This window comes from Mustela nivalis, assembly GCF_964662115.1.
Source record: "Mustela nivalis genome assembly, chromosome: 10".
NCBI classification, from domain to species: domain Eukaryota; kingdom Metazoa; phylum Chordata; class Mammalia; order Carnivora; family Mustelidae; genus Mustela; species Mustela nivalis.
Genome location: NC_139029.1, coordinates 109437669 through 109579008, shown reverse-complemented (window position 1 = coordinate 109579008; position 141340 = coordinate 109437669). Strand labels below are relative to the sequence as shown.

General features: G+C 44.0%; 4 protein-coding genes and 1 long non-coding RNA gene across 18 annotated transcripts; 3 read left to right on the top strand and 2 right to left on the bottom strand.

Annotated features, from left to right (window-relative positions):
• Nucleotides 1-19995: 19995 nt before the first annotated feature.
• SNX27 (sorting nexin 27) lies at nt 19996-85796 on the top strand. The gene is made up of 12 exons (XM_082685841.1): nt 19996-20537; nt 44200-44431; nt 59398-59590; nt 61592-61656; nt 62948-63052; nt 68745-68823; nt 70835-70998; nt 73202-73291; nt 80001-80150; nt 80455-80583; nt 81042-81101; nt 81993-85796. Exons 1-12 carry the CDS (start codon nt 20227-20229, stop codon nt 82038-82040), a joined length of 1626 nt encoding a protein of 541 aa, XP_082541967.1. The 5' UTR covers nt 19996-20226; the 3' UTR covers nt 82041-85796.
• Nucleotides 85797-91105: 5309 nt separating this feature from the next.
• Nucleotides 91106-105643, bottom strand: CELF3 (CUGBP Elav-like family member 3). Of its 10 annotated transcripts, none has more exons than XR_014299852.1 (14): nt 104707-105560; nt 103477-103559; nt 98294-98342; nt 97751-97879; nt 97534-97613; nt 96550-96693; nt 96234-96375; nt 95833-95982; nt 95409-95474; nt 95011-95157; nt 94599-94742; nt 93803-93940; nt 92801-92862; nt 91106-92116 (listed from the first exon to the last, which is right to left on the bottom strand). XR_014299852.1 is itself a non-coding variant. In XM_082687905.1 (14 exons), exons 4-13 carry the CDS (start codon nt 98340-98342, stop codon nt 93813-93815), a joined length of 1179 nt encoding a protein of 392 aa, XP_082544031.1. In that variant the 5' UTR covers nt 103477-103559; nt 104707-104812; nt 105567-105643; the 3' UTR covers nt 91106-92116; nt 93803-93812. The 10 variants fall into 10 exon arrangements, 9 of the variants coding, with proteins under 9 accessions (XP_082544031.1, XP_082544033.1, XP_082544032.1 ...); XM_082687905.1 differs by lacking the exon at nt 92801-92862 and adding an exon at nt 105567-105643 and having other exon boundaries at nt 104707-104812; XM_082687907.1 differs by lacking the exon at nt 92801-92862 and having other exon boundaries at nt 95011-95154.
• LOC309842922 lies at nt 100363-107724 on the top strand. The gene is made up of 3 exons (XR_014299853.1): nt 100363-103020; nt 103308-103384; nt 107625-107724. It is a non-coding gene; the product is annotated as an uncharacterized lncRNA (long non-coding RNA).
• Nucleotides 107725-110159: 2435 nt separating this feature from the next.
• On the top strand, nt 110160-118214 carry RIIAD1 (regulatory subunit of type II PKA R-subunit domain containing 1). Of its 5 annotated transcripts, none has more exons than XM_082685837.1 (5): nt 110160-110391; nt 110876-110952; nt 116179-116225; nt 117330-117457; nt 118094-118214. In XM_082685837.1, the coding sequence occupies exons 1-4, from the start codon at nt 110308-110310 to the stop codon at nt 117398-117400; spliced, it is 279 nt and encodes a 92-aa protein (XP_082541963.1). In that variant the 5' UTR covers nt 110160-110307; the 3' UTR covers nt 117401-117457; nt 118094-118214. The 5 variants fall into 5 exon arrangements, with proteins under 5 accessions (XP_082541963.1, XP_082541961.1, XP_082541964.1 ...); XM_082685835.1 differs by having other exon boundaries at nt 116803-117457; XM_082685838.1 differs by having other exon boundaries at nt 116099-116225.
• Nucleotides 118215-135838: 17624 nt separating this feature from the next.
• On the bottom strand, nt 135839-140400 carry MRPL9 (mitochondrial ribosomal protein L9). Its single transcript, XM_082685834.1, has 7 exons — nt 140114-140400; nt 139795-139951; nt 139222-139346; nt 138959-139009; nt 137047-137148; nt 136460-136543; nt 135839-136351 (listed from the first exon to the last, which is right to left on the bottom strand). The coding sequence occupies exons 1-7, from the start codon at nt 140228-140230 to the stop codon at nt 136217-136219; spliced, it is 771 nt and encodes a 256-aa protein (XP_082541960.1). The 5' UTR covers nt 140231-140400; the 3' UTR covers nt 135839-136216.
• Between the last annotated feature and the right edge of the window lie 940 nt (nt 140401-141340).

The window sequence follows — 141340 nt, the reverse complement described above, 5'->3', positions numbered from 1 at the left end:
CCTCTGTCCCCGTGGAGCTGGAGGAGGGGTTGATGCGTGCCACCTTCCACGTGTGCACGTGTTTTGCTGGCCTGAGAGCTCTTGGAGCCCTATATACTGTTGGGGGTTTTGGAGGCTTTTTCAAATAGGCATGGTCAGTTATTAACTCCCATTTCCAGGCCTTCCCTCTCTGAAGAATTGGGGATGAGGCTGCAAATGCCAAGCTTCTAATCACGCTTGACCTTTCTGGGACCAGCTCTTGCCCAGGAGCTTGCCCAGAGTCACCTCACAAGAACAAAGATGCTCCCAATGTTCTTCTATCACTTAGGAATTCACAAGGGTTACGGGAGCCCTGTGTTGGGAACCAAGGCCAAAGACCAAATATGAGAACAAGAAATGTTCCCAGTGTCCTTATCACTTAGGATATTACAAGGCTTTTAGGAACTCTGTGCCAGGAACTGAGAGCTGAAACCAATATGTATATATATTATTTCTGTTATCTCACAACTTGTCTATAGTACAGACCTCTCTTCTTGGATCTATTGTAATCTCAGGGTCAGGAGGACAGAAATTGACTACCTTCCCAAATAGTGCTATACCGTTCTCTTTCTCGTTGTAAAAAGAGTCACTCTTCAGTGAGTCAGGCTGGAGACTTTGGGCTGTCTTTGACTCCTTTTTCCATTCCTTCATCCGTTGTGTCCCATTGGTCAACATGTCCTGATGCTTCCTTGTTTGAAAAATCCCTAAGACTTGCCTCTTGTGTCCACAGCCTTGTCTCAGTCAGCCTTAAAAGCTGGATTGCCTCAGAAGCCAGTGTCTTCTGGTTTCCTACCTTCTAGTCTAACCTACCCCAAGCCCATCCTCCTTACCACCATCATTTGAATCTTTCCCAAATACTAGGTTCATCCTATTAGCTGAAGGTTCATCCTTCAGCCAGGATGAAAAAAAAAAACTGAGGGGAAACAGGACAGTCTCCAAAGATTAAAATCTACCTGTAAGAGGAGGGGCAGGTTTACTCCATCTGGCTCCAGAGGGCAGAACTTGGGTATGTGGGTGGTTTTGGTGGGAGACCGCCAAGAAACGAAAGAATGCGTAGACAAGGAGGGAGTCAGCTGGCCTGTCCTGTCCAGTTGGCAAGTTTCCCTGCAGACACCAGTAATAGCCCAATTTGAAAACACCCTGAAATATAAAATACCTAGAAATTGGGGCACCTGTGTGGTGCAGTTGATTCAGCGTTGGGCTCTTGGCTTCAGCTCCGGTCATGATCTCAGGGTTATGGGATCGAGCCCCGCAATGTGCTCCGCACTCAGCCGGGGAGTCTACTTGAGTTTCTCCCTCTCTGCCCCCTGCCCTGTGCTTGCTCACTCTCAAATAAATAAATCTTTAAAAAGATACCTGGCAGGGGCACCTGGGTGGCTCAGTGGGTTAAAGCCTCTGCCTTCGGCTCGGGTCATGATCCCCGGGTCCTGGGATCGAGCCCCGCATCGGGTTCTCTGCTCAGCAGGGAGCCTGCTTCCTCCTCTCTCTCTCCCTGCCTGCCTCTCCACCTACTTGTGATTCTGCCTGTCAAATAAATAAATAAAATCTTTAAAAAAAAAAAAAAAGATACCTGGCAATTGTTTTTATTGGAAATGTCAGTGAGCGATGTGAAGACAATGACCAAATTTTGTTGAGAAATATGGGAAAAGTCAATGAAGGAAAACTTCCCTGACTGGCAAAGTTAAAATTATAAAGATGTCAATTCTTTCTTAATTTATTTCAGGCTTTGTGTAATTGCAGTGAAAATCCCAATAGAGTCCTTTTAGAATTGGCTATATTTTAAAATTTATCTGGAAGAATAAATAGGGGAGATGGCAAAGAATATGTTGAAGACAGAGCTTAACTGGGAAGAAAGAGTATTAGCCTTGGCAAACAGTAAAACATTATATAGCTTATACATCAATTTAACAGACTGGCAAGGCAAAAATTTTATATAATTTTATATAAGCCTTGGCTCAGGGGGTTAAAGTCTCTGCCTTGGGCTCAGGTCATGATCCCAGGGATCCCAGGATTCGGGGATCTAGTCCCACATCAAGCTCTGCTCAGCAGGGAGCCTGCTTCCTCCTCTCTCTGCCTGCCTCTCTGCCTACTTCTGATCTCTGTCAAATAAATAAATAAATAAAAATCTTAAAAAAAAAAAACAAAAAACCACCATGGGGGGCTCCTGGGTGGCCTAGTCAGCTGAGCATCTGCCTTCAGCTCTAAACCTGGTCACAGGGTCCTGGAATTGAGCCCCACATCAAGTTCCCTGCTTAGTGGAGAGCTAGCCTCACTCTCTGCCCCCTCTGCCTTCTCTGCCTGCCCCTTCCCCTGCTTGTGCTCTCTCTCTCTGACAAATAAATAAAATCTTTTAAAAAAATAAAAAGAACAATGGGGAGAAAGGCATTTGAACAGATGGTTAAAATTTGGGACATGGGAGCAGGTATAGGACTCTATCCTTAAATAGTACAACTAAATAAATTCCAGGTAAATTAAATATTACAAGTTAACTGTAGGCAGAAATATAATTTAATAACTCTGAGAGGAGATCCATTTAGAATTTTAGTCCTCAAGGTCATGAAGGTATATGTCAATTATACCTCAATAAAAAAATTTTAATTCACAAAAATGTGACTTCTGAATTAAACTGAAGGCCAAAAGAATGAGGAATTCTTAGTGACAAAGATGAAAAAAAAATAGTCGCATTTTTTACTGATAAGCTCAAACAAAATGATTGAAATACTAAGATCCCCTTAGACCACTGATCAATATGAGGATGGATAATTCCTACATATGTTTATTAAGCTCCCACTCTATGCAAGCCATGTAGCTTTGCACCCTAGGATTCCCCTAGGGTGACCAAGGGAGACAAGTGTGTCGAGGCGGAGAACGTGGATTGCAAGTCCGATGGGCTTAAGCAATAAAGGGTCAGTCTTACGGTTCAGGTGACAGGAAAGTCAGAGACGCTGTAGGCCCAGGCAAGTGTCCATAGAGTACTCTGAGGTCTCACTAAAGACCTGGGTTCATTCTCTTTGTTCTCTCTGCGCAAGAGGTTTGTTACAGTGCTTATTGTAATAGTGTAAAATGAGAGACAACATGTGTCCAACAGCAGAGAAATGGGTCCCTGGGATATTATGCATTCACTACAAATGGCCTTTATGAAGACTATGCTTCGAATGTTAAGTGACGAAAAGTAGGGCTCAACATTTTAGGGACACCTATTACAGCTTTGCAAAAGAAAAAAATGTTTCTGAAAAGGCTAGAAATAAATACTCTGAACCATTCCCCATGCTTGTGCAATGTGGCTTGTTTTTCTGCTTGGTTTTTGCTAACTTAGCCCTTCATTTTCCAAATTTCCTATGGCGTTCATTCTTTTCTCTCTAGCAAGGCTGCTTCCCACACTGCCTTCAGCTCATGCAGGGATCAGTCTTGTCTTTGTACATTTTCCGGTATTGGTTCCTTCACCTGGAATGCCTTCCTCTTTTGACCTATTAACCCGTTAGACATTTACTGATAATCAACACGAGGATATTTGTGGAATGCATGGAAGACAGTGTACAAGAAAACACTTTGTGTAGAGCTTTACAGATGTTAGTTTTTATCATGAGGAAATAAAAAGGAAGGAGTAAGGAGGAAGAGAAAGATGCCTATTCTTTGCACATTATTGTGCCAGGCGCTAAGGGAGGACAGACTGGAAAAATCCAGAAGCTTACCATCTAGTCAGGTGGGTAGGGGAAAAACAACAACATGTGGAATGCTAACATGAGAGAGGCAAGTAGTGCTGTGAGAGAAGGGTGGGGAGGATGTGGGGTTAGAAGCAGACCCTGAAGGATTTGGGCAGGTAGGTCCCAGGAGAAAGGGCAAAAAGAAAGTCCAAGTGAGAAATAATCAGCCTGAATGGGGGGTAGTGGGCACAGCTGAAGAATCCTGCTGGAGAAGTAGTGGGGGACTAGGAGGTGTGGGAGGCAGCTAGGGTGGGCATGCCCCCAGAATCTGGACTCTAATCTTTACAATAACGGGTCTCCAACGGAGTTTTTTAAAAATTAGTGTGTAGGTTTCAGCGGGACAAGGGTCTTCCTTGTCTGTCCTGTTCAACACTGAATCCCTAGTGCATAGAAGCATGGTTCCTGGCACACAGTAGGTGCTCAATAAATGTCAGTTGAAGGGAAGTGGGAATGAAGGCTCATCCCAAAGAGGTAGATGACACAGATTGAAAAGGTCAAGGCTGGTGGCAGAGACACAAATTAACAGACTGTTAGGGTACCTCCAGGCATGAAGTAATGAGAGACTGACCTGCGCTAATGGCTACAGAACTGGAAAGTAAGGGACTGCTGTGATAGTCATTTGGAAAGATGGGATAGGTCCTGGTGCCTGACCAACTGAATGCAGGACATGGGGAGAAAAAAATCTAAGATATCATCAAGGAAAGTCATTCATGCTTCAAGATGGCCTGGGTTCCTCTGCCAGGAAGGCTTCCCAGAATTCTCAAGCTGTGTGTTCCCTTTCTGAACTTAACACAAATAATCTGTATCACCCCGTTTTAGGGTGCAACATTATCATCCAGACTTTGCAAGTGCTTGTGTCCCCAACTAGACTGCAAGCTTTATATTTTATTTTAAAGATTTTATTTATTTATTTGACAGAGGGAGACACAGCGAGAGCGGGAACACAAGCAGGGGAGAGGGAGAGGGAGAAGCAGGCTTCCCGTCAAGCAGAGAGAGCCTGATGCGGGGCTCAATCCCAGGATCTTGGGATCATGGCCTAAGCAGAAGGCAGACACTTACATGACTGAGCCACCCCTAGACTACAAGCTTTTAAAAGGTCAGGGTTATCTCCAAGCCCCTGAATGCCTGCCCTTCCTACTCCTGCAAAGTAGATGCTCAGTAAGTCTTTAATCATTTAGAAGAGACCTGTGTTCTCCTCCATGCTGAAGAGGGTGCTTTACTTCTGTTTTCTTTTTTGTTCTCTTTTCTCTTTTTTTTTTTTTTTAAATTATTTTCATCTTCTCTCTTAGTTGGTTCGAGGGAGTGAGGAGGAGGCCCATCCTGAGTACTAATACATTCCCCATGGAAAAGCCAAGGGCCAACTATTGGCATTGCCACCAGCAATGAGGAATTTCATTCATTCATTAGTTCTTATATGGGCTTAGTCATAGGGGAATGGTGTAGCATAGAGCCGAAGCTCAGCATGGGCTTTGGATTTTGCTTATAATCTTAGATCTTAGATCTGTCATTTACTGGCCATGCTGGCTTGGAAAATTTATTTATCCTATCTTCTCTTTAATTTGCTCATCCATAAAATCAAAATGATAATGTCCACCTTACAACATCTACCGAGAGCTAACCATGTGCCAGGCACTGCCATTTGAGTCCCATTTTACAGATGAGGAAATGGATACGCAGAGAGGCTGACCATGCACAGGTGAGAAGTGTAGAACTGGGAGCAGGTCCTAGGCCATCCAATCCCATGGCTCCTGTGCTTGGGCTGCTTTTGAACCTCAGAGGTGTGGCCATGGTCCCCACAGAGCCATATGGAAGGATCACGTGCCACAGGTCTGACACACAGCAGACACTGGATATTCTAATATTCTTAACATTTTTGAGCATCTAATGTGTCAAAGGAATAGGCTTAGGCTCCGGGAGTGTGACCAGGAAGAGACACACTCCGCCCTCAGATTGCTACCAGTCCGCTGCTGCCACTAGATATTTGTGGGCCCAGAGGCAAAGCGACAATCATGAACTCTCACTGCTGAAAGATACCACAGAGCCTAGAACTGCCTCACTTTACAGGTGAGAACACTGAGGCCCAAAGTGGGGATGGGGGGAGTCACTCATGGTGGAAGCTTGGATGAGAATCCAGATCTCCTGCATTGGAGTGCTGGGTCCTTGGCCTAAAGAAAGTGTTCAAAAAGGCAGGAGATGGTCCTTATCCAACGCTGGTGTGCGTTTCCAAAGCAGCTTTCCTTGGGGGAGCAGAAGATGGGGTTGGGGGTGTCATGGACAGACAGAGAGAAGCCCATCAGATCTTCTCTGCTTGCCTGGCTCACCAAGTCTTTAGTATCGTCCTGTCTTTCTAAACTTCAAATGGCAGCTCCCTCTTCCTGCCTTGTCTTCCAATGAGGATGGCCAAGTGACAGAATTTCTCTGATCCTTGGGTTCCTTCTCTTAAAAAAAAAAAAAAAGCCAAAAAAGTGGGGGTGGACTAAGGTCTCTTTCAGCTCTAAAAGGGCGTGGGTCTTGTGGGGAATGCTTTCAGAGCATATTTACTCAGTAAACCTGAAAAACAGAAGGAGTTTTTGTTTGCTAAGTGGAGGTTCTGCTATACCGCAGGTTGCAGCCACAAGAGGGCAGCTGGTCCTCGAGCCCCGGGGCAGATGGCCGGGGTGGGCCCCGTAGGAAGAGAGGAAGCAGGCTCTCTCCAGGACCTTCCCTGGGGTCCCAGAGTTTTCCTGTTGTAAATGCCAAACTCACTTCTTTAGCAAAAGGCAGCCAGCAAGCTTAGGGTGAGACGAGGGAGCAATTTTGCAAATTAAGTCTAGCACCAAAAAGATGAAAGACCAGGCCTAAAAAGAAATTGGATTCTAGGAAAGTAAATATTTTATGAAATATTGAAAATGTATCCCTGTCCTAGTTTAAGTTGCCTGCAGCTCACATCATCAGAGGCAGAGCTTTGAGAAGAGCGGGGAGCATTTTACAGGCTGATAAAAAGTATGGCAGGCTTATAGGTGATTTTAAAAACTTATTTGTGAGATTCCACCTCACACCAGTCAGAACGGCTAAAATTAACCAGTCAGGGAATGACAGATGCTGGCAAGGATGCGGAGAAAGGGGAACCCTCCTACTCTGTTGGTGGGAATGCAAGCTGGTGCAGCTACTCTGGAAAACAGTATGGAAGTTCCTCAAAAAGTTGAAAATGGAGCTACTCCTATGACCCAGCAGTCTCACTACTGGGTATTTACCCTAAAGATACAAACGTAGTGATCCAAAGGGGCATGTGCACCCGAATGTTTATAGCAGCAATGTCCACAATAGCCAAACTATGGAAAGAGCCCAGATGTCCATTGACAGATGAATGGATAAAGAAGATGTGGCAGGGGCGCCTGGGTGGCTCAGTGGGTTTAAGCCTCTGCCTTTGGCTCAGGTCATGATCCTAGGGTCCTGGGATCAAGCCCTGCATCGGGCTCTCTGCTCAGCAGGGAGCCTGCTTCCCTTCCTCTCTCTGCCTGCCTCTCTGCCTGCTTGTGATCTCTGTCCGTCAAATAAATAAATAAAAATCTTAAAAAAAAAAAAAAAGTTGTGGCATACACACACACACACACACACAATGGAAAACTATGCAGCCATCAAAAAACAAAGTCTTGCCATTTGCAACAAAGTGGATGGAACTAGAGGGTATTATGCTAAGCGAATTAAGTCAGTCAGAGAAAGACAATTATCATATGATCTCTCTGATATGAGGAATTTGAGAGGCAAGTGGGGGACTGTGGGGGGAAAGGAGGGAGAAATGCAACAAGATGGGACCTGGGAGGGAGACAAACCATAAGAGACTTTTTTTTTTTTTTTAAAGATTTTATTTATTTATTTGACAGAGAGAGATCACAAGTAGAGAGGCAGGCAGAGAGAAAGGGAAGCAGGCTCCCCGCTGAGCAGAGAACCCTATGCGGGACTTGATCCCAGGACCCTGAGATCATGACCTGAGCCAAAAGCAGTGGCTTAACCCACTGAGCCACCCAGGCGCCCCCATAAGAGACTTTTAATCTCAGGAAACAAACTGAGGGCTGCTGGGGTGGGGGAGGGATGGCGTGGCTGGGTTATGGACATTGGGGAGGGTATGTGCTATGGTGAGTGCTGTGAATTATGTAAGACTGATGATTCACAGACCTGTACCCCTGAAAAAAAATACATTATGTTAATAAAATAGTGTACCATAAAAAAAAAAAAAAACTTGTGAGGCTCATGTGTTAGATCAGTGTTTCCTAAAGCTACTTGAGAAGTTTCAGTTTATTTTGCTCATGTTTATTTTATTTTTTTAAAGTTTTATTTATTTGAGAGAGAGAGTAGGAGAGGGAGACAGAGAGAGAGCATGAGAGGGGTGACAGAGAGAGAAGCAGACTCCCCACTGAGCAGAGAGCCCGATGTGGGACTTGATCCAGAGACTCCAGGATCATGACCTGAGCCGAAGGCAGTCATATAACCAACGGAGCCACCCAGGTGCCCTTTGCTCATGTTTAGTAAGGCTTTCCTCAGGAAGTAATTAGTTCTGGAAGTTTCCAAAGCTCTTTGGAAACTCAGCCAAGACACCACTTTTTGTTGTTGTTGTTGTTGAGGGAGAGGGTAAAATAACCCAAATTATCATGTGTCATTGAATGAAGAACACCAGCCTAGGCACATTAATGTGTGGATAGGAGAGGAAGCTTGGTGAAGATGTTGAGGACGGCTGCGCGTACTGGCTTGGCTTAACCTCTTCAGAGTTCCAGTCACCAATAATCACATTTCAGATCATCACAAAAGCCCAGAGATTCCCGAGGACCTTCCTATGGGCTTTCTCAAATATATAAAAGACCTTGATTCCTTGAGAAGACAGTTCCCATTGCAGATCACAATCTTGCAAAACTTCTACAACACCCACACAATAAAAACGTAAGGATATGAGCTTTATATAGAAAGAGAATCTTGCTTAATTATCAGTTGTAGAGCTAGAGCTTCAATTTCTTTTTCCCCTACCCCCAGGGCCATGAAGGGGTGATGATTGGGATTAAGCTGCCCACTGCCTTACTCAACCAGCCTCATTTCTGGACCTCTACTACCTTGTGAGGTTCCAAAACACACTGTGTGCCATTCCCCACCTCTCTGCTTTTGCATATGCTGTTCCTTCTGCCTGGCACTCTCTGCCCTGCCTTAGCCTTCTAACAAACTTCTGTTCAACCTTCAAAACCCCCCCTGAAATGACACCGTTTGGTGAAGTCTTCCCCGACTCCACAGAGAATCGCCCACAGTTAATCAATGGTTCCATACTAGCTGGTACAAAGCTTATCCCATTCTACAGGAATTGTTTGTTTTCATGTCTGTCTCTCCCCCCAGATCTGAGAATTCCTAAAAGGTAGGGCTGATGATTTATGTCTGTGTCCCCAGCCCTGGCCCAGTGCCTGGCACGTTGTGGATACTCAGCAAATGCCAGCTGACCAGAAATGGATTCTCTTTCCTGTAACCAGCAGAGTGTTTTGCAAGGTGACTGACCAGGATCACAGAACAAAATGGAAAACATTCCTAAAGGGAACCCTGGAGCTCTGCCTGGTATTCGGAACTAAATGCAGAAAACTGCTAACAGTCAATGTTCGTGCTTGGAAGGCACACAGCATTCAAAACTTAATGGAGACCATTTGCCTCGAATCTATTTTAAGAAGATTACATGTAAGGAGAATTTTTCTGATCATGTGATTAAGCTCCAGAACATGAATTTGAGGAAGTGACAGGTACTCCCTATTGAAGAGCTGCATAATTTATGTATTTTGGAAAAGACTGTTTGGAGTGAGTAGGTAAACATGAACAGAGACTTCTGATTGTAAGTTTATGTAGTAGAATTGCTCAGCTCTGGGCACTGGACATGGGGTGGGGCTTTGGTAGCTTCCCGTGGAATGACGTGGCCCTCCGTGAACGGGTGTTGGGGTTGGATACATAACTGTCACTTCTCTGCACAGCTCCTCACAGCTTTGCCTCATTTGCAAACATCTGAGGGATTAGTAAATATTAGTAGATACATGTTGTCGGTAAATAGACTGCGAGAACTGCCAGCACCTGCTGGTGCTAAGTCCTTGTGCTCCTTTCTGGCTCCGAGTCTTCCTCTCTGCCTCCTTGTTCCGCAGCCTCTTGGCATGGATGTGGGGATATCCAACTGTACCAAAAGAGGACTGGGAGACAAAGGAAGAAAGGGGGCAGGTAACCTTTAAGGGGAAAGGAAGTGGGTATCGTAGTTGGTTCAATTCTGTGCTGGGGGTTCCCTTGTAGGGCACTTTGGGGGAATGGAATTTCTTGAACTGCATGTCAATCAAAACAACAGTAGGTTTGAGAAAAGAGGGAAGGACGACACAGGAATGTGAAAGAAGTGATTGCTGAGGCTAGAAATGATTCTTACCCACAAATTAAAATGGGCAAAAGTTCAGCATTAGGTTATCAGAGAGAACCATGAACTTATATTGTACATTTGTACCTTTTTCAAGTTTAGTGCAATTCCTTCATTGTATATCTTTTTTAAATCAAGATTTTATTTATTTGACACAGACTGAGAGAGAAAAGGAGAAGCACACTCCCAGCTGAGCAGGGAGCCCGATGCGGGACTCGATCCCAGAACTCTGAGATCATGACTTGAGCCTAAGCAGACACTTAATCGACTGAGCCATCCAGGTTTGAGCCATATATTTGTTGTATATGGCTATATACATATATACATACGTATATGTAGACACACATATATACATATGTATATATGTATACATACATATATATAATATACAGATATATTTGTTATATATCTTAAATAGTCTCACTATTTTATTAAATTTTTTATTGTGATAAAATAGACATAAGACTTACTATTCTAATGATTTTTAAGTGTATGATTCTATGACAATAAGTATTATTTACATTGTTGTGCGACGGTCACCACCATCCACCTCCAGAACTTCATCTTCCACAACTGAAATTCCATATCCATTAAACAAGAACTCCCCATTTCCTCCTCCCCCAGCCAATGGCAACTACCATTCCACTTTCCATATAAATTTGAATACTCTAGGCATCATATAAGTGGAACCATACAATACTTGTTTTGTGACTAGCTGGTTTCACTTAGCATGTTTTTAAGATTCATCAACGTTGTAGCATTTGTCTCACTGGTTAATTGTTATTGTTGGGGAGGGGGAGAGGCACAGGGAGGAAGAGGGAGAGAATCTCAAGCAGGCTTCATTCACAGCACAGAGCCCCATATGAGGCTCAATCTCGCAACCCTGATAATCACGACCTGAGCCAAAATCAAGAGTCGGACGCTTGACTGACTGAGCCACCACTGTTTCATAAGTGCATCTTGCAAAATCCTTTTTTTTTTTTTTTTTTTAAGATTTTATCTGAGAGAGAGGGAGAGAGAGTGAGCGCGTGCATGAATGGGGGGAAGGGCAAAGGGAGAGGGAGAAGAAGATGCCCTCACACCCCGATGCAGGGCTTGATCCCAGGACCCTGAGATCATGACCTGAGCTGAAGGCAGATGTTTAACTGACTGAGCCACCCAGGCGCCCCACAAAATCTTATTTCTTAAAGTATCTCCATGTGTAGATAAAGTAGACATCGTCATCTCTAGTTTACAGTTGGAGAAACTGTTGAAGAGTTTGTTGAAGAGAAACTGTAGAAGAGTTGAAGAGAAGATAAGTACATCAGATATGACTGGATGCTTTTACAAATCTGTATCCCCCTATACTCTCTCCCTCACAACCTTCTTTCTTTTGTCAGAGCCCTAATTATGTTCTCATATTTACTGGCAAGCTATGCCAGGGAATACTCTTAGCTCCATGAGTAAATCTTGATTAGTTTGACTCAATCACAGTTATCTCAGGTCTTTTGCCAATGACTGGTTTAGGTGATACACTTTTGGCCAAGAGACATAAGAGAAAGCTGAAGCAAGACCTTTAGAAAGAGTGTCTTTACTTTTACAAATAGACACAAGAAGAAAAGGCCTAGTTTCTGCTTCTCAAAGTGGTCACCTGTGTGGGTGATGCTCGGAGCTCGACAGCCATCTTGTCACTATGGGAGGAGTTAGCAAATGTTGACATGGCAGAGGAGAGAGATGGAAGAATGTGATCCTGAATGATATGAATAAGCTGCTGAGTTAATCAACACTGGAACTCCCCACCTTGATACTTATGTGAGATCATAAATTTCCTTACTGTTTAAAGTGCTTTTAAATTTTCTGTATTTACAGCTAAAAAAAATACTCAATGATTTTGAATGATAACAGCTGAGCAGGAATGCAGAAGATGCAAGTCTCACTCCCCTTTTCCACTGGATGATGCTAATGCCTCAGGACTGGTCTTTTGCTATGCGACCTCCCAACCTGTTGTATTATTTCTGAACTGTTGGCTGTGGGAAGTAATTTTTGGTGAAAAGGACCTGTGGAAAATTAAGTTCAATTTTGAGGAAAAAGTTGGAGGCACTGGAGAAAATGACGAGAGACACAGAGTGACAACTGCCTAGTGCATTACAACTGGAAGGATGGTGAAAAATGTTATTTGGGAACGATCCGCTGAAACATAACAGTCAGGTCTGATGAGAAGGGCTAGATGGAAAAAAGCCAGCCAGTGAGGCTATAAGAGCCAGGGAGCTTTTCCTTCCCATGGGAAGCCCAGCAAATCTTGGAGAGGTGGTATGTAGCAAATGGGAGACAAGGGCATGACATGAAGATGGCCAGGGGAAGGGCTTTGAGACACCAGAACTATTCGGTGCTGCTAGAGAAGTAATATAATTATAAGTACATACTAAGCTGACTCCAATGCTCACTTAAGCCTGTGATAGATTCTATTAGCTACTTTTTATAGTTTACCCAAAAGCTTTCTTTTGACAAGTGACCTGGGTATGTGATCCAGGTTCGGACAATCATAGTACTTCATTGTCCAGGCAAGTTGAATTGGTCCAGGTGATGTGCACACAAAAGGGCCAAAGTCCTTCCTGAAAAATAATACATGGATTTTGAGAAAAATAAGGTGTTTTTTGCTAATAGATAAAGAGAACCAGAGATGAACAAAAATGAAAGGCAGATGAAAAAGAATTAGGTGGCCCCAGGTTCTCTGTGTCTGACACTTAAAAGGCCTTGGTTCCTATAGTGCTTGGTTTAAATCAAAGAGGCAGGGATACCTGGGTGGCTCAGTTGGTTAAGCATCTGTCTTTGGCTCAGGTCATGATCCTGAAGTCCTGGGACTGAATCCCACATTGGGGTCCTTGGTTGGTGGGGAGCTTGCTTCTCCCTCTCCCTGCTGCTCCCTCTGCTGGTGCTCTCTCTTTATAAATAAATAAAATCTTGGGGCGCCTGGGTGGCTCAGTGGGTTAAAGCCTCTGCCTTCGGCTCGGGTCATGATCTTGGGGTCCTGCATTGGGCTCTCTGCTTAGTGGGGAGCCTATTCCCCTCTCTCACTCTGCCTGCCTCTCTGCCTACTTGTGATCTCTCTGTCTGCCAAATAGATAAATAAACTCTTTTTAAAAATGAATGAATAAATAAATAAATAAAATCTTAAAAAGAGTCAAGGAGCCATCCCAATGTGGCAGGTTATATTTTTCAGAGATGGCCAATGTGATGTATCCCACTCTGATTATGTTGCAAAATTGACACTCTTCTCATCTAGGGTTGTGTCTGTGTCCCTTCCCATTGTACCTGGTCAGACCTCTGTGACCACCAGGACAAAAAAATATGGTGAGGTGATATCATGTGACTTTCAATGCTGCGTCATAAAAATCTCATGCACCAAGAACCTTTGATTTTGGAGCTTTGACACAAAACTTGAAGAAGCCAAGAAGAAGAAACCACATGAAGAGGCTATGTATGGGGGTCAGGCCATCGGATCAGCTCCAGCTGAAGTCCCAGCAGACAGCCAGCCTCAATTGCCAGGAGTAAGACATGCCCAGATGACTTCAGCCACCAGTCACCCTGAGCTTTTGAGTCCTCCCAGCTGAGGCCCCAGGCACTGTGGGACAGAAGCCAGTCATCTCTATGTGTTCTATCTGAATTCCTGACATACAGTCCATAAGCATAATAAAATGATGGTTTCAGGCCACTAAGTTTGGGGATGGTTTATTTATAGCTACAGTTAACATGAATACCCAGTGTTCTTCTCAGTTATGTGAACCAATACATTCTCTTTTTTGCTTAAGCTAGTTTGGATTAAGTTTCTGTCACTTGCAGCTATAAGAAATTTGATTCATGTACTCTTTAGTCTGTAGGTATTATTCACTGTTGCAGATCAGTTTTTCAATTTACCAAAAAAATAAATAATAAATAATTTTTATGTGGTCTTCATGGAGAAAGTACAGAAAAAATAGTGAGAAGGATAGAAGACTCAGAATTAAGAAAAGGGGCTAAGAAAAGGGCCCTCTTTTTGTTTTCTTCAACCTGTGAGTCCATGGGTAATGATATACCTTATTGCCTCATTTAAGCCATTTAATTTTTTTTTTCACTAGTGTTGATTTCTGGCCACTGACCAGCTGAGTGACCTTTGACAAGTCATGACACATTGCTGGGTCTATTTCTTTTTTTAGAGAGTTGTAGTGGAGGAGCTATTTCTTCATCATCAAAATGAGGGAATGGGGCTAGATATGATATTATTATTGATATCTATAATTAAAATAATAGAGGTCCATTATTTTATATATATTAGTGATAACTGTGTTATTATGTTAGGTGTATTTCCCATATGACTCATTTTACTCCTATACAGCAGCTGTTATTAGACACTTTCTGGTCCTTTTCTGGACTGAGATTTCATCAATACTCCTTCTCTTGTGCCCCTCACTCTCTTAACTCATTGAGGATATGTCATGTGTGACAAGTTCCTGGTTTTCCAGAAACTTATGTTCAGATTAGAAAAGTAAAGCTGGACTAGACATTAAATTATTATGGTCTAAACTGAGGGGCACACCACAAATACGATAGGAGTAACATTTGTTATCTGCTGCCATGTAACAGATGACCACAAATTTAGCAGCTTAGAACAACACACATGTATTATTTCATAGTTTTTGTGGGGCAGGGGTCTGGACTCAGCTTAACTGGATCCTCTGTAGGGTCTCACAAGCCTGCAATCAAGGTTTTGGGCAGGGTATGTTCCTTAGTGGAGCCCAGGATCCCCTTCCAAGCTTCTGTGGTCTTTGGTGGAACTCTTAGAGGCACTGGACTGAGGGCCACCATCTTCTTGCTGTCAGATAGGGACAAGTTTCCAAAGTCTCCATTCCTAGAGGCTCTTGCAGCTCCCTGCCATGGGCCTTCTCCACAGGCATATCAGAACATGGAGGCTTTCTTTCTCAGAGCCAGCAGGAGACTCCTTCATCCTAGTAGGCTAAGAAGTGTTATACAATGGAACTGTTTGTATGGGAGTGACATGCATCACCTTTGCCACATTCTGCTGGGCAGAAGAAAGTCACAAGTCCTGCCCACAGGCAAGGAGAGGAGATTACACAAGAGTGTGACTTACTGGGAGGTGGTGGTGGTGGAGTGTCCCAGGAAGGTGTGTTTGCCACAGAAATTTAGGAAAAAAAGGTAAGTCAGAGTGAAGTGGACTCCCTCAAGGGAGGTTTTATGGAGGGACTTAAGCTAGAGTTTAAAGAAGGAGTAGAATTTAGACCCCCAAAGAGGGAAAGAGAAGAGGCAGACTATCTAGAATCAAAGGACCATACACATATGAGCAAAGGTGTGAAGGTGGGGTTCTCTCTTAAGTTAATGTCACACAAAAGCCCAGTGGAAACCTGCTGACTTCTTATATTACAAAGGACAGGAGGATCTTTTTTTCTCTTCTTTCTTTCTTTCTTTCTTTCTTTCTTTCTTTCTTTCTTTCTTTCTTTCTTTCTTTCTTTCTTTCTTTCTTTCCTTCTTTACTTATTTGAGAGAGAGAGAGAATGAGCGTGGAGGAGGAGCAGAAGGAGGAGCAGACTCCCCAGTGAGCAGGGAGCAACTCCAGGATCAAGACCTGAGCCAAAGGCAGACACTCAACCCATTGAGCTGCCAAGGTGCCCCTCTTTTCTTTTTCCCCCAAAGATTTATTTATTTATTTGGGAGAGAGCTGGGGAGGGGGATGGGGCAGCACAGAGGGAGAGGGAGAGAGTCTTAACCAGACTCAGGCTGAGCACAGAGCCCCAGGCAGGGCTCCATCTCATAACCCTAAGATCAAGATGTGAACCAAAATAAAGAGGGGGACGCTTAATGGATTTAGGTGCCTAGGAGCCCCAGAACATTTTTTTTCTCTTTAACCAAAAGGAAGCTGGGTATTAAAGAGAGTCCTGGCTGTGGTGTCAGAAAATTTGGGTTCATGGTTCAGTTCTGCTATAAACTAGTAGTATGATTGGGGCCTGCTGGTTAGCTGAGCCTACTAGCTTCCTGTGGATGCTTCTATTTATGTTGCTATTGTGAGGACTTTGTAAGCTCTTGGGTGGGAAGTGCACTTTCTGGGTCCCATTTCCAAAGGCAGCTTCATCGAGTTCCAAGATCCCACTCTCTCCAAGGCCATCTCTCTCTGGCTCTCTGGGAATCCTCTTTCTCAGTCATCACCTAAATGGCCAGGGAGAGGCACTCTCCAGGTTCTGGCCTTGGCACCTCTAATCACTTTGTTATCCGCTCTGCCTGGTGTGCTCCTCCATCACCACCCACCACCCTGAGCCCACGCTCATCAATCCATGCTGGGGCCAGACCCCTTCCCCAGTGCCAGACTCACGAAACCAACCAATCCAACCTGGATCTCCCCGAAACCCCTCATATCTTTCTCATATCCAGAACTAAACTCATTGCCCTCCCTGCAAGCTTCTTCTTCTTCCTCCTGGTCTTGGGAAATCACACCACCAAGTCTCACCGCTTGGAACATTCTTTCCTGCCCTGGCCTCACACCTGAGCTCCAAGTGATGCCAAGTCCTCTCTGCCCAGTGTGACCCTCCAGTCACCACAGTCCACGCCTCCCTCTTGTCAGTTCTCACGGGAGTCAGGGCACCTGGTTCTCAACATATCCTTTTGGCTCATTTTGTTCTCCACACTTCCTGCTGGATGAACTTTCTCAAGCACGAATTTAATAATGTGTCTGCTCTGCTTTAAAGCATTCAGAGGCCCCTAAATACTTGGGAATGAAATTCAAACTCCTGGACATGATTTTCAATGTCTGAAATCCTCTCCGATGTGATTCTTGCCCACGTCCCCTCGCCTCTGCTCCAGTTCTACTGAACTGCAGTCCGTTCTCACATGGCACCATGTTCTTTCAAGTCTCTGGGTTTGAATGCACTGTTTCTCTGGTCAGAAATACCTGGCCACACCATCCTTCTCTGCCTTGCCAGCCCTTCTTATCCAGAATTACCCAGCTTAGCTGTTCCATTTTCAAGGCTCTCCTAGGGGCACTCTTGCCAGCTTGTGCAGGCCTCTATCACAGCTCTCGTTACTCCACAGACCCAAAGCCTGGGTTGTAACTGTTTTTTTTCTTTTGCTCTCTTCCTAGTTGTGAGTTCTCCAGAGCAGTAATGGTGTCTTATTTTAGTTTCTTATTTTGATGCTCTGATCATCTTTTCTTCCAATCTGATCCTTTCTACATATTTTATGTAGTTATATTTTGAATAGGTAACACATTCGTCTGCCTAACATCTGCCATTCAGATGTTACAAAAAGCTATATAATGAAGTCTCCCTTCAACTGCTGTCCCACTCCAGTGGTCCAATTGCCCTCCCCAGAGGCAATCAACATTATCAGTTTCTTGTGAATACTTCTAGGGATATAAATATTTCCAGACATAAAAACATATCTATGGTTCCCCTTTTATACAAAAATGTTATCATGTTCTACAGACTATGCTGTACCTTGTTTTCACTTATGTACTGTATCCAGGAGATCATTTCATTTCAGCACATAAAAAGCCTCCTTATTCTTTATTTTCGGTTTTCCATTGTGGTTGTACCCTAAGTTAATGAACATTGGGTTACTTTCAGTCTTTTGCAAATACAGCTAATACTGCAATGACTCTCTTCACAAAAATGTCACTTCACACACAAGTGTAACAGTAGAATGAATTCCTAGAAGTGGGGCTGCCAGATCAAGGTGTACGTGCATTTGTGAGTTTTACCATGTCATACTGCCCTTCATGGAGTTTGCAGATTACATCTTCTTTATCTTTGTATCCCTAACACCACTGCAAAGTCTAGAACAGAGCAGGCATTCAGTACATTTTTTTTTTTTTTGGTCAAATAAACAAATGAAAAAATAGCTCTTTCAGTGAAAGCTCCCGTTTTCCTTTCTTTGATGTCTAGTGGAAAAAATCTATGCCCATATAGAGCTCAATTCAAACCAAATGATTGTAGAGTATTACTGTAGAGCAAAATTCTTATTATTTCAACTTGTACTATTTTCCCTATTTGTGCAATTGATATACTTCTTCATCAGGTTGATTATAAAATAAGATCATACTAACTTCTATGTTCTAATATAATAGCTGAATCCTTATCCCACATTTTGTAAGATGTCTTAATTATTCTACTACTCTCTTCCCCCACATCCTGAGCAATTACTAGAAGCCCATACACAGTCCACAAATTCTTTCAGGTCATTGCTTGTTGCTTTAATATATGTCATCAGACCTCTCTCTGCAATGAAACTTTTACTGCCTTTTTTTTTTTTTAAGATTTTATTTATTTATTTAGTTGAGAGACAGAGAGAGTGTGGGGCAAGGGGAGAGGCAGAGAGAGCTGGAGAGAGAATCTGAAGCAGACTCTGCGCTGAGTATGGAGCCCAACCTGAGGTTCAGTCGAAGGACCTCAAGATCATGACCTCAGCTGAAACCCAGAGTCAGACACTCGACAGACTGAGCCACCCAGGTTCCCTGCATTTCTTTTCTTCTTTACACTGTGAATCCCTGTAGCTCCTCCTGGATTGTTTACTAGCTCTATGGATTCTCTATGCCTGTTTATTCATCTATAAGTAGGGCACATTATAGGATTGTGAAGATTAAATAAAATTACAGATGTAAAGTGCTTAGAACAGTGTTGGGCACATAGTAATGTTGAGAGAAACAGTTCTTTATGGGTCTCTCATGCTTCTACCCATCTTCCTGGGTATGCCAAAAGTGCAAGACCCTGACTGCTCTTCACCAGGGTCAATTCTCAAGGTTGCATTTAGAGTGAGCAACTTTAAGGAAAGAAGTAATGTCTCCCTACATGACAGAGAACAGGTTTGTCATTGCTTCCTATGAAAAGGCAGTTTTCCCCCAACTCAGTGTTCCTTGGTTGTGCACAACCAAGTAAGTGCACAGCCTTCATGTGAGCCCTTGTAAGACCTGGGGGAAGAGGAATTGACACAAATGTGCTGAAGCTCATGTTGCTTCCTGTGTGGTAATAGCCCTTTGTCTCCGACCCAATAATTCTGTCTTTTGTCAGCATCCACAAAATAGTAACAGACTAACTTATGTCGAGTCACAGACATCAGTCAGGAGGGTAAACTGAAATACTAGACTCCAGTACTAAGTGCTTAAGTAAGCTATTTTCATTATTTTGGTTCTTGCTCTTCTTTCTTGCCTTTGCTGGGCATTCTGCACACTCTCTGTGAGTGTGCATTTGGGTAGGTAGCTGAAAAGCATCAACTGGGCCATTGGCCAAGAATTCTACAGTGCTGTTTGGGGAAACAAAATAAATCAGAAATAAAGGATAACTTCAAAATCATTGCCCAATTTAAATTATTACTTAGCCCCTCTAATATCCAGTTCTAAATCGCTGAGACTGTAGTTTTCTCTGCATATACTTTCTGTATAGTTGGAGTATAGTTTTTATATAGTTGCAACACGTGAAAGTTGCGAAAAAATAACCGGGTCTTATTTCCTGTTAGCTAATAGCTGAATGAGTTTGGGCTCTCTACAGTTCAGTTTCCAAATAAGTGAAATACAGAAATGAATTCATGGTCCACTCAGCTCACAAGGTTGCTGGGGCCACGGAATAAAATAATGTATGCTAACACAGAAGGTACTGAACAAATGAGTTGTAATGATTTAAGGTTGCAACTTAAGGCTGTCGAGTCACAAACATCATTTTATCCTAATACTTTGCTTTAGAGGCTACAAAATGAGTTCTGAAATGAAAGAAGAAAAAACTTGACCGCATGTCAACAGTTGGAACAGTCCGCCGCACTCGATGCAGTGTTAGTCGCCCAAACTACAACTCCCGTCAGGCTTTGTCCCCGAACTGCGTCACACATAACCTCCGCTCCGCCCCGGGCCCTGCCCTCACCCCCGCCCCCACCGTCCAGAAACTACAACTCCCAGGAGGCGCCACGGGCCTAACCATCCGTTTTCCCCCCGCCCCCGGCCTCCCCTTTACCCCCTCCGGCGGCTCTGTGACGGACTTGGGTCCCGCGGGCGGCGGAGCGGGCGCGCGCGTAGGGGGTCGCGCGGCTGCTGAACTGGGCGAACGCGCGCGAATAGGGAGTGGAGGCGTAGGGGGGCGGCGGTAGGGCTCGCTCGCTCGCAAGATGGCGGACGAGGACGGGGAAGGGATTCACCCCTCAGCCCCTCACAGAAACGGGGGTGGCGGCGGCGGTGGGGGGTCCGGGCTCCACTGCACCGGGAACGGCGGCGGGGGAGGCGGCGGCCCGCGGGTCGTGCGCATCGTCAAGTCCGAGTCCGGCTACGGCTTCAACGTGCGGGGCCAAGTGAGCGAGGGCGGGCAACTGCGGAGCATCAACGGGGAGCTGTACGCGCCGCTGCAGCATGTGAGCGCCGTGCTGCCCGGGGGTGCGGCCGACCGGGCCGGGGTGCGCAAGGGGGACCGCATCCTGGAGGTGTGAGTATCTGGGCGCCCGCCGCCCCACCCCACCCCGCCCCCTCCGGCCGTCCCTGCCTCTCACTCTACCCCTGTCGAGCTCAGGCCCCACTGTCCCCCCTCCCCCCTCCAGCCCCGGAACCGGCCCTAGGGACTCCGTTCCCCTCAGGCCCCGCACCTCCTTGGGGTTGACCCTTTCACCTCCCCGCTCCTTGGGTTTTCGCAGCGCGCACCTCCCTCCTTGTAACCAGTCTACGTCCCTGCGCCCCCGCTGTTTTTACCCCTGCCCCCATTCTTCTGCCTTCTTTTCGGCCCCATTGCTTTACCCCTGGGTATGTCGCTCTCTTCTCCTTGCTGCCCTCATAATGGACTTCTGTCCCCTGCTGACGGAATCTCCTTTTCTGACCCGGCCTCTTTCGTGTCCTCCCCAAGTTTTCATCTTAAGCATCGTAGTTTTTGTTCGCCGCTGCGGTCAACCCTCATGGACCCGTCCCTCTGTCCTCTAGACGAAGTAGGCAAACCTGTGATCTGCTCCCACTTTTCCTGCGGAAATATCATTCCTCTACTGCACTCCTTTTGCTTTCCTTAGTTACCCTCTCCTGTGGTTAAGCACCCCCTCATTTTTTCTATCCTGCCTTGTGTCCCTTTCCCCCCCTCCCTTTTGGATTCACACTCCCAAGAGTGTACCTTCTCTGATCCTTGCTTGCATGCCTTTGTTTTTGTTTTTGTTTTGGTGGTGGGGGAGGGTGTCTCTGACACTAGTTTCTTTACACTATTGTGTAAAGAATATCCCATCTCACGCAAGCATTTCGAATCTAGTATCTACCATTTCCATGTACCTCTGTGAGCATCCGTATTCTGAGCCCCCCCCCCCCCTTTTCTGATCTTCATTTTTGCACCATACTCCTACTTCTTTTTAGTCAGAATTATGGTGGATCTCTCCTTCATTCCTGCTTCCCCCCAAATTATGCTCCTCTTTCGGGTCTTTGATCTCCTTACTTTATTGGGGCATGCCCTTTCTATTCTCTCTTACTACATCCTCGTGTGATCCCACGCTTGAGTTTATCCTATTCTTTATCTCCTTTCACTTCTCAGTTTAGGCTCTTGCTGCTGCTGCAACCCATCCTCTTCCTACTGCAGCCCCTCCTCCTTCATACTCCTTCAACCTTACTTCCCACTGCATCCCAGAGCTCTGCTGCCTTGTCTTCCTGTGTTTCTGTGCAGACCTCCTCCATCACTCTCATCCAGGTTTTACCCTTGGTGCCTTTATACTTTGTATTAAAATTTATATAGTGATTGCTGGTTGACTCTCATTACCTCCATTCTCCTCAGCAGTCTTCAATCCTGTATCTCTTGCGTTCTTACTGAACCTTATTTTTTCCACACTTTTGCCCTCTCCCTCAGTGCTTGGATTTGTCCTCATGAGGTCTTTCTCATTTTTTATAAATGTTATTTTAGTTATAATTTCCACAACTTTCAGTCTCTCCTGTAGGAAAACAGTAGGTTTGCCGAAGTTTTCAAAGAGGTTAGTATCGTGAGGATCTAGCCTAGTTGAGGAGTCCCTCCCTTTTTATTTACCTCATCACCCCTGCCCTTATCCTCTACACACTTTCTCTGTGGAATTCACTCATTCTGTTTACTCTTACCTTCCACCTGAAGACAGAGTAGCTCATCAAAATAATTGTTTGGAGCTATTTAACTTTCCATTTATGTTTTCTTTTTCCATTAATGTTCTATGTGCTCTTTTTTCTTATTCTCTGGTGATACATTTTTAATCTTTGGGGGCCTGGGCATTCAGATATAGAATGGAGTTGTGACCAAAATTTGTTTCATACCTGGGCATCTAATTCTATTCTTTCTAGATAACTAAAAATCTGTGGTTGATGTTTCCTTCTGATAGAAGCTCTTGTAATTGTCATTTTCCTTTCCCTTTGGAAGTTAACTTTGGATCCAGGTGTTTATCTTTAAATTTAAAATTGAAGTATTTATTTAAAATTAGAAATTCATCATAAAGTTCTACATTACTCTTTATAAGAACTAAAGGAACTAAAAAAAAAAAAAAACTAAACCACAAATAATTCTGTAGATGACTACAGCTAACATGATCAACCATTTCAAATATATATGTGTGTGTATATTTATATGTATATAGATATATATATATCAACTAACAATTTTAGAATTTTAGAATCTTGACATAAATTAGTTACTGTAAGGAATACTTCAGATGATCCCTTAGGACAGATGGAAGGACTTGCCTCAGGTCCATATTCCAGGCTAGGCCCATTCCTCCTCCTAGAGAGAAAACATTGAATTTTGGTGCATACGTGGTGGTGAGTAGGGACTTTGTCTTAAAAGAGACAAGAAAGTGGGCAGGACAAAAGAATGCTCTTTGCTTAGAGAACCTTACTCTGGAGGGTTGTGATGATCAGACTTTTTCCTGGCAATGGTTTCTCACCTTTCAGCTGTATTTGATTTCCAAATTCTGTAAAGCTTCTTTGCTATCGTTGTGGAAATGGTGATAGTTGGAACACGGAGTCAGGCAAGTTGTCAAATTGTCTGAGACTTCAGCTCTACAGCCTCTTTCCTTCTTCCAAAGTCTTTATCTTCTCCTTAGGTTTTCATGTGAAGGAGGAAATCAGCAATCGAACAGACCCAGTTCTTGAGGGATATCTATGTCTGTTACTTGTTTTGCTTTTGTTTAGGTTGATGCTAATTTTCCTGTAGCATTCTTTAGGCAGCATTCCTTAGAGCTTTTCTTTGTCTCCTACAGGTTCCTTAAACCTCTTTGTTGCCCCAGGAAAGTTTTGCATGTTACTGAAGTGCCAGGTGGGATCAGGGTTAGGCATAGGTAGATTATTATTGTGTAGACATAGTTTGCATGAAGTCATAGGTGGATGTCTGGACCTTGATGATTGCTGTTTAAGACTTGTCCCTATTTTAGATGCTTTCCTGCTATACACAAATTATTCCAATTTTCATATATTGTAGTCATTTGGGCAACTGATTGAGTTGTGGAAAGAACTGAGTAACTTTGAGATTTAAGGGACTAAAGTCTTGGATAAGAGTAAGAACATTGATTTCTTTGTATTTTAAAGTCTGTCTTACAAAGGTCCTGTCCTCATTGAATCTTAGAACAGTCATTAAACTAAATTCAGTATGAATCAGTTTGTCCTTTTCCCTTCAAAACTGACTAGATTCTAACTGCTTTGCAAAGAGTCATGTTGCGGGGCGTCTGGGTGGCTCAGTGGGTTAAGCCGCTGCCTTCGGCTCAGGTCATGATCTCAGGGTCCTGGGATCAAGTCCCACATGGGGCTCTCTGCTCAGCAGGGAGCCTGCTTCCTCCTCTCTCTCTGCCTGCCTCTCTGACTACTTGTGATTTCTCTCTGTCAAATAAATAAATAAAATCTTTAAAAAAAAAAAAAAAGAGTCATGTTGCGGGATATGAACAAGCCCTCTGGGCTCTAAATTTTACTTTAGATGGAAAATTTTGTGCTAGCAATGTTAGTCTCCACTTTGTAATTTTTCCCAGTGTAACATATATTGAATGTTTCCCTTTGATGTGTATATACCTGGAGGGATGGTTTCAATAAGTAGAACCAAAATGCACATGTCTTTGCACTAATTATATAGTATGTGCAGTAATATTTGACTTCAGGTTAATTTTCTTAAGGTTAAAGTATTTCCAAAGGCTCTTGACATTTCTTGAGAGATGCCCGTAGAAGGGTTATAGTTGTGGTACCATCTTTATTTTTAAGTGATTAGGCTTATCTGTTGAGTAGTTTGTTTTATCTCTTTGGTATTTGGGTGGTGTGGTCTTTAATAAGCATGGACCCCTAAGATTGCTTGCAAGCATTTAAAATCCTGGTATATTTGTGTGGGGTAGAGTTTATGCTTTTCCTCTTCATAGTGTCAAGATAATCTACCCATTGACTTTCCTTTGTTAAAGTTACACTTGCTCTTAGCCAAAAGGCTGAGAAGTGATTCCCTTGTTAAAAGTTAAACCATAAGGAAAAAAATTAAAGCTGTATATATATCTATGTCTATATAGATTTGTTTATTGGGAGTTCATTTTATAGGAATATCTCATGGCCATTCCTTTTTTTTTTTTTTTTTTTTTTGGCTTCATTTAATGTGAAAGTTTGGAATAAAGAGGTTGGTGCCACAAGAAATATTTTTACAAGTTACGTGTGAGTCATTTAATGTTGACTGCTAAGTACCTTCTCAGGAGCTGCTTTCTCAATTATAGATGAATTCTATTTGGCCCAGATTTTCCAGGTAGATTTTAGAAATGATGTTTGAAATCCTGGTTATTGATCAAAGGAAAATTTTATGGTACTGATTCTTATGCTTTAGTGAACATAAAAATCACTGGGTGTGTTTGTCAAAAGTATCAATTCTTGGGCTCATACTTTAAGGGTTATATATGATTCAGTAGGTCTTGCATGGGGCCTAGAAGTCTTTATTTTTTTACTCCCTTTGCAACCTATGTACCCAGCCCATACCTGGAGCAACAGGTTTTAGGTCTTGAATTCTCAGTTCATTTTATCTTCGTGGTTATATTGAGAGTTATGAGCTAAGACTATACTAACAAATAATGATTTTTTTAGACTCCTGAACTCCAGCCCTTAGAAAATCAATTCAATAAGATAGTAGACTATTATATCTGCTCATTTAGACTTTATTGAATCTTTCTAAATGTTGTAATAAAGGTATGTGGTGAAGGGTTAGGACAAGTTAATAAAATCCTTATATCACTTTGCACTTTTAAAATTTTTATTTTTATTTTTATTTATTTTTTTTATTTGACAGATCACAAGTAGGCAGAGAGGCAGACAGAGGGTGGGGGGAGGGGAAGTAGGCTCCCTGCTGAGCAAAGAGCTGGATGTGGGGCTTGATCCCAGGACCCTGGGATCATGACCTGAGCTGAAGGCAGAGGCTTTAACCCACTGAGCCACCCAGGCACCCCACACTTTCTTTAAATTAAAGATTTATTTTAGAGAGAGAGTGAGCGAGAGAGGGCACAAACAGGAGTGGGGGGGTGGGTAGGGGGAGAGAGAGAACCTCAAGCAGACTCTGCTGAGCACAGATGCAGGGCTTGATCTCATGACCCTGAGATCATGACCTGAGCTTGAAAATCAAGAGTTAGACGTTCAGCATCAAGAGTTGAGCAGTCAGGTGCCTGGGTGGCTCAGTCAGTTGAAGTGTCTGCTTTCGGTTCAGGTCCTGATTCCAGAGTCCTGAGATTGGCAGGGAGCCTGCTTCTCTCTTTCCTCCCTGCTTGCTTATGTTCTCTGTTGCTATCTCTCTCTCAAATAAATAAAATCTTTAAAAAAAAAAAAAAGAGAGAGAGAGAGACATTCAACAAATTGAGCCACCCAGGCACCCCTCACTTTGCACTTCATGTAATGTGTTACAATTTGCATAGTATTTTTACATTTGATCTTTACAACAGCCTTGTGAGATAGGGAAAATATAAATTCCTTGAGGATAGGGACTACATATACCCATGTTGTTTCCCTAGTCAAAGGTCTAATGGCACATATAAGGTATTATTCAGTAAATATTTGTTGAATGACTATAGGAGTATTATTTGTCCCTTTTTCATAAGAGAGGAAACTGAGTATTGCAGTAGTGAATGTTAACCAGAATTAAACCCAGGTCTTTGGATTCTAAATCCAGTATATTTTCCACTTCTTTGTTTTCTCAGCTATTTTTGGCTGTTAATAGTCAACTATTTTTGACTGAATGGTCCCTTAAAATTCTTTTTTTTTTTTTTTTAAAGATTTTATTTATTTACTTGACAAAGATCATAAGTAGGCAGAGAGGTAGAGAGGCAGAGAGAGAGAGGGAAGCAGGCTCGCGGCTGAGCAGAGAGCCCGATGCGGGCCTCGATCCCAGGACCCTGAGATCATGACCTGAGCGGAAGGCAGAGGCTTAACTCACTGAGCCACCCAGGTGCCCCGGTCCCTTAAAATTCTTAAAATTCAGTCACATCCCTATAAACTTGAATAGCATTTGAGCTTTGGTTCTATTGTGAAATGTAACTGTCTTATATCATTATTTACCCTGTCTCTGATTGTTAAATTGGATGGGTTACAGGGAACCAAAATGGCTAGTTGTTGCTCTTGTTTGTTGATACTCTTTATTGGTTAGCAGTGAAAAGAGCCTGATATAATCATAATTGCAGTCCCAGGAAATACTTTTAATTCCCTAGGTAATTGAGGTAGAAAACATATAAAACTAAATTTGAAAATAGCATTTATCTTCCTCTTGGAAATCACTTCCACAACACCGCTGTTACCAGGAAAAGATCTGTTGTTAGTAACAAGATTTGTCTGGTTCATATAAATTATTATGAAGAAGGCTTCTCTTCAGCCCCCACTGACTAGTTTGTTTCAGGTGAGGGTTTGTTACCATGCTCTCAAGGATAATTATTTTTTAAGGTAAGTTCCATTGGGAGTAATTTTTATGATAAGCAAAGAGACTCAGTTGACAAGCAGACAGTTAAAATTTATGATCACTGCCCTGTGCTTTGGGAACGTGATGTGTGGTAAGTTTTATTCATTAGATGATGGTATTACTGACACAGTGGATAATGTGGTGGTTTAGGTTAGAGCCAATTAGAATTGTTCTTTTTGACTATCAGCTATATAGATTTTGAGCAGTTCTCTAAAAGCCTGTGTAGGGGTGGTATGATTCAAGCCCCACATGTGGAAAAAAATATTTAGGGCTTTTTTTTAAAGTAGACTCTAGGGGCACCTGGGTAGCTCAGTGGGTTAAGCCTCTGCCTTTGGCTCAGGTCATGATCTCAGGGTCCTGGGATTGAGCCCCGCATCGGGGAGCTTAGCGGGGAGCCTGCTTCTCCCCTCTCTCTGCCTGCCTCTCTGCCTACTTGTGATCTCACTCTCTCTGTCAAATAAATTAAAAAATAATAATCATAATAAAAATAAAAAGTAGGCTCCATGCCAAACATGGAGCTTGAACTCATGACCCTGAGATTGAGTTGCATGCTCTACGGACTGAGCCAGACAGGTGCCCCAAAAATATTTAGGCAGTTTTAAAATACCTTTTTAAAAACTTGCAAGTCTCTGTAAGAGATATATTTTATATTAGAACCAATAAAATACCAAAAAAACCCATCTGAACCAAGTTTCAATAAACAATATTTAGTGTTCTTGTGCTCTCTGGCATTTTTTAGTCTGTTCAGTATTTGAGAGTTTTTTGTTTTGTTTTTTGAGTGCTGATGGTGATCCACATGAATTTCATGACTATTAGGTTATGATCCACAGTTTGAAAAGTAGTGATTTAGGGTATCACTTTTCTGGTATGGCCCACTAATATCACCCCATCTGGTTTAGCAATTAAGCACAAACTATGTGTAAATTACTGTTAGGCTTGTATGAATCACAGAGTCCCTGCATCTCTGCCCTTGAGCACTGCAGTGGGGTAGTATACAATTTACTGTGTGTAAAGCAAATGAATTAATGGGAGATAAAGAACACAATGGAGTTTAAAGGAAAGAGTGATATGGTTGAGATGACTGGTGGGTAGATCGGTCACAGAAGGCTTTTTAAATTGTGATTGAAGGACAAGTCTAATTTCAGTAGTCAGAGAAGGGTGAAGGAATTCATAGGCTGAGGAAACTGACCAAAGGGAGGAGGATATGAAAAGTTCTTGGGATAACAAGAAATCTAAAGTTGCTATTTGTAGACAGTTGGGCTTGAAGTTAGATCAAAAAGGGCTTTGAATGCAAAGCTATGAAGTTTGGATTCTGTTCTGTTTTTGAGGTCAGAATATAATTATATGTGCATTAATACCTAGGACTCCCTGTGAATTTAGTTTTTATTTAATTATTTACCCAAAGAGGTTGAATAACTTCCAAGGCCAAAGAGGAAAATCACTATTAGACTTAGAAGAATTTCAGAGCATCTAGTCTCTTGGGCTATCTTATACTATATAAAGAAGGGAACTAAGAACAACTAAGCTCTAACACCCATAGCTGGGAACAGCTGGTGAGGAGCTGGTTGCCTTTAATTTGTATAAGTTTTACTTCACAATCTAGCCTAGCTTGTCTAATATATCCTCCTCTTTTTAAGTTTTTTTTTTTTTTTTAAATTTATTTATGTATTTGGGAGAGAGAGGAGAGGCAGGGTGAGAGGGGCAGAGGGAAAGAATCTTCAAGCAGACTCCATGCTGGGTGCAGGTTTCCATGTGGGGCTCCATGAGGATCTGACAACCCTGAGATCATGACTGTAGCTGAAATCTAGAGTCGGATGCTTAACCCACTGCTCCACCCTGGCCTCCCACTTCTCTTTAAGCTTAAAATGAGTGTACTTACTGTTCTGTTCACAGTTGGTAAGTTTGATCCTTACATGCTACAGACCCACTGTGCTCTGCCCTACAATGTTCTGTTTTAGCTGTTCTAAGAATTCCTAGTCTGTTCCTCTGATTTGAAGATGCCTCCTTTAATTTAAATATTTGGTTTCTGCATATAGCATACTGTTGGGAGTTGAGGGGACTGAAGACAGACAGCTTAATATAGTACTAAGATTTATATGTGCTGTCTACATTCAGAATGAAAATACATCTTTAAATAAGAATTGGTGATGACCACAAAGTAAATTTTTGCTTTCTGTCCGTAATCTGAAGGGTACTTCAGGATTAAAGTGTGTGATATGGTTTTAGTAAAATGCAAGGTAGTATGTATGTAGTCTCTTGCTGTTAGTTTGCTCCCTGCTAAGCAAGTAAGGTTCTCATGGTAGTTGAGGAAATAAACCTATCTGCAAGGTATTGAAGTTGCAGAGTAAGAAATTATATTTGAGTATCCTTATAGGTACTTCCTTCCATGAACTTAAGTTATTATAAAAACATCTTTTTATTTTTAAAGTTTTTATTTTATTTATTTATTTATTAAAAATATTTTATGTATTTATTTGACAGACAGAGGTCACAGGTAGGCAGAGGGGCAGGCAGAGAGAGAGGAAGAGAAGCAAGCTCCCTGCTGAGCAGAGAGCCCAACTCTGGGCTTGATCCCAGGACCCTGGGATCATGAACTGAGCCAAAGGCAGTGGCTTAACTCACTGAGCCACCCAGGCACCCCTAAAGTATTTTTTTTTTTAAAGATTTTTATTTATTTAGTTGATAGAGATCACAAGTACGCAGAGAGAGAAGGGGAAGCAGACTCCCTGCCCAGCAGAGAGGCCACCTCTGTCCCAGGACCCTGAGATCAGGACCTGAGCCGAAGGCCGAGGCTTATTAACCCACTGAGCCACCCAGGCACCATAAACATCTTTTTAAAAATGATTTATTTTTGCTTAAGCTATCTAAAAGTGTAGGTTCTTGTGTCAGACCTCAGAGCAAAACTAAAATGACAAATCTATGTGTTCTGTGGACTTGAAACACAAGTAATTAGTTTACTTCTCTTTGGAAAAGTACAGAGTGTCTGCAGAGAGTCAGCTGCTTGTGTGGATATTCTCCCAGCTGTGTTCAAGCAGCTGATTACTTTTAGAGAACTATTCCAGGAGATTAACCAGGAAGTTGTTTTTTCCCCCCCAAATACTGCAGTACTTTTATATTTATATGTCTGTCATGTTTTAGTTAGGTTTATTTAGTATGTTTTTAAAAATTGGTATATTGGTTAAATTAATTTTTGGTGGTCTTGGAAAATGTGAAAGTTTTGGAAACTTCTTCCACTTCTTTTGCTGATCAGTTTAATCATTTAATCATCTATAAAGTTTATAACTTGTAAAGTGTGTCGTTTGCCTACTGAATGCATCATGGGTTACTTAATTTTTTTTACCCAATGTTACTGTCATTTTGATTTTGGTAAGGTTAAAAACTACTTTCTGGATCTGTTTTCTCAAGATATGTAACTTGCATCTCTCTTTACTTGGAAACAGCAATGAGTTTTGTTCTCTGGCTGGTATTTTGAATCCAAGGAAATGTGACACTTATTTATGAGTTATGTGCTAGTAGATTATTTTAGATTTCCCTGCCTTATCCAGTTATCCTTTATATTGCTGATTCAGAAAAGGTCTTATTGTACCTTTCTTCTTCTTCTTTTTTAAAAAGATCTTATTTATTTATTTGACACAGAAAGCAAGAGCAGGAACACCAAAACAGGGGGAGTGGCAGGCAGAGGGAGGGGGACAAGCAGGTTTCCTGCTGAGCAAGGAGCCTGATGAAGGGCTGATGGGACCCGGTGATCATGACCTGAGCTGAAGGCAGACGCTTAACTAACTGATCCACCCAGGCGCCCCTCTACACTTCTTTCTGTACACTCATGTATAGTACCTCTTGAGAGTAATTGAATGTTTAGGAAATAGCTAGTAGGATTCAGGGTGCAGGGTCTTGTCCTAGAACAAACTTATCCCATCACAGGAGGAGTCATGTTTTTAATCGCGTTATGTAGTAATCCAGAAATAGTAGTGAAATAGAACTTTAAAAAATTAAGATTCCTTCTTTGGTAATTTGTGCCACTTACAAACTAAGATTGTTGATAAACCTGGTTGATTTTATCCTTTAACTTTCACTATGATCAGTGTACCAAATTAAAAACATTTGGGGGTTCCATTTCAATTGGCCATGAAGGCAAGGGTCCAAAATACAGCAGATCTCAGACTTTCTGAGTTGGTGTTGGGAAATGATTTAAAACTGATTACATTTGTTTACTGTTCAGTAACTGAGGGGGGTTGGTTCTCAGCAGTAGTGGTGTACATGGGAAGCTATATTAGGCTAGGGAAACCATAATGGCTACTAGCAACTTTCTTAACCCCTACCTAACATTCATCATCCCATAATGTAAAGAAGTAACCCAATTTTCACATTCAGCCTTACTTTTATTTATTTATTTATTTATTTATTTTAAAGATTTTTTATTTATTTATTTGACAGACAGAGATCACAAGTAGGCAGAGAGGCAGGCAGAGAGAGAGAGAGGGAAGCAGGCTCCCTGCTGAGCAGAGAGCCCGATGTGGGACTCGATCCCAGGACCCTGAGATCATAACCTGAGCCGAAGGCAGCAGCTTAACCCACTGAGCCACCCAGGCGCCCTCAGCCTTACTTTTAAATAGTTTAAATAGAACCATGCAATACTACATGCTGACCAAATGTTTAAAGACAAAAACTGAAAAACTAACAATCCTATCAAAACAAAATAAGTGATGTTGTAAATAGTTTTAGTATCAGAACTTTAAGACCTTACTGGTAATTCTTTAGCCTCTGTCATGTGAGGGAGTCCACTGTACTTAATTTTTTTTTTATACTAAGTGTGGTGCATTTTGTTTTCATGGATGAAACAGTATAATTATAATAGATTATTCCCAGAATTTATGTGAAATAAAGACTCGCTTTTTAAATGTCGACATGTTTATTTCTTACTACTCCTTACTTCATTTTGCTATCCTTGGAGTCAGTGTTATTTTTAAAATTAATAACAGTTAGTTACTTTTATTTTCAACACATTTGAGCAAAAGAAAACATAGCCTCACTTTGAAATCGCTTATGTAATTGAATGCCATATTTTACTCTTAAGCATTATTTCTGTTACTTCCCATAATAGAAAGAAAAATTATCACTAATATTAAAGTTTGAAAAATGTAGAGCTTGCATAATGTTTTTAGTACTTCCCCCTAAACAGTGAAACCAGTATAAAAGTTAAAAATAAGGAGTGGAATTATGGGAGTACATGAAGGAAAACCATTATTGAATGTTTTTTGTGCTAGTCTTAATAATTTTTCATTCATTGGCAGAGAGAGAGAGAGAGAAAGAGTACAAGCAGGGGAAGCAGCAGAGGGAGAGGAAGAAGCAGGCTCCTCGCCACCCTACAACCCTTCCCGAGCAGGGAGCAGGGAGCCCAATGTGGGGCTCTGTCCCAGGATCCTGGAATCATGACCTGAGCTGAAAGGAGTTGCTTAACCAACTCAGCCATCCAGGTGTCCCTTAGGGAAACATTTTAGTGAGTGCTTACTACCTGAACATGGGATTAGACACTGGGGATAGAAAGATGAGTAACGTGTAGTCCTTGCCCTTAGGAAATTAGCTGCATGTAGCAAAGTTTATCCATTTCTCTACTGAAGGACATTTGGTTGTTTTCAAGTTTTTGTAATTATGAATAAAGCTTCTATGACATCTGCAGGTTTTTGTGTGGACAAGTTTTCAACTCCCTTGGGTAATACCAAGGAGGACAGTTGCTAGTTCAGCTGGTAAGAGTATGTTAGTTTTGTGAGAAGTTTCCAGTCTTCCAAAGTGGCTGTACTATTTGGCATCCCCACCAGCAATGAAGGAGTATTTCTGTTAATCCATATCCTTGCCAACGTTTGGTATTGTCAGTGGTCTGGATTTTGGTTATTTTATTAGGTGTGTAGTGGCATAAAATTCACTCTTTTAAAGTATTGTAATATGATAGAGAAAATTTGGAGACTAAGGAAAAGAAAAATAATCCCCCATCTTATCATCCTAACAAAACTACTTTTGGTATTTTGGCTTTTATGTAGGCATCTTCTATAAAGTTGAGATCGTACTGTTATAATTTGTAATCTAACTTTTAAAATTAATACTTTATTTACCAGAACAGTTTGATTTACAAAAGAAAATATCAGAGAGTTCCCATATATCCTTCTCCCACCTCAGCCATAGAATTTTTCCTTTTTTGAACATCTTACATGAGTATTGTCCTTTTGTTTAAATTAAGGAACCAATATTGATGTATTATTACTAACTTAAGCCCATAGTTTGTTCACATTTTTTTAGTGTCTAGTCCTGATGTCTTTCTGTTCCAGGATCCCATCCAGGATACCACATTACATTTAGTTGTCCTGTCTTTTTAAGCTCATTTTGGCTGTAACAGTATCTCAAGTCTTTCTGTGTTTTTGATGACCTTTTGATGACCTTGACAGTTGTGAGTATTAGTCAGGTATATTATAGGATGCCTGACTACTGGAATTTGTCTGATTTTTTTTTTTTTTCATGATTAAACTGGGGTTTTGTTTTTGGGGGAGAAATATTACACAGGTAAAGTACCATTTTCATTAGTTCAGGTGAGGAGTGCATACTGTTATTATGATTTGTGATGTTGATCATCTGGTGGATGTTGTGCTCAGCCCCTCTCCCCTATTGTACCCTTTGGATAGGAGTCACACCCGGCGTAGCTTACACTTAAGGAGTAGGGAGTTATACTTCTCCCCTCTAGAGTGTAGTATCTGTTTAATTTATTTAGAATTGTTCTGCATAGGAGAAGGATTCCTCTTCTCCCCCATGTATAAATTTATCAATCATTTATGTCATGGGCTCAATGGATACTTATTTTATAATATGGGTTTTATAATCCAATACTGCTTTATTTTATTGCTCCATTTGTTCTAGCTTTGACCATTGGTTGGTCTTTTAGTTGGCCCCTGTGCCTTTTGCCATACCCTCCTCCCCATTAATGTTTGGGTTGTTTTGTTTTGTTTTGTTTTTGAGCACTTCTTTACTTTCTGGCACTACAAAAGGCTCTGGGCTCGTGTTGTGTATTTCATGCCCAATCCTCGAATCAGCCATTTCTCCAATGGGTCCTAGTTATTTTTAGTGGGGAATGGTATTAGAAAGCAAGATCTGGGCACTAGATGCGGTGGTAGCTACCAGGGTATAACTTCTTTCAGGTCCTCTCAGTTGACAACAAAAGAATATATGTGTGTATATTAGCCCCTGTATATATGCATATTTGTAAATATTTCTATATGTAACCATCTTTATCTGCATTAAGTTAAACATGAGTTCTTACTGATACTGTAGCTTTACTCCATTACCATATGATTTTTTGGTTACTCTCCCTTGCAGATCTGTACATTTCCACTTCAAAGGTGAGAAATTTGGTTTCCCATGTTCATCATTCATTTACTTGTTTAATTCCAGTATACACGTATAGCAGTTGTTAACTTGTACCTTGGGGAAGCAATTTTATCGACTAGAATATAGTATTTATGTGCAGTCACTTTTGCCTTTATCTTATAGAATTCATTATGGTTACTTAGGTCTGTACCTTTTCCCCCTATCCCCTTCAGTGAGGTTGTTTAAAATACATTTGAAATATGAATAGATTCTCTTGTCACAGTCTGGGATTCTCCCAACCTGCTAGCTGTTTTTTTTTTTTTTTAATTTGCTTACCTTCAGGTTTACTCAATGTTATAAATATCCTTAAGTTTTGCAAATGCATTTTGTCGTGATTGTGTGTTACAGTGTCATACAAAATAGTTTTATTGCCCTAAAAATCCCCTGTGCTTCACTTATTCATCCTTCCTCTCTCTCCACACCCCAGCAACACACTGATCTTTGCGTTTTCCAGAATGTTGTATAATTGGGATCATACAGTATATAGCTTTTTCATATTATCTTCTTTCCCTTAGCAATATGCATTTAAGGTCTCTTCCCCCGTACCATGTCTTTCTGTGACTTGATAGCTCATTTCTTTTTATAGCTGAATATATTCCATTGACTGAATGGATAAACAGTTTTGTTTAGCCATTCACTTAAAAAGGACATCTTGGTTGCTTTCAGGTTTTGGCAATTATGAATAAAGCTGGTATAAACGCTTGTACGTGGGTTTTTGTGTAAATACAAGCTTTCAAGTCAATTGAGTGAATACCTAGTAGTGTGATGGCTATGTCTTATGGTTGAGACTAAGTTTAGCTTTTTAAGGAACTATCAGTCTGTATTCCAAAGTGGCCATACTGTTATGCATTACCACCAGCAATGAGTGAGTTGCTCTTGTTCCACATCCTCATCGTCATTTGGTGTCATCAGTTTTTTTGGATTTTAGCTATTCAAGTAGGTGTGGTATCTTGTTTTGACTTGCAGTTCTCTAATGATGAATGATGTTGAGTAAATTTTCATACTCTCTTTTTCCCTAGGTTTTATTTATTTATTAGAGATATAGAGAGAGAAAGCACAAGCAGGGGGAACAGCAGAGGGGGAGGGAAAAGGAGGCTCTCCACTGAGCAAGGGAGCTCCATCCCAGGAACCCCATTCAAGGAGCCTGGGATCATGACCTGAGCTGAAAGCAGACTTTCAACCCATTGAGCCACCCAGGTGCCCCACTTTTCATATTCTTATTTGCTGTCTGTAAATCTTCTTTGGTGAGGTGTCATATCTTTTGTCCAGTTTGTAATTGGGTTGTTTGTGTTTTTATTGTTAAGTTTTAAGAGTTCTTTCTATATTTTGGATACAAGTCCCTTATCAGATATGCATTTTCCGTATTTCACCCCAAGGGTGTAGCTTGTTTTTCATTCTCTTAACAGTATCTTTCACAGAGCAAAAGTTTTTAATTTTAATAAAGTTCAGCCTAACAGTTTTTTTTTCTTAGATAACATTTTTGTTGTTGTATCTAAAATCTCTTTGCCATACCCTAGCTTGTCTCCTATGTTACCTTTTAGAGGTTGCATTTTATAATCCACTTTTTAAAAAATAACATTTTATTTATTTATTTGATAGAGAGCTAGAGAGCACAAGCAAGGGGAGCGGTAGAGCAAGAGGGAGAAGCAAGCTTCTTGCTGAGCAGGGATCCTGATGTGGGGCTCCATCCAAGTACCCTGGGTTCATGACCTGAGCCTCACGTAGACACTTAACCGTCTGAGTCACCCAGGCACCCCTACAATCCACTTTTTAACATAATATTGGCTCAAACATTGTTAGATATTTTCTTTATCTCCATAATTTTAAATGATTGTTTTATAGTTAATTTGTGCTATAATTTTAACTATTCATCCCTCTTATTTTTTTAAATTATTTTTCTATTTTTAAAGATTTTAATTAATTAATTAATTAATTAGGCTGACAGAGATCACAAGTAGGCGGAGAGGCAGGCAGAGAGAGAGGAGGAAGCAGGGTCCCCGCCGAGCAGAGAGCCCGATACGGGGCTTGATCCCAGGACCCCGGGATCATGACCTGAGCCTAAGGCAGAGGTTTTAACCCATTGAGCCACCCAGGCGCCCCTCTTATTTTATTTTTTTTAATAAGAACAGAAATTTGGAAACAGTCTTTTTCTTTGTTTAGGAATATTTCATTTTTTCTTTCAACATACTTGAGAGTGGTCCACATACAAAGGTTAGTAAGTTCTTATTCCTCTCTTGGAGCTCCTATTTTGATGTTTTCCTTTGGATAAATTTTAATTGCCATTTTAATTGAAAAGATAGGAACACTTTAATAACTTTAGATGCATATTACCTGTAAAATTGCTTTTCAGAAGGATTTTACCTATTTACATAGTCATCATCTCATTTTCCCTGTAAGTTAACATTAAAAGCACTGAGGTGGGGCAGCTGGGTTGCTCAGGCCATTAAGCTTCTGCCTTTGGCTCAAGTTGTAATCTCAGGGTCCTGGGATGGAGGTCTGCATCTCAGGATTCCTGCTCAGCTGGGAGCCTGCTTCTCCCTCTCCCTCTGCCCTGCCCCCTACCTTCGTGCTCTCTCTCTCAAATAAATAAATAAAATCTTAAAAAAGTATTGAGATAATAATTTTGCGCTTTTTAAATTGTTGACAAGTTTTGCTATTTATTGGAAAAAGCTCAAACATTTTAGAAATCTTTGGCCATTTACATTCTCTAGTTATACTTCTCTGTTTCTGTCAATAAGGTGTTTTAAAATGTAAGATGCAAAATGTTCTTATTTCTGAAACAAATTACAAAAAATTTCTTTATTTAGTGGTCCAGAATAGTAATTTTGTGTAGATGCATCCAAGCTTCACTTCTTTTGGCTTAGTTCGGCTTACATGTGATTGAATCTCTTATCTCAGGAGTTTAAGGGCAAAGTACAGCCTGATTGCTAAGACAATTAGTCAATAAACATACTCCCAGACTTGATTGTTTGCTTAAGTAAGATAGTGAGGAGGCAGAGTTAGATGAAAAGGAGTCAATCTAAACTAGTCAGATGCCTTCACTACAAATTAGAAAGGACATACATTCACATTTCAGTAGAGTAGATCCTTACTTTTATAGTCTAGTGTACCCACCAACTGGGCAATGAACCAATGAAAAGTCAAAGGAAGTGTCTCTCTTCTGATGTGTCAAGGGTCTGTTTTTCTCCAACTTGGAGTCTTCATCCAATTTCTATAAAGATATGTTGTGGACAGAGTGGGGAGGTTTATAAAAAGCTTTGTGTAATTGAAGAAATAATAGGTATGTAAAATTTTAAAAAACTACTCATAGTTCTAGTCACTCTAAACTATTTTCATATTTTACACAGTGTGCCTTTTCTTGGGCAAAAATATTTTATGCGCTCATAATCACAATACCCAGTATTTTGCATTTAACATAATATAAGAACTTTTCCATGTTATGTTGCATGTAGTCTTTACAGATTTTTTTTTAAAGATTTTTATTTATTTATTTGATAGACAGAGAGAGATCACAAGTAGGCAGAGAGGCAGGCAGAGAGAGAGGGGGAAGCAGGCTCCCCGCTGAGCAGAGAGCCGGATGCAGGAATCGATCCCAAGACCCCGAAATCATGACCTGAGCTGAAGGCAGAGGCCCAAACCACTGAGCCACCCAGGCGCCCCCTTTACAGATATTTAAAAAAAAAATAATTGGTCCAGGGGTGTCATTCAGTTAAGCGCCTGACTCTTGGTTTTGGCTCAGGTTGTGATCTCAGGATTGTGAGATTGCGTTCTGCATTGGTCTTGCTTTCAGTGGAGAGTAGGCTAGAGATGCTCTCTCCCTCTCCCTCCCACTGTGTTCCACCCCATGCTTGCTCGCTCTCTATCTCTCTCTCAAATAAATAAAATCCTAAAACTAAACAACTGGAAAAAGAATTGTATGATCCATTTGCTTGATGTACTTCAATGTCTTTATTCAGAGTAATTTAAAAGTAGAATAAGGATTGTGTTTCACTTTGATGATGGACTCCTATTTCACATTTATAAATGAGGATATTGTATAATAATTTTTATTTAGTTTTATTTTTTTAAAGATTTTACTTATTTGAGATAGAACGAGAGAGAGAGAGCACAAGCATGGGGAGAAGCAGGCAGAGAGAGAAGCAGAGTCCCTGCTGAGCAGGGAGCATGATGTGGGGCTCCATCCCAGGACTCTACTGGGATCACGACTTGAGCTGAAGGCGGACGCTTAACTGACTGAGCCACTCAGGTGCTCCTAATTTTTATTTTTTAAGATTTAATTTTTTAAGTACTCTACACCCAGAGTGGGGCTTGAACTCAGGATCCCAAGATCAAGAATCACTTGCTTAAAGATTTATTTTTATTTTTATTTTTAAAAGATTTTATTTTTAAGTATCTATATCCAACGTGAGGTTTGAACTCACAACCCTGAGATCAAGAGTCATATGCCCCACCTATTGAGTCAGTCAGATGCCCCAATAATTTTTATTTTTAAATAAGTGTTATTGAGGTTTATGTATGGTCAGATGCACACAGCTTAAGTGCAGAGTTTGAGTTTTGACAGAGGTATCGACCCATTTAACCACCCCCCAGTCAAGATACAGAATACTTCTGTCATTTCTGAAAGCTTCCTTGTGTTCCTTTGCATTCAGTAGTTACCCGTGCCCCACAGATAACCACTGATATGATTTTTACCACTGTAGAATAGTTTTCCCTATTCTGGTAGTTAAATAGATGGAATCAAATCAATCACAGACCCTTTTCTGTTTCACTTCTTTTTCTCATTGTGTTTTTGAGATTCATCCATGTTGTTGTGGATATCAGTAGTTTTGGTCTTTTTTATCGCCAATTAAGAGTTCATTGCATGAGTGTGCCACAATTTTTTTAAAAATCTGTTTACCTTTTGGTAGATACTGGGCTGTTTTTAGCTTTGGACTGTTAACGAATAAAGCCTCAGTGAACATTCAACAGCAGTTGTTTATAAGAAATTGCCAGATTGTTTTTGCTTTGTGCTTCCATTAGCAGTGTATGAGAAGTTCATTTCTTCTATATCTTTGGCAAAAGTTGGTTTTATCCTCTTTTTTATTTTAACCATTCTTGTGGGCATGTAGCCACTGTGTTTTAATCAATATAATTGAAATCTATGTCATATTGCTTGCAGTTATAGGAATTTATTGTCTTTTTTTTAACAGTCTGTCTCCAAGGGACTAATTGCCCTTTAATTACTTTTTGTGAATGTCACAGGGGTGGGAGGTGAAGATCATATTCTGTCTACCACACAGAATGGCTCCTTGCTGTGGTACATTTAGTGATTGGCGCTGTCATATTTCCATCCATATTTAGTTTCAGTATGTACAGCTTCCTTCAGTAGGTACACCTTCCTCTACTAATCCTGACTATTTAGAGCTTTTCTCCCTTGCTTTTCAGAGTGTTTATATTAGCTTTACAATTTCCCGTTGGCTTACTTTAGTTGAACCGAAGTCTTATCTAAAGCCACACACCTGGGTGGCTTAGTTGGTTAAGCATCTGCCTTCACCTCAGGTTAGGATCCCAGAGTCCTGGGATCAAGCCTAGCATGGGGCTCCCTGCTCAGTGGGAAAACGGCTTCTCCTTCTCCCTCTGACTGCTGCTCTGCCTATTGTGCACTCTTTTTCTGTCAAATAAATAAATAAAGCCACTCCCGTTAGCTAGCTAAAGGCCTGATTGGGCCAGATTTTGGTCTTATGTAAAAAATGAGAATTTTATTAAAATTATTAGGTATATTTTTATAATGCTGAAAACACAAAGTATACATTGTAGGTATATCTGATTACCCAGAGAAACAAAATTTGTGGATTGTTGGAGATTTTTACTAGCCTTTTTTTCCCTTATGCTTTATTATGAAAAATTTCAAGCATACAGAAAAGTTGAAGGTAATGCACAGTGAATACCTGCATACCCACCACCTAAATTTTATAATTAACATTTTGCTGAATTTGTTTAATCAAATACCTGCTGAAAATGTTTTGATAGTGTGGTTGAGCTGTTCCCTTTCTTTGTGGAAGAACGTAGATGAGTGGGACCCATTGGGCAGTAATTACTTTTGTGTGGTATAGGACTAGGTGTTTCTCTGATGCAGTGATATTATGAAGGTGATTCCCTTCTTGTGATGAGTCAGCGTAGGTTGAGAGCTCAATCATTTATTTTCAGATGAATTCCAGCTACATTTTATTACAAAAGCAGAAGACAGGCAAGGGAGATTGGTGATAGAAAGGATTTGTGTCATCAGGAGGCCAAAATGCTACTAACCTGCTTGCCCAACTGATACAAATACTATCACATGAATAGCTGTCATTTATTGAGTAGTTACCGTCTTCTAGAGCTTTATCTCATTTTAGTTCTCATTCTGTTAGCTAGGTATTATTAGCACAATTTTATGGGTTAGGAAACTGAGGTTCAGTGAGATTGAATAATTTAGCAGTGTCTCATCTGTTAAATGGCACAAGTGTTACTCAAAGCCAAGTCTCTCTGACTCTAAAACCCATGCTTTGAACCAGAAGTCAAATGCTGGAAGTTTCCTTTATTGCAGAATTTATAGTTTACATTTATGTCTTTAGAATTGTCCAAATTGGGCCACACTTTGAGCTTGATATGGTGGCATTCTTCTGGAAAAGAGGGTATCATAAACATTTTTATAATTGCAGAGTCCTCTTAATTTTTGAGGAGGGAGGATCCTTTTTGAAATTAAACATCCTGGGGTTTTTACTGACCTCATTTCATTCTCTGAAGAATGAAGGAATTTCCAGCCTTGTATTAAATTGTGGAATGTATAACCTTCCATTTTTAGTAGAACCAAATAAACATTAGCAAGTGTGTTTAGAATGTGACAGTGGTAGTTCGTTCCTGTCTTTATTTATTTAATTTTTTAAAAGAGGTTTTTAGGTTGATAGCCAATTTGAAGCTTGGTCTTTCTGATAAAGAATTGAAACGTAAGCAAGCTCTCTTGTTCCCTGGCTCTTGGAATAAGCCCTACTGCAGTTTCCCAGATGACTTTCAGGGCTTGTTTTTTGAGTGACCCAGGAAAAGTGTATTTTAATGTAAAAACTGAATGGATGGTGGAAATATGCATTGAAAGCAGTAGTTCTTCACCTTTTTGGTTAAGAACTTTTAAAGGTTAAGAACTTTTTTTTTTTTTAAGATTTTATTTATTAATTTGACAGAGAGAAATCACAAGTAGATGGAGAGGCAGCCAGAGAGAGAGAGAGAGGGAAGCAGGCTCCCTGCTGAGCAGAGGGCCCGATGTGGGACTCGATCCCAGGACTCTGAGATCATGACCTGAGCCGAAGGCAGCAGCTTAACCCACTGAGCCACCCAGGCGCCCCTAAAGGTTAAGAACTTTTAAAGCCAGTGGAAGCAGTGGACCCCATACTCACGGTGAAAAATACATATATGCACAAATATAGTTTTACAGACAAATGATATAGGTGTTCACCAACTCCCAGCCTATTGACAGAATACCCCAGATTAAAGTTACCTTAAAGGAGAAAAAAATGGGGAGCTGAAAAATAAGATTTTAGTACAGTTAAACTTTTTTCATAAATGTGTGTTTCATAAAATTGCTTATACTAACATAAAATCTTGTTTTAGTATCCAAGGTGTTCAGTCTCTAAAGTGAGTTTTCCCTACTTTGTTAAAAAAATTTTTTTAAGGGTATTCATGAATAAGCTAAGATTCCTAAGGGTAGATGAAGTTCTCTATGTTGATTTCTAAATTTTTGCTCTTTTCAATTTTTTCTACCAGCAAAACATGTTTGTAGAACTATTGATAAGGCTAGGATTAGATGAAATCCTTTGACAATTCCCAACTTTAGGTTTCCATTTCTTCTTCAACCAACATTTCTTCAACAGCGATGCAATACTTTGTTCTTTTTTTTTTTAAGATTTTATTTATTTATTTGACAGAGAGATCACACGGATGCAGAGAGTCAGGCAGAGAGAGAGGGGGAAGCAGGCTCCCCGCTGATTCGGGGCTCCATCCCAGGACCCTGAGATCATGACCTGAGCCAAAGGCAGGTTAAGGCAGTGGCTTAATCCACTGAGCCACCCAGGAACCCCACAATACTTCATTCTAGTGCAAGTATTCAGGTGGTGTTCCTAGCGAGTTACATGTTTCATTACAGTAATCCTCACAAGAATCCTTTTAGGGGCTTATTATTGTCCCCATTTTACAGATGCAGAAAACAATGCTAAGAAAGGTTAAATGACTTAGTTAAGACAAGTGCCTGCACTGAAGGTAGGGCCAAAAATTTGAACCCATAGCTTCAAAGCTCATTTTCTCTCTGTTTTACCCTCTGGCTCTGTGATGAGAGTTGATCATTTTTTTGATTACTAGTTTGACCTGATCCAAATCTTAAAAGCCCAAATTTCTATTAGTGGAAGGGGTGCTTTTATTTTTTCTATAGCTAGCCAATTGTAAAATTACTGAATTTTTGTGTGGGTATAAGTTAGACTTTAGGTTGTGAAAGGTCTAGAGTGCTGAATTTACTGATTAGATTGTTAAACCCAAAAGGAAGGAGGTTTAGCAGGGTGATCTCTTGCCTGTTCTGTTTATATAAATGGATGTTTCAGATACCAGACTTTGACAGAGACAGTTCCAGTGACTGGAAAGTTTGTGGAAAGCTTGTTACTAAATTTAACATCATTTTCAGGAAGGAAAAATCCTAATGGTTTGGAACTGAAAAAGAGCATAACTCTAAAGGGTTGTAGATAAGCTTTTATCACACTGAGTAAAGGCCAGGTGTCTATTTCTTAACTCTTGGGAGATAGCCATGGAGGGAACCTCCAGCTCAGCTAGCTGCCTTGTGGTTTTTGCTGAGACAGCAGGCAGGGTCAGCATCGTAGAAAGGTAGTTCACAAAACTCACTTTGCTGAGTGAGTTTTGTGACACTCAGCATCTTTCTGGCAAAATTATTGTTCTTTCAAACCTTGTACTTTTCCTAGTTGCAGCCTTCTTATGCAATGAAGCAGGGAGGAGAATGAGTAGGTTGATTTACTATATAACTTTAGATGTAGGTTCTTTTAGTTTGAACTGACGACACAGGGCTTTAAGTGAGATAGCACAGAGCAGAAAGAAGAGTAGATAGGATGCTAAGAGAGAATAATTGATGTAATTGGGAGGACAAAAGTTGGTTCAGATAATGAAATTTCAAAATTGCCTTTTTATTAAAAACCAAGTGATAAAAGAAATTATTTATATGAAAATATATACCACTTAACTCCCAAGGTGATGAAACTTGGTATAAAGGAAAATTAAATTGACTGACTTGGAGTTACGGGATAGAATCAGATATAAATATAAAAAATTATTTTAAGTCATACTTTTGTGTCTTTACAAATTAAAGGAATGCATTTTGTAAAAAAAAAATTTCTTCTTACAGAAATTGTAGGAGGTTTAAAAAGAACTAAGTAGAGTTCAAATGGCAGTATTATTAAAAGGTGTTTTGAATGTACTGTATACATGCTTGGTTAGGATGAGGAAATTGGCTTTGAAAGCTTTGTTTCCTCTGCAGCTTCACCATGTGCTTTTCCTGAAGCTCTGTGTGGGATTCTAGCATAGAGGAAGGGCAGGCCCTCTCACCTGTTTCCATTTTTTCTCCCTGCCATAAGTTCACAAATACTTTTTCATGTATGATCTATAAAAATAACAGCTTTTCTGGAACCAAATTAATCTTGATTTTATGGTTCATACTGCGTGACAGCGGGGGCAGGAGGGTGGAGTTACAAGGTGTTTGGACCCTTCTGGTTTATGGGATTTCTTTTTCCCTTTTTCCCCTTAGGAACGGCGTGAATGTTGAGGGGGCGACACACAAGCAGGTGGTGGACCTGATCCGAGCAGGCGAGAAGGAATTGATCTTGACAGTGTTATCTGTACCTCCACATGAGGCAGATAACCTAGATCCCAGTGACGACTCGTTGGGACAATCATTTTATGATTACACAGAAAAGCAAGCAGTACCCATATCGGTCCCCACATACAAACATGTGGAGCAGAATGGTGAGAAGTTTGTGGTGAGTGTCAGCTCAACTCAATCCTCAAAACATTTAGCTTTTATTTCCCCTCGATCTTGTCATTTATGATATATATTAGAGCATTAGAAGTAATCACCACAACTTTGATTAGTTTGTCTACCAGCAAGATGGGTTCATACATAAATAAAAGATACTGATTATGATTTTTGCAGGGAGTAAAGTGCGGTAATGGAGAGGATTTCTATTTCTGTTTAAATATAATTCCACTGTCTTTCCAGACAGTTTTAAGTTTGCATTCTGGTCTTTTGTAAACATGTTTAAGTTGGTTTCGTTGACTTGTTTGTTCGTTTATTGGTTGCCATATATCTTTGCTAATAGCAGTCTCTCACTTATTGTTGACTCTGTAGAGCTATAGAGCAAGGTTAATTTCAAAAGATGGTGTTTTCTAAAACATTTGGGTAATACAGAATTTGTCCACATCAGAACCTACAAATGCCCTGCACTCCTTTCTACCTCTTGTTCTTTTTCCTTTTCTTTGGAGATCCTGGTTGAATGATTAACTTGGGTTTTCCGCAAGGTCCTAAGTATACTCTGACTACAGTTCTCATGCACTGTTCTATATATTGTCAACCTGTTACTGTTGTAGATGTGCAGGAACGCCCATCTTGAGTTCTGGGTGATATGTGCCAGCCCCTTTTTTGAGTGCCTTGCTTGTTCCTCAAAACCTGATAGGGGCTGGTAGCCCAATATACTTATTTTTTCTCTTGATTGAGGTATGCTTTATTTGCCTTTGATTATTTGGGGAGTGTTGAAATAATGAGAAATTAATTATTCTTTGTAGAAAGTGCAGTGTGTTCTGTTAGATATTGGCAAACAGACCATATGTGTTTCAAGGTGAACTGCTGACTAAAGATGTAGTCTCTGAAACTGGGATTTATTCCCTGTGTAGGAATGAGCCACAGGACATTTATGGTAAATTCTTTTTAGTGGAGAGATAAGAAAAGCAAGCAGTGAAGCCAGAAAAGTTCAGAAGGATCAAATAGTGTTCAACTGCATCTTTAATTTAGCTGGTGATGGTAATCCATATAGCACAGCACAGTTTATGTCAGCCTGGTCTACGGATTCTCAAAGCCTTACTCACAAAGTTTAGAGTTTTGTGTTTTGGAGGTACTATACTTTGAATCACAAGGCATGTAAAAAGTAGAAATCAAGGTCAGCTCCTAAAAGTAGAGCAGATTCGATGTTGAGACCTTTTGGGAATTACCTGAGAACTTTGGAACCTCTGTAGACTTTAGAAAAGGAATGAAACTACTAATTATCTGTTTTAAGAAAATCGATATTACTGAGCATAATTTACCAACATTAACATTTACCCAGGTTAAATGTTCAGTTTCATGAGTTTGGATAAATGTACATAGTTTTACAATCACCATCATCACAATTAAGATACAGAACATTTTCACCACCCCAGAAAGTTCCCTGGTAACCCTTTGCAGTCAGTCCTCTCCTTATAACACCACCCCTGTCGACCACTGATGAGCTTCCTGTTAGTATATTTTGCCTTTTCTCAATGTCAAATAAATGAAATCATATAATAATATTATATATATATATAATCATATAATAAGTAGTTTGGGGTATCTGGCTTTGTTCATTTTGTTCATTTTTTTAAAAGATTGATACATGTTGCATATATCAGTAATTTGTTCCTTTTAATTGCAGTTAATTTTTAATTGAATAAATTTACTACAATTTGTTTTTCCAGTGGATTTTTGATGCATGTTTGGGTTGTTTCCAGTTTGGGGCTATTATGACTAAACCATGAAATAACATTAATATATGGGGCTTTATGTAGATGTATATTTTAATTTCTCTTGAGTAGCTAGAAGTGGAATTGCACGGTCATATTGTAAATGAAAGTTTAATCTTTTTTTTCCCTTTGAATTTTTTTTTTTTAAAGATTTTATTTATTTATTTGACGGACAGAGACCACAAGTAGGCAGAGAGGCAGGCAGAGAGAGAGGAGGAAGCAAGCTCCCCACTGAGCAGAGAGCCCGATGCAGGACTTGATACCAGGACCCTGGGATTATGACTTGAGCTGAAGGCAGAGGCTTTAACTTACTGAGCCACCCAGGTGCCCTCCTTTGAAGTTTTTATTTATCTATTTGAGGGAGAGCATGAGCACAAGTTGGGGGGCGGAGAGAGAGAGGGGGACAGGGAGAAGGACAAGCAGACTCCCCACTGAGCAGGGAAACCCATGCAAGGCTCAATCCCAGGACCCCAGGATCATGACCTGAGCAGAAGTCAGATGCTTAACTGACTGGGCCACCCAGGTGCCCCTAATCTTTTTTTTTTCCCCCCAAAGATTTTATTTATTTTTTTGAGAGGAGCAAGAGAGGGAACAGGAGTGAGGGGAGGGAGAGGGAGAAGCAGACTCCCCTGCTGATCAGGGAGCCCGGTGTGGGGCTTGATCCCAGGACCCCGGGATCATGACCTGAGCCAAAGGCAGATGCTTAACCCCATGAACCACCCTGGAGCTTATTTTCATGTCCTTAGTGGCCTTCTTACATTTTCATTGTTGAATTGTTCAACTTTTCCCCCCATCTTTAAAAAAAAGATTTTATTTATTAGAGTGAACATGAGGGCGCCTGGGTGGCTCAGTGGGTTGGGCCGCTGCCTTCGGCTCAGGTCATGGTCTCAGGGTCCTGGGATCGAGTCCCGCATCGGGCTCTCTGCTCAGCAGGGAGCCTGCTTCCCTCTCTCTCTCTCTGCCTGCCTTTCTGCCTACTTGTGATCTCTGTCAAATAAACAAATAAAATCTTTAAAAAAAAAAAAAAAGAAAGAAAGAGTGAACATGAGAGAATGAGTGGGGGCAGGGGTAGAGGAAGAGGGAGAAGCGGACTTCTCCCTGAGAATGGAGCTGATCACAGTGCTCCATCCCAGGACCCTGAGATCATGACCTCAGCTACCCAGGTGCTCCTCCCATTTTATTTTTATTTTTTATTATTTTTAAAATATTTTATTTATTTATGTGATAGATCACAAGTAGGCAGAGAGGCAGGCAGAGAGAGAGGAGGAAGCAGGCTTCCCACTGAGCAGAGAGCCCGATGCGGGGCTCGATCCCAGGACCCTGAGATCATGACCTGAGCCGAAGGCAGAGGCTTTAATCCACTGAGCCACCCAGGCGCCCCACCTCCCATTTTAAAACTTAAGTTTTTTATCTTCTTTTTTTTTAAAAGATTTTATTTATTTATTTGACAGACAGAGATCACAAGTAGGCAGAGAAGCAGGCAGAGAGAGAGGAAGGGAAGCAGGCCCCCCACTGAGCAGGGAGCCTGACATGGGACTCCATCCCAGGACCCTGAGATCACGACCGGAGCTGAAGGCAGCGGCTCAACCCACTGAGCCACCCAGGCGCCCCTTATCTTCTTATTTTGTTGCTAAGAGCTCTTTATGTATTTGGAGTCCTTTATCAGCGAGGTGTTTTGTAAAGTATTTTTCCCAGGCTGTGGCTTGCCTTTTTAAAAATTTTTACTTATTTAAAAGATTTTATTTATTTGAGAGAAAGCATGAGAGGGGATAGGGTCAGAGGGAGAAACACACTCCCTGCTGAACAGGGAGGCTTATACGGGCTTGGTCGTGGGACTTCAGGATCATGACCTGGGCTGAAGGCAGTTGCTTAACCCAACTAAGCCACCCAGGCACCCTTTATTTTTATTTTTAAAATTTTTTGTCATATGTTCAATTAACCAGCATATAGTACATCATTAGTTTTTGATGTAGTGTTCAACATTTGATTAGTTGTGTATAACACCCAGTGTTCATCACCCCCACGTGTCTCCTTAATACTCATCACCTGGTTACCCTATCCCCCAACCCCTCTCCCTCTGTGACCCTCAAGTTCCCAGAGTCCAGTGTCTCTCATGGTTTGTCTCTGATTTCCTCCCATGCAGTTTTCCTCTCTTCCCCTGTGGTCCTCTGTGCTATTCCTTCTGTTCCACATAGGAGTGAAATCGTATGATGATTGTCTTTCTCTGCTTGACTTATTTCACTTAGTATAATCCCTTCCAGTTCCATCCATTTTGATGCAAATGGTAGGTATTCATCCTTTCTGATGGCTGAGTCATACTCCATTGTATATATGGACCACATCTTTATCCATTCATCCGTTGAAGGACATTCTTTTTATTTTTAGCAGTATCTTTCAAAGAACAGAAGTTTTAAATTTTGATGAAGTTGAGTTTGTCTGTTTTGTTCATTTATGGATAATTCATATTCTAAGACAGTTGCCTAACAGAAGGACACAAATCTTTTGTTTTCTTGTAAAGGTTTTATAGTTTTAACTCTCTGTTTTTATAATAACTTTATTAAGGTGTGATTTACATACCAGCAATTGTACAACTTAAGTGTATATAATTCAGTGGTTCTTAGTTCACAGAACCATTACCACAGTTAGTTTTAGAACATTTTCATCCTCTCAGAAAGGCAGCATTTTCCCTATCTCTCATCTCCCTATAGATCTTTCTGTCTCTATAGGTTTGCCTATTCTGGACTTTCCACATAAATGAAAATCATATGTGTTCAAGGGTTTATCCATGTTGTAGCATGTATCGGCCAAGTAACATTCCATTGTTTGGAAATGCCACATTTAATTTATCTCTTCTTCAGTTGATGGACATTTGGGTTATTTCTACTTTTTGGTTGTTGTGAATAATGCTGTTTTGAGTATGTGTGTTGTTCCAGGTTTTTAATATATATCTTTATAAGTACTACCTTTAAATAATTCAATATTACTTCTCGTATAATGAAAGACATTTACAACAGTATATATCATTTCCTTCTGTCATCCTTTGTGCTGTTGTTGTCATACATTTTACTTCTATATGTGTTATAAATTCCATGTTACTTTGTTATCTTTGCTTTAGATAATTCAAGAAATGAAAAATAAGGAAAGGGTCCTCCCTGTTCAGCAGGGAGTGTTTTTTTTTTTTTAAGGTTTATTTATTTGACAGAGAGACAGCAAGAGAGGGAACGCAAGTTGGGGGAGTGGGAGGGAGAAGCAGGCTTCCTGCTGAGCAGGGTCCCCGATGCCTGGAGCTCAATCCCAGGACTCTAGGATCATGACCTGAGCTGAAGGCAGATGCTTATAAACGACTGAGGCACTCAGGCGCCCCAGGAAAGAGCTCTTTTATAATAATTTAATTACGTATTTACCATTTATGGTATCCTTCATTCATTTGTATAAATTCAGTTTCCATCTGATATCCTTTTCCTTCTGCCTAAATAATTTTCTTTAATGTTCGTATAGTGCAGATCTTCTGGCAATGAATTTTCTTAGTTTTAGTTGGTCTGAAAAAGTCTTTATTTCACCTTTATGTTTGAAAGAATATTTTTACCTGGTGTAAGATTCTGAGTTGATGGGGTTTTTTTTCTTTCAGTACTTTAAAATGTGACCCCTGGGGCAACTGGGTGGCTCAGCGGGTTAAAGCCTCTGCCTTCGGCTGGGATCATGATCCTGGGATCCTAGGATTGAGCCCCACGTCAGGCTCTCTGCTTAGCAGGGACCCTGCTTCCTCCTCTCTCTCTCTGCCTGTCTCTCTGCCTACTTGTGATCTATCAAAAAAAAAAAAAAAACTTAAAAATGTGACTCCTGTATATACTGGCCTGAATAGTGTCTGATGACAAGTGAGAGACCTGATTATTTCAGCTTTTGTTCTTCTCTAAGATGTAATGTTTTAACCCCTTACAGTTACCGTCAGAGTTTTTTAACTTCAAAGTTAAGTCTTTCTTGGTGTTTATCCTGCTTGGGTTTTCTAAATTTTATAGATTTGTGGTTTGATATCTTATTATTTTTCAAAAATTGTCAGCCAGTATGTCATTAAATATTTCTTTAGCTTAATGTCATTAAACATTTTCTTTTGTCTTGTCCTTCTGAGATCCAATTACTTGTATGCTAGACTGTTTGATACTGTCCTAAGCTTTTGGATGTTCTATTGTTTTCTTTTTCTTTCTTCCTTCCTTTTTTTTTTTCTTTTTTTGCTTTAGATTGTTTTTGTTACCCTGTATTCAAGTTCACTGATTATTTCCTCAGCTGTGTCCAGCCTACTATTGAGCTTGTCAGAGAAATTCTTCTTCTCTGATACCATGTTTTTATTTCTATCATTTCCCCTGAAATTCCCCATCTATTTACACATGTTGTCTGCCTTTTCCATGACATCTTTTAATGTATGAATCATAGTTATTTAAGGTGCCTGATAGTTTTGACATTTAGCTATCTCTGAAATTGCCTTATCTCTTGCCATAAGTGTTTTTTCTTTCTTACTTTTTTGCCCTGTAATACATGATTGAGTACCAAGTATCATGTGTAGAAAAAAATAGAGACCAACAATGTAAATAATATTTGAACCTGAAAATAAGCACATGTCTTCATCAGGGGATTGAGTCAGTCAGGCTCAGTTTGGGTGTTGTTTTGGCTTTTGGTATCTTTATTGTTCCATAGGCTTCGAATCTCTCTAATAATATAGGCTGCTTTGTGCTCAGAGTACGGGCTGGGGTCAGAAGTTCTGTTTTTCTGTGTTCTGCTCTCCCTGCCCTCTCAACTTTTAGCTTCCCCTGCGTTGCCTATACCACAGACAAGTTCTCTCTACCTTTGCCTATCCCCCTCTGACAGACTGCTCGTGCTTTTTATTTAGGCTAGATTTATAGTGGGAGTTCTGTGTTATCTGGTCCAACTTCTGTCTCAGACAGGGTCTATGCCTGTATCTTGGGAGCGAGACTTTTTTAGTTTTTCTGCCCTTCTTCCTTATCATAGCTAAATTCTGCCTTGTATCTGTGGTTAGTCTTGGAAGAGTTTCTTGTCCCTTCTCTAGCTGTAGCAGAGCTCTACTTAGTATCAGTATAGGAATTTGGGTCTAAGATGGTTTCCTGCCTCTCACCAGGAGTAGGAAGTAAAGGGTTTTTCATTTTAGTTTTTCCTCAGAAGCAGTGGATCTTTGCCAGTGCCCTCTGAATGAGAGAATATGCTGGCTATTCCCCCCAAGGGCTTAAGGCTTTTGCTTAATGATAGAAGATAAGGGTTTAGGGGATGTAGGTGGGGCACTGTGTTTTTTTTTTGCTAAGCACCTCTGTCATGCCTAAGCTGCCACAGTAGCCCATTTCTAGTGTCCTGCTCTGACTCTGGTCTTTCTTGTGAACACAAGAGGCACATGAAAAAGACTTCCAAGTGCATGGGAAATCTCTTATATCTAGAGCAGTATTACTTATTTAAGATTTACTTCCTAAATCTTAAACAGAAGCAGCCAATGATAACTACTTAATGTATTTGTCTGCTACTACTTGTTTCTGTCATATCTGAGTCTGTTTCTATTGACTGAGTTTTCTTCTGGTTTTAGATCAAATTTTCATGCTTCTTCATATGTCTAGTAATTTTTGATGGGGGTTTGCACCTTGTTAATTTAATGTGACAGTATGTTAGATTTTGTTATATTCCTTTAAAGAATGATGGGTTCTGTTCTTTTCTTTCTTTCTTTCTTTCTGCTGGCATGCAGTTAAGTTACTTATACATTACTTTGATCCTTTTTCAGGTTTTTAAGCTCTTTTAGGGTAAGCCTAGAGTAGCTTTTATACTCTAGAGCTAATTTAGCTCTACTCCTAAAGCATGGCCCTTTTGAGTTCTTTTGAATGTCATGGAGATTCAAGGGAGGTCTCTCTGTTCTGGCTGGAGGGAAGTCAAATGATTACAGATGCTCTTTGAACTCTAGTAAATTATTTTTACAGCTTACCCTGGTAATAGTTCTTTCCTCAAATTGCTATTTGGCCAGAATTCAAGGGGATCCTATACAAAATCAAGGGGATTTCTAGAGCTCTGTCTCTCTTTTGCTCCCCCCTCTTGTGTACTCTGTCCTACAAATCCTAGCTGCTTTGGCCTCCCTGAACTCTAGTTTCTGTCTCCACAACTCAGTGAAGTTGGATGCCCCAACTTCACTGGATGCCCCGTCTGACCCCCATTTCAGGAGAAACCAGAACCTAGAAAGCCTAGGTTATGGTAGAGGTCATCTTGTTTATTTCCCTTTTCTCAGGGATCACAGTTCTTAGTTGCTGGTTGTCTAGTGTCTAAAAATAGTCATTTCCTATGTTTTGCCCAGTTTTCTAGGTGTTTATTGTAAGAGGTTAATTCCAGACTATTTAGAAGTTCCCAGATTATCCTATAAAAACAGAATATTTTTATTTATAGGTAATTAAAACTTGATTTTTAATATTCTTGATTTTAAAATAAATACCAGTGGAACCTTGCTTCATATTTTTTAGAAAATTTGATTCTAGTTCAATTAAGGATTTAAATAACAAAAAAATTAAAAGCTGTTAATAGAAGGTATAGGTGAATAGGTATAGCAAAGAGTTTTTGGTCCTGGGTATAGCAGAGTTTAACACAGAAAGCAGTGATTATAAGAATACTGATAAATTGGACTTCATAAAACAGACATTTTTAAAAAATCAAGTTACATAATAAATTAAAAAGACAAATGACACAGTAGGAGAAGTTAGAATATACACACATGAAAAATCCTATGTCAAGGACTTATAATGAACTCTACAAATCAGTGAGAAAAGCACAAAAACTCAGTCTAACACTGGGCAAAATATATGAATGTGTATTTTACAGAAGAGAACACTCACATGGCCAATAAATGTGTGAAGAGATGATAAACATCATTAGATGAAACATTAGAGAAATGTGAATTAGGACCACAGTGAGAAATTATCTATTTAGGTTGATTATTCACATACTTCATAACCTTACAGTTCTACTCTTAGCATACCCAAGAGAATCTTTTATATATGTACAGCAGGGGGTATGTATACAAATTCATAGCAGTATTTGTTCACGATAGCCAAAACCCAGAAAACCCAAGTGCCCATCAGTGGGATAACAGATATTTAAAAAGCAAAACAACAAATTGTTATATACAGCAGAATAAACCACAAAGGTATGTAACATTGTAGATGAGACTAGGGAAAAAAATAAGCCATGAAAAGATCTCACTCTGCATGATAACCTTTTTATAAAACTAAAATACCCCCCCTTTTTTTGTTATTTCAGAGGTAGAATTTAGTGATTCATCAGTTGCATATAACACCCAGTGCTCATTACATCAATCGTCCTCCTTAGTGCTTGTCACTCAATTATCCCTCCCCCCACCACTTCCCCTCCAGCAACCCTCTGTTTCCTAGAGTTTGGTGTCTTACAGTTTGCCTCTCTCAATTTTCATCTTATTTTTCCATCCTTTCCCCTATGTTCATCTGTTTTGTTTCTTAAATTCTGCATGTGAGTGAATTCATATGGTATTTGTCTTTCTCTGACTTATTTTGCTTAGCATAATAACCTACCCTCTAGTTCCATCCATATCCTTGCAAACGGCAAGCTTTCTTTCTTTTTGTAATATTCCATTAAAACTAAAATATCCTTTAAAAATTAATATAAAAAATAAAAATGTAAGGATTACTAATAGGTACAGGAAAATACTATAAAAAGAAAAGCAAAGGAATGATGAAAGTGATTGAATATGTTAATTTTGAGGGTCAGGGAAGCAGGGAGAGGAGGGGATAAAGGTGGCAGTGACTATGGTTAGAAATTATTGTCAGGGTCTTATTTATAGTTTACTTTTGATAAGGTTAAAGTAACTAATTAAATTTCCAAACAAAGAGCTTGCCATAAATGAGACTGCGTTATGAACCAGGGATTATGATTCATCTAGTTCTATACACCTGAGGTCTACATAAAGAAAAAAAAAATAGACCATTTATGATCCATCTTGTGGGAGAATACACATACACATGCATGCACGAACACACAAGAAACCTAAGTTATTGAAGAGCATATTGTGGCCTTTGTGCTTTTTTATTTCCAGGAAGGAGCCTAAATACTTCAGCATTAGGGAAAAATCCGAGTTAAGGATCTCACAGAAGTGAACTAAGAGTGCTGTATCTCCTTTTACTTTATAAGCAGCTTAAGAATGGCAATGTTGTTGTTGTTGCTGTTTTGAGACATTAAAAAAAAAGATTTTATTTATTTATTTGATAGGAGAGAGAGATCGCAAGTAGGCAGAGAGCGGGGGAAGCAGACTCCCTGCTGAGCAGAGAACCTGATTCGGGCCTTGATACCAGGACTCTGAGACCATGACCTGAGCCCTAGGCAGAGGCTTAACCCACTGAGCCACCCAGGCACCCAGTGTTGTTTTTTTTTTTTTTAAGATGAATTTTCAGATAAAAATAAGATTAAATAGCAGGATGGTGTTAGAAACAATTTGTTGGTCATAATGTACATTGAAGTTTCATCCAGATCAATAAAGGGAACAGGACAGCATCTATTTGACTTTTGGAAGCTGAACTTGGATGATATTGCCAAAATGTCACCATTCTATTTTTATTTTCTAGTAACTTTTGCATTATATAAGGAGATTCTCCTCTGTGTGTTCAGTAACATAATTCCTGTCAGAAAATGAAAACTTTTTAATATTCACATCCTACATAGGATGAGATGTTATCATTTCAAAGCCTTAAGGTGGGGATCTAAGGAACCAACAAAATGGAGATCTCTGATATTTGGGATATCTGATATTCTGGGATTTTGGTTTTGCTACTGAATACAGAGCCCAGATGTTAATAGAATTGCTTTCCCTGCAGTGGATTGTGCTCATTGTAAGATTTTATCAGTTACAGGGCACCTGGCTGGCTCATTTAATAGAGCACAAGACTTAATCTCAGGGTGGTGAGTTCAAGCCCCACATTGGCCATGGGGCCTGTTTAAGAAAAAGAGAGAAAAGAATTTATCAGTTATCATCATCTGGCATTTATTACATAGGATTAAGTCATGAGGCTAGAGAGAAAAATGACATGACATGAATTTTCAGCATTTACATATTAGAAATTATTTTGAAGCTGAATTTTGAAACTTTGACCTACAGAATCCAGAGAAACAAAATTAGATCCCTGACAGAAGTTTTATACTTTCCTCACCCATATTTTTTTCTGTTGGGTTCTTACTAAGCAAAGAGTATCTCAAGAGGACTGAAACTTGAAACTCAATGGTGCTAAGAGCAGTGCAGAGCCTCTAAGCCCACTGGGCCCTGCTTGCCCCAGCCCTGGAGCCTGAGGGCAGGTGCTGTCTGATTGCACCGGCTCTGCCCATGAATGGGTAACAACAGAAAGTGGTATCAGAACAATGAGATTCAGCAGTTTTGCACAGGAAGCTTTGGGAGATGTTGTTTAATGTAGTCTCCTTAAAGGTGGGACAAAATTGAACAAACAAGAAGAGTTTGGTCCTTTGGAAAGTGTGGAAGCTGCTAGTGAACTCTATTCTCCACCATCAGGAGAAGTCACTGAAATTAATTGCAGAAAATCCAGGACTTGTCAACAAATCCTTTTATGAAGATGGTTGGCTGATCAAGGTAACACTCAGTAATCCTTCAGAATTAGAAGAATTAATGGGTAAAGAAGCATATAAAGAGATACATAAAATCTGTTGAGGAGTAAAAATGGAACCCCTAAATAGTATGAAAGGAAGGAAAGAAGGAATGGAGGGAGATGGGGAGAGAGAGAAAGAGAGACAGACAAACTTGTTGCCTCAGACAACTGGCTTTGCAGTGTGAACCTTCCAAGTTGAAGAAAGTGAACAGTGATCGTTAAATTCAGTGTACTATGGTAAGCTGGACTAACTTCATCTAATTCTGTTTATGATCCAGCCAGTCTTAGGGTTTAAATTAAGGTAGAAAGATCCCAAAAGCACTGCCTGCCCGTGTACAGCTGTAGTTCGTATTTGATTATGTCCTCCTCAAGTCCAGAGAATGAATGAAAAAATATATATACATACATATATATATTTTTTAAAGAATTTATTTATTTATTTTACAGAGATCACAAGTAGGCAGATAGGCAGGCATAGAGAGAGGAAGGGAAGCAGGCTCCGTACTGAGCAGAGTGCCCGTCGCGGGGTGCGATCTCAGGACCCTGGGATCATGACCTGAGCCGAAGGCAGAGGCTTTTAACCCACTGAGCCACCCAGGCACCCCCAGAGAATATATATTTTTGATAGACATTCTCGTTTGTAATGAGACTATGGGCATTTCTTTCTTTTAAAAAAAAAAAAAAAAAAGATTTTATTTATTCATTTGACAGTCAGAGATCACGACCTGAGCCGAGGGCAGGAGGCCCCAACCCACTGAGCCACCCAGGCGCCCTCTTTCTTTTCTTTTTTTTTTTTTTTTTAAGATTTTATTTATTTGAGAGTGAGTACACAAGTAGGGGAACTGGCAGGCGTGGGAGAAGCAGCCTCTGCACTGAGCAGGATACTAATGTGGGACTCCATCCCATGCCATCATCATGGGATCATGACCTGAGCTTAAGGCAGATGCTTAACTGACTGAACCACCCAGGCATCCTGAGACTGTGGGCATTTCTCATGGCCCATGGACATTTCTTGAATTTTAGGCAGAAGACCTCAGCATGCACTAAGTCAATCAGTCATTTTTTTTGGCAAGTGAGTGTGTCCAAACCAGGGAACTGATAGATCTTGGTTAATTTTCAGGACCAATGAAGAACAAAGACAATCTGTTGGCACTCTTTTTGTATGTTTCTCATTTGCTTAGCACAGTTATTTTATTTTATTTTATTTTTTAAAAGATTTTTATTTGATAGAGGCAGGCAGAGAGAGGAGGAAGCAGGCTCCCCACCGAGCAGAGAGCCCAACGAGGGGCTCGATCCCAGGACCCTGAGATCATGACCTGAGCTGAAGGCAGAGAGGCTTTAACCCACTGTGCCACCCAGGCACCCCTAGCACAGTTAATTTAAAAATGCTTTTTGGCTCTTGGGGAGGCCATTCCTGCTTGCCTTAAAGTATTACAGAACTGTCAGGCATCCAGATTATTTATATTTCTGTTGCCTTGACACCACATTTAAATTGGGATGGGGGAGGTAGGTGAGTGGCTATTTGATGTTACTCTTTTTTTTTTTTTTTTTTTAAGATTTTTATTTATTTATTTGACAGAGAGAGATTACAAGTAGGCAGAGAGGCAGGCAGAGAGAGAGAGGAGGAAGCAGGCTCCCTGCTGAGCAGAGAGCCCGATGTGGGACTCGATCCCAGGACCCTGAGATCATGACCTGAGCCGAAGGCAGCGGCTTAACCCACTGAGCCACCCAGGCGCCCCTGATGTTACTCTTCTCATCGTATAAAGAAACTGAAAGTTGAGTCAATTTCTCAGGTTTCTTGTTGAAATTATCACAAAGGCCTCTCAGGCTGTAGCGTTCTTTTTATCCTAGGAAATGTTTTACGGGACTTGAGATCACTCAGGTTATCACCTTTGAAGAAATACAGTCATAGTCTTGTGCATTATCAAAGATCTATTGATCTATTCTATTCTTCCCTGGAAAAAGATTTTGGAGAGTATCTTTGAACTAGCAGTGTCCCTAAGTAGTTTTACCTCCCTTCCTTCCTAGTATGAGGAACTCAGGCTGATACGTATCACCCATACTGTTACGGGCTTAGTTTTTGTAAGCAAAAGAATGGTGATGTTATTGAGAAATTTGGATACTTTAGTTTGAGAAGGAAGTATATAAGGCCAGACTGACTAAATAAGAATTCTTAAGACATCCTGCCCTCAGGAAAACTGTGGTATTATCTAAGGGAAATGCTGTTCTCCTTTTATGCATTTGTACTTCAGGAGGCAGTGATGGGAATACTTGATAATATATGTGATTCATTACAACTTTGAGTGATAATCACAGGAAGAACGCTCATTGATCCGGATCATACACATCCTTGGAGACTGTTTGATAGTGATTAGAGGCTTTGTTTTTAATTGGAGGAATCATGGGTAAAAAGTTATAGGAGAGGAATCTTGAATAAATTAAAAAAAAATTTTTTTTTTGCATTTAATTCACTTCCTAAATCATAGAACCATGGGAAAGACACATCTTGAGCTTTGAAGGAAAGGCTTTGGCCTATACATTCTCACTGATTAACTTGTGATTCCATGAGTAGATGATCTGTTTTGTGCACGTTTAAAATTTGTAATGATTTTTGCAAAACCAGTTAATGTGATTTGGAGCCAGTTTTTCCATCTCTGCCTCATTTGTTATGTTCTGAGAATACAGAGTAACTTGGATTATTAGTTGTTTTTGGATTGCATGTTCTATCACTTTCCTTTATGAGGGTACATAGTCAAGAATTTCACATATATCCATTTATTTTGTAATCAGATATTTACTGAGTGCCTGCTGTGTTCCATACTCTGTTCTAGAAGCTTGGCATGTATCTATGAACAATAGGCAAAAGTCTCTAACCATTTCTTCATGAGGATTCTTAACTCTTCGTAATTACAAGGTGGTCCTTAGAATATGTTTATTCTTCAACTTTTTGTTAGCCCTGTTTTAATGATGGAAGGAAGAACAAAACTAAAGCTATCTGACTTTGGGAAAGTAGTTTTTGCAACAAAAACATTTTACTAACAAAATGCTACTATTACATAATTTTTGGAACTTCTTTGAAGTTTGGGCCACACACAAATAACAGTCACATTGCTTTCTAGTCAACCCTCACTTTATAAATCTCCAAATTTACTTGCTTGTTCATTCACTAGATTTACCACATTGACTTTGAATGACTTAACTTTCTGAAAATAAAATCCACTCTTTAAAGCTGATAATTGCCTTTGAAGATATTTAAAACAATGTGTTGGAGGTAATTTTAATAGCAAAAATAAGGTCATGGACTGCTTAAAAGGAGTGGCACTCTTGTACCTATCATTTCTGGCATGTTTCTTAAAAGTAAGCCTTATTTTACAGTGACCATGAACATATTCTCTGTTAAGTACGTAGCAGAATATACCTCACCAGCATTTGTCTGAGCTTGACTTTAGATGATTCTGTGATTTAATTTGTAGTAAGTAGGCTTTTTTTTTTGTTTTTTTGTTTTTTTGTTTTTTTTTTTTTTTGTTCTTTCCCCTCACCAGGTATACAATGTTTATATGGCAGGGAGGCAGCTGTGTTCTAAGCGGTACCGGGAGTTTGCCATCCTACACCAGAACCTGAAGAGAGAGTTTGCCAACTTTACATTTCCCCGACTTCCAGGGAAGTGGCCATTCTCTTTGTCAGAACAGCAACTAGATGCCCGACGTCGGGGGTTGGAAGAATATCTAGAAAAAGGTAAGCTGGCCTACTAAACTCTACTCTCTTAAGTAGACGTGGAGTCTGGTGGGTATATGTTGCAACTCTTAAACTCCATAGCTAAGTTTCCCGAAACTCAGTAGTGAAAGTAAATCACATTTCTCTGACCATTGATGTTGAGTGATCTGAGCTTTTAAGCTCAGACTGAAATGTCCAGCACAAGGATTAATTGTCATTTTATTGACTTGGTGAGGACTTAACAACAGAAAAATACATAATTCGTTTTTGATGCATTAGGGACCTGTATTTATAGGGTTAACGTTATTTGCCAGCAAACACAGACAGACTCATCAACATGCTGAGTTGACTTCAGAACTAAACAGGCCATACTTAAAACATTTTTATTAAAATAATTCTCAGTTCACTGGCAAATCATACTTGAAAACTCCTTTTCCTCTTACAGGTGCAAAGTTGTAGGTAATCTAAGGTCCTGTTGATCTAAGCAGGTTATAGGTTAAAGTATTGAAACCTACTTGTTATCTCAGGACTTCCAAGTAGTGTATCAGAAATCTGAGATGTGGGTGCTGAAACATTTGCTTATCTGGAAAGATAAGGAGAAATGACCCAGATTTCCAGAATAAGATAGTTCATTCTGGTGGCTCAGAGAAGAGATCCTTATATTATGGAGTTACGTAATTTCCCAGTTGTGCAACAGGCCTTTTTGAAAATACTAATTTAATAGAATAATGGTCTTACGTGATATTTATTAATTCTATGTCCTTGTGTCCTTGTATAAGAACTAATTGGCCTAATTGAATTTTTTTAAAACTTTTGTAGAGAGCATTATCCCTGAAGAAAAAACTGTTTCCCCTGTAGAAGTTAGTGAGACTCCCTCATCTGTTTTTAGCTTTTTTCTAACATGGAATGGCCTCTAAACACAGCCCTCAGGAAATGAAAAAAGGGATAATTTTTTTTTAATAAAATGAAGTAAAATCATCCATATAACTTAACATCCTCATGAGAGTGTCAGGAAATTAACTTAGATTTAGACAACTACTTACCTGCTTTGCTTTCCTTCCTTCCTTTTTTTCTTTTCTTTTCCTTTTTTTTTTTTTTTTTTGGTTGTTTTGAAGCTAAAGTTGGTGAGATGAGAAGATGTGCTGAGCTTACTACTTAATTACCTACCCATTTTTTCCGAAGTAGTTTTAAGTTCTTACGGTTCTCTGACTGGCCTGGTTCCTAAGCAAAGTAGTCTTTTTTCCTTTTGTATTTGCTTTATTCCTAATTGACCTTATCCTTGCTCTATTGTCTTGTTCTTAGTTCACATGTGATTGCAAAGTTAAATTTACTGAACTTTGTCTGGTTTTGGGTGACTTCCTTTGGCCATGTTTAATATTTTTAGCAAGCTACATCATTTTTAAAAGATTTTATTTATTTATCTGACAGAGAGAGAAAGAGCACAAGTAGGCAGAGTGGCAGGCAGAGGGAGAGGGAGAAGCGGCCTCTCCGCTGAGCAGGGAGCCCAATGCGGGGCTTGATCCCATGACTCTGGGATCATGACCTGAGCCAAAGATAGCCACTTAACCATCTGAGCCCCCCAGGTGCCCCATCAGCAAGCTACATCTTTGAGCATCCTATTATTCCTCTGTTGTAGTTCATATTTATAAGAATATTTGTTGTGCCTTAACATGTCATACGTCAGGAATGGCATACCTCCTCTGCATTGCCTGCTACTCACGATTTATGCTTAAACCTTGGTATGTTCCGGACTTTAAAGTCTTGATTTTTAGGGACACCTGGGTGGCTCAGTGGGTTAAAGCCTCTGCCTTCGGCTCAGGTAATGATCCCAGGGTTCTGGGATCGAGCCCCACGTTGGGCTCTCTGCTCAGCAGGGAGCCTGCTTCCTCCCTTCTCTCTCTGCCTGCTTCTCTGCCTACTTGTGATCTCTCTCTGTCAAATAAATAAATAATATCTTTTAAAAAAATAAATAAAGTCTTGATTTTAGAATCTCATGCCAGATTCTATTTTTATTTTCTACAGTGTGCTCAATACGAGTCATTGGTGAGAGTGACATCATGCAGGAATTCCTATCAGAATCAGATGAGGTAGGTGAAGAATCCCTTCAGTGACTATTTACCCCTTGACTCCTTGTGGGGGAGAACAAAGATATTGGTTATAGATTGAACTGCCATAAATTCTCCAAATGAGTGTTTTTTCAGCTTCCCTTTCTTCTGTACCCTGCTTATCTTTCAAGATCTATCCTCCTAGCAAAATTCAGATAAAACAGTATAGTATTGTTAACTCTGGTCACCATGCAGTAGAACTCCAGAACAAGAGCTAAATCTTGGTCATCTTTCTATTCCCTGTGCCTTACCATAATGTCAGGCATATTGTAGGTGCTTAATAAGTATTAATGGAGTAGAAGAATGAATATGTAATGCTGCTATATTAAATAGTGTTTTATCAGCTAATTATTTTTTATGTATATGTCTTTTTTTTCCCAACTAGAAATAAGTTCTTTCAGACAAGGGCTTACAATGAAGTAATACTTAGGATAGTTTTAGATGATGAATATTTTTTAAGTGGTAAACGAAAATCCACTTGCTCTTAAATAGTTGTTTCTCTCTAATAAAACTTAGAAAGTCAGAAATCTGTTAGAGGAGGGGTACCTGGGTGGGTCAGTTGGCTAAGCATCAAACTCTTGATATCAGCTCAAGTCTTGATGTCAGCATCATGAGTTCAAGCCCGGAGTTGGGCCCCACACTGGGCATGGAGCCTACTTTAAAAAAAAATCTGTTAGAAGAATATATTAATCATCAAAAGCAATAAGAAAGAAGGATCTTTTAAATTAAGGGATAAGGATTGTGTACTCTTCTCTAGAAGAAAATTGGGCATTATACTACTCAGAATCCTGCATTTCATCCATTTTTCCTGTCAAAGGTGTTATGATTACTTCAGGGTTTGGAAAGGAACTTAAGATACGACTTGAACCAATCTAGCATGCTTAACCATTTAAATCCAGAGAATGTTTGTCAAAACTACTGGGTTTAGTTGTTCTCTTTTCTCATTTGTGAGTTCTGAATTTTGGAAGTAAGCCAAAAATCTCATCTTTTTTTTGACCTAGACTGCTTCACACAAGTGTTCTGTTTTGAAATGTGAACATATTAGCTTTAACATGTTTCTTTCCTCCCTGTTCATCTTAAAGGTGAATTTCTGCTGCAGCCTGAAGTCAGCTTTCTGACTTGTAAAATGTATTGACTTTAAGGTTTCTTTTTATCCCTTTTCACTGGAACTTGTTTTCTATCACATGTTTAGGTTTGTTGTTTAGCTAACATGTTGCAAGGAGAGTGAGGATATGCTGGGTCATAAATTCTATCTCTTTGTCTTTTCCCCCAGAACTATAATGGTGTCTCCGACGTAGAGCTGAGAGTAGCACTACCAGATGGAACAACAGTTACAGTCAGGGTTAAAAAGAACAGTACTACAGACCAAGTATATCAGGTAAGTTAAACTTGAACATGTAGACTCAATATTGGATGGTATAAAGCTAAGGAAGATAGATTAAATGAGTTAAAACATATAAAGTGCTTGAACTACCTGGCATATAATGAGTTTATTAAATGTTAGGTACTCTTGTTGATGTTATTATTAATGTGAAAATAGTTTGCCCCCCTTGAAGGAAGGGTACAGTTACCTACTGTCACAGTTACCTACCTACAGTTACCTACTGTAGGTAACTACTAGGTAGTTACCTACCTAGTAGCTGTGATTAGCCCACCCCTTCTTTTTAATTGTAAAAAACTTTAACATACATGAAAACAGAACAATACAGTGATCCCCCATTTTTCTATCACTTATATTTAATAATCATCAAGATTTTGCCACATTTGTATTATATGTCCTTTTTCCCTTTTCCTTTGTTTAATTTTTTAAAAAAAGATTTTATTTATTTGAAACAGAGAGAGAAAACACAGGCAGGGGGAGGAGGGGCAGAGGGAGAGGAAAGGCAAGAAGCAGACTCCCTACTGAGCAGGGAGCCTGATGCAGGGCTCAATCCCAGGACCCTGGGATCATGACCTGAGTCAAAGGCACGTGCTTAACCAACTGAGCCACCCAGGTGCCCCTTTGTTTAAATATTTTAAAGCAAATTCCATTTTATTGGACCTGTGTATATTTCAGTATAAATCTCTTAAAAAAAAAAAGACATTCTTCTTATATAAACACAAAGCCATTATTAGGTCTAAAAAATTAACAGTATTTCCTTGGCATTAACTAATAACAAATCCATAGTCAAATTTTCCCAACCCTATCTATGGAGATGATTTTTTATAGTTGGTTTGTTAAAATTTGAATCTAGGGTTGCCTGGATGGTTCAGTGGGTTAAGCCTCTGCCTTCGGCTCAGGTCATGATCTCAGGGTCATGGGATCCAGCCCCACATTGGGCTCTCTGCTTAGCAGGGAGCCTGCTTCCCCCTCTCTCTTTGCCTACTTGTGATATCTCTCTGTGACAAATAAATAAAATCTTTAAAAAAAGAATCTGAATCTAAACAAGGTTTGGTTTTTATGTTTGTTTTAATATAAAGCAATCTCCCTTCCCTTCTCCAACTTTTAATTTCCATGTTACTGATTTATTGCAGAAATTGGGTCTGTGGTGTACAATGTCCCACATTCTGAGTTTATCTTTTTGTTTGTTTTTTATCTGTGTCATTTAATATGTCTATCTTCTCCTTACATTTTATATAAATTGAAGTTTGCTCTAGAGGTTCGATTAGGTTCAGGTTCAGCTCTGTTTTATAAGAATACTTCACAATTGGTGATACATAGATAGATATCTATCTATTTATAGATAGATTTATCTATAGATAGATATCTATCTATATATCACCAATTGTGAAGTATTCTTATAAAACAAATATATAAATATATATCTCCTATTGCTTTTCAACAGAAGTTACACAATATCTTGTTATCCCACTTTTTGTGATACTAAGATTAATTAGTAGGTTGAGGTGGTGATGACCTGGGCCCTCTACTGTAAAATTTCCCAGTGATATGTAATTAGGTGAATGTACCATCAGTGATTGCTGCCTTAACCACTGATTTCATTAAGCGTTACAAAGTACTAGTTTTCTAATTCTGTCATTTCTTCATATTTGTTAAGTAGGCTTCTTCTGTAAAGAACTTGTCCTTAACTAGGGCTATGTAGTTACCCTAAAATACAGTTTATAGAAAAGGGAGGATAAATATTGAATTTTTTTATTGCCAATTTTCAGAGTAAAGAATTGGTGTCCTAGTTGATTCCAGTGAGGGCCAGTGAAATAATTATTTTGTTTTATTTTATTTTTAAATGTAATTTAATTTTATTATCATGGGGTTTTAGGTTATTTAATATAATTTAACATATATTATCTTTGATGCTCAGATTGTTCCAGTTTTGGCCAGTGGAAGCTCCTTCATGTCTGCTTCTGTATTCTTTTGATGCAACTTACTTGTTTATAATAACATTCTTGCTTTTTGATACAAGATGTTCTGGTCTCATCTTTGTATATTTCTCATCCTAGATTTAGAATCAGCCACTTTCCTCAGGAGTCCTGGTTTCATAATCAGTGAAATAATATACACACACACACACACACACACACATTAATTTAAATTCAATTAATTAACATATAGTGTATTATTAGTTTTAGAGGTAGTGTTCAGTGATTCGTCAGTTTATATAACAGTGCTCATTACATTATGTGCCGTCCTTAATGGCCATCACCCAGTTACCCCATTTGCCAACCCACCTCCCTTCCAACAACCCTCAATTTGTTTCCTTAGTTAAGAGTCTCTTACAGTTTGTCTCTGTCTCTGATTTCATCTTATTTTATTTTTCCCTCCCTTCATCTATGATCCCCTGTTTTATCCGCATATAAGTGAAATCATATGATAATTATCTTTCTTTGACTGACTTATTTTGCTTAGCATAATAATTCCATCCACGTCATTGCAAATAGTAAGATTTCATTCTGTTTGGTGGCTGAGTAATATTCCATTATGTATATACACATATATATACATATATGTATATGTATATATGTATGTGTATGTATATATATACATATACACCACATCTTTTTTATCCATTTATCTGTCAGTGGACATCGGTCTCTTTCCATAGTTTGGCTATTGTGAACATTGATGCTATAAACATTGGGGTGCAGGTACCCCTTCAGATCACTACATTTATATCTCTGGGATAAATACTTAGGAGTATTAGGAGTGCAGTTGCTGGGTCATAGGGTAGCTCTACTTTTAACTTTTTTTTTTTAATATTTTATTTATTTATTTGGCAGAGATCACAAATAGGCAGAGAGGCGGGCAGAGAGAGAGAGAGAGAGAGAAGCAGGCTCCTGCTGAGCAGAAAGCCCGATGCGGGACTCGATCCTAGGACCCTGAGATCACGACCTGAGCCGAAGGCAGAGGCCCAACCCACTGAGCCACCCAGGCGCCCTACTCTTAACTTTTTTGAGGAACCTCCGTACTGTTTTCCAGAGTGGCTGCATCAGTTTGCATTCCCACCAACAGTGTCAGAGGGTTCCCCTTTCTCTGCATCCTTGCCAACATTTGTTGTTTCCTGACTTGTTAATTTTTGCCATTCTGACTGGTGTGAGGTGGTATCTCACTGTGGTTTTGATGCCAAGCAATGTTGAGCATTTTTTTCATGTCTTCGAAGACATGTCTGTTCATATCTTCTGCCCATTTCTTGACTGGATTATTTGGTTTTTGGGTGTTGAATTTGATAAGTTCTTTTTTGTTGTTGTTTAAAGGTTTTATTTATTTATTTGACACAGAGAGAGATCACAAGTAGGCAGGGAGGCAGGCAGAGAGGGTGGGGGGGGGGGAGCAGGCTCCCCACTGAGCAGAGAGCCTGATGTGGGACTTGATCCCAGGATCTGAGTCAAAGGCAGAGGCTTAACCCACTGAGCCACCCAGGCACCCGAGTTTGATAAGTTCTTTATAGAACTTATCTGGTAATATATTTGTGAATGTCTTCTCCCATTCTGTCAGTTGTCTTTTTGGGTTTGTCAGCTGTTTCCTTTGCTGTGCAAAGGAAAGTCCTAGTAGTTTATCTTGATGAAGTCCCAGTAGTTCATTTTGGCTTTTGTTTCCCTTACCTTTGGAGATATCTGTAGCAAGAAGTTGCTGCAGCGAAGTTTAAAGAGGTTGCTGTCTGTGTTCTGCTCTAGGAGTTTGATGTATTCTTGTCTCACATTTAGGTCTTTCATCCATTTTGAGTTTATCTTTGTGTATGGTGTAGAGAATGGTTCGGTTTTATTCTTTTGCATGTGGCTATCCAATTTCCCAAAACCCAAACGCCATTTGTTGAGGAGACTTGTCTTTTTTCCATTGGCTATTCTTTCCTGTTTTTTGAAGATTAGTTGACCATAGAGTTGAGGGTCCATTTCTGGGTTCTCTATTCTGAGAAGTTATATTTAAAGGTTATGATCTGGGTGCTAGATATAATCCTTACTTTTATTCTTTTTTTTAAGATTTTATTTATTTGACAGAGATCACAAGTAGGCAGAGAGGCAGGCAGAGAGAGAGGGGGAAGCAGGCTCCCCGCTGAGCAGAGAGCCCGATGTGGGGCTTTTTATTTATCTTTAACCCACTGAGCCACCCAGGTACCCCCCTTTTTGTTTATCTTTAATCCTGATTTGATCAAGACTTTCAGGGAGACAAGGTTTCTGGGTATTAATGTTTATTTTTCCTTTGTAGCAAAGAAATAAATCTCTTTCTCATACATTTACTCATGTACTATATACCATGACAAAGGATATATATTTCTGAGATTATAGCATGATGCAGTGATTGCAAGGAAAATGTTATTTTTACAAGTTGCTGGTTTTGTTTTGTATTCTTTGTTTTGTTTTCTAGTATTTCTCTAGCAAAGCCAACTACTTGCCCTTTTTTTTTTTTTGCACTTTTCTTCTTTTTTTTTTTTTTGGCACAAGTCTCTTACTGAGACTTGTAGCTGTGAGCCATTTTCTAAATTTTGAAAGCATTTCAGTTTCTGTTCAGTGCAGTATAGAATGGTGACTTAGAACATTTATAATCTCCAGTTTCTGTCTCACATCAGGGATGAGCTTAGGTTTGATAATGTGAGTAGGATATGGGAAGAAGGATATAATTTGATATAGGAAGAAGGATATTTGGCTTACCGAGACACTAATATTTAACAGTTTTATCTTGTTAATATTTATATTGAGATTGATCTTTTGGTATTATTTTGTGTTTTTTGAGTTTTGATGTCTTCTGTTTGTAATTTCAGTTTTCATTTATTTGCACATGGAGTTTTTCAATTGTTTTTTGTCCTATGAGCTCCTAGAAAGAAGGATTGATACTTGTTTTTTAAAGATTTTATTTATTTGCTAGAGAGAGAGCACAAGCAGGGAGAGCAGCAGGCAGAGGGAGAAGCAGGCTATTCACTGAGCAAGGAGCCTGATGTCGGATTCAATCCCAGGAGCCTGGGATCATGACCGGAGCCAAAGGCAGGCGCCTAACCCAGGCATCCCCTAATACTTATTTAATATGCCTCTGTTGTTCCAACATTCTATTGTTTTCATGTGGATATTCATGGTGATAATGCTTAGAAAACGGAGGTCCCCAGGCGGAGGCATGGATCCTCCAAAAAATAAATAAGAATAATTTTGAAGCATGAACAAAATTGTCAAACTATTTTAGGCCCAAGAACTAAAGATACAGATTTTGTAGGTTAAATGTGTGAGAGTGGATATTTAAGAATTTATTTTCTTCTTAAGACCTGTTCTTATCAAGCACATGACTTACAAGTGGTGTTAAAAAAGACCTTCGTGGGATGAAGTCATATTTCAGAGAGAAAAGATATTTAAGGAGAGATTATTATTAGCTTGAAGTGGAAGGGGAAGACTCATATTTAGAGATCATAGCTCTTTGGGTCAGATACAGGTTTTTTTCGCCTTTCATTTCATACATATGTGTGTATGAGTGCATGTAGACATACATACAAAGAAGAATAGCTATAGACTATGTATTTAGTTTATTTGAAACCAAGATGGCAAAACTCCTCCCTTCTCCCCCATTGCACATGGGGGACATACCTACCTGTCTTTTCCCATAGTATTGTCTGATTTAGTTACCCTAAAATGAGTCTATCCTGTTTACACTATAGGCTATTGCAGCAAAGGTTGGCATGGACAGTACGACAGTGAATTACTTTGCCTTATTTGAAGTGATCAATCATTCCTTTGGTAAGTGCCAGTTGGTTTGTTTAAATTTTGTTTGAGGGTATTTTATTCTAATTCTATCAAACTAAAGCTCCCAGAAGCTGTCAGACTGAAACTGTTTGCCTAGAGAATAAGAGCTTGCAGAAGGGGAGATCCCACTCATGAGGACTGTCTTGCAGAAGCAGACTAGGCAGATCCTATTAAGTCCAAGTCAAAAGGGTGTCTGATCACTGATCCTTTTTCCTCTTTTGTAAATACAGCTTACTTATACCTAGCACTGATACTTCATGGCATTTTTAAAAATCAGAGTTTCAAAATTAATATATTCCAGTGAAGTAGCCAAAAAGAGGGATAGTCAATTTAGCCACAACTTGTTTTAGTGTACTTCTCTGCTTTTTGTAGGTAATTAAGAATAGCTTTTTATTTTCAGGAGTTAGAAAGAGATACATTGCTTAAAAACCTTTGCTTTAATGCATGTATTTAATTTTCCATGTAAATAGATATTCTTTTTCTAGGAAGTTTTATTGCATGTTGACAGGAAGTTTCTCATATGTTATTTTATAAAAGCTAGGGATGGTGGTCACATTGGTTGCATTGAGATCACAAAGGGGAGGAAGTCTGAGTGTCCCCCTCCCCAAAGAATTTATTTATTTATTTATTTATTTACTTACTTACTTACTTACTTACTTACTTATGAGAGAGAGCATGAGAGGGAAGAAGGTCAGAGGGAGAAGCAGACTCCCTGTGGAGCCAGGAGCAGCCCAATTCAGGATTCGATCCTGGGACTCCAGGATCATGACCTGAGCCAAAGGCAGTCGGTTAACCAACTGAGCCACCCCGGTGCCGAGTGCTTGCTGTTGATGACATAGATTTCCTACAGTTTATGGGTCTTTCTACATCATATATATATGGGGCTAAGGCTAGAAATGACAGGTAATATTGACTGATCCCACCTTCCTCCTCCAAAAAGGGGGAGAGTTTGGTAGCTTTGGGTCGCCTTGCCATCCCTGGTCGAGGTATAACAAGGTCGATTCCCCTCAAAGCAGCTATCTCCTTATTATTCTTCATCTTCCCAACTCCCTGTGGTCTAACTAGGCAGATATAAATGTTGCAGAGGATTGCTAGGGAACCAGGGCATTTGGATTCTAATCTTACTCTTTTTTTCTAAACTTTAGTTAACAAATAAAATGGGAAATACAAGATCTGTCTTTTTGCAGTGTTAGAAAGTCAGGTAAACATCAAGAGAAGAAAAGTCTGAACCTTTCCAAAGAAAAGTAACATAGAAATTAAACACGATAGTGTTTTATCCTGCTGTGCCTTGTTAGGAAGAGGAAGAAACATTACTGGGAAGACGCTTTTCACTTTGATGGATGTCTTAGAGTAATAGGGAGAGGCTTTCAGCTCTTAACAATAGAAGCAGTTCATTGAGAATTGCCACATGGGAAACTCTGAATGTACCATAGCTGGGTGGGTAAGGCTTGCTTTAAAGATGTCCGTGGACATTGTGGTAACTTGCCAGATAATGGATAAGATAGTTTGAGTTTGGAATAAATGCTGTCTGCACAGTCAACATGTTAACTCAAGGGCATGCCATGCAAGTGATAGATTTCTGTCAATTTGAGACTCGATTGGCCATAGTCACAGTTAGAAGGGATAGATTTGGCTAGAGAAATGGTTATTTTGTGGTCCCATAGCAGAGCTCGTTGATGGTTGTAAACCAGTATTCTGGTTAAGGATAGCCTGCCACTCTTTTTTTTTTTTTTTTAAGATTTTATTTATTTATTTGACAGACAGAGATCACAAGCAGGCAGAGAGGCAGGCAGAGAGAGAGAGGAGGAAGCAGGCTCCCCGCTGAGCAGAGAACCCATCATGACCCAAGCCAAAGGCAGACCCTTAACAACTGAGCCACCCAGGTGCCCCTAGCCTGCCACCACTCTTGGTCTTACACAGTTGTCCTGAGGAAATTCCTTATGTATCTTTTCACTTCAGCTTTCTTTCTTTCCCTTTTTTTTTTTTTTTTTTTTTTACTTTTCAGTACGTAAGCTGGCACCTAATGAATTTCCTCATAAACTCTACGTCCAGAATTACACATCAGCTGTGCCAGGCACCTGCCTAACCATTCGAAAGTGGCTTTTTACCACAGAAGAAGAAATCCTCTTAAATGACAATGACCTTGCTGTTACCTACTTTTTTCATCAGGTAGGTGAATTGATCTTCCCGGAAAGGCCTGATTTCTTTTTCTGCTTATATGTAGTATGTAATTTGCCAATCCAGTGTGAATTCTTGATAAACTGCTTTGCCTCCTGGATCTTAGTTAAGTTATATTTTTAAAATGTTCTATCATGGGGCAGCTGGTTGACTCAGTCAGTAGAAGATGCTAACTCTTGATATTCCGGTTGTGAGTTCGAGCCCCATGTTGGATGTAGAGATTACTTTAAAAAATCTTTTAAAAAAGTTAAAAAATAAATGTTCTATCCCATTTAACAGAAGATAATTAAGTTAAAGAAGTAAAGATGTCCTGGAATTAAGATAAATTTATTATTATTTTTTTAAAAACAAGAAATGAGCATATATGGCTATGTACCTATTAAAAAACTTTTCATCAAAATTACACATATAGAGTTTAAAGCTCAAATAGTTCTACAAAGGTTATTATGAAAAATATCAGTTACTCCACTTACGTTTATCTCTGCTTCTTTTAGACAACCATTTTCACCCCTCCTTTACCTTTTTTTGTTGTTTTATTTTATATTTACTCCTATATCTCTTTTATGACTTAGTTACATTCCTGTACTTGAATTTTCAGATTCAAGCAGTATCTCTTAATTTCCCACTATAGAAGATGAGACTCTAGCTCCATTTCCTCCTGCATTCCCACTGCGTACTCCTGCATATGCATATCAAGCATACTTTGCTAGGTGACAGAGCTAGAAATTAAACTAGTTTCTTGACTTCAACTCTGAACTCATTGTGTTATGTAAATATTTTCCCTTAAATGGCTATGGGGAATGATTTTTACCTTAAAGAAATAAGCAGTCTTCTAGTGAAGGTTCAAGTGGCCCCAGGCTGGTGCCTACAAAAGTTGTCCTTATAGCAAATCACTGAGGTTGGATTCTAATGCCCTGGACAAGTGATTGTTTGTTCTTTTCCCTCCTTTTTTTCCTCTCCCAAAGATGAATATTCCCTTCTCTTAGATTTTTAAAGTTTTTCTTGGGGTAGAATGAGGTTGGGAAGGGGATACATGTTTCAGATAGCTGAACCAGGAGTAGTTGAGAGTAAGCACTTATATTTAAGTACCATCATGCATGTATCAAGTCCTGTTGGGGATTTTTCTCCATGTATGGTCTCAGATTTATCACTTCCTGTCTTCCAGTTGCTACCACCCTAGTTTATAGTCTTGTTTCAATTTATGCTTAAAGCACCATAACTTCATCAGTCTCCCTTATTTCATCCTCTTTGTAGCTTGGTTCATTTGGCACTCATGTATAAATCAGTCTGTCTTTTCAAAATAACACAATTTTTTATTGCTTATTTTCGCTCCAGTAGTCCTTAGAGCTGTACTTAACTCTAAATTTCTGTGCCTGTTTTCCTTCATAATCTGTTAACTTACCCATCCAGCATTATATTTTGTTGTCCCCTGACATGTACCCTTTATTTAAATCAGGCAGATCTGTCTCCTGAATATATTTAAGCTCAGATGCATTCCTGTTTCCTGACTTCTGTTTGTAGTTTTTTCTGTTCATCCTAACATTCGGGGTCCAACCAAGGCTTCCCTGATAATTATAATTAGCAAAAAACTCTGCTGTTCTTACTGTGTATCACTTACTCTCTATACCGTACATCTTTGCTACTTCATTGTTACCTTTAACAATTATATACTATCTTTCAGCATTCTCTAATTGCTTCAGTCTGTATAAATGAACTGCAATTTAAATCTCTTAACAGGAGAAACAAGATCCTCATGTGCCTAGAACAATTCTAAGCACATACTGGGGCACTCTTTAAATGCTACTTTAGTCCAATAAATATATCCTTGTGGCAGAGTTCACTGGTGATGATGATGATGGTTCAAGTGGATAAGAGTTGTTCTGAAAACGGGGGCGCCTGGGTGGCTCAGTGGGTTAAGCCGCTGCCTTCGGCTCAGGTCATGATCTCAGGGTCCTGGGATCGAGTCCCGCATCGGGCTCTCTGCTTGGCAGGGAGCCTGCTTCCTCCTCTCTCTCTCTCTGCCTGCCTCTCCATCTACTTGTGATTTCTCTCTGTCAAATAAATAAATAAAATCTTTAAAAAAAAAAAAAAAGAGTTGTTCTGAAAACGAATCTGTATCTCTCTACTTTTGTCAAGAATGTGCTTGATAATGACTTTGATGTTCCTTTCTTCCCTTCCCTTGTTTTGGTGACAGGCTGTTGATGATGTGAAAAAAGGTTACATCAAAGCAGAGGAAAAGTCCTACCAATTACAGAAGCTGTATGAACAAAGGAAAATGGTCATGGTAGGTTTATGTTCCCATAATCTCTTTATATAAAATGCTCATTCTTATCTCTTAAACCTGTTATTCCAGTCATTTTTGAAAGATGTTGCAACTGGTCAGTGGCTTAATTAATTAAAAAAAGAAAAAAAGGAGGGGGATATAGACCTTCATGTAACTATGAGGGTCCTCCGTCATATTTGTTCCTCCATTTAGCATATAAGAGGGTATTTTGCTATGTGTGGGTATTTAACATTATTATTGACAACAACCAAACAGTATTTTTTTTTTAATATTTTATTTATTTATTTGACAGAGATCACAAGTAGGCAGAGGCAGGCAGAGAGAGAAGAGGAAGCAGGCTCCCCATAGAGCAGAATACCCAATGTGGGGCTCGATCCCAGGACCCTGGGATCATGACCTGAACCAAAGGCAGAAGCTTTAACACACTGAGCCACCCAGGTGCCCCAACAGTATTCTTTTTTGATAAAAACTTCTGAAGCAAAAGATGTGCAAAACATTTAATATGTAAATATCAGTTCTAAAGAGTTGATATTTAGATTTTTAACACTAGAAATTTTTTAATTTTGGCTCAGGTTGTGATCTCAGGGTCGTGAGATCAAGCCCTGCATAGGGCTCTGCACTCAGCAGGGCGGCTGCTTGAGATCATTTTTCTCCCTCTCCCTCTGACCCTCCTCAATGCGCCTGCATGCTCATGTGCGTGGGCTCCCTCTCTCAGATAAATGTTTTTTTGGGTGGTTGTTGTTTTTAAAGATTTTATTTATTTGACAGAGAGATAGACAGCATAACTAGGCAGAGTGGCAGGCAGAGGGAGAAGGAGAAGCAGGCTCTCTCCACTGAGCAGGGAGCCCCACATGAGGCTCAATCCCAGGACCCTGGAATCATAACCTGAGCCAAAGGCAGCTGCTTAACCAACTGAGCCGCCCAGGCACCCCTCAAATAAATGTTTTTAAAATGATTTTATTTATGATTTAGCAATTGGAAAATTATTTGTTTTTATAATTTCCTTCTCTGCAGTGGCTTAAAACATGTATGCTCAGTGGTGCCTTTTGTTAGTGTGATATCTTGGGGCTGTGCTGTTTGATTCAATAGCTGCTAGCCTCATGTAGCTATTTAAATTTAATTTTAAACTCATTTAAATTAAATAAAATGTAAAATTCGATTCCTCAGGTACACTGTTCTCATTGCAAGTGTTGAGTGGCCACATATGGCTAGTACCTACCATGTTGGACAGCTCAGATACAAAACATTTTGATCATCACAGAAAGTTCTGTTAGAGAGGAGCTAGCTACAGTATTCCTTACATGTTTTATTTTTATTTATTTACTTACTTATTTTAAAGATCTTATTTATTTATTTATTTGACAGAGAGACAGTGAGAACAGGAACACAAGCTGGGGAGTGGGAGAGGGAAAGCAGGCTTCCCGCAGAGCAGGGAGCCTGATGTGGGGTTCAGTCCCAAGAACCTGGGATCATGACCTGAGTCAAAGCCAGATGCTTAATAACTGAGCCACCCAGGCACCCCTTCTTAAATGTTTTAAAATGAGCTTTCAGTTTGCACCTGCCATAAATACAGGGTTGGACATTGTCAAAAGTAAAATTTGTAAAGAACGCTTATATAAAATTTCACTTATAGAATTTTAAAATTTCTTTTTTGCAAATTCAGATATTGTTGAAAGTTTTCCCATTACAGTTTTTCATGATTTCACTCAAGACAGTTACTTTGGTGATGATGCTGATAGGTCACTGAATTTCTTTTGTACTCTCTGTGTGTGCACTTTTTTCCTGAGGAAATATTCTCTTTCTAAACTAACAGGTTGGAATAAGTATACAAATAAGTCAGCCATTGAACTCAGCCCATAATCTTATATCTAGCTGGAATAGTTATTTTATTGCTTATCTGACAAAAAATAATAAATCTGTTTGCCTTAGAAAACTGCCAGAGATCAGGGAACCATTTACCAGTGCTCTACATACCAACAGGCTAAAATAGACAATACAAAAATCTTTTAGACAGAACTAATTCTTGGCAGAATTTTGGTAAAGGGTATTTTACTATGTGAGAAACAGGATATTCGATTTTGGGGCACCTGGGTGGCTCAGTTGGTTGAGTATCTGATTTCTGCTTAGCCCTCGGTCTTGGGGTCCGGGGGTTGAGCCAGCCCTCCCCGCCCACCCCACCCTCCCCGCCCACCCCACCGCCAGGTTCAGGCTCTGTGCTCAGTGGGGAGTCTGTTTCTCCCTCTCCCTCTGACGCTCCCCCTGCTCTGTCTCTCAAATAAATAAGTAAAACCTTAAAAAAAAAACAAAACAAAGAACTCGATTTCTACCTGTTCTTTAGGATCATGGCATTGTCTTCTCTATATTAATTTATGATTCTGACCAACACATCTGCATCTTTTTGGTGAAAAGGAGCAAGTACTAAAGGACCATCATCCTCTGAAGTACTTCTTTGCCTTTTCCAAAGGCAACAAATCAAAGTAATTTCATAAGGGCTTCTGATAATTCCAGTATGGGATACATATTGTTTCTTTGCACATGTAGTACTCGAGACACAATGTCTTCCATTTATGCATTCAACAACAAATATTTGTTGATTATCATTTGTGTGGCAGGCACAGTAGAAGGTGCTAAAAATATATGAAGAGATTTGGATTGTCCTATGGCAAAATATAAAAGATCTGAATCTAACAAGCTTGGTAATGTATTACAAAATTACTTTTAGACTCAAATTTTTATCTTGTGATCACTCAGTTAAGAACTGGAAAATAGGGGGGATTGGGTGGCTCAGTTGATTAAGCATCTTGAGTTCAGCTCAGGTCATGATCTCAGGGTCACGAGATTAAGCCCTTTGTGGGTTAGGACTCTCACTCCCTCTGGGTCTGCCCCTCCCTCCCAGCTTTCCTGTGTGTGTGCTTTCTCTCTCTCTCTCCCTCCCCTCTTCAAATAAAGAAATGAATCTTAAACAGCAACAACAAACCTTGAGTACAGTTGATCCCCTTGGATCATTGGAATTGAGTATAACATATGTTTAAACATTTATGGAATTCTGTTGTCTTAAAAACCTAGTGCCACAAGCAAGTACTAGCTCTATAATATTGCAATTAGATTTTAAATAAAGTCCCACCAAAGTTTGAAAAGTGTGAATTTTATTCAAGTATAATTTCATGTATTCAAGTATTAGTGTTCAAAGATATTAGCCTACCCAGTGGTCATGTTCAGTACATTGAATCTTCCAACTGGGATGGGCCCTTCTGAGCCTATGTGTCTTGATAATAACTTAATATGGTTGATTGTCCCAAGAGTAGGCCACATCACTACTATTAGTTGCCAAATCACTGTGAGATCTTCAACAAACTTCAAGGTTTTAGTTTCTTTTCTATAAAATGGGAATATTTGGATTGCCAGCTATTAAGTACACTCTTGACTCCAAAATTCTTAAACATTCTGTAAGTTCCCTTATTTTCCAAATATAGAGGACAGCTCATATCTTTATACTTTGTGCAAATCTAAGAGTGTAGAGATTTAAAGTTGACAAATACTACCTGACCTGAGAATCTCTGAAAACCTTGTATTTCCCACATCACACTTAACCTCTGTCATCACACCAAGCCACAGGTACCCTTCGTTTCCATTCAGGCTATTTTCAGAACTTAATGCCATTAGAAAGTCCCCTAAAGGTCCTTTGCTTTCAAGGACTACATTCTTAAATTTGGAGGGATAAATGAGCATTTTGATTTGAAGGTGAGAGAGAGGGGCATATAGAATGTCCCGGTACTGTCCTAGGCACAATATGTACATCCTCATTTCCTCCTTATAACCATGGAGGTGTATGGAGAAGTGGAGTCTGATTCTTACTAATATCACTTAGCTTGTCAGAAGTGGAACTAGAATTTGAACGTATTTCAGCCTGGCTTCAAAGTGTATGTTTTTCCCTATAGCAGAGCAAAGAAGCTGGCAGCAGTGTCTTTTATTTCCAGATGGCAGAGGTGAAGCCCCCAGGCAAAGTGACTTACACAAAGTCACAGAAAGAGAGTTTAGGGGATGCACAGCTCCAGGCTTCATCTGATGTCTTTTCCTAATTCCTCCCTTTGTCTACATGTTTTTCTTTTTAATAAAATAAAGCTCCCTATTAGGAATATGGCAGAAATATTTTTAAAACAGTAGTGGTGTCTCTCAAAGAGAGGTCTCAGCAGCTGTGTTACATGTAAGGCTCTTTCAGTAAAGGACATGAACAGAACCAGTCCCAATGCTGCGTGACACCTTCCAGCATTTACAGAGGTTCTAAGCACCTTTGAGCAGAATGTGCTGCTTACTGAGCTTACGGACTCCCCGATGACTGTGTTAGGAGGATGCCATGAATTGAGCACTTGCAGGCCTGCTTGCAGGGCACTCTTCTTTTTCCCTTTAATACTTTAGGAAATTTCAAATATGTAAAGAAGTTGGAAGAATCATACATTTAGCCTCCATGTACTCGTTACCCAGTTCCAGCAACCTTCCACTTTCCTGCCGTTCATGTTTCATCTGTCTCACACATATGCTTTCTTCCCCTGGAGTTGGTTTTTGTTTTTTTTTTAAGATTTTATTTATTTATTTGACACACAGAGAAATCACAAGTAGACAGAGAGGCAGGCAGAGAGAGAGGGGGAAGCAAGCCCTCCGCTGAGCAGAGAGCCCTATGAGGGACTCTCCCAGGACCCTGAGATCATGACCTGAGCCGAAGGCAGAGGCTTAACCCACTGAACCACCCAGGCGCCCTCCCCTGGAGTTTTTAAGAGTAATATATACAAATAATTAATAAATAAATACATAAAAAATAAAATTTAAAAAAAGAAAAAAAGAGTAATATATACATCATTTCACAGGGCATTCCTGAGAGGGAAAATAGTTGAACCCTCTGGCTAAGGATAATGGAGCCTTTAAAATTATTTTTTAAGCTGTCATTTATTGAATACCTAATTACGTACTGAGTACTATGCTAAATACTTTAATGGTCACAAATAACTGTGTGATGTAGGTGCTATTACTATATTCCTTTTCACAGGAGAGGAAACTAAGGCTCCTGGGATTTAGTAATTTGCTGGAGTGCAAGTACCTTGCCAAAGGTGACATAGTTAGGAAGTGATGGAGCCAGGATTCAAGCACAGGGTAGTCTGGGCCCAGGCTCTTGACTTCTCTTTGTACTGCTTCCTGTCCCAACCTTTGTTTCTGCTTAAAATCTCAGAAGAGTTTTATTCCATGGCACTGCCCGTCTTATATACCAAAGTTTAGTGGCCAGAGATATCTTTTTGCTCATAGTGCTAATGGCAGGGCCAGGCAGTATCTACTTTTATCCCTAGTACAGGAAGGATGATGAAATAGGGGGATGGAGTAAGGTGACAAAAGGAAGGAGAAATGAGAAAAGAAAAATGCAAATCAGATATTGTGGCACTGCCTGTCGCTGTGTTCTTGCTGTCATTTTATAATTTTCCCTCTTTGAAGTTGCCATTATTTTACCTAAACAGAAATAAATACAAAGTATGGAAGGGAGCATGTAGTTTGATTTTATTTCTGTGGGCCTTAAAGTCTTCCCAGACAGTCTCTGGGGCAGTAGCGATGGTCTTGAGTGCTGTTCATTGGTACCAGAACTACAGGTTGCTCAGGACCCTTTTTGTGCCTAGGCCCCTTTGTCTCTTCTCTCTTAGGCAGAAGGCTACTAGCTGATCTAGTGCAGATCAGCTAGTGTGCTGTGCTTTTGTCTTCCTTCCAGCATTCCCTGCATGTCCCCAGTGTGCTCCTTTCTGTGTGTGGGGACTCAAGGCTCTTTGCTTATTTTCTAGTCAGTCCCTGAGAGGAAACTGGGTCAGAGTCCATGCATCTTTTTTTTTTAATCATCTTTTCCCTATTTCTCTTCTATTCTCCTTCCCACTCATCTTTTACTCTCCCCTCCAAACTCAAAATAATGAGTTTAGTGAAAGAGAAGCCGGTCCTTATTGTAGAGGGGAAAGGACAAAGAGCTGAGTTGGGAGTCCTTTCTGAGTCAGTCTTGTAGCACTGTACCTTGAAGGGTTGGGTTGTATATGCCACTCACTTGGTCCACGTGCTTTTTAAGGAGGCATAGGTACTGGAGACCAGGGGATGGTGGCACTGATTTGGGGACTAGTTGGCAACAGAGAAAGGACCGGTGGCCAAGAAATTAAACCTGGCTTCTAGTCTGGACTGTGCCACCTGTGATCTTAAGGAAGTCTCCTGTGGGAGACTCTGGGTCTAGCTTTAACAGTCTCTCTCAGCTTCAACATGTTATGAGTATGAGATTTGGGGTAGCTTACTCCTCCTCATGGAGGTCCTTATAACTTTTGATTTGGAAGGAGATATCAGCTCCCTTTCCTTAATCATGCAGATGGGTTTGATTCCCGTCCCGGAGGCAAGTGAAAGGAGAGGCAGACTTAATGGCATTGTGAGTTCTGACTCCATTTGTGTACCAGTAAGGTAGAGAAAGGAGGTGGGATTGGCAATGCGGAGGTGGAACAAAGAATCAGGAGCTGAAAGTGGAACAAAGAATTAGTTCGGGAGTCTGGCTCTTCTTAGTGCTGGTTATGAGACCAAAGCATGGGCTTCAGGTTGCTGGGTGAGAGGATTCTCCTTGTTCTTTCTCTGGTGTCATACCAGCAGTTCTTCGTGGTGGGTCAGTACCATAGTAACACTGTTTTTGCCTTCCTTTTTTTTTTTTTAGTACCTCAACATGCTAAGGACTTGTGAGGGCTACAATGAAATCATCTTCCCCCACTGTGCCTGTGACTCCAGGAGGAAGGGACATGTCATTACAGCCATCAGCATCACGCACTTTAAACTGCATGCCTGCACTGAAGAAGGACAGCTGGAGGTGACAGTTCAGCATGGGGCTGCAGCTAGGAGCACTAGAATTGACACTGTTGCTCACTTACTTGTTGGGGTCTAGTTCCTGTTGGGAGGGGAGGTGAAATCAAAGCTATTTTGATGGGGTAGGTAAATCAGCACTGGATCCACACTAATCCTTACCTTCCTGGCTACTAACTCTGACGCTTCTGTCAAAGTCTTTTAAATGATCCAGACATCTCACGCCTTTCACTTCTGCTGTCTGGTTCAGAACTATCCTAGCTATACTCTCCAGCATTCTTGGACTTACACTCTTATTCTCGGTTGTTTAGAACCAGGTAATCGCGTTTGAATGGGATGAGATGCAGCGATGGGATACAGATGAAGAAGGAATGGCCTTCTGCTTTGAATATGCCCGAGGAGAGAAGAAGCCTCGATGGGTTAAAATCTTCACACCATACGTGAGTGGTAGACAGGGAAACAGTCTAGGGGAAAGTAGATTGGGTTTGAAGTTCTCAAGCTGAATGCATAAATGGGGAGAGCTGTAGAGGTAGCAGTTGTCTTTTGAATCCTAGAGCCCCAGGTGTCTTCCTGTCTTTCCTGGAGGACTTAACTAGGATTGGCAGTTTCACATCCCATTTGACTCACAATTACCACTAGAAGGAGCCAGAGAATAGTAGATGAACCAGGCCTGGGGGTTTTTTGTTTGTTTTTATTTTGTTTTATTTTGTTCATTTGGGTTGGCTTTTTGTTTGTTTGTTTGTTTGTTTGTTTGTTTGTTTTGGTGATGCTTGCAGGTTTTTCATCTAGGCTGAGCAAGTTTGTGATGTGCGGTAAAGGAGGGCAGGAGTTCAAAGGTGTGGCCCTGTGATGCCTAATCTTGAGAAGTCAGTGTTGCTATTTTGTTTTTGTTTTTCAGTTTAATTACATGCATGAATGCTTCGAGAGGGTGTTCTGTGAGCTCAAGTGGAGAAAAGAGGTAATTCTAAACAATCTTGAATTGACTTTTTCATCTCATTTGTTTAAATGAGATGAAACAATCATTTGTTTAAAATGATAGGCCTATGGCCAAATACCTGGGACCTTCACCTCCATCTCAGTCTTTAAAGGAATATTAGAGACAGTTTATTCTTCTAGAGAGGTTATTCTTTCAGGCTTTGGATGCTGAATGGAATGTGCAAAAGAAGCCCTGCTTCCTCCCTTGCCTAGTGGGTAGCCATTCCATTGGATGTCAGCTATTCCATCTCCCATGACTTCCTGGACCCTCCTCTGTTTTTGTTTTTTAATCAAATTACTTCCCTTGTTGTTCCTGACCCAGAAGGGCAGCTGTCCTCAGTTTTAGCCGTTCTGACTAGACGAGTCATGACAGAACCTGTCTGGGCTAACCAAGAGTGCGTGGTGTGGGAACGTTCTGCTCCTGTTTTACTGCTGTCTGAATATGCCAGTGCTGGAGCAGAATTTGGAAGATTCTGAATAATTAGCTACTGATTCTCAAAGACAATGTTTCCGAAGTTCAGAAGATAAAGTCAGGATTATAAAAATTTGTATTCTTGGTATAGTAGAAAGAGCACTGGGCTCCAAGAATCAGTTCAGTATTTTCTCCCAGCAACATTGGGCAAATGAGCCTCCCTAGATCCCATTTTTCCTGTCTTTTGTCATCTATAAAATGGGAAAGCTGAACCAGATAATTAATCTCTAAGCTTCTTTCTGGGTCTACACAGCTGTGCTTCTAGATGGGAAGTTATAGAAGAGGAGGAGGCCAATCAGATTGAGTCATGTAGCCATACATTTTTCTCCTCCTTTCTGAGGGTGGCTTCCAGGTGGGAGGAGATGCAGACACCTCAGTAACTGATCTCTGTTTTCCTTTCAGAACATTTTCCAGATGGCGAGGTCACAGCAGAGGGATGTGGCCACCTAGCCTTTCCTCATCTCCTCCTCTTCACCCTCATCCTCTCACCCCTTTCGTCTCCTGTGTCAGACAGAGTAACCGTTAACACAAAAGAAGAGAAAAAGGAAAAAAGTCATTATGTTCAAAAGCCCTAAACTAAATACTATTAATAGTCCCTCTGAATTTCATGTCTCTGGAATTGAGCTGGTAGAGAACAACAGATTGGTCAGCACCAGGAGTCAGCTGAGTTAAGACAGGAAAATAAGCCCAACAATGCGCCAAAGGTATCTTTGTCCTTTCACCTGGGCCTCATACCAACAGACTCTCCTTGTACTATATTTTTAAAACTGGAACTATGAACTCCATCCATTTGCACTGTTCAGACATATATATGTATGTATGTAAAAATTATATATACACAAATTAGCTGCACGTATATACATATATATATTTCTTTTTAAATTTCATATTGATGGCAGTACCTTTTTTAGCTTGTGTTTTTACACACCTTTCACTAGAATTCATGACTTCTCTCTTGCTCTCTTTATTTTGAAACAAACTTTAAAAAGGAAAAAAAATATTTTACCAGGAAAATACCTCTCCTCATGAAGGACTCGATAAGTTTACAACCTGCTTGGGTTTTCCCCCCCTTTTTTGTACTGAGTGAAGATTCTGGCTTATGCATTGCCTAGAGTCTGAGGAGCAAGGAGCATAGTTTCTTTATCTTCCACAAGGCTGCTGGGGAGGAGAAAGAGATGTATATCTCAAGGGCAGCAAGACTTGCAGATCTGCAGGGAGAGTCAAAAGTCTTGGTGTGGTCCTTGATTCCAAGACACCTTTCCTGGTCCATCTCGCTCTCCCACTCATGGCTTTCTAGCCACATTCTCATCTCCTTCTCACTTCCCGAGGGCCCCTTGAATGCTCTTCCTCCACTGGCCTAGAATGGAGGGGAGGGTCAGCTCAGGAGGTTGATGCCACAGGAACCTGAAACACTTCGTGGTTGTAATTTCCCATTTCCTACCATTTCTGAAGCAGGCAGAGTATTAGGGACCAGAGTTAAAGCCAATACCTTTAGGCACAAAGATCGGACTTAGGGGAAAAGAAGGAAGAAATGTCCCTTAAGTACCTAAGCTTTTCCCTATCCATTCCTGACCAATAATCACCCATAACCAGTTATGTTCTCCGTGACTTTCTTAAAGAGCCGTTTTGGGAAGAGGGCTCTGATGATATCCCTGAGGACTTGGGGAAACTTGGAATGAGTCAGTGGTCTGTGCCAACCAATCTACTACTCATCCAAGCCAGCTGAGGACCCAGGAAGAACCAGTAGGAATATGACTGATTTGAGTTGGATCTCAATTTTTAATGAAAAGGAGCCTGAAAGAAAACCATTTTGTCCCACAAAGAGCTCCTCATCTCACCTTGCAGTTTGAGCTTTTGAGACCTGAGAACTGTATCCCAGGACCAGGTGGGGCAACACTCTCAGCCCCCGGCTCTAGAGATACTGCATTGGGGGTGTGAAGTTGGGCTCCCATGCAACCGAAGCACGTCTGTGAGCCTTCTTTTCTTTTTCCCTTCTCTACCTTCTAAACAGAAACCTCCTTTGGGTGGCATCTTTTGCTTTGTCTAACTGGGAGGCAATCATACTTGGTTTAGTCAGTCTACTGAGCAGTGGTGGGGTGGTTTGAAGTTTCTTTTTCGGTAACTTGTTTTTGCGGATCGTCATGAGGCCACTTTTCTTTCCCTCTCACTCTGTTATCCTGGCAGCTGCTTGCCCCAGGACAGTGTGGGATCATACAGGACCCCTGTCTTCCCTCCCCTTCTCCAAACATAGGTGAAATCACAGAATACAGACGTAGGGATGCTAAATGTTTTAAAGTTACAGAGAGTGATCCCTGGTTTGAAAGTTTTGATAAAGGATTAACTTCTTTTGGCTTAAATGAATTTAATAATGAGCCAAAGGACCCTAGAAAGAAGATAATGCTGATTCCCCACTCCAAGATGCTAAAGAGGCTTTCGGCTCCAGCTTTGTTCGAATTGTAAACATAGCAGCCGTTTGCCCATATTCCCTCAGAATGCGAGAGGAATGAGCAAATCCGGGGTCCGTGCAGTATCCCAAATACTGACCTCCCATTGTGAGATGTGAGATGGTGGGGGGATGGATGCCCATAGGATGGAGGCCCATTTGGTGGGGGGCGGATGCTGCTCTGGTCCCTTCATGGCAGAGCGTTCATTCACTTGGTGCTTTGGAGACGGGGTGAGGGCCCCACGGGTATTGGCCTGTGGGCAGAATCAAACAGCCCCTACTAGCAGCCATACCACTAACAAAGCACCCAGCTGCATCAAGGAGGGGGGAAGGAGGGAGCTTCTGGAGGACAGCATCTTCCCCTCTTGCACCCACAGCAGGCCTCCTGGACCAGGCAGAGGTCACTGTGGCTTCATAGGATCAAGCTCTTTTTTGCATGAAGCAGTGTTAGTGTGACACTCCTTTCCCCTGTTGCTCTGTACTTCCTCTCCCTAATCTCTGCTATCTTTCTTAGTCCTGGATTGTGCCCAGGGAGACTTCTGCCGGGTCTTCTTTTGCAGTTTGTCTCTGGGAAGTGGAGGGGCTTGCCCTCCCCTCTGCTTTGTCCCTGCAGAACCAGCAGGATCTTCCTGATCTGTTTTCCTCCCCTCTGCACTCAGTTTCTGTCCTCTTTGGTAAAAGGTCAGAGTTTTGTATAGATCAGGAGAAAATGCAGGCCCTGAGAAACCTGTCCTTACAGAAAGGTTTCCTAGGGCCATGCTTTGGGCTCTCTGCTCTTTATATTTTTATTCTTCTCTTCCATTTTCCTGCCCTACCCTTGCCCTCAGCCTAAGCTCAACCAGGTGTGTGCTCAGGGCAGCTCCTAGGCCTGGCCTTTTTCATTCTGTCATTACCCAGGCTAGTGGCTTTGGTTATCTCCTCTTGTAGCACCAAACCTAGTGCTTGGAGCAATAGTACAGGGCATTGACAGGAGGGGACATCTCTCTCAGAATCTGCCAGCTTATGTCCTGGCTCCTAGAAGGCAGTTTTCCTCATGGAGACTACATCCTGGTTGACCTGAAGTCTCCAGACCTGGAGGGACTACTGTGCCTCCTCCTCTCCATTGTGCTCTCTGGCTGGGTCAGTTCAGCATAGAGACCATTTGGGCTATTGGAGCCCAGGATACTGCTAGGTTCGCTCACCAGATTGTTTCCCATTAGCTTCCTTTTGAAAGGAGGACAACGCTGTTGATACTCAGAAGAGAGGCAGTGGGTTTGCTTCTTCAACTCCTGTCTTCCAGTTCCACCTCCTTCCTTCCTTTCCCTCTAACCCTGAGCACGTCATGCCAGGCCTCACTCATACCAGGACAGCAGCTTAGTCCTCAGCAATAATCTCGAGTGTGGGGAATGTTTAGGGTTCTGGGGAAGGGCAGGAGCAAAGAGGGGAATGCTGGGGGCTGGAGGCACTTGGCCATCTGCTAAATTGGACACCAGTTTTATATCATGCCCCCCCTTTTTAAGCCAGTAAGCTGGGCTTCAGTTTTCCCCAGGCCATGCATACTTTTAATTTATTTGAGAAACTCTAATTGTATTTTCACTGCAGTATCTTGTATTTTTTATTTGTGATTTGAGAAATGTGAAGAGAAAATACACAGACACATAATGGCTAACAGTGTTTCTTTCATTCCTTGTTCTAGAGCTAACCACTCTAAAATTGTTTGGTAATGTCACTTAGTGTAATTAATTGTAACATATTCTTTTAAATAAATTGATTTATTGATGAAACTGGTCTGTGCTTTCCTAGGCTACACATCCTTTGGGTTGCGTGGGAAGACGTGAAGAGGGATGAGATGGGAGTTAGAAAGGTCAGTCTGAAAAAAAGTAGCTAGAGGAGCACTCTTCTGAGGGCAGGAGATAGAGAAGAGCAGGAGAATGTGGCTTCTTTAAAAATGCCTCATACTGGGGCGCCTGGGTGGCTCAGTGGGTTAAAGCCTCTGCTTTCGGCTCAGGTCATGATCTCAGGGTCCTGGGATCGAGTCCTGCATCGGGCTCTCTGCTCAGCGGGGAGCCTGCTTCCTCCTCTCTCTCTCTGCCTGCCTCTCTGCCTACTTGTGATTTCTGTCTGTCAAATAAATGAATAAAATCTTAAAAAAAAAAAATGCCTCCTACTCCCTCAGATGTCAGAGTTGATTGTGCCAGCCCCCCCAAATCCACATGAGGCTCACAGGACCCCTCTCCCTCAGCCTTACTCAGAGCCTAGCAAAGCCCTTGGGACACATAGCACTGTCCCTCTACCCCAGCAACATGATATTTCATTTTATAAATGCCTCAGGAGACTGGTCTGAATCTGAACCTAATAACAACAATAATAATAGTAATGCATAATAGTAGGCACTCTGGGTGGTTGTATTCCTTCTGCCCACACCCCTGAGAATAAAGGTGGTTGTGGATATACTTTGTTTTTACAGAGGAGCCTCAGGTGCTGTGACCTAATGACCTACTCCAAAGAAACCTGCTCTTCTCTACATTAGCTCCTGGGCTGAATCTGCTCTGAAAAGCTCAGCATTTGTGTTAGGTCAGATATTTCTGTTATTTTTATAAACCTGTTTTATCTTTATAACCCCTGACCATATGCTTTTGCTCCTTGATTGAAAGCTATAAAAGCAGGAACTACTGTGACATTTCTTTTGGCAGTTTGGGGAGAGACATTTGTTCTGGGTCTCATTCACTCAGCCATCAGCATTAAATAATTGGAATCTGATAAATCTGATATTGGGTAAATAATTTATTTTTCTTTAACAGGGAAAGAATCGGTAGAGAAATAGTGGAATCCCAGAACTGAATTACAGAAGTTTAAGTCGACAAATACTGATTGGCTATCTGCCTGCGCAGGGCACCCTGTTCCATACGACAGCAGATACAAAGGAAAAGAGGCATTGTTCCCGCTTTTAGCCCAGCAGAGAACAGAGAGATTCACGAATGCGGGTACATGGCAGTGGAAGGTTGAAGTGCCATAAGGACTAGGAAGAAGAGGGGAGAAAAAAAGACTTCTGGATGAAATCAGCTAAGGAGGGGCGCCTGGGTGGCTCAGTGGGTTAAAGCCTCTGCCTTTGGCTCAGGTCATGATCCCAGGGTCCTGAGATCGAGCCCCGCATCGGGCTCTCTGCTCCGCGGAGCCTGCTTCCTCCTCTCTCTCTCTGCCTGTCTCTCTGCCTACTTGTGATCTCTGTCAAATTAAAAAAAAAAAAGAAAGAAAGAAAGAAAGAAATCAACTAAGGAAATCTTTGTGAAGAAAGCGGTGTTTAAGGTGAACCATGTAGGACAAGCAGGATTTCAACAAAAAGGTTTTTCCACAGACATTACTGAGCTATCATGTGTCTGACACTTACAATTGGGAATGGAAAGCCATGGGGGGAGGGAAAGGATCAAACACGTCCAGATGAACAATGAGTAGTCCTATTTGATTAGAACTTAGGGATGTGTAGGAATAAGATGAAAGATGAGGTTTGGAGAGCCTTGGATGCTAGGGTGAGGAGTTCTACATTAAAAAAAAACTGCAGCTGTTTTTTGGATCAGCTGCAGTTTAGAAACTGATACTTCTAAATACATACAGAAGGCTCAATTAGGACACTTTTGGTAAGTGGAGGCAGTGATCATTGAAAGGAGGATGTGAGGAAAAAAAATGTGGAAGTAATATCTTGTGATTAAATAACATTGAATGCATGTGTCAGGAGTAAAAGACTCCTGAGGTTTCATGAATAGGTGGCTAGAAAATAGAAATATTTAAGAGTTGAAACAGGGAGAAAATGTTTTAGCTTTGGACCTATTACGATTTAGGCATGGGTGAGAAATCTAGATACATAGGCATCTAGCAGTTACTTTGTAATTATTTGTTGAACACCTAGTGTTCTGGGCGCTTTTGAGGGTGATGGGGATACAGTGGTAAACAAGGTGAGGGACAGACTCAGCATCTCCCTGTGGATGGATCTGTAGAAGGCTTCTATGGAGAACAGGTTGGGAGGAGGGCAGGTAGGGAACCACAGAGACAGAGGAGAACCCACCAGAGGGCTCTGGTGGTACGAGGGTGACTTTGGACTTTGTGGCCATGGAGACGGAGAGACAGATATGTGTAGGTCAACAATATATTTGAGAGAGAAGACAAGTAGGGCTTTGCAGTTGGACTGGATAGGAGGCGTGAGACGGCAGTAGTACTAGACACTCATAAGGAAGACCGAGGGAGGAAGGCACGACCCAGAGTGAGTTCAGGACAAAAGTTCAGTTAGAAACAGCTGGGAGTCATTCTCATCAAGTGATGAGAGGATACAGTATATTAGAGGGAGACCCAGTTTGTGGGGGGCAAGAGGAGCCTGCCTGATTACTCAGGAAAGTAGATCCAGAGAATGGGAATCTTCCAAGGACTAGACTCTTGGCTTAGGGTAACTCAAAGTTGTCAGACTCGGAGAAAAGAGTGAGTCTGGTCCATAAGCGGAAATGCCTGCAGTCACAAATACTAGAAGCCAAGACTGGCTTTGGCATTTTAGCAGGAAGAGTGTAAAGACAAAGGAAACCATGTAAATCAGACAGGCTGTGCCCCGTCTCCACTGAGGAAATGGAAACACCTTGCATGACGTTTGTGCATTTCTAAGCTCTCAAAATATGGCCAGGGCATGGGGGTACATTGGAGGAATTATCCAGGGCTTTTCCTGGCCACACTGTTGTCCCTAGAGCCCCCTAACTGTGGATATTTTTCTAAATGTCTGTTTTTGTTTCTATAAATGGACTGCTTCCCCCAATCCCTGCTATTAATCTGTCAGCTCCACTCTTCTGCCGTAAGTTCTTTTCCCATTCCCTTCTCTTTATGCTGCCATTAACATGGGAACTGTAACGATCATTTTAGAAGCAGCAGCTGAGTTTCATTCTGCTTGGTCTGACTTAGGGGATCCTATTATTCTCATTTCTTATTTCCTCTGCTTTCTCATTTTGTTACTGCTCAGACCTCTCCTGCTCAGAAGAGGTGGTAGTGAACTTTGGGAGCTAACAGAACTACCCTCCTTGATACCCTCCTTACTATATTTGAAGCTAATATGATGCCAAAGAAATCTGTTTATACAAGGTACAAGTTCAGGACTTCCTTTTCTGACCCTAAGTGTCCTACGTTTTCCCATGAAAGTGCCTGGAGATGAGCAGCACTGGGTGATGTATGGACTTACTGATTCACTATATTGTATACCAGAAACTAATATAACACTGTTAACTATACTAGAATTAAAATAATTTTTAAAAAGGACCTGGAAAGGAGTGCCTGGGTGGCTCAGTGGGTTAAGCCTCTGCTTTCAGCTCCAGTCATGATCCCAGGGTCCTGGGATCAAGCCCCACATCAGGCTCTCTGCTCAGCAGGGAGCCTGCTTCCTTCCTCTCTCTCTGCCTGCCTCTCTGCCTGCTTGTGATCTCTGTCAAATGAATAAATAAAATCTTAAAAAAAAAAAAAAAAAGGACCTGGAGAATCCCTGCCCCAAAATGCTTCCTGTCCCCCAAAAGACTGCCCTTGTGTTTCCCTCTTCATCCTTCAACTTCACTTGTATCTGCTGCTTCCCCGGAGAAAATGTGACGGCAGTCTTGCAGGGAGGGACACAGCCGTGAGCAATGACAATAAGTAGTCTTCAGTGTTTGTCAAGGGGCTGCCTGTGATCAGCGAGGATACCAGGAGGAGGAGATTTTGGAGTCTTTTGCCTCCCCTCTCCTCCATCCTACGAGAACCCACCAGTATAACACTTTGGGAGACGCTCTTTGGTCTAAAATTTACCTTCCATCTTTCTGTCCTGACCCAGAAACTGTGGTGAGGACACAAGCGAGTCACTTCAAGGGAGAATTCCTGGTGTTGATACCAACTCCTGCTGTCCTTACACACACTTCTGCCTGTCTGTGAACACACACACACACACACACACACACACACCTATATATTCGAGATTTCAGATGTTCCTGCCTGATTCTCTTCTGAGTAAGGCCCCATCCCTGATCTCTGCCAAGCTAAGAGACTCTTTTCCCTGAAAGAATATCCAGATATGTTTCTATTGTACTTCACACGTTGCTTCTCTTTTTACTACTTTTACTAGTTTGGAGCAGTTTAAGAGAAGGCCAAAGTATGGGGCCAATGTGGGGGTGGGTGGTGAGGAGCCACATCCATGTGCTCAGCTGGGACAACCCTGGCCTAAGGCTGGCTGGGCTGGAAGGTAAGCAAGTTTAAAGTAGGGAGCATAATGAGGGTGGGATAGCAGGTTGCTGCTAAAATCAAGTGGCCGAGATGCTGTGAAGTCACACACTACTCCTGTGTGAGCCCATGTGAGCCCCCTGAACCCAACCCTAAGGCAGTTCACAGAGAAGAATCAAAAGAAGACCCAAAGCAGAGGGACCTCAGGGCTTACGCAGTCCACCTTCTGCGTGATGGGACTCACTGCCGCAGCCTGCTTGGTACTTGTTGGGATCTCTGTTTTGGGTCAAAGAACGGGTAATGGGGCCTGCCCGATGAGAGAATCATGGGCTTTGGAGTCTGACATATTGGGCCTCCTTCCTGCAGCCATCCCTTAGTAGCTTTGTGATTCTGGGTAAGTTAGTTACCCTCCCAAGCCCTTTTTATTTAACCTGTCTATAAAATTATATCCTGCCTCACAGAGTTGTTGGGAGGTTAAGGGAGGAAATGTACATAAAGGGCCTGTAACAGAATCACAGAGCAAAATCGTAGCTCCCTGGATCCCACTGATGGGTGCAGGGACAGCTCACTCCCACAAACAAGGGAGAAATGGAGACCAGGAATGTGAGACTCAAGTCCCCAGCCTTCGGGGGGGACAGGGCTAGATACAAGAAAGGCCTGCTGACCTGCTTTCTTCCCTCTGTGCCTAGTGCTGCAGAGCATTCCAGGATTAAGCCCCAAGGAAGGGTGGAAGAATGGGATCATGGAGCTATGGTCAAGACCTGGACCAGCTCAAAGGTCTTAGACCCTCCTGACAGGTCTCTCTCCCAAACTTCCCCTCCACCCACCTTTGTCCCCTCCCCAGTGCACAAAATCCCCTACCCTCAACTTTCCAAGACTCTTATTTGATGCTTTTAAACTTTTTTCTTTATTTAGACAGAAAAGACCAACTCTTTAAAAGTAAAATGCAATAAATAAATAAGTTAAGCATAGAGAAGTGTCTGAAACGGACTCCCCAGTCTCCCCTTACCACTCCCACCCCCCACCGCCCATTTTTTTCCCCTAAAACTTCTTCCTAAAGAAAATGATCAGGTAATAAACCCCTGTAACCCCTCCCCACACCCCTCCTCCCATATACCCAATTACCCCCAAAGCAAAGGGAGAAATCAAGAGAGAGAAAAAATCCAAGGGAAACATTGTCTAAACTCCCAGAAAGAGAGATGGCAGCGTCCGGGCCAGGCCGGGCTGGATAACGCACGGGTGGTAGTGGTATTTACACGGAGGGGACCAGCAGAGACTGTAAACATTTTTAGGGGTTTCGGGGGAGGTCTTTTCCTCATGAAAGGAGGAGGGTCTCTGTGGCTGACTGGTGGAGAGGCAGCCCTCAGGGCTCCCCCATACCCTCCTTAGAGGGGGCCCATGGGGGAGGCAGTGAGTTTTAGGGCTGGGAGCCCAGGGTTCAGGGATATCCTACCTCTAGCTGAGGGTGGCAGGGAGTGTGAGAACCAGCTTCGGAGAAACCCCTAATGTGGGGAAGAGGCTGGGGTGAAGGTGAGGTGGGGAGCTTATGGGAGGCCCCTCTGTCCTCCCGGGGGCCACAGGCCCGCTGGTGGGGGAGGCAAGTGCGAAAGCTGGGCACAGAAGGTCACCACAGGAACCCCAGCAGAAGGCAGATAGCCCGGAGCCTTTGAGCCTGTCCCTTGCTCCCTCACAAAGGCCAAAAGGGAACCTGGGAGGAAATAGGCCCTTCAGGAGGGGCAGGGTAGTGGGAGTGGGCCGGTGTCCTGTTCCCCCAGGGCTGTGAAGCAGCTTTTGCCCCCAGAGCCCCATCGAGGCCCCGGGCAGGTGTGCAGAGAGGGCTGGGACCAGACGTGGGGAGAGGGGTGTGGTGCCCCTTCCTCTGGTGTCTCCAGACCTGTGAAGTAAGGAGACATGAGTGAAGCTGTAGGGAAGGCACAGCCAATGCAGGTCACAGGCCCTGCCAAAGAAGAGGTAGCTGGGCTGGCTGACGCAGGAGAGGATGGGGAAAGCTTGGGGAAAGCAGGTCATCAGAAAGGCCTCAGTCCAGACAGCCCCCCAGCTGTTGGACGAGGGACAGTGATGGAGGAGATGGGAGGGAGAGGGCCCATGATACAGGAAACCAAAGGGTATTCAGGAGGAGGTATTTACACAGCCCGTGAGAGAAAGAAAGGCTGGAAGACAGACAGGGACTGGAGGGGACAAAGCAAAGGAGTGAGACAACAGGCAGGCAGGCAGAGATAGCTAAGAGAAAGGAGAAGGGGCAGTGGACAGACAGACACCTGGAGGAAGAGCAAGGCGGCCAGGCTAGGACCTGGAATGGGGCTTAGGGCTGCAGACTTGGGGGCTGAGACCCCCAGACCCTAGAGAGTGCTCTCATTCCTTTTCAGAAAGGAACAAAGAAAGCAAGAGAGAAATGCACAGAACACAGACCACAGTCACCAACCACTGTTGACCAAGCACGTCCCGCGAGCTGCCCCCGGCCCTGACCCTGGGCTGAGGGGCGCTTCCCTCCGCGGCCCCCTCCCCAAAGAACAAACAATCGGCTCCAAAGACAACACGCTCGTTCCATGCAACTTACAGGGGCCCGGAGCAGGGGTCCGGGGATGGGGGCTTCGGCCGACAATGGACACGGGCCCTGGGCTGGGGGGGCCCCCAGGGTGGGGGGAGTTAAGCAGCCAGGATTGGGGGGAAAGGGGGAGAAACAGAAAATGTGGGTATTGTTCTTGGGTTGTGTTTTTTCGGGGGTTTGGTCCAAAGGAGATTAAACAAACACAAAAGTCACCAAAGCTCACAGCTCTGTGGCCACGAGGCTAAGGTGGTGATGGCAGTTGGGTGGAGGGGACCCATTTTGTGAAATTCGGGCAGTCCAGCATTTTAGCCGCCTCCACCTAAACCAAAGCTGCTCCTGGGAGGCCTGAAACTTGGACTTCCCCCAGTCTGTTCTGTGCACTCTGCACTGCCCCATGGGTCTATATTGCACAAGAGCCCAGGGTCTATACTACGTGGGGTCCAGGGTGCTGAGGGTCTAATGTCCCCACCTCTCAGGAGGATAGATATTCCAGGAGCCACGATTGTAGAACCCTCCAGTATCCTACACCAGCCCCCTTACTTCTCCAACTCTACTCCTCTAATTCCACTCTGACCCAAAGGAAAACGAATAAGAGAGACACACACAAACACATAGACACTGACCAGACAAATGACACCAAATTCTGAGGAAGACCTGGGAAGTGGACACAGATCTAGACAGACTTGGCTCTCTCTGGGGTCACAGTGTGTGTGTGTGTGTGTGTGTGTGTGTGTGTGTGTGTGTGTACACTCACACACACAGGTGTATATATGTGTGTGTGAGAGAGAGAGACAGAATGACTCAGGTGACTGAAAGGTGACAGCAGAAAGTGACTGAAAGGGTGACAGCAGAAGGAACTATACCAGACCCCAGCTTCAAGTGCACAGAGTCAGGCGGGGTAGGGTGGGCATCCCTGAGGCTAGGGGAGCGTGGGGTGGGGGCATTCCAAGTGAGGGCCCTGGCTTCAGTGTGAGGGAGTTGAAGAGGTCACAGGATGGGAGCAAGACCCACCTGGGGGCCCTCAGTAGGGCCGGTTGGCATCCTTAGGCCGCTTTAGCTGGACTTTGAGGCGCTTCATGCCAATCTGGAAACCGTTCATGGCCTGGATGGCAGCCTGGGCACTGGCTGGATTGTCGAAACTCACAAAGCCTGAGGTGAGAGGGGCATAAGGCCCAGCCCAACCCCACCTCACTTGCCTGTGCTTAGGGCCAGAACCTGCTCCTTGGTTCCCGGCTTCCCCAGCTCCCTTCCTCCTGGGAACCTGAGGGCCTGGCACACAGCAGGCATTTGATGGGGAGCAGCTGACTGACAGGCTGAGGAAACGCAGTGCAGCCACTCAACATGCTCTTGGACATTCTTTTCAGCACTCTCTGAAGGGCAGCCCCTTCCTCAGCCTGGATAACTCTGAGCCTGCCTTCTGAAAACACAGACCACTTCTGGCCCTTTGTGACTTCTCAAGCAGGGAGGACAAGGCTCCTTCTCCCCTGAAGCAACTTTTCAAAGACATGAAGGCAAAAGACCTCACTCCCCAAATTTTCCTTTTGAAAACCAAACATCCCGTTCCTGAGACTCTTCCAGACTTTGGGGAGCATGAATTTGACCAGTGCTCAAGGAGGAAAGGCGGAGTTGCAGGTTTTGGAGGAAGAGCTAGATAGCAGGGTGTAAGAAAGGTTCCTTCTGACCTTGGATAATCTGGATTTCAAAATTTGGGCCCACTGTGACCATGAATGCCTTTAAATGTCTCAGACCTTATCCATATTTGGAGTTTGGCAAAACTGTACTGTCTTTTGGATCACCACAGTCTTACCAAAACACTTGCTCTGATTGGTGGCCCGGTCAACAAAGACTTTGGCTGAGATGACATGGCCGAAGGGGACGAACATCTGGAGGATCTCTGAGTCCGTGAACTCCTGGGGCAGGTGGTAGATGAAGATGTTGCAGCCGTCAGGGCCTAGATGGCAGCAGACACAGAGGAAGAGCTCAGGAATTGGGAAACACAGGGCAAAGGCCCCAAGGAAAGCAGGCCCTGGCAGGGGGACCCTCCCATCCCAGCCCCCACATGCAGGCCAGGGCACCAGACACCTCAGCCCCACTCGTTTTCTTCCCACACATAGGGCCAGAGTCAGGCTTGGAGCAGGCAACAGGGAGTTCCCAGCCCAGGACCAGGGCGCTCCTCTCCCTGAAGGCTCTGGCCCAGGAGAAGGGCGCCCAGGCCGCACCTTCCCGTTGCTGCTGCTGCTGCTGTTGCTGCTGCTGTTGCTGCTGCTGCTGCTGCTGGGGAGGAGGTGGGGGCTGCTGGGCGACCAGGGTTGGGGGAGGCTGCGGGAACGCAGGTGCGACCAGGCTGTAGGCTGCTGGGTAGGCTGCTGAGGGGGCGGTGGGAGAACGGAGAGCTAGTGGGGGTCTCGGAACTCCCCTAGCCCCTGGGGCCCTCTGGCCAGCCCTGTCTCCCTTCGCCTAGCCCAGACCAGCCCTTGAACTCTGGGTATACTACCCCTAACGTAGGACCCATGGGACCCATCAGGAAGCCCCAGGGGGTGGCTGGCAGGGCAGGGTGCCTGGAAGACCAGCTTCTCTCCCTCGCTGTCCCTCCTATCATGGGCCATGGGCTCCTCACCTGTGTAGTGCTGCATCCCCGCGTAGGCCTGCTGCAGGGGGTCCACAGGTGCCGCAGGGCTCTGGGCTGGGGAGAGCAGCACCAACTGTGAGGTGGGGGAGGACGCAGAGCAAAGGCCAGGCAGGGGGGGGAACACAGCCTCCCGGGGCACGGGTGTGACAGGATAGCGCGCAAAGGCACAGGGTGGTGGGAAGAGCGCAGAGCGTGGAGTCTGACTGCCTGTGCGACCCTGGACTTCTCTAAACCTCAGCTTCCCTGGCTGCGAATGGGCAGGAGCCTCTGAGCCCAAGGATGCCAGAGCAGAGAAAGCACCTTATGACCCTGAGGCCTGCAGAGGGAGGGTGCACCACAGCTGTCTGTGGGCATTGGGAGCGGTGGCTTTGATAGCTGCTGGGGAGGGAGGGGGGCAGGCAGAGACCCCCACCTGGGTAGGGGTGAACCCCGTTGGGATACAGAGCATCAGGGGCAGGTTGCCCGGTGGGCTGGGTGGGCACCGGGCTGTAGCCGTTGACGCCCAGGGCAGCAGGGATTGCCGAGACGGGCGTGGCGGCGATGGCAGGAGGGGTGCTTGTTCCTGGGGAGGAGAAAGCGACAGAGACAGAGCAGAGGAGCAGACACACACACACACACACACACACAAACACAGAGAACCAGTCAGCAAGGCTGCAGGCATTAGGGAGGAAGCAGGCCACTCTATTGCCCCTGAGTCCCTCTCAGGCCCTCTGGCTTCCCTGAGCAGTGCCCTATGTCCCCTCCCCGCCACATACACACCGACCTGTCCCACTTGTGCCCAGCCCAGCCCGGCCTGCCTACCCTGGGCTTTACCTGAGGATGGGGTGATGGGGGTGGCAATGAGGCCATTGGCATTGATGGCGGCCATGTGCTGCATCTGCACGGCGGCCATGGTGGCCATGGGGCTGAGGTAGGCACTGTGAGCCGCCACCAGGGCTGCCTGTTGCTGCATCAGCTGGAGGGAGGGGAGGAGAGGACAGTGGGGCCGGGTCCTGCCACCCCCACCCCCATGCCCAGCCTGGCTCCCCTCCCAGCCATGGACCGTGGCACTAGAAGGGTGGGGGCAGATCCTGGAGGCCAGGAGGCGGCGGGGAGGGGCCCAGCCCAGGCCCCCGGGGTCAGTGCTCACGGCCTGGGTGTAGGCGCTGTAGGCTCCAAACTGCAGGGCGATGGGGCTGAACATGCCCAGCTGGGTAGCCACCTGCTGCATGCGGCGGAGACCTCGCTCCTTCTCCGTGTCGGCAAACTTCACCACCAGGCTGGATGAGGCACCCTGGGCAGGGGCCACGTGGCGGTTAGAGGGACAGAGGAGTTGGGACCTCTCCTGCTCAGAACCCTCAAGGCCCGGCCTCGGTTCCATCCCTCCAGGCTTGGCCTCCTGGGGAGGACAGCCATCAGGGCGCCTTTGTCCAATGGGAAGATTTTCATCCCAGCTTCCCCCTGTGCTGGGATGGGCGAGAGGCTACAAAAAGTTGAGGAACTCGAAGGCACGTGTTTGGAAAGGGAATAGCCTATTGAAATCAGAAGGGTGCCTCTGGCTTTGTAAGGATTCCGAGCTGGAAATCATCCCCAGCCAATATTTAATCTCAGCCTGGTCATCCCATCTAGCTGCCCCAGTCCCCACACCACGATGCCCACCCCCACCCCTGACCCTTGTGGTATGCTCAGAGCATGAAGCCTCAAATTTTAATACCACCTCGAGCTAAATCAAAACCAAACCCAAGGAACATGTGCGGAGATTTTATAGAATTCTGGACTCTAGAATGCAATTCTCTATTTAGGGGTGCATCCTCTCTCGGCCAAGGCCCAGCTAATCGCTTGCCCAGCCTCTGCTGAGGGAGCTTCAGAGTCAGCTAGGTCCATCAGAGAAACACACTCTGCTGGAGAGCCCCCCACGAGCACAGTCAGTTGGCCAGGGCATATGGGGCCTCTAAGCAAGTGTTCCGATGCCCAGCCAGGGAAGGTGGGGTGTACAGGAAGGTGGGCGAAGAGACAGGAGATGGAGAGGCTGAGGAGTGAAGGAGGCTGGAGAGGAGGGCAAGACCTGTGGACTTGAGGTGAGGGGTCAGAGGTGGGGGGATGTCATCTGAAATGTGAATGTGGGGGTGCTCACCGGCAGGGTCCGGCTGCTGTGAAGGGTGTTGATGGCCGCCTGGGCCTCCGCGTGGGTCTGGAACTTGACAAAGGCGCAGCCTACAGCATCCAAGAGCAAGGAGGAAAGGGTGAGTGCTCACCCTCAAGGGCCCCCAATGCTCCTGTCGCCAGGGAGCCAGGGGGAAAGGAGCAGAAAGGCCAGAGGGCCCGGCTGGGGAAGGGGAGCCACTGGGTACCTTTGCTGGTGCCATCTGGCCCCCGGAGCACAGTGCACTCGTCTATGGTCCCAAAAGGCTCGAACATCTTCCTGACGTCCTCATCTGTCTGCTGCTTCCCTAGCATCCCCACAAAGAGCTTCCGGTCTTCTGGGGGGTAAGGCACAGGACAAGGGGCATGTTCAGGGCTCCCTGGCTACTTTCCCCCACTCTATGCCCGCCAGGACAGGCACAAATCCTGCCCTTCACCTTTGGCAACTCCCTGGAGCTCCAGGCACTCCCCTTATCCTGAGACTAAGGCTACTAGCAGTGATGCCAGTGATTTGGGGGGAAGTGGGATACAGTTACATAGGGTGCTCAGCACAGTTCTGAAGGGCTTGCCCTTTCCTCTGGGCTTTAGTTTGGCCATCTCTACAATGGGCTAGATGACATCCCCTTTGACAACAACCCACACCTTGACCAGGAACCCTTTGGAATTCTCATATTTCCTTCCTCAAGAGAGGCTGTCCCTCAGTTACTCTAAGCCCTGGGCCTAAGTCCCAAGTCCAAGGGTACAGAACCTACCTCCTCGGCTCTCGCTGTCGGCTGGCTTGACCTGGATCGGCCTGTTCATCTAAAAGGAGAGAAGAGAAGGCAACTGCTGGGGACCTCCTCTGAACCCGATAAGAGCCACCCCTCACCCCCAGGCTGGGACCTGCAGAGAGGCTAGAGGAAGCAAGCCCCAGGCCCTAAACTCTAAACCGATGATGGGAAGGGAGGGATGGGCCTAATCTTGTTTAGGATTAGGACCCGGGGAGATTAGAGGCAGTGGGAGGTCAGGATGTCTAGGAGGATGCTCCTGGGCCCACTCCAGGCCCTGGTGAAGCCCCAGGTAACTTGACCAGGGACAAGTGATGCTCTCTTTAGGGGGAGAATGGAACTTCCCATAGGACCTGGCTCCCCAGATGGAGCCCAACCAAGGGGCTATTCAGCAAGAGCTGCCTCAATTTTACAAAGTAGGGGCAAGACAGGCCTCTCCAGTGAGCAGCCCCAAGGAAGACTATCGACCCAGGAACACCCTGACTTCCTTCTGACCCCAGAGGTGTGTCTGCTTCTCTATCTGCCCCCCTACACCCCTTGACCCCAGGGGGAAGGCACTCGGGCAGCACAAAGGGAGCAGATGCCCAGTCTCCGTGGCAACGGGAGAATGCGCGCCATGGCAACCGCCCACTCAGCCTGATTTATCCCTCCCGTCGCCCTGGCGACCGTGGTGACGTCATCACTTCTGCTGCTCCACACACCCGGAGAAGGAGTGGGGGGGGGGTGAGAACAGGGTATGCTGGGGGTGGAGGATTTGGAGGGGGCTGGGAGGTGGGGGAGGGGCCCAGGACAAGCTTCCTGATTCGTGCTGAGCAGGCTCTGCAGGGGCCACACTGTCCCTTCTTCCTCAGCCTTCCTCCTCCAGGTCAAATCCTTGGTGTCTCACAGCTGAGAGGGCTCCGAAGGAAGAACTGCTGTCCCATGCTCTTTTGACATTCTCCCTGTACCCTGAAGTCCTCCAGAGCTCTCCCTTCTCTTCACTCCTGCAGCATCTCCCTTTGTTCGGTCTCCAGTGGAAATGCAGACACCCCTCAGTTCCCCCCTCCATGATCTTGCCTGGTGAGGGGACTTAGCAATGACTTCTGCAGGTTGATTTCCTTCACTGGGGGCAGGGGGCATCTTCAGAACTGGAGGGAGGGGAAGGACTCAGTATTTAGTGTCTGAAAATATTTTGCTACTGAGGGGCTATCCTAGCTCCAGTAACCAAAAATATAAAACAAAAGAAACCATTTGTTGACACTCTGAGGGGAGCTACGGGTATCCTCAGGAAAGGCACTGGACTGGGGGTCAGGAGATCCAGGTTCAGGGACTAGCCCTGCCACTCACTAGCTGGGTGACCTTGGACAAGTCACTTCTCTCCTCAGGACCTTAATATTCTCCTCTGTAAAACAGTGGGGCAGATCAGATGGTGGTGAATCAGGTTCCCCTCAGCTCTAGTATTCCAGCCTTTGGGGATCTCGTGTGTCATCACTTCACACAGAGAAGTACAGGACTGGTAGTGGGCCCCTTGACCCTTTTCACACATAGACCCTCCATCCTGGTATCCAGCCATTCCAGTCAGTGCGACAGGACTCTGCTGGTGAGGGAGCCCAGGCCTGGATCAAACCTAAGCCGCACCTTGGCGGACACCCCTGTCCTGACCCACCCCCATTTATGGATCCAAGAGCAGCTGGCTGGGGGGAGGTGGGTAACAGTCACCCAAATCCTCCAGCCAATCTGCCCCCAGCTTTATCCTCCACCAATCTGGGATTATCCCTTCGAGTTTCAATCTCCTCAGGAGCTTGCACCTGCATGTGTGTGTGTGTGTCTGTGTGTGTGCACACGCACATGTGTGTGTAAGAGAGAGAGAGAGATGTGGGGGGCGGGAGTGGGGGTTAGACACCCAGGGCGCTCAGTTTTGCACGCTGTAAAGCTGTAAAGGGCCACACAGGCACCTTAGCCCCAGCCACACCTCCTACAGAAGACGTAGACTCCACACCAGGGTCTTTCCACAGCATCAGGGAATTCTTGAGTTGACAGTATCCCTTTCCCAAAATGCCCCTAGGGATCTGAGGTTCTAGGCAAAGGCGGGGAACCTGAGACCCAGAAAGAAAGGATGCCATTCCCTTACTGCACGGGCTCCCAGGCACAGAAATAGCACCTCAGTAAATATCCACAGCTGATAGGGATTCACACAAAGACACACTGGCTGTGTGCCGCACAGGTCACGTTGACAGAAGGTCCCCAACACAGCCTCCCTCAGAGCACCCCCCCCAACCCATGCCCAGGCGCTCCTTCTTGGCCTGGCACTTCCTGTGGGAAGCTCGGTCTTTGTTAGCTCAGCTCGGGCACACCTGCCCCCTCCCCTGAGTCCAGCTGGGCCCTGTTTACCTGGCAACCCAGGCTCGGGTGCCTCTCTTCCCTAACCACCACCAGCCAGGTGATAAGCCCTCCTGAGGGCCTCCCAAAGAAGAGGAGGCTATTTATACTCACTCAGACTGCTCCCCCACTGACTTGGTCACTCATAAGGCCCTTATCCTTCTCACCAATAGCAAAGACCTCACTTCCAGCAAGAGCTCCTATTTCCAGAAAATCTCATTCTCCAGAGGACACAGGCCTTCTTCTCTGCCACCCCTGGCTCCTGACTCCCTTCCACCCGGTGTCCCAGACCACACATGGATCCTTTCCACGGGGCCCCAATTCACTGGCCCAACAGCGAGCCAACAGGCAGGGCCCATAGCCCCAGAGTGGGACTTCAGCCTAAAGAGAGGGCGTAGGGCAGGCTAGGCAGAATTAGTTCCTCCCACCACCACCTCCAGGAGGCCACACCCTCCTGTAGGAAGAATCCACAGGCCTTGGGCAGAGCCTGTCCTGGGAACACTCAGGGGAGAGAAAAGGAAATGGGGCTTGACAGCCACAGGTCCAGCCTCCATTCTTCCTCTGCAGCTGAAGTATCACCCTAATATAGCGGGACCGTGCAGATTTCGGGGTGACAGAGATGGGGAGGAAGGAGAGAGAGCTAAATGCTCCCATTAAAAAAGAGCCTATATTGGGGCACCTGGCTGCCTCAGTCGGTAGAGCATGTGACTCTTGATCTTGGGGTTGTGAGTTCGAGGCCCACATTGGGAGTAGAGATTACTTAAACATAAAATCTTAAAAAAAAAAAAAAAAAAAAAAAAAGCTTGTATTAGGAGGGTGTGGAGGGAGGTTAGACAGCAGGAAAAACTTCCCACAGAGGGGATGCACTAAACAGGCATGCGTGCGCACGTACACACACACACACACACACACTGAACGACTATTTGAGGAAACAATGCTGCCAGGAACGCAGGTGGCAGAGAAAAAGACCTGGGGGATACAAAGGGTCAGGCAGAGCCTGGACATAGACATCTGCTCCCCTAGATGCCCCAAGCCCCCAGCACAAGGGTACCCTTGGAGGATAGGATCTCCCCCCTCCATTTCCTACTAGAGGCTCTGTCAGGCCAATCTGGATCCTGTCTGGAGGCAAAGGCCCAAGTGGAGGCCTCAGTGTCACCTGGGAGCTCACTCAGGGGCGGGGCTAGACAATCATTAACCAGATGCCCTCTTCCCTCACCTGCCACCCTGGGCCTATATTTTTTTCCAGGAAGTGGGGGCAGAGACCTTCTGCACCCTGTCAGTCAGAGCCCTGCCGGAGCTCACAGACAGCTGGAGGGGGCAGACCCAGGCCAGGTCCCTGGCTAGGAAGACGGCAGGAAAAGAAGACACGTTGTGACTAAGATGAAAACTATTGAATTGTCAGGAGTCTCCACAGAGGAAAGGAAAGAAAGGAAAGTTGGAATGTGACGTGATGGAAACCAGGCTTCCCAGGGAAGAGTGTGCCCACACCCACGCAGCCAGGCTGGAGGGCACACGTGCACACATGTGCACATGTATGCGCACACGCAGGCTCCCCGGATCCCAAGCCTGCTCTCTCTCTCTCTCTCTCTCTCACAACCGTGCGCGCACACACACACACACATACACACACGAACACACACGAACACACACAGATCCTTAATGCCATAGGCCAGGGCTGTTCCGGTGCCTTGCCACCAACTAGGACGAGACGGAGGGGAGAAAGCCAGTCTGACTGTGGGATTTGCTCTCTTAGCTGCATTTAAGGGGTGAGGGCCACAGAGGGAATGGCTCACGGACCTACTGAAGGTTTGAAGTTGGGAGTGACTGAAGCAGTTCTGATTTTCCTGGATGCCCCCACCCTCTTTGCCCATCTGTTTTGTCTACTTCCCTCCCAGGAAGGAATGGAGAATCAGCCTTTTTCTCCATGCCCCACATAGGGGAAGGGTAGAGGCTCCAGCACCCAGGCCGGGCTCAGCAAATGTTTGCCTGAGGGATGGATGGGGTAAGCTCTCAGAATTACTTCCTGGGGCTCAGGGGGTGCGAGGCAACAGAAGCACACAGACATGGGAATAGAATCGCACAACCTTTCCCCCCAGGCTGCATGGCAGGAGGCAGCCTGAGATTCTCTATCCCTGCCAGCCCAGGCCTGGGACAATCTGCACTGCTATCTCAGAAGAAGAGAAAAGGAGCTCTGACTTTTCAGGAGAGAGGCCATGCCGGAGGGCACCCCTGCCGACCTGGGCACACTTTGGGGGTCAGACTTGATGTCTGCCCCTGCCCTTGCTTGCCCCAGCCCATGCCCCCCAGGGCTCTGCTCCACCTTGATGCCCAAAGCTCTTCCTAGGAGACACGAGGTGAGTCTTTGAGAGCACAGAAGCCCGCACAGAGATGCTAGTCCAGCAGGTACCCACTGTCCCGGTCACAGTCAGACATTCCATCCCCAGAGCCACAAAAGAGTGCCTGGGTGCCTCCTGCTTACTTTGCCACACACTTGGTATCCGGAGTCTCTCCCCATGCCTCACAACCAGCTAAGCTCTCTAAGTGTTGTCCCATGAGCAGGCTGGGAAGTGGAGAAGGGGCTGCACCTGCTCTTTACAAAGGTCACATTTGCTCTGCTAACCGCTGTCTTCCTTCTCTCCAGGTAGAAGAAATGAATGCATCTCCAGCAAGAAAGAGGGCTGTTAGAAGGAGAGGGGGGCCTCCTGGTGATGAGAGGAGGTAGGAAATGAGTTCTGTGTCTCAGAAAGGTGGTGAGCCCCCTGCCCCTTCTAGCACCCTTTTCAGGAGTGCCCTATGAATATGGGACTCACCCCTGGAAGCGTCTTCTGTTCGTGCAGGGCGCTCTGGGCCTTCAGGGCTGAATCGCGGGCACAGTATGTCAGGAAGGCACATCCTGAGGAGGGGCAGGGGCAGAGAGACCGGGTGGGGGTGAGTCCCTGATATCCCCTCCCTAAAAGGATCCCCCCAGCCATGACACTGAGGACTGGGAGGCTTGTCTCTTCTTGCCCCTCTCTGGCTGCTGGAGTGGGAAGGTGTCTGAGAGGGGCCAGACATTTTGCCCCAGGGAGTCTCTGGGCTGAGTCGTTGGGAGAGGGGGCTTTGTGTGGGGGGAGAAGGGGCATGTGGTTGCCAGACAAGTGTGTGCGGTGTGGTTTCTCTCTTCCTTTGCTGGCCTCTTTTCACCTTCTCCTTTGCCTCTACCTCCCTCCATCTTGGTTCCCATCACCCTTCTCCTCTCCCATTTTCCCTATTTCCTCATCTCTCTCCAACTCTGTGGGAGGCAGGTGGAGGGTGAAAAGTGGGATAAAGGAGAAGGAAAAGGGAGAGCAGTTCACTGCAAGTCCCTCGGCCAGTTGACAGGGGAGGCAGTGGGCCCCCCACCCCCACCCACAGTGCCTGGAGCTCTCCAAGTCCTGACCGGGGCCTGACCCTGCTTAGCAAGAGTGCACAGCCCTTGGACAGGCCCAAGGAATGCCTCTTGGCCAGCCTCTCTCAAGTTCCCGCCCCCACACTTCCCAGATCTACACCAGTCTCTGTCCTCCACACCCTGCTTCTCAGGTCCTAGAGCTGCCCTGCCCAGTCCATGTCCACTCTTGCCAGGGTGACCCCCACCTCAATAGAGCCTGAGACCTACTAAGATTCCCAGGCGAGTGTACACACACGCACACACACACACACATGCACGCACACACACACACACACACACACACACCCCTGCTGGCTCCTTATCTCCCAAACCAGATCTCTTGGTCCTCCATCCTCCTTTGAGTTCATCCACGACATCACCCTCTCATCTCTGGAGTCCACATCTCTGCATCCCCTCCAAACTCTTCCCCTAAAGAGGCCATCCTAAGGCCTGCATCCGAGTCCCCGCTCACCCTGGCTGTTCTCTTGCAGCTCCTCCATCCACTCCTTAGCCCCTGAACTCTTTCCTTCCACATTGGCCCTTTCCAGCTACTCCAGCCCTCCAGACTGGCTTCCCCTCCTCCCAGCCTCCCCTCCCACCCCTGGCATCTCTCCAGCCTGGCCTGACCCCTCACCCTTGTGCAGCCCGGTGTACTTGTCCTTGATGACAGTCAGCTCGAAGATCCGACCAAACTGTTCGAAGATGGGCTTCAGGTCCTTTTCCTCCAGGTGCCTCGGGATCTGCCCCACAAACAGCTTGATGGCATCCGGCTCCTTCATTGGGGCGGCCCAGGAGGAGGGGCCGAGGGGAACAGGGAGAGGCCCAAAGGCCAGGGGGAGCTGCCCAGCAAGGAGGCAAGTGGTGGGGGCCGGGGCCCAGCCGGGGCTGGCTTTCCCTTTGGCCCCCAACCACAGTGCTGAGCAGAGGGGCAGCTCTTCACACAAAGGAGGCCCAGGGAGTTGAGGGCTAGGGGTCAGGGGTCTAGGCAGACACTGTCAAGCCACCAGGGGGCATAGCCCAAACAAATGATCTCCCTCCCAGAGATCTGGCAAATATCCCAGAATGGGGGTCACTGTGCTCAAGATCTGGAGGATTAGGGTGGTATCTGGGGTGCTGGGAACTGGGGGTTAAGAGCTGGAGTCAGGGAAAGGGCCTGAGGAGGGTGATGGAGATGGAGGCTTAGGGGTTAGGGGCCTGGTAGGTTGCCAGCAGCGCCCGGGGTTGGGGGGGAGCACTCCTGATGTGGGGCAGGTGGAGCTCTCGTTGGCTTTCCCGGGAGGACACCTCCCCTGTGGCTGATTCTTCTGCTGGGTCCGAAGATCCCTGATGCCAGATGCTTGATCTCTGATGGCGGCAGGGCTCCGGGGGTCCCTTTTGCCTTGCCGCCCCCCTTCAGGTCCTCCCCTCAGCCCCCCTCCCACCCCCACCCTGGTCCCTGGGCCTGGGTTGCTGCTGGCTGCTCCCGCTGCTGGGGCTGCCTGCTTTCCCGGTCACCTGGGTCCCGGAGCTCTGCTCTCCGGCCGCGCTCTCCTCAACAAAAACCTCCCCCCTCCACACCCCCCTCCCCACTCCCACCTCCTTTCCCCTGACATCAGTGATGTCAGTCTCAGGGGTGGAATACAAATTCTCTACCCTGGAGAGGGACGCACAATACAGACAAGAGCCACGCCCTCTTTCTATCTCCTTCCTCCCTGACTCCCTTCCCACCCCAAGAAGAGCAGCTGGTGCTGTTGATAATAACCCTTCCCCCATCTTACTCCCCAGTCACGAGCTGGGCAAGACACTAAGATGGAGAATTTATAGAGGAGCCCTAAAGTGGGGTCCATTGTTCCGGGGGCTGGAGCTGTCCCCGGTGCTGGAAGCGAAGACCCAGGAGAGGGGAGCAGGGGGGAGGAGGAGAGGGGAGCCGGCATCTGGGGAGACTGAGTGTGGGGAGCAAAGGAAAGAATCTGGGGAAAAGAAAATGTCATAGAAAGAGTTGGGAAGGTTGGGAGTGGAGGGAGAGGTAGATGGGGCGGGAAGCAGGTCTCAGAGTCTGGGGGAAAGGGCAGAAGAGGACCCAGAGAGGAAAGATGGAAAGGGGGTGGGGGAGAGAGCGGGGTGAAATGAGCACAGAGAGAGAACTGTGTATTTTCCGGAAAAGGATCCAAGAAAAACTATGTCTTGCTGGCATTTGCCAACGCCCCCTTCTCTCCCTCTGGGTGGTTTGTGTGTGTAAGTGCGTGGGCAGGGAGACAGCGGTGGTGAGGTAGTGACGACTGTGAGAGCTATCACTTGTAAGCTCCTTGAAGAATTGGGCACCGTTTAATTCAGCATTTTACTGTTTGGGGTCTAGCACAGTGTCTTGCTCATACATAGTTGCTTAATAATTATTTTTTGAATAAACAGTAGATGCAAAGAACCTCTGATAAGACCAAATACCCGATTCCTTTAGGGGGAAGAACCACAACTAGCAAACTCCAGTTTAGGGCAGAAAAAAAACCAAAACACACAACAATTTCTCGTCCCTTTGCTCCCTTTTCCTAGTTAGGTTCCTTGAGTAGGACTCTCAATGTGAACCAGGTAGCAAAAAGGGATGGGGGGAGCACATTTGGAGGTCGTTACTCTCTTAAACCACTCTTCTTCTACAGATGATTTGTTTCCCCCGTAATCTCAAGGGAGCACTGGGCCCACCCACAGCACCCTTCAGTGCAGGGAGTACCTGCTGACATCAAGTCTCCTGGACTGGGCAATCCTTGTGGAATGCCCCATCTACTGTCAGTCCCTTCTTCACCCCAGAGTGGGGTTGATGTCTCCACAGTGGCACTGGTGTCTCTGAAATCCATCCAACTGAATCCCTGCCACCCCCATTCCTCAGCTATCACAGCAGGCAAGCTTCTCTTTAGGAAGGGAAGTAATAGTAATGGCGCTTAGATGACATGGTGCCCCAGAAATTCTTCCAAATGCTTTACATTTACTAATGTGTTTAACCCTCAGCACCACCCTATGATGTAGGTTCTAGTATTACTTCCAAATAAAGATGAGGGAACCAAGGCACCAACAGATAAGATGGCTTGCCTTATATCATAGAGTTAGAAAGAGGCCTTAATGAGGGTGGAGCCCAGGAAGTCCGGCTCCTCAGTCCTGAGTTTAACCCCCACATCATATGCTCCCCTTGGGAATGGTAAGAGTTGTTAAGCCTGGCTTTCTTCCTTGTGTGCCTTTATTTGAGCACTGTGTAATAGATGGCCTTCTTTCTACTGCTTTTGATTCTCTGTTGACCACCTTTCATCCTTCCTTAGTCTGGGTTTGAGTGTGTGTGTGTGTGTGTGTGTGTGTGTGTGTGCAAATATTATCACAGTTCATCATATGGATGCCCAGGTCCTCCCAGGTGGGCCCCTAAGATGGGCACGGGGGTAGATGGGAGGGAGATGGTAGAGGACCCAGTACTGGGTGGTCAGAACACACCATGGCAGTGCCAGGGAACCAAGAGTGCAAACACACATGGAAAGCAACTTTCCACTCCCTACTCCACCCTCATTGTTCCTTTTCTTGCCTCCTAATCTGATCTAGGTATTTATGGAGATGCTAAACAGATCACACCCTCTGAGGATGGAGCCTAGGAAGACCCCATAGCCCTGTTGATCTCGTTACTCTGTGTCTTGTCAGCAGATCTGCCGCCCTGCTGCTCATTCAAGCTTGGGGCTAATCACATTAATTGAAATATTAAACATTTACAAAAATGAATTATAATGAACTCCCCTTCCTCCTCCTCCCAGTCAGCAACTGGGGAGACAGCTGCAGGCAGCAAAATGCCTCCAGCCTTTTGCTTAGTTTGTGGTCCCCAGATGGAAGGTTTCTATCTGAAAGGAGAGGCAGAGTTAAGGGGAGAAGAGGAGGGAGCTTGCTTCAGGGCATCCTTGCTGGGTGACTGTGGGCACATCTCTACCCAGTGACATAACTCTGGGGGGTTAACCCTAGGACTCCGAGGCCCATTCTGGGAGGTTGCTCTCCAGGAGGAAATGAGGCTTCCAAAGCTTACTTCTTCCAAGGTCTTTCCTCTTTCCACCATCCCCAAGCTCCCCCTCCTTCTTATTCTTCTGCACTCAGTTCTAAGCTGCCCTACATAAAAAGATTATTGACTTTATAAAGGGAGAGCTCAACTCCTGATTTTAGATTCTTAGAAAATGGATAATTGGGATATATTTCAAAGAGAAAAAGGTAGTGGCGGTATATGTAGGCAGAATGGCTAGTCACCAGATACTTGTTGGCCTCACCAAATGAAAGCAGAGTGAAGCCACGTGCTGCAGAAACCATGACACTGTACAAAGAATCTATTGTTTGATCTTCCTTCCCAAAAGTGGCTGCTGTCTCAGATGGAGAAGTAAGACACAGAGGTAAGAGGTGAGGACTGAGGTGCTATGAGAAAACAAAAGTAAGTAGAAGTAGCCTCTCTTATTTCCAAATAGTGGTACTTGGACCAAGGGAAGTGCTCAGTCAAGAAAGGCTTGGTTGATTCTCAAAGTACAAGAAGATGACAGACTAGCAAAAGAAGGACATTACTTATTTTATACACAGGGTGGGAAGATGGAGAAAGTTTTACATATTTACGTATGCATGTGTGTATGTGCACATGTGTGTGTCCGTGTACATGTATATATTTGTCAGTCCAGCCCAGCATTGTTTAATAGAAGGCAAGCCATATATATAACTTAAATTACTAGTAGCCACATTAAAAAAAGCTAAAGAAACAAGTGAAATTACTTCTAATAATAGATTTTATTTAACTATAGATTCTCAATATTATTCAATGTTTATATGATATGTCCAAAATATTCAACCTGTCATCAGTATAAAGATTATTCATAAGATACTTTGCTTTTTTTAAACTACATGCTCAAAATCCAATGTGTATTTTACACTTAATAACACATCTGACAATTCCAGCAACATCTGAGTGCTCAGTAGGCACAGGTGGCTCACACTCACCTTACTGGATAGTGCAGTTTAAGAGGTTCCCCCACTAGCTTCTGTGGGGTTGGAGGGGTGGGAAGAAACAGGTCTTGGCCAACAGGAACCATCACCTCTGATTAACCTCTGCTCCTGCCTGAAAAAATCACTGTGACAGATGGCAGCTTATCTACCTCTCTTCTAACCCTTTCTCCTAAAAACCAGACAAACAACCACATTGATTACTAACCTAGATGAGATTCCTGGGAAGAGACCTGTAGCTCACCACCTCATCTATCTTCCAGGGTTTTATTTATTTTTTTTTTTCTGGCTTAGGAACTGTCCACATTTTCACTTCTTCCCTTCACTCTTTGCTGAGAAGGATAGAGGTAGACCACTGAGAGACCCTCTCCAAGGCCAGGGTCGAAATGCTGACCTAGTTTCTCCTTGGGCAGTTGTCCACAAATCTGAAAGACCAGCCTCCCTTCTGAGGTCTTTTCCCGGTCTCCCAGGAGACCTCTGCTGGGCATGATGTCTGGGGGTTAGAAACTCAGCACCACGTGTATACGTGAACAGGCTCCTGTCATTTCCAGGCCTATTTGCAGCTCTCTGGCTTTATGTTTCACTTTCCTTTCTTAATTAGATACTAAAAAAACACACCTTGAAGACCAACTGCCTTTCCCCTCCTCTGTTCACTTGGGAGTGGGAGAGATGATTTAGAATGTATGAGCAGCAACCTAATCTACACAAGAAAGTCCGTCCAAGAGGGGAAACCTCTAGCACGATATCCCCCAGGTCCTTTCCGGTATCTTTAGTATGAGAATGTCCCTTCCATTGCAGAACTCTGTTCACTCCATCCTATGGGATGCTTTCATGTTAAGTGTCTACAGGTCTGAAGGAGGGGTTTGGCTTTGGGGCCGGCTGAAAGGGAACAAGCTTGAATTCTCTCTACTACTAGGTTTCAACAGCTGTCAGAAAAGGGACAGGGTCAGGAACCTGATTCTGGGAGACTCTGCTTTAGGAATCCCTTTTTCAGTTTTGCTTCAGAGCCAAGGGAAAAAAAAAATATTTGAGGTTCGGTGGGGTCAAGAAGAAGAAGGGCTAGTTCCATATACAGACAAGAGGGGCAATTAGCCCCTCAGTCTGGGGAAGGAGATCCCTTGGAGACCCTCCCGCGTTTATTCCTCGCTTTCAGAGTGGCCCCCAAATTCCTTCCCCCAGCCCCTCCCCGCGGGCTCGTGAGGGCCGGACTTGGGGGGGCGGGGCCTCAAGGCGCGTGGTCCGTCGCCTTGACGACCTGGGCAAGATGGCGACGCTACAGGGCGGACTTCTGGGGCCGGACCCGGGAGCGCTGAGCCCCGCGCAACAGGAGCAGCTGCGCAACTTCAAGGTGGGTGCGCCTCGGCCTCCCGCCTCCGTCGAAGTGCAGCTCTTCTAGAACAAGGGCTGCAGACCGGGAGGGGGTCAGGGAGGAGGGCGCGGGAGCCTGTTCTCAGATGAACTGGCGGAAGGCTGGGAGAGACCCCCGGTGGAACCGTGGGCTTCTGCGGCTCCGGACGGAGCCTGACCGGCGCCTGAAAGTGCAGGAAGAACGACCACAGAGGTCTGGCCAGTGAAATGGACCGAAATTGCTGCCGGAGACAGTAACTTAGTACAGACAAGAACTTCCGGACGGTAGAGACCCGACCTTAGCTATGGCCTCCGAGTCTGACCGAGCTGGAGGTGTTGGTCTATAATAAAACAGGCGGCTTAAAATTTCAAACATCCCGGGAAAAGACCTAGGTCAGACGCACACCTAGTTTCCCCAAGGCTCGCATTTGAACCCTGAAATCTGTCTCCTCGTGGAGCGTGACCTTTTGCTCTTCTCCCCCTAGATTCAGACTCGGATTGCTAATGAAAAATACCTGAGGACCCACAAAGAAATAGAGTTGCTCATAAGTGGTTTCTTCAGGTAGGTGGTTTTCCTACCAGCCTCGACAACTAGTGGGAAGTAGTACCAAATCTTGGTTGGGAGAGATGAGTGACTGCTGCCTTTAGGGTCAGAAAGGTAGGAAAAAAAAAAAAAAAATAATACATATACATACCTATATGTATATATATACATATATGTATATAATACATATACAAAACAATCAAAATTTTATATATATATACATATATATATATAGTAGACAATATTTTAAGATTGAGTTTTTTCTAACTCTGAGATATGTGGCACCTGGTGTGTTTCTTAGTTACCTCTAGAGGTTTTCTTTTTCCTTTCTTTTTTTTTTTTTTTAAAGATTTTATTTATTTATTTGACAGAGAGAGATCACAAGTAGGCAGAGAGGCAGGCAGAGAGAGAGAGGAGGAAGCAGGCTCCCTGCTGAGCAGAGAGCCCGATGCGGGACTCGATCCCAGGACCCTGAGATCATGACCTGAGCCGAAGGCAGCAGCTTAACCCACTGAGCCACCCAGGCACCCCCTAGAGGTTTTCTTAAGTTATCTCTAAATTCTCAAAAATATTAATAGTCATTTTATCTGGAAGGATAAATATATATCTTCTGACACTTGGAAGAGGTAATTTCGCATTGAGAAATTCAGCAGGCAGCCACTGGGTGTAGAACACTATTTCTCCATCAGAGGAGCTTAACAAGATCACTAGAACTTAAAAAAACGTTCAGATGTCTGGCCCTTTTCTCCCTAAGAGCCTTGTTGTGGAAAGACCAGTGGTTGGAAGCTATTCCCCTGTACGTCTTGGGGAAGAGACTATTTTCCACCATATCCTGGAGCATGTTTTTCTTTTCCCTACATTGCCCTTCAGCATGACATTTGTTTGGGTGGAAAATTCTAATGGGATGAAGGGCAAAGAACTGTCAAAAAAAAAAAAGTCTTGGCGCAACAACAGATGAGCTGTCTCAAATACTGTTTGACTGCAGACAAGGTTTAAATAATAATAATAATAATGGCTTCCATTTCCATGCACTCTGTTGGTTTCCTACATTAGCCTTTATCACACTGAATTGGAATCTCATTGTCTGTCTTCTGTTTCTGTCCCTGGACCAAAACCCCTAGTTGGGGCAGCCATGTTTGCGTCCCCCCTCACCACCCCGTACCTGCACACTGGATGCCATCTTGGTACTTGTACTGATCCTCCCAGCAACTGCAAAACAGGTTATCATCACTTCCATTCTGCAGCTGGAGAGGTGAAGTACCTTCCCCAAGATGCGGAACCAGGATCCAAACCGCTGTGTTGGGTTGAAAGCTCACAGGAGCTGGGGAGCCAGAGGTGCGGCTCTTCTTCTTCTTTTTTTTTTTTTTTTTTAATATATTTTATTTATTTATTTGACAGACAGAGATCACAAGTAGGCAGAGAGGCAGACAGAGAGAGAGGGGGAAGCAGGCTCCCTGCCGAGCAGAGAGCCTGATGCCCAGGACCCTGGGATCATGAGCTGAGCCGAAGGCAGAGGCTTTAACCCACTGAGCCACCCAGGCGCCCCTCTTCTTCGTCTTCTTAAAAGTTGACCTGGAGCGGTGTCTTTTTTTCCAGGCTTTTTCGTCTTTCCTGAATCTCACTGTTCTTCATATCCTAATCATTTCTCCAGTGGCAGCAGAGTCTCACAGACCAGGTAGGGGATGGAGAAAGGGAAAAGCTTCTCTGTGAAGCTTGGTTTTATTTGACCCAGGGGTAAGACTTAAGGCAAAAGATAGTTTAGGGGTCTTTAGTCAGTGTCAGTCATGGGAATCAGGCCATCATTTTCTGCACTTTTTCTTCTAAAGGGAAATGAAGGTTAGCTTCATTCCTATCCTGGGGACCTTGCAGTCCCAAGTTAGGAATGATTCCAGCAGGAAGGTTGGAGATACAGATGTTTAAAGCCTGAATTAAGTCACCATTTGCATTGTTAACAAATACAAGGAACAGGTGGTGGTGGTGTGAGATGGTGAATGAAGAGGGTGATGTTTTTAGTTATAAGTCAGGGATGGGCCAGCTTCTCCATCCAGGAAGTTTCCAGGAGGAACTGGGTGTCTGTGCCTGGCTCGTGCCAGAACAGCCCCTTCCCTTCCTCACCATCCCCACCTCCTGAACTGGGTAGGCCACCTGGCTCTTCCCTTTGCTGTCCCTGAAGTTACCTACAGGAAATGCTCCTGGCTCCTTTTAGGCCTTTCTCTTTCTGAGATGGAGGTGGGAGGGAGAGAAGAAGTGTTTAAAGTTTAGGGGTTTGCTTTTGTTGTTTGTGGTCTTACTATTACTGCCTTTGGAAGATACTGGGATGAACCAGAATCAGCCCCTATCTGTACTGGATACTTCAGATGGTCTTCACCTTGAGAAAAGAGGAAGGGAGAAAAGGGAACAGAATCCTGGGCAGCGTACCTGCCCTCCCGTCTTCTGCAGGTCTCTGCTCTAGACTCACTCCAACCCACGAGAAGCTCCAAAGTGTTTTTGTTGGGAAGCGAGCTTCCCACTTGGGTTTTCCAGATCATGATGACTTATGGTGATGCAGTCCACTGCTCTTCAGGGTGTACTTGTCCATACAGTGTATGGAACTCTTAATACCTTGAGTTTTGGACCTGAAGAACAGACAGAAGAGGGATCTAACTTATTTTAGGCACCCGGAGATCTAGGATTTTAGGCTGGAGATAGGATAGCAAAGTGTGAAACTGTAGAAAAGCTTTATTAGATATTTTTGTAAGTAGCCAGGCAGATGAATCTACCCCAAATTTAACACTGGTTATGTCATTCCTTGGCTGGAAAAATCTGCAGTGGCTCCACAACATTGCCCCGTACCCCCAACTTTTTTTTAACATTCCATTGAAGTATAATGAAAAGTGGCATATCCTAAACTGGGTGAACTTTCACAGGATGAGAATACACATGGTAGTGGGATCCAGACCAAGAAATAGAACCTGACTAGCATCTTGGACCTGCTGAGACCCTTCCAAGCATTTCCCCCAAAAAGGTAGCCAGTATTCTGACTTCTTTTTATTTATTTATTTTTTATTTATTTGATACAGAGAGAGAGAGAGAGAGATCACAAGTAGGCAGAGAGGCAGGCTGAGAGAGAGAGAGAAGCAGACTACCTGCTGAGCAGAGAGCCTGATGATGCGGGGGCTCCATCCTAGGACCCTGAGATCATGACCTGAGCCAAAGGCAGAGGCTCAACCCACTGAGCCACCCAGGCACTCCAGTATCTTGACTTCTCGTAGCACAGATTTGTTGTGCCTTTTTGCAGTTTATGTAAGTGGAATTCTACAGTACGTGCTCACTTGTGTCTGACTTGCATGTTGCTTGACTGTGTCTCATAGATCCCCCATTCTCACTGCTGCGTATGTCCTGCTGTGTGACTAGTCTGAGCTGTACGCACTCATTCCCCTTGTCTTTTTTTAAAAAATATTTTATTTATTTTATAAGTAGGCAGAGAGGCAGGCAGAGAGAGAGGGTGGTGGAGGGAGAGAGCCTGATGCGGGACTCAATCCCAGGACCTTGAGATCATGACCTGAGCTGAAGGCAGAGGCTTTAACCCACTGAGCCACCCAAGCGCCCCCCGCCTTGTCTTTTCAACTGAGTATAAGTGTCTCCCCCTGGCCTTCCAGGCTCTCCATAATAGGGCCCCTTTGCTCCCAACTACTCTCTGTGCCTGCCTGCCGTCCCCACCAGATGGAACCTCTGATCATTCCACTGACCTCCCCACTGACACCGTGGGGGGGGGGGCACTGACACTTCTGGATCCTGGAGATACAAAGGTGGGGACTTCTGTTCCTACTCTTTTTTTTTCTTTAAAGATTTTACTTATTTATTTGATAGAGAGAAATAGCCAGAGATGGAACACAAGGGGAGTGGAAGAGGGAGAAGCAAGCTTCCTGCCAAGCAGGGAGCCCAGTACAGAGCTCGATCCCGGGACCCGGGGATCATGACCTGAGCCAAAGGCAGACACCTAACGATTGAGCCACCCAGGTGCTCCTCCAGTTCCTGCTCTTGAGGAGTTCACCATCTAGAGGATATGGACTCTTTCCTTTCATTCCTCTTGCTGCTTCTCTGGGTCTGGGATGCCCTTGTCCTGTCATCTGAAATCCCGACTGCACCACAAGGGGTGCCATGTGCTATGTGAAGCTTCCTAGGGCCCTGTTCTCTGTAACCTTTCTCGCTGTCCACAGCAGACTATTAACACCCTCTTACAGCCCTTCCTGCAGGGTGCTTGGCCTTTCAGACATTTGGGAACTTACCCATTCTCTTTTACTTGACTCATTTCTTTGAGATGGTGCTGTATTTTCTCTTTTTTAAAAAAAGCAATCCCTCATATCTAGTATAGTTACTTACACAAAATTTGTGCTCAATAATTATCAGATGGAATTCAAGGAGAAGGGAAGCCAAGTTCTTACAGCTTGGGAAGCAGGGGCTTTGTGGGCAGGCGAGGCCTTCTTCCAGGGGGCAGGGTGGCCATGGCCAGGAGGATGTGTTGTAAAGAGCACGGGCCTTGGAACCACCAGACCTGAGCTCTCTGCCCTTTGTTTCCTCTCTTTGTGAACTTGGGCAAATGATTAACCCTTTGAAAGATTGATTTCTTCATATATAAAACGCGGCATGGCCATTGCTGTTTTGCAGGGCTGTTGTAAAGTGAGATAAGATTTGTGAACATTCTTTATGAACCATAAAGCTCTATGTGAAATAAGGCATATTCCCGTCCAGCGGCCCCAGTGCTGAGGCCTTGTGAGTGTTGCTTGGAGACCCGCCGTCCATCCTCTCCACTTTGATTGCATCGCTGCCTGCCCCATAACTCCTGTGGTTACTCACTGTTACACATAGTCACCAGGCTGTGGCGTTGTATATATGCCCCACCACACACAAGCCCCTCAAGGACTAGGCAGCATGTCCTTCATCTCCACCACCTATGCCTGGCTTGGGATCTGGTTCTGTGAAAATGTTTGATGAATGAGTGACAAGCTTCACCTGGCTGGGACACAGCTGTCTTGTGAGCTGAGCTTCGTGGCATTTAGAATTGCTGCTCCTTGCCTCAGAACTTGATCAGAGGGAAATCACAAATGGAAGGGTCTTTGTCAGGCGTTCTCTGGCTTATTGACTCCCAGACGGGTGTGTCATGGGTCACTCTGCTCCCTGAAAGGTGGGACCCGCTGCCGAGGCTGAGCGCAGTCTGCCTTCAAGCCTGCTTTATTCCTGCGCTTATCTCTTTATGTCTTCCAGAGAAATGTTTTTGAAAAGACCAGACAGCATCCAAGAATTTTCTGCAGGTGAGTAAGGCAATGTCTGTTTTGGGTGTTTGAGAAACCAGGCTGAGGAGTATTATTGCAAATTTAGACTTGGACAAGCCCACGATTCTCCCTACAGAGTTTGGGGGTACGTCTTCACTTGATGTGGCCCTGGGGAGCTCTTTTCAGAAGGCTCTTTCCACCATTGTCATTTCCTCCAAATGAGGACAGATAAGAAATGAGGCAGAGCTTCTTTATGGTGAGGATTAAGGATTTTGAGATTCCCAAAGGAGCAGAGGGGCAGCTCTTCTCCCTGGGACTCCTGAAGTGGGGTTCCCCACCCTGGCCGCACATTAGAATCACCTGGGGAGTTTTTAAGAAATGCTGAAGCCTGGGCCCACCCCAGAGGTTGGTATTTAATTAGCTCAGGGTGAGGGGGGCAGCCCCATGGTTGTAAAGGTCCCCAGGTGATCTTAATGGGTTCCACTGCCCCAACTGGCTTCAGGTCACTGGTATTCAGAGGGAAGGGCCGGGTGGGAGGCTTTCTTGGGGCTTGTTAGCCCAGGGAGCTGGAGACGGGGGCACACTGTTTCTAACTGAATCTGGTGCGTCTTTGCAGCTCCAGCAGATGCTGCCTCTGATTCACATTATGCCGGGTGTATAAAAACCATCCTCTGTCGTCATCGTGTGAGAGTCTGGCTCTCCTCTGAGAGGATATTCTCAGAGAGGAGAGGGCGTGAGAGCTCAGAGACAAGCTGGCAAGCTGAGCTGAGACGAGAATAACACTTGGCATTTTTTTGGGCCCCAGGATGGGCCGGGAGCAGCAAACCCAGAGATCCCTCAGCCCTCTGATGGCTCCCCGTGCGTCAGCAAGCTGATGAGCTGCCGGCTGGTGTGGCCGGGCCTGGAGCCATTCTGTGTCAGCCCCTCCCGGGAAGGCGGGAGCTGGCAGGCTCAGCACTACTCCGGGCGGAGATGGGGACCACGGGATCTGCTGTGACTTCTGTTACTTGTTGGAAAGCAGGGCCGCCAGGAACAGGCCTGCTGAGGCTGAGCCAGCCTTGCTTTTGAGCCGAGTGAGCAGACTCCCTCCCCGCCTTCTCCCCTTGGGTTTAGATAATTTCTTCTTTTCGATTCTCATCCCAGACTATTTCACGGATCCAAGACTTCCCAACAAGATTCACATGCAACTAATTAAGGAGAAGAAAGCGGCTTAATTAGCAGAATCAGGATGCTCAGCTGTTGAGAGAGACCAGGAAGAATCCAGCCTCAGGGTGGGTGTTAACCTCGCTTACAGACAGAGGCTGCTTTGCTCTTGTCAAAATAAAGTCTGGGCTTCTCGGCCCGGAGTGTGAAGGAAACCAGAGGGAGAAGCGGCAGAGAAGTTTCATGCAAAAGTGTTTCGTTTTCTTGACACTATTTTGGGGAATTAGGGACTGTGAAGAGTGGCCCAGGGTTTGTCTGGCATGTCCATGGCAGGAAGAGACATCTGTCTTCAGAGCCTGGTGGAATGGAGTCGGAGAGTGGAAGCGGAACCGTGTGGGAGTGAGGAGTGAGGAGTGGCAGGGAGACGGGGGTGGGACCCACTGGTATCCAGACCCCACTGTCAGACTGTGGAATACTGGAATAGCGAGCACTCTCGCAGATGGCCTTTTCCTTCTGTCGCTGGTGCGGGGAGCAGAGAGGGTTCCCATTGCTTCTGGAAGAGGCGGGAACAGTTTCCTTCGCAGCACCTTGGACGAGGGACTTTCCTGTTACCCGTTCTTTTCAAACCAGGCTCTGCCCAGGAGGGTTGTCTCCCATTTTTCAGGCAGGATGATTTCTGAACGAATTTTGCAGGTTGGGATTTTTTCTTACGAGGTGAGAAGAAGCCACGTTCCTGGTGTCACCACACCGTTTGTATTTTGCAGGGTCACCCGGAAGCAAGGGAGCCCTGTTGCCATCAGAGTGGGGTCCCAAGCTGCCTTGGGCCATATCTGCTGTTGCAAAGGCTTTTAAAGATATTCATTAAAAACAGACCTTTCTAATCTCTCTGCTGTGTTTCACTCAGAAGAGGATGCCATCCAGTAGGGAGGGCTGCGGCACCCCTCCTTGGACCTGCTGGGCAGCAGGGCCGTCTCTCCATCTACCGCAGCCTGTGGGCCTCCACTAGGGCAGCAGGCTGCTCCCACTTAGGCCTCACACTGTGTCCTCCTTGACCCTCCAGGCCACTTGCTCCCAGAGCTGAGGCTGGTGGAGAGAACAGGGGTGGGGACTCCAAGAGGCCCACAGCTGATCGGGGCGGCCCTGAAGCTGAGTCCACGTTTTAGCATGGTGTCCCCCCCCCCCCATCTTCCCTCCCATTTACCGTATGGCGTGTACAAGGTTTAACTTTTCTATCAGTGATAAAAGCAATGGGGCTGGAGGGACCGTGAGAAAATGAGACTGGACAAGGAAAACCCATTTGGGGTCCTGCATCTTGTGAATTATAAATCTAACAGGTGACTCAGAAGTGGTGGACTTTGTTCATGAGGATTTCTACCAACAAGCTGCCCATCTGTTGTTTGCAGCTAACAGGCAGGGGAGGGGGCCAGTTGGTGTTTGACATCCTTTCCAGGCCTGGAAGGCATGAATGTCTTCTGTGCTTGTGCCCTACCTCTCTGGTCTCCACAACCCACTGTGTGAAGGACCTCTCACCTGGGTGTCTCCGGTCCACATCACTAAGGCAACCCCTGCTTTGGGCTGTGCTTTCTCTCTCTGCCCCTTGTCTCTGTCCATCTTGTCCCCAGCTACCAGCCCCTCCATGGTGGAAGGGCCACAGAGCCGGGCATGGAGAGGACTAGTAAAGCGATGCCTAATAAGCTATGCAGCAGGAACCTGAAGAGTTTTTCAAGTGCTTTCAGAGTCACACTTCAGCAGCTATGGCTCTGGCAGTGAGCTACCCCTGCTTAGAAAATCAAGATGAAGCCGTCAGCAGAAAACCCACGTGTAGTAAGGACCTCTGATGTGAAGTGTTAAATTAGACTCTCTCGAAAGCTTTCCCAGGAAGGGAGGCCTGCGTCAAGGTGGGGAGAGGGCAGTGTTTTCCAGATGCTCACGTGCATGATACCACAGGAGGACAGTGGTTCATTCTTGGAAGGTTCCTGGAAGAAATAAGAAATGCATTTCAATTAGAATATATTTCAAAGCCAAGGAAAGCTTGCATTTAGCACGTGGTCCTAGAGCATCTGCTCTGTTTGACATCACACACTGGGTCCAGAGGGTCAGGTGCAGAAGTCATCCTGCCACGAGCTGCTTGACGGTCTGGGAGGAGATGTGCACCTTTCTCCCCAAGCGTGAACTGTCCGGATAGCTCACCTTGTAGATGGAAAGCACCATCAGAACAGGGACCAAATCTAAAAACCGGGCTTATGTCTGGCATGTAGTAAGTGCTCAGTAAGCGTCTGTGGAGGGAATGAATGCTTGTGTAATGGAGCAAGCAATCATGTTGCATCAGCCGCTACAAAGACTTATAAAGTCACAGAGCTGTGATGGGTGTAGGTACATCTAGAGGAGGAGGAAGAAAGGATACCGGCTCTACCTGCAGGAGTGAGGACGGCCCCAGAGAAACTGGCATGGGATGGGTGGGGAAGGGTTTGCCAGAGGGATGTGGAGGGGTGGCATGGGGGGCCAGGGTACTGTAGGTTCTCCACTTTGCTGAGCAGGGAGGTGGTAGCAGACCCTGCATGTCCCCTGCTCATCCTTCTTATCCCTTTCTTCCCTGCTGACCATACCCCAGCTTTGTTGAGGGCAGCAGTGGGCTCAGCCCCAAATGGTAGATGGTATTTATCCTGAGCCAAGCATGGCAATCACATTCCCTGGTTTCCCAGCCTGCCTTGCAGCAAGGGGCAACGCGGGTCAAGGTGCACTGTGGGTTTCTAGGAAAGCTTGGAACCTTCCCTTTTCCCACCTTTCTTCCTGTTTTGAGCCTGAAAGTGAGGTCTAGAGCTGAGTGGTTGTAGTAAGGCCATGAAGGGACAAGTACGGTGGCTGAGCCAGTCCTCCAGAGTGGCAGGGAACAAAGATCAAAAGACTGAGGGCCTGGTGGCATCTTTGAGCACTTGAACAACCGAGTAAACACCTGCCTTCAGACTTCCTGACAAGTGAGAAAAAATACATTTCTCGTTTGTTTTGAAAGCACACCAAGAGTTTAATCCTGACCCACCACTTACCAGTTGTGCAGCCTTGGCAAAGCTGCTTAACTTTCTTGAGGTCAGGTTTCTCAGTCTAGAAACTGAGGCATGTAATTAGCAGCTCCTGGGGCTGCTGGGTTAGGAATAAAGAAGGGACAGTGCCTGGCACGTGGGCAGTGTTCATAGGAGGGTCTGACTGGAGGTGAGAACAACGCAGGGATGAGAGACCCAACAGGAGGAAGATGGACCCGCCACAAGGAGCATCACACATGAGACCCAAGAGGCTGATCTTCACCATCTGGGCAACAGAGAGCCTGCAAAAACTTTTAAGCCAAGAAGAGTGCATGAAGAGATTTAGAAAGTGTCAGAGTGAGGAAGATAAACTAGAGGAAGCTCCGACTAGATGTGGAAAGACCTGTGGTCCCAGCCCGCACCGTCTCTCCCGGCCCTTCTGCAAGGCCCCTCTGCACTCCCATCTTAGCAGGCCTGTGCCCAGGCCGGCCCGCTGTCAGTGGAGAGCCCACTGCACCTGGGAACAGAAAACCCAGTTTATGGCAGCTGACGCAAATAGAGGGTTGTTTTTCTCACCCAATAGTGTGTCTGGCTATAGGCAAGATTCAGAGGTTCAGTGGTGAACACAAGGACCCAGACCAGGCTTCCATCCCTTCCACTCAGCCAGCTGTAGCCTGTGGCTGCACTATTGCGAGGGGCTGCTTCTGTTCTCCAGTGGGGAGAAGGTGGCAGAGCTGCACCAGCCGAGTCTGTCCCTTTTTGTTGGGAAAGCCAAGTTTCCCCAAATGTTCTCTCCACCTGCATCTCACAGGACAGACTTGGGGTCCACCCAAGTGCTCCAGGGATGGGGAAAAGGAACATTTAACTCTAGCTTCTAGAGAAGGCAGTGTCCGGAGAAGAGTGGGAATTGCTGTTGGGTTAGCCCCAAAGCAGTGTCCATGCTCACCAGTTCCTTCTACCTGCCCCTGCCTGTCCCTGCCATTACCCCCAAAGAATGATCTTTTAAGAAACCTAAACCGGGGGTGCCTGGGTGGCTCAGTGGGTTAAGCCGCTGCCTTCGGCTCAGGTCATGATCTCAGGGTCCTGGGATCGAGTCCCGCATCGGGCTCTCTGCTCAGCAGGGAGCCTGCTTCCCTCTCTGTCTCTCTCTGGCTGCCTCTCTGTCTACTTGTGATTTCTCTCTGTCAAATTAATAAATAAAATCTAAAAAGAAAAAAAAGAAACCTAAACCGGAGGGGTGCCTGGGTGGCTTGGTCGGTTGTGTCCCAACTCTGGGTTTTGGCTCAGTTCGTGATCTTACAGGTCCTGGGATGGGCTGTGTCTGTGTCGGGCTCCACCCTTGGCCGGGAGTCTGCTAGAAGATTCTCTCCTTCCCCTCCCCCAATTGGTGTGCCCCTTTTGCTCTCTCCAGTAAATAAATCTTTTAAACAAGAAAGAAAGGAAGGAAGGAACCTAAATCAGAGTATGTCACTCTTCTGCCAAAAACCGTTCCATGGTCTTCCAAGGCACTTAAATCCAGATGGCTTTCTAGGGGCCTCAGAGCTTTGCAAGACCCCCTCCATTTCTCAGACGTTTTCTGCCCCCTGCCTCCCACCTGCCTGTGTTCCAGACACACAGGTCTTTTCTCCCTTCCTCAGACATGCCAGCGGAGTTCGGAGTTCCGGAGTTAGGGTCTTTGAACTCTGCCTGCATTGTTCTTCCCCAGGTCTTCCCAGGGCTAGGGGGCCCAGCTAGGATGCTCTGGTCTGAAAGGAAGCCTCTTTCTTGCTAAGGGAGCAGGACTTACTTTTCTCAAACGGCAAGTCTGTAGTGTCAGTTTAGGGCCTGCCTCTGCGGTTTGTTCCTTTTCCCTTGTGGTCGAAGGCTGAGCAGGAAGGGACTGTAGCAGCGATACTTGTCTTTCTTTTCTGGAAAGCAGGTCTTCCCCCAGTAAACCCCTCTACCTCTGCCAACTCCCACTAACACCTCATTGGCCAGAACTGTGTGCATGGCCGCCTTTAAGGGAGGCTGGGAAGATGAGTATTTAGCCAGCCAACAGTGCCATAGAGAGCTTCTTGTCACTTTCTCGGAGTCCTTTCCTAGAGTTCCAGACATTTTTAATATTTAATTTAAATATCCACGCCCCGCCTCTGCCATCTTCTCTTATACCATTCTGTCTTTTTCACAATACCTGTCGCTGTCTGATGTGATCTTGTTTGCTTGTTTTCCTGTGACTGTATCTGGACTCTGAGCTGTGGCAAGAGCTGGCCTGGCCAGCTGTGTTGGTCACTGGCGGCCTGGCACCAACAGCTGCCCAGAGTACCCTTGCTGAGTGAAGGCTGAGCCATGCGCCTGGGCCCAATCTGTGCAGGGGCATGGGGACAGGAGATGGGGTCTCATATTTGGGAGGAGAGCAGGCAGGATTGTGGTTTGAATGGGGGAGAGATCTAATGACTTTGAGGTTTCTTGCAGGGGCAAAGGGAGACATATATGATGGGATCATTCACTAACACAGAAGTGATAGATTTCGACCCAAAGGTGTCTGCTGGGTTTGTAAGTGGGGTGTGGGTGAAATTAGTGTGAATCACTGCAGTGGGGTCAATGGGAGTTGGACTGAGTGAACTTCTTAGTCGTGAGATGTAGTATGGATACACATGTCTTTCTAGGAGCATGGTTGTGGAAGGAGATGGAGGAAGGGCAGTAGTTTGAAGGGGGCGTTGGGTCACTCGTGGGCTTTTGGAAGGGGAGCTGCTTGAGCAGGCAGGGATCTGGCATTTTTCATCTCTTGAGATCTGATTTACTTTCAGGCTAAAAATGTTAGAAGCTTCTTAAAAATGTTGCACAGATAGGACCTGATATTGGAGGTAATGGGGACTAACAGGCTGGCCTAACTGTGCCTCCATGTGACCTAGAGTGACCTGTGTCAGCTGCTCCTCCTCCTCACAGTTGGGGCAGTGGCTCTTGGGGCCCGCAGTAAGGATTGCCCCAGTGTTGTAGCACAGGGTGGCGAGGAAGAAGGGCAGCATTTAGAAAGTGAGGTGCTCTCCTAGCCAGACAGGCCTCTACTGCCCTCTCCTGGGCATGGCTACAGAGCTGAAGCTGCCCCAGGCTGACCTGTTCAGGCCAGAGTGAAACCATCAGCAGGGGAAGAGAAACCAGGGCTTAGGAATGGGGAAGGAGTCACAGATTCAAAGATTCTTGTAGAAGGAAGTTGCTTCAGAAGTTACAACATCCAGTGCCTTGTCTCTGGCAGTCCTATTCCATGAGCTCACTAGATGTTTCCTTCTTTAAAGTGAGGGAAAAAGGAAACCTTGCAAGGTTGATTCATTCATTCACTTACTTGCCCATTCATGTATTCAACAGATATTATTAGACATTAGGTACCCACAATGCAAAGTGTAGGAATTAAGATTCTCTTTCCTCAAGGAACTCACTGCCTAGTGACTGAAGACAGGCACATAGATAATTACAATACAATTTCAAAGGTGAAGTAAGAGAAAAATACAAGGTATGATGCACATGCAAAGGAGATGGCCAGGCTGTCTCCCAATGTGGGAGCAGAATGCTGACAAATGGATTGGGACTGTGGGCCCCTGTCTGATACCATGTCTCCCCATTGTCAGCTCTGAGGGGCAATTATCATTTCCTCCAAGGAAAGTTCTTCCTGAACTCTTCCCTCAGTTTTATCTCTGTGTTTAATACAGTCTGTTAGGGTCTTGTTTTCACAGCTATAAAAAGAGGAGTGTGTTACTGGATGTTACATTTGAGCGTCACTGACATGACCAAACTCTATGAATGCTGACATTTGATGAGTTAAAACATCTCCCCAAGAGCTGGTTGGCAGGTGCATATGGCCATCCTTGGGAAAATTGAGCTTTAGTCCAGAGGAACCAAATGTACCTTGTGTACAGTTGCCTCACCCTAAATGCTTGCTGAAAAACAAATTCTCAGCATTCTAAAACCATCCGTGTTGGTCCCTTGGGTGGCTGAGTTTCTTTGTTTCTACAGGGCGATAACACGTCCCCTGTGGATTTTGTTGTGAGGCTTGGCATTGCACAGCCTGACATCCATACCCATGTCTGGCCCTTGGTAGGCTGCCATAGATAGCATCTACTATTTCAGTGAAGTAGCGGAACTCAGTACATCATTTCCCCAGAGCCAGGAGCAGTTCCTGAGGAGAGGTCACAAGTGTGGGCACCCTGGTGAGAGGAGGGAGTAAGTGCAATGCAATGCAAGTTGACATGTTGGAGTGTAGGACTGAAGACTTAGAACTTTCTCAAGAAAGCTTTTTCAGGGCGCAACCCAGTGCTTCAGTAGTCTCTTCTTCTTCTTCTTCTTCTTCTTCTTCTTCTTCTTCTTCTTCTTCTTCTTCCTCTTCCTCTTCCTCTTCTTCTTCTTCTTTCTCCTTCTCCTTCTCCTTCTCCTTCTCCTTCTTCTTCTTTCTTCTTTCTTTTTTCTTCTTTCTTCTTTCTTCTCCTCCCCATCCCCCTCCCCCTCTCCTCCTTCTTCTTTTTTTAAAGATTTTATTTATTTGACAGAGCAAGGACAAAAAGGGGGAGAAGCAAAGAGAAAGGAGGAACAGACTCCCCACTGAGCAAGGAGTCCAACGTAGGACTCAATTCTGGAATCAATTCTGGGATCATGACCTGAGCTGAAGGTAGATGCTTAACTGACTGAGTCACCCAGGTGCCCCACAGTCACACTTTTGACTCTGTCTCTCACAGGCCCCACGTGGACTGGAATCTGAGGTCCTTCAGAAGCAGGACTTTACAACGTACCCTATTCTTTGGTCATGAGGGCAGAGAAGTGACAGCACAGATTCCTTAGAGAATTACAGTGATGAGAGACTCTCTGGTGGCTGGGGAACAAAGTGCCAGGAGTTGCCTGATAGTTGCAGGTTTGATTATTGTCCAATTAACAAGTACCTGGGAACAAAACTGGATGGGAAGAGGCTCAGTTGATTACTATATTTCATTTCCACACTTTATGATTAGAGAAAAGAAAACCAAATGCTAAAGAGGATTGAACCATAGAATTTCTCCAAGTGGAAATTGCCTTAGATCTTAGTGATAGCTGAAGAAACCTGCCCACAGATGACAGAGTGGTCGAGGAGATGGCACTCTCCTAATTTCCAATCTAATGTGACTCTAGTATTTCATGCTAGAAAAAAAATACCTAGAATTACTAAGTTTGGCGAGCAAAATGTGGATAGGTGACAGTTCAGGAATGTGGAAGTATTATACCTCTGGGTAGTTAACCTTGCCTTCTAACTGTAGTTGAGGACGAAATTGAGTCATTCATTCCGCTAACATGTGAATGCCTGCTATATCTCACTCAGGGTCATTTCCAGCTCCATGAGTTTCATGAATTCACTGTTCTATACATCATTTTGAACAAGATGCTATGGGAACATCTACTGAGTGTAAGGAAAGGTAGTCCTCCCCTTGGGGCAGGCAAGCTGCCCAGTGCATTCTTGCTCACATGTATTCAATAGGTCATAGCAGTGTTTGGAATATGCCACTTTCTCATTTTTTCCCCTCAGCCGATGACCCTTCCAGTAGTAAAACAACAGACTGTGAGACCCGCCTACACCGAACCACGAAGGAGAGGAGTTGTCTATAGCTGTCCTAGCCATTGCATTCCTCACACTTAATGGAAAGGTGCTGTAGTGGGTGCTATGGTGTACCATCCAAACACCCTCTCTAGGACTGAAGCACCCCTGTGCTCTCTCTCCTGCCTACACTGCTGGGTAACGGGTCTCAGCTGAGACCCCTCTAGGGTCCTCCACTGAAAAATCACCAAAGTTCATGCCAGTTCCTGAGGATCAGTGTGGGAGTACAGAGATCTGATTCCCTTGCTCTGTGGGGGACAACCCTGAAGGGTCCTCTGTCCATGTTGTGGCTTCTTGCTTTCACAGATGTGCTGGTCCTGACATACACCTTCCTAAACCTTTATTCAGATTTCCATCTCAAGGAATGTTTCCCAGGGAACTCGACCTGGCAAGAATTGGTGCCAAGACTACTGAGGAAAGCAGATTCTAAATTGAGATTTTATTTTATTTATATATTTATTTGAGATGGTTGACGTTTTTATTGCTTTGGAGTTGGAGGGCGGGGAGCAGGTGCTCAGGAGCTCTCGGTGGGGCAGGCACATCCTCTTCATCACCACAGGCTTTTGGCAGCCTTGTGCAGATCTGGGTGGCACTTGTTCTCGTGATTCTGTGTCTGATGGGGCTGAGGGGGGCCCTGGGGCGATCTTGATGGTGGCCCCTATGTAGGAGGTGGTGGCTTCTCTGGCCACCAAGATCCATCTGGGATCTTGGCTTCCTGACCACTGCTATACCTTTGCTGTAGGCTGTGGGTGCCATGCCCACAGTCTGGCGGTGGATCAGCCTGTTGTTGCCTGCGAGACTTCAGGTTACTGGGCTCTGTGGTGTTTCTCTTTTCTGTCTTCTGCACCACCATCCACTGCAGTCAGGTGGACAGGGCAGCGGCTGCTCTCATTACCGCAGCCGCTGGAGGCAGCAAGACTGAACTGGAATTTTAAAGCTGAATCACCTGTTGGCCAGCTGGCAGTGAGGGACCCCATCACTGGGGGTAGGTGGAGCTTGTATGGCCCTGACACGCTGGCTCAGTGCAATTGAGGCCCTCCTTGGCAGCTTAAGGAGAGACTTGTCTCTTGCCTCTAGAGGACCCAAAAACCTCAGAAGGACCCGGATTTACTTCTAAGAGTGGGAAAACTCCGGTGAGGTTTGAATTCTTAAATCTGGCAGGTCTGTTGGGAAGGAGTGAGGCCCTGGGTTGGTGCTTTAAAAAATGTTGAATCCTGCATTCTCCTGCATCCCTTGGGACTGCAGGAGTACCCACTGCTTCGCCGGGTGCCTCCTTAGGAAGAAGGCCTGGAGGCCCCATGGGGCTGGCCGCATTCTGAGGGTGTTGCACCAAAGAGGGTGGGACATAAGGGTGAGTAGTAGATGGATACGGAAGCCCCTTCTCATGATACAGGACTTAATATTCTGACAAGTGCCCCGAGAGATACTGTTAATATTCTGATGGGATGGCTCTTAATCACTTGGAGGAAGCCACGGCCCACATTAAGTGAAGCAGAAATAACTGTTTCTTCATAAATCTTGAAAATTTTCCATTAAAAAAAAGTTTTATAGTTTTAGTTTATTTTTAGGTCCATGGCCATTCTGAGTTAATTTTGGTATGAGGTGTTAGATGTAGGTTAAGTTTCCTTTTGTGCTTACGGCTGTCCAGTTGCTCCAGCATTTGTTGAAAAGGCTGTCTTTCCTCCATTGAACTGCTTTAGTAACTGTAAAAAAAAAAAAAAAAAAAAAAAAATTGGGGGGCATATTTATGAGTCTGTTCCTGAGCTCTGTATCCTGTTCTACTAATCTATGTGTCTATCCCTCCACCTATAGTTATACACAGCATTGATTATTTTAACTGTATAATCTAAAAATTGGGTAGACTGATTTCTCATACTTTTTTCAAAATTCTTTAAGCTAGTCCCTTTGCCTTTCACATAAATTTTATGACAATCTTGTAAATGTTTACAAAATGTTTAGGATTTGATAGTAATTACATTAAATCTGCATGTCTACTTGGGAAGGAAGTAACAGCTTTACTATATTGAGTCTTTTGATCCATGAATATCGTATGTCTCTCCATTTATTTAGATCTTTGATTTTTTCATCAATGTGTAATTTTCAGCATGTAAATCTTGTGTTTTATTTGTTATACCTACGTATTTTTGAGCAACTTTAAAGAGTATTGTATTTTTAATTTTGGTGTCCATGTGGTGTGTGTGTTTGTGTGTATGTATGTGGCATGTGGGTGTGAATTTATTTTTAGTTTTTTTGTAGATTCCTTGAGATTTTCTAGACAATCAGGTCATCAGTAAATGGGGACAGTTTTATTTGTTCTTTTTCGTCTGCATTTTTCCTGCCTTTTGCACTGTCTAGAACAGCTAGCATTATTTTGAAGAAGAAGGGTATGAAAAAAGATATACTTGCCTTGTTCTGATCTTAGGAGAAAAGCACTCAGACTTTCACCATTAAGTATAATATTAACTGTAGACATTTTGTAGTTTTTCTTGCCAAGTTGAAGAAGTTTCCTTATATTCCTATTTTTCTGAGAATTTTTTTTAAAGATTTTATTTATTTATTTGACAGAGAGAAATCACAAGTAGATGGAGAGGCAGGCAGAGAGAGAGAGAGAGAGAGGGAAGCAGGCTCTCCGCTGAGCAGAGAGCCCAATGCGGGACTCGATCCCAGATCATGACCTGAGCCGAAGGCAGCGGCTTAACCCACTGAGCCACCCAGGCGCCCTCTGAGAATTTTTTTTTTTTTAAAGATTTTTTTTATTTTTATTTATTTGACAGAACACAAGTAGGCAGAGAGGCAGGCAGAGAGAGAGGAGGAAGCAGGCTCCCTGCTGAGCAGAGAGCCCGATGCGGGACTCGATCCCAGGACCCTGAGATCATGACCTGAGCCGAAGGCAGCGGCGCAACCCACTGAGCCACCCAGGCGCCCTGAGAATTTTTTTTAACAAAAGCCAGGAATGGTAAAAAAACAAAACAAAACAAAAAACCATGAATGGGTATAGAGTTTTGTCTAATGATTCCATCAATTGATATGATCATGTTTTTCTTCTTCGCAGTGTTAATATGGTAGATTACATGGATTGATTTTTTTTTTAAAGATTTTATTTATTTATTTGTCAGAGAGAGAGAGGGAGAGTGAGCGAGTGAGCACAGGCAGACAGAATGGCAGGCAGAGGCAGAGGGAGAAGCAGGCTCCCTGCCAAGCAAGGAGCCCGATGTGGGACTCGATCCCAGGACGCTGGGATCATGACCTGAGCCGAAGGCAGCCGCTTAACCAACTGAGCCACCCAGGCGTCCCATACATGGATTGATTTTTTAATATTGTACCAGATCGGCATGCCTGGAATAAATCCCACTCGAGCATGGTATATAAATCTTACCATAATTTGATAAAATCTATTTGCTGATACTTTGTTAAATTCATGAGAGCTATTGGACTGTACTTTTTTTTTGTTGGGGGGTTGTCTGTTTCATGGTAATACTAGACTCATAAAATGAATTGGGAAGTATTCCATCCTATTTTGTGGAAGAAATTATGTAGAATTATTAGTGTTACTTCCTCTTTAAACATTTGGTAGAATTCTCCAGAGAAACCATTTGGGCCTGAGAGTTCTTTTGGGGGAGAAAAGGAGAGCCTCAAATAATGAATTAATTCTCCTTAATTATTATAGGACTATTCAAACGATCTATTTCACACTGGATCAGTTATGGTAGTTTGTGTTTTTCAAGGATTTTGTCTGAGTTGTCAAATTTATGCATATGGAGTTTGTAGTGTTCCCTTATTATCTTTTTGGGATCTATAAAGTCTCTATGCTGTGTTTCATTTCTGATCCTTGTAGTTTGCTTTCTTAGTCTTGGTAGTGGTTTGTCAATTTTATTGATGTTTTTCAGAATACTACCTCTTTGTTTCACTGATTTTTCTTTATTTCTCTCACATTGCTTTCTGGTTCCTTTTATTTTTATTTCCTTACTCATGCTTGCTTAGGGTTTACTTTGCTCTTCCTTTTCTATTTATTTATTTGACAGACAGAGATCACAAGTAGGCAGAGAGGCAGGCAGAGAGAGGAGGAAGCAGGCTCCCCGCTGAGCAGAGAGCCCGATGCGGGACTCGATCCCAGGACCCTGAGATCATGACCTGAGCCGAAGGCAGCGGCTTAACCCACTGAGCCACCCAGGCGCCCACATTAAGAGTCTCTTATGGTTTGTTTCCCTCCCAATCCCATCTTGTTTCATTTATTCTTTTCCTATCCCCCAAACCCCCCATGTTGCATCTCCACTTCCTCATATCAGGGAGATCATATGATTGTTGTCTTTTTCCAATTGACTTATTTTGCTAAGCATAATACCCTCTAGTTCCATCCACGTTGTCGCAAATGGCAAGATTTCATTTCTTTTGATGGCTGCATAGCATTCTATTGTAGATATACACCAGATCTTCTTTATCCATTCATCTATTGATGGACATCTAGGTTGTTTCCATAGTTTGGCTATTGTGGACATTGCTGCTATAAACATTCGGGTACACGAGCCCCTTCGGATCACTACGTTTTTATCTTTAGGGTAAATACCCAGTAGTGCAATTGCTGGGTTATAGGGTAGCTCTATTTTCAACTTTTCGAGGAACCTCCATGCAGTTTTCTAGAGTGGTTGCACCAGCTTGCATTCCCACCAACAGTGTAGGAGGGCTCCCCTTTCTCCGCATCTTTGCCAGCATCTGTCATTTCCTGACTTGTTAATTTTAGCCATTCTGACTGGTGTCAGGTGGTATCTTATTGTGGTTTTGATTTGTATTTCCCTGATGCCGAGTGATGTGGAGCACTTTTTCATGTGTCTGTTGGCCATCTGGATGTCTTCTTTACAGAAATGTATGTTCATGTCCTCTGCCTATTTCTTGATTGGATTATTTGTTCTTCGCGTGTTGAGTTTGCTAAGCTCTTTATAGATTTTGGACACTACCCCTTATCTGATATGTCCTTTGCAAATATCTTCTCCCATTCTGTCAGTTGTCTTTTGGTTTTGTTAACTGTTTTCTTTGCTGTGCAAAAGCTTTTGATCTTGATGAAATCCCAATAGTTCATGTTTGCCCTTGCTTCCCTTGCCTTTGGCGTTGTTCCTAGGAAGATGTTGCTGCGGCTGAGGTCGAAGAGGTTGCTGCCTGTGTTCTCCTCGAGGATTTTGATGGATTCCTGTCTCACATTGAGGTCCTTCATCCATTTTGAGTCTATTTTCTTGTGTGGTGTAAGGAAATGGTCCAATTTCATTTTTCCGCATGTGGCTGTCCAATTTTCCCAACACCATTTGTTGAAGAGGCTGTCTTTTTTCCACTGGACATTCTTTCCTGCTTTGTAGAAGAGTAGTTGACCATAGAGTTGAGGGTCTATTTCTGGGCTCTCTATTCTGTTCCATTGATCTATGTGTCTGTTTTTGTGCTAGTACCATACTGTCTTGATGATGACAGCTTTGTAATAGAGCTTGAAGTCCGGAATTGTGATGCCACCAACTTTGGCTTTCTTTTTCAATATTCCTTTGGCTATTCGAAGTCTTTTCTGGTTTCATATAAATTTTAGGATTATTTGTTCCATTTCTTTGAAAAAAATGGATGTGATTTTAATAGGAATTGCATTAAATGTGTAGATTGCTTTAGGTAGCATAGACATTTTCACAATATTTGTTAAACTTCTGTTTTAACTTTCTGTGAACTACTTTGGCATGGGAGGGAAAGGTGGGGACTTCACCTTTTGTTTTCTAATCCACCAGCTCTAATCTCTGGCTTTCTTTAGGCTCCCTCACTGCAGTGCAGGAAACTACCTCTATGCAATAAACTGAGGCAATTGGATGGCTCAGCTCACCTCATTTATTTTCCTCTTCTCATTTAATGGAGTTCTGCACTACCTGCTTTTCAACATCCACAAACATGTATAATTTTGTCTGTGATTTTGGTTATTTTTATTGGGAAGGTGATTTCTATAGCTGTGATCACTTCATGGGTAGAAGTGGAAGTCTTCCTGAGCCAGATTTTCAGCTGTAAGAGGCTAAGGCCCTAGGAGATAGGACCTTGAAACAGTGTGACAAGTGTGTAAGATAGTAATTCCCCGTCTTCTCCCATAAGGACTCATGATGATTTGTTTGCACAATACATACTGGAAAAAGAGGAATATTTGACCATTTGAAGAAGTACCTGCTACAGAACCCTATCTGATATTGATGTCCACAGATCTAAAGCATCATATGGCCCCATTAGAGTGGCAGTGTATGGAGACAGGGTGTCAAATATTCCAGACCCAGGTCTGGCTCTCAGTGGTTGTGCTGGGTTCATAGATCCACCTAGCAGTCATTTCACTGGTCCTTGATGAGTAACTGAGATGGACATATTTGAGAGTTGGCAGACCTACGTTAACCATGACACAGTAAGAGCTCTCATAGTAAAGAAGACCAGCATGAAGCTCTTGAAGCTGCCTCTACCATCTCAGGCCAAGATAATAAATCAAAACTATCACATCAGTGGCCTTCTTGAAGGTCTTCAAGAAGGTGGTCCCATCATAAGGCTATTTGATTCACTAGCCTGGTCCCTGGTAAAACCAGACTGTTCCTGGATTATGACCATCTCAACCAAGTAATTTTCAACAAGTAATCGGCTGTGCTAAATGTGGTGTCTTTGCTAGAGCAGATTAACACAGCCTCAGGTATGCAACAGGCAGCCATTATTTTGAGCAATATATTCCTTTCCATCTCTATAGGAAAGGAGGATCATAAAAAGTTTGCTTTCACTAGTGGGACAAGCAGTAATATAGATTTAGTCTTGCACCTGGACCATGTAAACCCTCCCACCCCGTCATCCTATCACCTAGACCATCTGGGCATTCCACAAAGTATCACCTTATCACACTGATGTCATCATGGTCATTGTACAGGACGAACAAGAAATGCAAGTACATTAGAGACTGGAGGTACATAAACCTGTGAATATTCAATGATGTTTTTAGAGGTCCAGTGGTCTGGACCATGCCAGGACATTCCCTCCAAAGTAAAGGAGAAATTTTACATCTCCCATCTCACTATTAGGAAGGTAACACACTGCCTGGTAAACCTCTTTGGGGTTTACAGACAGCATATTTCACAGTGTTCTGATACTGCTATTAATTTTGATTATACACGGACAGGTGCAGTCATGGCCTGCAAAGGGCATAATGACCAGGTAACCTCTTTGGACTAGAAGTACAAGTTAAGGGGGTGTAGCTAGGAATCTAAATGGGGAGTAGAGTGGGGAGAGGATAAATACCCCTGCAGACAGGACAAGCTGTAGCAGCAGGGGCTGTGAGCTGTCCCAGACCTTCCCCTGTGTTTTCCCAGGAAAAGGGGCCTATCAGAATCCCAAAGAGATCATTTCAGAACTTACGAAGTAAATGGATCTGAAAGTCACAAAAGGTGGACTGTAGTGGAGACTTACAGTGGGCCCCAATTTCCCGCTCCGGGACTGAAGCTGCTGAGAATGCTGAAAGCTCTTATTGGAGTTCCTCCTGGAACTACCTTCACCTGTAGTCAGTCATCTCACCTGAGCACATGGCCCTTTCGGGGTCCACGTGGGGGTACATGTCTGGCCACTTGCCTCAATAGGTTACACATTTCTGCACAGCGATCCTAGCTTGAGTGTGAGAGACCAAGGTCTTTGTTGAGACCACTCAGGTCCCCCTCCCCCTCTACCCAGTCCCGCTTCCTTGACTCCCCCTCCATACACTTCCTGCAAACAAATTTCCAATTCAGTCTGTTTCACCAGGAACTCACATTATAGCAAATCAAAATAGAAACACTTCGGGATTAGCTGTGTGGAATGTTGTGCCTGTTGCTCCGGCAATTTCAGAGAGCTTCACGTTGCTAATGGTGGTGGTATGGAAAGATGTTGTTAAATGAGCTTTTCATCTTTACTGTAGGGATGGAGATCACTGAAATGGCAAATTTCCAACAACACCAGTGGCACACTTGAGTTATGGAGTCTGGCGAGTGTGAGGCTGGCTACAATTATCAGTGCAACTGATGATAAACCTCTATTAGCTGGGATAGCCTCATGTGAATGAAAGTTACTTACCTGAGTCGGAGTGGTAGATGAGCTCGAACAGTAGGATAAAAACAAGTCTCTGAGCTTCTAGTAAGGATTGCAGAGTCAATGGTCTCTTCTTTACCTTTCCTAAATTGTGTGACCTCGCAGTATATTTGAGTGACTATCATAATCCATTTGTCAACTGTTGGTCTTTTTTCCACTCATGGACCTTGAATTTATGCAGAGCTACCTACTTCCCTTATCTCCCCTCAAGATACCTATTCCATAACTACCCAATGACTAGCCCTATATCGTAACCCTGGTCTAGAAACCAAGGTACCATCTTTTTCATAATTTCAGGGGCTGGTTATAGAAACAAAAGTTCTCCTTAAATTTCTTTCATCTCAGCTTCATTTTCTCCCAGCAATTATCCTTAGGCCTTATTTGAATCCCTTTAGAAAAGCAGAATCCAGGGCACCTGTGTGGCTCAAGTAGGCTAAGCCTCTGCCTTCAGCTTGGGTCATGATCTCAGGGTCCTGGGATCGAGCCCCACATTGGGCACTCTGCTTGGTGGGGAGCCTACTTGTGATCTCTGTCAAATAAATAAAATCTTTAAAAAGAAAAAAGTAGAATCCATTGTGCTTATTCAACTTCTTGACTTTATCAATATACTTAACAAAAATAACTTTTTTTTAAAAAGATTTTATTTATTTATTTGACAGAGAGAGACCACAAGTAGGCAGAGAGGCAGGCAGAGAGAGAGAGGAGGAAGCAGGCTCCCTGCTGAGCAGAGAGCCCGATGTGACTCGATCCCAGGACCCTGAGATCATGACCTGAGCCGAAGGCAGCGGCGTAACCCACTGAGCCACCCAGGCGCCTCAAATATAACTCTTAAAACCGAAGCCTATTTGCTTAAGTCCTTTGCCCACAGTACCCATGGAATCTAGCCTGCAAATGCATCCTCTTCAAATGTAAGGGCCTATTTAATCAGAGGGAGCCATTTTGTTGTCTACACAGTCAACTTAGATTGACCCTGCCCCTCCCAGAGGAACTTACTTGCAAAGCCTAGATACAAGGGCAGGTCAGGCCAGGTAAAGACATCCAGTCAATGGGGTGTGCATATATCTACCAGGGTAAATTAAAATTCAATTGGCCACGCGTGTGTAACCTACCAGTTTTTTTGTGTGTGTGGCAGACCTAGCATGACTGCAGTTTTCTCTGTGTATTGCAATCTCATTGGTCACCTGTGTATAGCCCGGCTAAACTACCTCTATAAAAGTTAAGTCTGTGAGGCTGGGAGGGGTCACCTCTTTGCAAGAGACGGCCCTGACTGGTCAGTTTGATTCTCGATGCTCGGCACGAAATAAAGTTTTGCTTGACCTTCGCTTTATATCAGTCTCACTCCTTTGATTACGGACCCTAATACTTCTTCCTTCCTTTTTAGCACTAAACCCCAGTAGTTCCAGAGGACAGCCTACTTGGTGGTCCTATCCCCAGTCTACTCAAGCCTGGTAAACAACATCTAAAAAGAACACAAGCTTATAGTCAGTGGTATTGTAATAGCACTGCACGGTGACAAATGGCAACCAGACTTGGGTAGGCACAGGAGAACATACAGAATTATCCAATCATTATGCCATACACCTAAGACTAACATAACATGGTGTGTCAAGTATGCTACAGTCAAAAAAAATTGGAAAATTAGAAATTTAAAATTTATCAAAACATGCACACAAACACTTAAAGACCATACACAGCCCCATTTGTAGCGGACAGAAAAGTAAACATAAAGGTGCGGTGGTGTTCAATCCTAACTGCATAAAAGTAACTTGCTGTGCATATTGTATCACTGTTGTAAAAACACCAAAAAATAAAAAGAGCAAAACCTCTTTATTTCCTCTTGAGATACAAATGCTCAGTTTGTATGTGGGACCATTCCTGGAGACCGCGGCTAGTTCTTCCACTTGTTCCAACAAATTGCAGGCCAAACAGGATCTAGACTGTTTCCATCTGTTAAATCTACAGCCTGGTAGCCTATGAGCTGCCCGGTAAGGCCGGATGTAGTAACAGGTAAGCACGGAGGTAGGAGATACGGTGGATTCAATGTGTATGTGCAGTTTAGGCCCGTGTCCCCACATGCTCTGTAAATTCCATTATTTGGTCAGAGCTGGGAGTGGTATCAGGGTGCTGGCCCATTGTTGCTCCCTGCTCCTCTGATTCTGCTCTTCTGCTTCTGAGGGTCAGAAGAGTTAGATCATCTGGGAGCTGGTGGGGGCCATTTCCTTGGCAGCCTGCCGGGCTAACCAGTACTTGTATCTTTTGGTCTTAGGCCTCTCAAAGTTCACCACAGACATAGGTACCTTCACAGTGTCAAGTCCGTTTACCTGTACACAAAATGACAGGAAGAGGTCAGTTGGGCAGATAAGAGCTACTACCATCCAATCCCACCTTTTCACCAGCCAGAAAGAGGAGACCATATGTGACACACTCACCGTCACCTCACACCAGTACTCCCCCCACTGCGTAATGGGCTCTTCTGGTAACTTTAATGCATGTGGGGCGACCACAACACCAAGCTGCAAAAAGTCACAACCAAAAAGAGATCTGTTTACATTGATGCAACTGTAGGCAACCTCAAAGGAGGTTCTGGAGTTTCCTGTAAAGGAATGAAAAAAACTGAGTTTACACTGGCTGATTCCTTGGGAGGGCACAGACCTCCAGAGATAAGAGCAGAGAAACTCGGTCCTAATTTCTCAGAAGAGGAGGAGGATTCACCAAGGAAAAACAGGTCTTGAGACTGAAAATCACTTCACAAAAGTACAAATTCCCTACTGAGTCACATTTCCTAGGTTTTCCCTATCTAGAGAGGAAATAAATGATTCCACCATCTTTTCCAATCTGCCTTCAAATTCTGGCCACTTAGTCCTTAGCCATTTCCCTCCCACAACCCCTGCAACCAAACAACACTTTCCCTAACTCCAGCTGTATGATCACACCCTTTCCTAACAGATCAATCGTTGGCCTCATTCCCGGGGAAGCTTCTATCCTCAGAGGTACAGCAGTATTTGGGAACACTCACATTTTTGAAGAAATGGCGGGCAACTATTTCAGGGTTTAGTTCCCATTTGACGTTATTCTTCATCCCCACCTCCAGATGACAGCTTCTCAGAAATTTCACTGTCTGGTAGGAATTATAAACAAGAGATACGTTAGAGGGGCGCCTGGGTGGCTCAGTTGGTTAAGCAGCTGCCTTCGGCTCAGGTCATGATCCCAGCATCCTGGGATTGAGTCCCGCATCGGGCTCCTTGCTCCTCGGGGAGCCTGCTTCTCCCTCTGACTCTGCCTGCCACTCTGTCTGCCTGTGCTCACTCTCGCTCGCTCTCTGACAAATAATATAAAAAAAAAAAAAGAGAGAGAGAGATACGTTAGAGTTGCAATCAAAGGAGAAGAAACACGTTAGCAAGAAGCATAAGGTCTGGGCGCCTGGGTGGCTCAGTGGGTTAAGCCGCTGCCTTCGGCTCAGGTCATGATCTCAGGGTCCTGGGATCGAGTCCCGCATCGGGCTCTCTGCTCAGCAGGGAGCCTGCTTCCCTTCCTCTCTCTCTGCCTGCCTCTCTGCCTGCTTGTGATCTCTCTCTGTCAAATAAATAAATAAAATTAAAAAAAAAAAAAAAAAAAAGAAGCATAAGGTCTGGGTTCAGGAAAAGGGCACAATTTCTGCCTCACAAGCATATAGGGAAGGTGACTGGGAAGGAGAATATTCTTCTTTTTAAAAATCTATTTATTTGACAGCACAAGCAGGGGGAATGGCAGGCAGAGAGAGAGGGAGAAGCAGGCTCCCTGCCCAGCAGGGAACCCAACGTGGGGCTCAATCCCAGGACCCCAAAGCCACGACCTGAGCTGAAGGCAGACGCCCAATTGACTGAGCCATTGTCTCAAGGCTGATTTTGTAGGAAGATGTTTTAGTGAAACTTTGGAGGAGAAGGCCACCTATACCTGGCTGTTCCTAAGCAAGGAGAAATAGGCCATGTCAAAGTTAGACCTATCAATGGGGACCAGTGGTATATCTCAGAAGAGACTGACTTTTTCTTTTCTTTTTGAGAGAGAGAGACAGCATGCATGAGTGAGGAGGGGTATAAGGAGAGAGAGAATATTAAGCAGGTTCCACGAAGAGCAAAAAGCCCGACCTGGGGTTTGATTTAACAACCCTGAAATGACCTAAGAGGAAATCAAGTCGGACGCTTAACCAACCGAATCACCCAGGTGCCCCAGGATAGAATAACTTTCACAGACCATATTAACCCAATACTTCTGGCCCTTCAGTCCTACCCCTACCCCATTAACAATTTCTCCCTGCTTATAGAATGAAGTATAAATTCATTAGCTGAGGATTCAAAATGTTTTGCAATCTCACCCCAACTTTCTTTCCAGCCATATGCTTTGTAATATTACCCTATGTAAGTCCACTGGTTTTGCTAGACTGGTTCTACTTTCCATGTTAAAATAATGCCTGAACCACCTATACTTTTTTTCCTTTGATACCTTTCCCACTGTCCTGTTCTATCCAAAGCCTACTAATCCCACAAGGCCCAATTCAATCCCATCTGAAGAAAAGTCCTCTCCAGTCACCCTAACCCTTTTTGATCCATGTTATTCTTATAATCTACTGCTTTGAGGTTACTGATCACCTTCTCATGTGCCTATGTTCTCTGTGACTTATCTGTAAATATCCTTGGAGGCAGAATCCTTATCTCCCATTTTTCCATGGGTCCCCTGGTAATCGGGTTGGGGCCCTCCTCAATAAGGGCACATCACCCAACAAGTGAGGATCTCCCAGGAGGTCTCAATACCAGTTATGGCAGCCAAACATTTCTCCTTTCTCCTACACTTGTCTCTGCAATCAGGAGATTTCAAGGAAATCAAGGAGCCTCTCAGGAAGAAAATGGTGAATCCTTAGGTGACAAGTAACAACTTTCTATGTTTTTACTCACCATCTCACCTGCCCTGGTCTGGATCTTCTCCAATTTTCCTTCTTGTCTCAGCTAAAAAAGAAAGTTAAAGATGAGAAAAAATAAAAAAAATAGGAGTCCATGATAAATATTGAATTTACTATGCTGGATACAGGGCTGAGTTTCTGGATTCTTGTACTTCTAGTCTATTTCATTTTTAAGTTAGATAGCAAAGAAAAGAAAGTTGCAAGAAGAAATCTTATGATTTTTATTCCTCCAAGCCCCTCTGCCTTCCTTGCGCTCACCAATTTCTCCTCCTCAAACAGTTTCTTGTTTTCAGGGGAGGCATATACAGCCAGACCTTGAGGCAGTAGTTGATTCCGGCCCAAAGATTTCTTCACTGAGACCAGGTCACCCCGGACTCCAAGTCCTACCAATGAGAACAGATACTGGATCAGACTCCTGTTTAAGGAGCAAAGAATCAAAGAAAGAAGCAGCTATTATTCCCTCATAGCGCTTATTCTAGAAAAAATGCTAATATTCACTAAGAACACTTAGAAACCTCTAATTAGTTTCTCTGGGCCTGATTTAGAAATTTAATATTCCCTGTACAAAGTGAGAGCTGTCCCATCACTGGATCTCAGTAACTGTAGCACATGCTATTAGGTCTCCTTTTCCCTCCTTGCACTGTTGCATGTTTCTCTATGCAGGAACGCGAGGGCACAATCATAGTACTTGTTATGGCTTCTTCTCAAATACACAGCAGCTCATTTCTACAAAGTAGAGTAAGGACGAAAACAGCTAAGGGGGGACGGCAGGGAAAAGCTAATGCCAAAGAGAGCCAGCCTAAGATAGGAAGTATCTTTACCAGGCCTCACCTTCCACGGACTGCGTGAGAATGAGCTCCAGGCTGCCTTTGGGCCCGTGTTTCGTGTCCTCTACCAGCTTATAGACCCGGTGTCGCCGGCGTAGGCGCGGCTTCCGGCCCTCTCCGGCCAGCGGCACCTTCCACCAGCGCTCCACGATGACTGTGCCCTGGCAGCCGGGGACGGAGGGTGAGCGAGCCTCCCGGAGAACCCCCTGCCGCCCTCAGCCGCAGGAACAGCCCCTGCCAAGCCGCGGCCCCCCAGGACGGTATTTGGGCGTAAAGAGTCCCACCAGAGGCGAGGACTCCCTGAGCTCAGAGGTGGCCCTCACCCGATTGTGAGAGAGGCTGAAGTCGCGCTCCGGGCCGGGCGTGCCCCCTGCGAGTCGCGGGAGCAGCAGGCCCCGCACCATTCCTCGCAGCAACGCTCTCCCCGCGGCCGCCGCCATGTTCCCAGCGCCGAGGGAGAGTGGAAGAGGACCCCAGCGCCGGCGCAGGAAAGGCCCCAGCGGCTGCCCGCGGCGCGCCTGAGCTGCCGCCTCTCCGGCTGGCGAAGCCGAGGAGCAGATCCGGCCCCAGTCTGAGGGTGGCCAAGCCGCCTCCTGGCGGTCGGGAGCTGGGGGAGCTAAGGCAATGATCTGTGATTCGGCGTTTTCCTCACTCCCTCCTTCCTGTTTCTTTTCCGAGCAGGCACGCCCTGACAGATCATGGAGAAAGACACCGTCTCCCTCTTGGCTTCACTTTATCTTTAAAATGGGGGCTTTGGTTTATTTCTTGTGGCTTTGAGGTCACTTGCGGCTGTGGCATTCTGTGATAACTGGATGTCAAGGGAAGAGGGTTGCTGCGCTCACTTTTCCTTACTTGAGATCTTCCTAAAATGGGGGAGAGATGGGATCCTCTGGAAAACTGTGGACAGCCAGGAGGAGGCCTACCCTTAATCTTTACAACTGTGTTACTCCAGCTAGTATTTAAAGAATTCTAAATCGCAAGGGAGATAAGCCACAGAAAAAGGAAAGTATGGCAGTGGTGAGGGAGCAGAAGGCACAAAGGACAAAGCACAAGCTGACAACCCACAACCCCCACCCCAGCTTGTGCTTTGTCCCCAGCTTGCCTTCTGCTCCCTTCGCAGCAGGGTCCAGACTGTTCTGTGGAGAATCTTCCTACCCGAGAGAAGACCACATACATGGAGTGAACAGGGTCTGTTTGGCATCAGAGATTGCGTAAAGATGTTCTATGCATCCTGTTATTTGACCCTTAAACGTTCTCATTTCTCCTAATTACACTTGCCTCACTTAGCTTCCGGGACACCAGTTTTGGTTCTGTTGTCTTCCAACTTCACCAATTTTCTTCACAGTTTGCTTTGCTGATTTCTCCTTTTCTTCGAACTTAACTTGGAGTGCCCCTAGGACAGTCTTTGGATCTTGACTCTTTTCAATATACACCCCTGCTTTGATCTCATTCAGTCTTACTGATTTCCAAAGTTCTTTCTCTCTCCTAGACTTCTCCTAAACTCAGACTTGAATAGCCCGCTGCTTATTTGTCTTCTTATTTATCTAATG

What these genes read in the sequence shown, in the direction of transcription:
- CELF3 (XM_082687904.1), bottom strand. Translation starts at nt 104,851, where the DNA reads ATGAAGGAGCCGGATGCCATCAAGCTGTTTGTGGGGCAGATCCCGAGG. An exon ending in CGGGGTTCACCCCTACCCAG is followed by an intron (nt 95,475 to 95,832) that starts GTGGGGGTCTCT and finishes TGCTCTCCCCAG; the next exon opens with CCCAGAGCCCTGCGGCACCT. An exon ending in GGGGATGCAGCACTACACAG is followed by an intron (nt 95,158 to 95,408) that starts GTGAGGAGCCCA and finishes CCGCCCCCTCAG; the next exon opens with CAGCCTACCCAGCAGCCTAC.
- SNX27 (XM_082685841.1), top strand. Translation starts at nt 20,227, where the DNA reads ATGGCGGACGAGGACGGGGAAGGGATTCACCCCTCAGCCCCTCACAGA. An exon ending in AACAAAGGAAAATGGTCATG is followed by an intron (nt 73,292 to 80,000) that starts GTAGGTTTATGT and finishes TTTTTTTTTTAG; the next exon opens with TACCTCAACATGCTAAGGAC. An exon ending in CTGAAGAAGGACAGCTGGAG is followed by an intron (nt 80,151 to 80,454) that starts GTGACAGTTCAG and finishes TCGGTTGTTTAG; the next exon opens with AACCAGGTAATCGCGTTTGA.
- MRPL9 (XM_082685834.1), bottom strand. Translation starts at nt 140,230, where the DNA reads ATGGCGGCGGCCGCGGGGAGAGCGTTGCTGCGAGGAATGGTGCGGGGC. An exon ending in TCTCACGCAGTCCGTGGAAG is followed by an intron (nt 139,347 to 139,794) that starts GTGAGGCCTGGT and finishes TCTCATTGGTAG; the next exon opens with GACTTGGAGTCCGGGGTGAC. An exon ending in CCCGCCATTTCTTCAAAAAT is followed by an intron (nt 136,544 to 137,046) that starts GTGAGTGTTCCC and finishes GACTTTTTGCAG; the next exon opens with CTTGGTGTTGTGGTCGCCCC.
- RIIAD1 (XM_082685835.1), top strand. Translation starts at nt 110,308, where the DNA reads ATGGCGACGCTACAGGGCGGACTTCTGGGGCCGGACCCGGGAGCGCTG. An exon ending in CTCATAAGTGGTTTCTTCAG is followed by an intron (nt 110,953 to 116,178) that starts GTAGGTGGTTTT and finishes TATGTCTTCCAG; the next exon opens with AGAAATGTTTTTGAAAAGAC. An exon ending in CATCCAAGAATTTTCTGCAG is followed by an intron (nt 116,226 to 116,802) that starts GTGAGTAAGGCA and finishes GCGTCTTTGCAG; the next exon opens with CTCCAGCAGATGCTGCCTCT.